The sequence below is a fragment of the Microtus oregoni genome, unplaced genomic scaffold (genome assembly GCF_018167655.1).
Source record: "Microtus oregoni isolate MIOR12 unplaced genomic scaffold, Mior012 000012F_ref0000307, whole genome shotgun sequence".
Lineage (NCBI taxonomy): Eukaryota > Metazoa > Chordata > Mammalia > Rodentia > Cricetidae > Microtus > Microtus oregoni.
Genome location: NW_024543071.1, coordinates 51,315,000 through 51,439,851, shown reverse-complemented (window position 1 = coordinate 51,439,851; position 124,852 = coordinate 51,315,000). Strand labels below are relative to the sequence as shown.

The window sequence follows — 124,852 nt, the reverse complement described above, 5'->3', positions numbered from 1 at the left end:
CAAGACCCATGACTGTCACACACATGGGGAATCAGCGCAGGAACAAAGGTGAGAGCCTTTTGGCTCCACCCCTCGATTTCTTCAGTGTGGTTAATGCATCAGTGGAATCCTCAGGTTTTTTTTTTTTAATTCAGTACTAGAAGGGAAGGCGCTCTTGGCACGATGTCATCAGTTACCTATCCTCCCAGCACTTAGGGAGCTGAGACTGGAGGATCACAAGTTCGAGGCCTGCATGGGCTACAGAGGGACTTCAGGGCAACCTGAGTAATTTAGCTAGACCCTGCCTGAAAAAGCTATGGCTGGATGTGGTGATACATTCCTTTACCACCAATACTCAGGTGTAGAGGCAGAGTTCAAGGCCAACCTTGTCTACTTATCAAGTTTGAGGCCAGCCAGGGCTATAAAGTGAGACTGTGTCTAAAAAGTAACCAAGAAGAACTGTAGGTCAATGCTCAGCCACTTTGTCTAGCATTCAAGCTCCAGATTCAATGCCCAGGACAGAAAAGAGAGAGAAAAAGAATGAAAGGAAGGAAAAAGTGAACTATGAGGATGTTATCACATCTTGGATAAATCTTCCAGTGAAAGAAACGAATGTGAAAGTAATCGTGTGTGTGTGTGTGTGTGTGTGTGTGTGTGTGTGTGTGTGAAGTTAGTGTTCACGTATAAAACAACAACTTTTGGGAGTCAGTTCTTTCCTTCCCACCATATGTGTTCCAGGTCAGACTCAGGTTGTCAAGCTTGGCATTGAGCACCTTTACCCACTAAGCCATCTTGCAGACCTCCTTTAGAAAATGGTACCTTCCATGATTCGGGATCTTAGACACCTGGAAAAGAGGGGGGGGGGGGGGACAAAATAAAGACATCAGTTGTTACCAAAAGGGAGGAACAGAAGGGTGACTGGGTGGCTCACAGAGTATTTTCAGGGCTGGAAAGTGACTCTCTCTGATGTCACTCCAATGTCATGGTGGATACATGACAGAGTGATGACAGATTCTGTAAACCCACAAACCAGCCACACGAGGAACCTGACGGTGAACTGTGGGCTTCAGCTAATAACATTGTATCTATTGCTCCAACAATTGTAACAAACTGAGCACAGTAATGTAACATTGTGGGTTTTGTTTTTAAGATACAGCCTTTCTAATCTACATGGAAAGTAGAAAAAGACAGACTCTCCGGAATAAATTGGGTTCATGGGAGAGGGTAAAAGGCAGGGAAGGAGGGGAGGGGAGGAAAAAATATAGCTCAATAAAAACAATAAAAAATAAATAAAATTTAAAAATGTAGGAAAAAAGAATAAACATAAACTTTTAGTCTGCATAAATTGAGTTTCTGATACCTCTCACTCTTTTGTCCTTGATTTTCTCATCGTTACCACTAACTAGCGAAATTTTCAAACACTGAGTTTGGGATTAAATCACTAGAAATCTCCCCTAGGGGAAAAAAGATACAATCTTGTTATGTAACTCAAATTCTTCTTGAATCCATGGTCCTTCCGCAAGGGCTGCAAGACTGTGATTCAGTTCCCAGCACCCACATGAATACTTGCAACCATCTGTAACTCCGGTTCCAAGATTCCAAAATCCTCTTCTGGCCTCTGTGGGCACTGCCCCAAATGGTGCCCATACATACATATATGCAAACAGTCATACACAAAAAATGAAAACAAAGCTTTACATAAATGGGACTGGGGATGCAGCTCAATGAGGGTACAGCCCTTGGCTAACATACAGGAAGCTCCAGTCACTGCCCAGAACTGTTTAAACTGCTTGGTCACCGGTGTGTCCCTTGTGTTCCACCGCCTGGGAGGTGGAGGCAGGAGGATCAGGAATTCAGGTCATCTGCAGCTATATAGCAAGTCTGAAGCATCAGGATCCTGTCTCAGAAAAAGAAGCCTACTATAGATGAGGCCTTGGGTTTGATCCCCAGAAGGAAGAGAGGGAGGGAGGAAACAGGGACAGATGTCTTAGTGGCTTTTCTATTGCGTGCTAAGACACCACGGCTAAACCAACTTAGAGAAGGGGCAGTTTGTAGGGCTACGGTTTTAGAGGGTGAGTCAACGACCACCATGGTGGGAGCATAGCACAGGCGCAGTAGCTGAGAAACCATGAGCTTTTGAAACCTCAAAGTCCATTCTAGTGGCATACCTCCTCCAACAAGGCCACACCCCCTAACCCTTCCCAAACCGTTCTACCAACTGGGGACCAACTATTCAAACATATATGGCTGGGCATCATGCTCATTCAAACAACCATGAGGCAGCAGGAGGAAATTCTAGAAAATTCACACTACTTGAGTATTGCACGGTGAGGTAACTATTGGTTTGAATGAGAGGGAGACATTATCAAGGGCCTTGAGGAAACGTCTTTTTTGTTTGTTTGTTTGTTTGTTTTTTTGTGGGTGGGGGGGGTGACATGTTCATTCTCCTGATTATAATGTTGGTTTCAAGATATATGACATGTTGAAACAAATTATTCATTTAAATCTATGTGGTTTGTTATGGGTCAGTGATACCTCAATAAAACTGTTAAGAAGACCTACAGGAACTTCCTGGCAGATTGGGCTCTTGGAAGATGGCAAGGTACCAAATGCAACTCTAGACTATGGGGTGCAGCTTACGCCTCTGAGTGGGCTAATGAGATGAAGATGTGCTAAGCTGGGGGACATCAGAGGCCATGCTTGGAGGATGCTCTGGTAGCTGGCTATAATGGTACGCACCTGTTACCTGAGCACCAGAGGCAGAGGCAGGAGGATTGTGAGCTCAAAGTTGTCCTGGCTATACAGGAGTTCATATCCAGCCTGGAATGCACAAGACCCTGTCTCAAAGGGAGGTGGTGGCAGGAAGATAGCTATGTGGGTAATGGTACCTGCCACCAGGCCTGACACCCTGAGTTCAATTCCTGGAATTCACAGGGTAGGAGAGAACTGGGTCTCACCCGCTCTCCTTTGAACTCCTCTTAAGGGTGGGGGCCACGTGATAGGTTTTTATTGTTAGACCTTGTTTGACACAAGTCCTTTCTGTGAAGTCCAGGATGTCCGGGAACTTGCTCTGTAGTCAGGGCTGGCCTTGAACTCAGAGAGCTACCTGCTACTGCCTCCTGAGTGCTGTGCCACTACTGCCCAGCTTTTTTTCTGAGCCAGGAAGTGGTGGCACACACCTTTAATCCCAACACTTGGGAGGTAGAGGCAGGTGGATCTCTAAATTGGATGACCAGCCTGGTCTACAGAGTTAGTTTCAGGACAGTCAGGGCTACACAGAGAAACACTGTCTCAAAAAAACAAAACAAATAAAATATACTCTATTTTTTATATGTTTTGATATTTTGCCTTCATATATGTCTATCACCTGCATGACTGGTGCCTGAGGAGACCGGAACAAGGGCATTGAGTTCCCTAACTGTGGTTACAGATAGTTAATGAGCTACTATGTGGGTATGGGATTCTAACCAGGATCCTCTGGAAGAGCAACCAGTGAGTGCTCTTAACTGCTGAGCCCTCTGTCCAGTCCCCAAACTCCTCCTCTGAGGGGAGGTTTCTAGTAGCTCAGTCTGACCTTGAACTCGGGATCCTCTTAGCTCCACCTCCAAGTGCTGGGATTAGCAGTTTGTGCTACCTCAGTGGTGATGTCTGGGCTGTGTTAGGAGAGAGTGTGAAACTGTGAGAAGGCTCAATGAGTAAAGGCACTTGCTACCAAGACTAGCAACCTCATTTGATCCCTGGCACATGTAGTAGAAGGGGAGAACCGACTCCTACCGGCTGTCCTCTGACCTCCACATGCGTGTCGGTGGCACATGTGTGACCCACACACAAATAGATCTGGCATCCACATGCATGTTGGCAGCACATGTGTAATGCATATACAGTAAGTGGATATAAACACATGTGTGCTGTACACAGTAAGTGGAGGTAAACACATTTGTGTTGGTGCATATATGTGAAGCACACAGTTAGTGGATCTGACGTCCACATGTGTGTCGGTGGCACATGTGTGATACACACACAGTAAATGGATGTAAAACTGTTTTAGCGTCGTGGCTGTTCCTCCATTAACTTTCAGAGTTAGCGGAGAGCACACAGGCTAAAGGCTCCTTCACAAGAAACTGTTCCCACCTCAGAGGTCACACTTAACCAGGGCGGGCAAGAGACTCATTTCTCTCTGTGCTGGTGTTCCTGTCAGCTTGACACAAATCTATACACATCTGGGAAGACAATATCTTAACTAAGAAAATGCTTCCATCAACCGGGCAGTGGTGGCACACACCATTAATCCCAGCTCTCAGGAGACAGAGGCAGGCAGATCTCTGTGAGTTCAGGGCAGTCTGGTCTACAAAGCAATTTCTAGGACAGCCACAGCTGTTACACAGAGAAAAATAAATAAGGAAAATGCCTCCAAAAGACTTGTCCTGTGAGCAAGTCTGTGGGACATTGTCTTGACTAATGATTGACGTGAGAGGATTCAGCTTACTGTGGGCAGAGTCACCACTGGCAGGTGGTGCTGGGGTGTGTAAGAAGGCGAGGCAGGCCGGGCGGTGGTGTATCTAATCCCAGCACTCTGGAGGCAGAGGCAGGAGGATCTCTGTGAGTTCGAGGCCAGCCTGATCTATAGAGCTAGTTCCAGGACAGGCTCCAAAGCTACAGAGAAACCCTGTCTCAAAAACAAAAGAAGGAGGAGAAGGAGGCAAGGTGAGCAAGCTAGGAGGACAAGCCAGTAAGCAGCGTTCCTGCATGGTCTCTATGTCAGTTTCTTCCTTTCAGATTGTGATCAGGGCATGAAAACTGAAACAAACCCTTTTTTCTCCAAGTTTCTTTTGGTCACAGTGTTAGAAACCCTAACTGAGACACAAAGTAACTACAAATTTAGGGATTCCTGCCATCCCTGACCAGATGAGAGCATATGGCAGTAGACCTGCACTTCCTCCCAGCTCATTAAGAAGAAAACTGCTCAGTGACAGCCAAACAGCAGAGCCACGCAGGGCAAGGTGTGTGTGAAGGACAGAGCCACGCGGGGCAAGGCAAGGTGTGTGCGAGGGACAGAACTGTGGTAATACTTTGTGCTCTAACAAATAAGGCTTGCCTGAAGATCAGAGGGCGGAGCTAGTCACTGCTTAACCATAGAGCTCTAGAGGTCTGTACAGACAGACAGGAAGTGATATGACTGGACAGAGAGAACTATAAGGCTGGAGGAGACAGGAGCTGAGTCCTTTTCTGGCTAAGGTAATGGTGGGCTGTGGCTTGCTCCTTTCTCTGTTCTCTCAGCATTTACCCCAATATCTGGCTCTGGGCTTTTATTATGAAGGCCACTTAGAACTCATGCAGCAATTGGCATCCAACTTTATAGCACAAATTCATGAAAAAGTCGCTTGCCTGTGGCTTTCGCTGGAGCTGCTCGCAGAGGCTCCCGCCAGAGTCACCACCCCACCAGCTAGGTTTTCTTTTCTTTTCTCCCCAACCCTCTGAGGGAGTTTGGGACTTTCCTGTTGTTGCCTCTCTACAACAGTCTCCAGCTCTTACCCTAGCTCCAGAAGCACCTGGGCTCCAAACACCACAGGACTCACTGGCCCTAGACTGGTTGGCTCTGCCTTTAGGCATATATGTATTCAGATATATACATGCGTATATATATATATATATATATATATATATATATATATATCCGTATTTTCAGACCCCTGAGTGCCTACCCTCTAGATGGCTCTTTTCACATTCTCATGCAGGTGTGGTATGCATGTTTGCAAGCATATACATGTGTGTAAGTGTGTATATATGTATGTATGTGTATGTATATGTGTGTGCATGTGTAGGCCCGAGGTTGATATAAAGAATCATTCTCAATCTTCCATCTTGCCCATTGAGGCAGCATCTCTCCATCAAATCCAGAACTCACCAAATGGTTGGCTAGTCTTGCTAGGTAACTTACTTTGGGGATCCCACCCCATGTTCCGAAGCTGGAATTACAGGCAAGCCAGCAGGTCCACTCACCATTTATGTGGATTTTGAGAACTCGAACTCTGGTCCTCACAATTTCTGGGCAAGTGCGCTTTAACTGCTGAGGTCTCTTTCCAGTCCCACGTGGGTCTTTCTAACGAGGAGCCTGACCCTGTCACCTTATTAGCATGGATTCCACATGCTTGCTTCCTGAATAATTCAAGGGCTTCTGTGAAGGACAAATTGCACAACACAGCACATGTGTGGGTTTGAGGAGAACTGTGTGTGCAGATCTGAGCCGGAGGCCAATAGAGTGCTGTGGGACAATCTCTGAACACTGGAAAGATTTGTTCCTCAAGCTGGTTTGATAAAATGCTGATTGGCCAGTAGCCAGACAGGAAGCATAGGCGGCAACCAGACTCAGGATGACATGAAGGGCAGAGTCAGGAGATGCCAGCCAGATGCCATGGAAGCAGGAGATGAACATGCCATGCTTGTAAAGGTACTGCCGTGTGGCAGAGCGTAAATAAGGAATATGGGTTAACCCAAGATGTAAGAGCTAGTTAGTAATAAGCCTGAACTATTGGTTGAGCATTTGTTATTAATATAAGAATCTGTGTGGTAATTTGGGAAGTAGCTGCTGGGTATTTGGGGCCAAGTGGCTCCAAGACAGGAAGCTTCCGCCTGTATATGGCACTTCAATATGGAGCCTTAATTTCCACATAAGATCATAAAACTTTAAAAAGGATTCTAAACACACAAAAACAGAGTCAAACTGGGCTCCTTGGCAACCACTTTTTCTCTAGCGGGCTCTGTTTGCTGGGAGTGAGCAGAGGTGTGGCTCCTTTAAGAGAGGGCTTCCTGACTCAGCATTATGACTCTTTCAAGAGGCTCTGCTCCCAGGTGGTAGCACAGGCCTTTAATCCCAGCACTGGAAGGCAGACAGATCTCCATGAGTTTGAGGCCAGCCTGGTTTATAAAGTGAGTTCCAGGACAGCCAGCGTTGTTACACAGCTCTGGGGGAGGGAGGAGGTAAGGAGGCCCTGCTGCCAACACTTTATGAGCAGCTGGTAGTATACTACTCAGTGGTGGCATGAATCCAGAAACTTCACAGAGTTTGGAGCTATAAACGTTGTTCCTAGGGCTGGCGATAAACATGCCTCTACCATAAGACAAGCCTCTCAAAGAACCAAGTAATGGGGCAGAGCCAGTCGCCAAAGCTGTTGCTTTGGTCATAGCCACGCTGCTTAGCAGTTTAAAGACTTAGTGGTTAGTAAAAGACAGAGGTGCAGTAAGGACAGATTTAGACAAAAAATTAAAAAAACAAAAAACAACTAAAAAAAAACCCCACAACCTAAGGACCAGAGAGAACGATTTTACACACTCAGCATAGGCCAGTCAGGCAGCCTGATGTTCACAGGACCTAGAGGGTGGGAAGAGAGAAGCTACTCCTCAAAGGTGGCCCCTGACCTTCACCCTTGCACGTTGGCAAACCCTTGCTCTGACCGCAATAAATAAATGGTATCTAATATTTAGTTCCCAGCCTCCATGCCCTTGTGAGGCTGGGAATGGAATCCAGAGTCTTGCACTTGGTAAATTAGCACTCTGCCACTGAGGTACATCCCAAACCCCAAATACTTAGAGCAAGCCAAGGGGCTTCCCCAGACATGCAAGCTGCTTTGCTAAGCCTTGCCCCATCCTCCGAAGGAAGCCTAACCTCCTAATCACACAGATAGCCTAATCTCCTCCATCTCTGGCCTTACTACATAGATCCTTAACCTTCCCCTCTGGGGCCCAGGCTAGCAATTTTAAAAAACCCTAGTGTGGCTCCACCTGCCTTTAGATCAACCAGGGTCCTTCCAGAGGAAGGCGGTGGGGTGGGGGTAGGTGGGGATGGAGGGGTTAAGGGGATGTGGCTTAACATTTCCAATAACTTTGCCCCCTTACCAGGAACCCAGTCACCTTCCTGCCTTACAATTGACTAGCCAGGAGCTTCTCAAAACTTCCTGTTCCCTCCACTTACTTGAGATGGTCTTAGAGAAAGGAAAACCGGGTGAGCGTGGTGGCACAGTTTTAATCCTAACACTTGGGAAGCAGGGGCAGGCAAATCCCTGAGTTCCAGGTCAGCCTGGTCTAATAATGAGTTCCAGAACAGGCAAGGCTATGTATGGAGGTCCTGTTTTGAAAAAAAAAAAAACTTAATTAGTTAATTAATTATAATCATAAAAGCCTTCCAGGCTCATAAGAGAGGCTGAAGGCAAGCCAACCAGGGGAGTCCTCAAGCCTGAAATGCCATTGGATTTGCAGGGAGCTGAGACCCCTTTTCTGGTGCAGTATTGATACTGAGCTCCCTCATGAGGCCTGGCTTTGGCTGGTGGGTGTGTTTTGGTTCACCGAGATGCTTTGGAGCAGTCTTGAGCTCACTGGATCTTTGGGTTCCTCTGTCTCTCTGTCTGTGCAGATTCTTCTGAGTTTCTGGGTCACCATGGGCCTCCTTCCTGAATCTCTAGTTCTTTCCATCTGGATCCAAGAAATATTCTCTCTGTCTCTGTCTCTCTCTGTCTCTGTCTCTCTCTGTCTCTGTCTCTCTCCGTCTCTGTCTCTCTCCGTCTCTGTCTCTCTCCATCTCTGTCTCTCTCCATCTCTGTCTCTCTCTGTCTCTGTCTCTCTCTCTCCTTGCTCTTGGTGCAGTGAAGAAGCTGAGTGGACTGCAGAGCCTCGGATAGCGTGCTAAGCAAATTGTTCTCTCACCCAGTCCTCGTTTTTATTATTGTTCTTTTTTAAAAAACATTTATTTATTTATTATGCATACAATATTCTGTCGGTGTGTATGCCTGCAGGCCAGAAGAGGGCACTAGACCCCATTACTGATGGTTGTGAGCCACCATGTGGTTGCTGGGAATTGAACTCAGGACCTTTGGAAGAACAGGCAATGCTCTTAACCTCTGAGCCATCTCTCCAGCCCCTATTATTGTTCTTTTGATTTTATGTATGAGTGTTTTGCACCATATGTATGCCGTGCCTAGAAAAGGTGAGAGTCGCTGGCAGTGAAATTACAGATGATTGTGAGCCACAGTGTGGGTCCTAGGAATCAAACTTGGGCCCCTGGAAGAGCAGCCAGTGCTTGCCCCACCCCCGCCCCAATCCCTTTTTATACATTTTGAGTCAGGATCCCAGGGTCCCAGACTGGCCCTGAACTCACTCAGGTAGCTCAGGTTTGTGCCCTGCGAGGCAGAGCTTCCAGGCCTGTGCTACACACTTGACGTCTCAGAACTGATGGCTCAGGATCCTGGGTCTCTACCTTTCATGGCTTTCTCCTCTCAAGTCTTCAGGTGTCCGTGGTCCTCTTAGGCCCCTAAGGGGTATACGATGTCTTCTGCCTGCGCACCCCCCGCTCCCTGTGCCACAAGGCCTTCCTCAACCAAGAGTTTTCTCCATCATGGTAGATGATCCTCCCCTGCAGGCTTGCTGTCAGTCATCTCCAGAAAGGAAGCTCTGAGCCCCCAGCTCACAGTCTAAGCATCTAAGGGTGCCAGCTGAGGAAACCCCACAAAGTGGGCAATGTTGAACAGCCTCATTTTACAAGAGAAAAATCCACTACTGAAAGAGAATTAGTTTTCCTCCATGTTTTCTTTATTCACTCACAATTACATCTATATCGTACCTTAATCATATCCCCCATTACCTGCCCCACCCCCTGCTCTATCCCACAAGCCCCCTTGTTCCCAGCAATCCCTGTTCCATCTTTTATGTCTTTTGTGCGTGGCCCATTTTACTTACCCCAGGCTGCTTGCTTGAGAGTGGATGAGGAGTTATTTACCCGAGTAAAGGCAGCTTCCTAGAGCTGCACCACTGAGGATTATGGCCCCAGAAGTTGCTAACCATCTCTAACCATTGCCAGTTTCACGGAGATGGGTGGGGCCTCACGAACCTCTCCCCCATCCATGATGAAACTAAAATCATTTTTTTGCAACTTTCCTTTTGTGTGTCTGAGTGTTTTGTGCATGTGTGTGCAACACGTGTTAGCCTTGTGCCTGAGGAGGTCAGGAGGGAGGGCTTGGATCCCACAGAACTGGAGCTATGGATGTTTGTGAGCCCCGGGTGGGTGCTGAGAATTGAATCTGGATCTTCTGAAAGAACAACAAGTGCTTCTAACTGCTGAGCTGTCTCTCCAGGCCCCATGATGAAACATTAATGGGCCCAGTCTTGTGCAAGCAACTACTGCTGCCTTGGGTTCCTGTGTAAAGGCCACGCCATGTCCTGAACAGCATTCACCACACTCCCGTCCTTTGGATCCTGACATTCTTTCAACCCTCTCCTCCTCCACGTTCCCTGAGTTTTAGAAGGGGTTATATAGATGTCTCATTTAGGGCGGACCACTTAAGACTCAATAGTATAATTTTTTTTAACCATAGAGGTTAAGCAACTTTCCGCTAACCACATAGCCAGCAAGTAGAGAACCAACTGTCTACCTGGCTGTCAGGCCCAGGCTCCACAGAGTGGATCAGCTGGTGATCCTGGCTGGGGTCTGGTTGTCTAATCCAAGGATGTTTCTAGACAAAGTCTTGTTGGTTGTGTTTTTATTCTTTTTTTTTTTTTTTTTTTTTTTTGGTTTTTCGAGACAGGGTTTCTCTGTGGTTTTGGAGCCTGTCCTGGAACTAGCTCTTGTAGACCAGGCTGGTCTCGAACTCACAGAGATCCGCCTGCCTCTGCCTCCCGAGTGCTGGGATTAAAGGCGTGCGCCACCACCGCCCGGCCAAAATTTTTTTTTTTTTTTTTTTTTTTTTTGGTTTTTCGAGACAGGGTTTCTCTGTGGTTTTTAGAGCCTGTCCTGGAACTAGCTCTGTAAACCAGGCTGGTCTCGAACTCACAGAGATCCGCCTGCCTCTGCCTCCCGAGTGCTGGGATTAAAGGCGTGCGCCACCACCGCCCGGCTTGTGTTTTTATTCTTTTGGCTCTTTGAGGGCCTGCCACCCGGCTCCTAAATAAACACACACACGGAGGCTCCTTCTTATTTGGGAACGCCCAGTCTTAGCTTGGCTTTTTTCTTGCCAGTTTTTCTTTTTCTTTTTCTTTTTTTTTTTTTGGTTTTTCGAGACAGGGTTTCTCTGTGGTTTTGGAGCCTGTCCTGGAACTAGCTCTTGTAGACCAGGCTGGTCTCGAACTCACAGAGATCCGCCTGCCTCTGCCTCCCGAGTGCTGGGATTAAAGGCGTGCGCCACCACCGCCCGGCCTTGCCAGTTTTTCTTAACTTGAATTATCTCATCTACCTTTTGCTTCTGGGTTTTTTTTTCAAATATTTATTTATTATGTATACAGTATTTTATCTGTGTGTATGCCTGCAGGCCAGAAGAGGGCACCAGACCTCATTACAGATGGTTGTGAGCCACCATGTGGTTGCTGGGAATTGAACTCAGGACCTTTGGAAGAGCAGGCAATGCTCTTAACCACTGAGCCATCTCTCCAGCCCTGCTTCTGGGTTTTTATCTTTTTCTATTTCTGTATACCTTTACTTCTTACTCTGTGGCTTGCTGTGTAGCTGGCTGGCTAGTCCCTGATGTCCTCCTCTCCCCCTTTTCCGGCTTCCCAATTCTCTTACCAGATTTCTGCCTGCCAACCACGTCTATCCTTTCTCCTGCCTAGCTATTGGTCATTCAGCTCTTTATTAGACCAATCAGGTGTTGTAGGCAAAGTAACACAGGTTGAAGGAGTTAAACAAATGCAACATAGAAGAATGCAACACATCTTTGCATCACTAAACAAATGTTCCACAGCAGAAACAAATGTAACACATCTTCAACTAATATTCCACAACAAAGCCTGGTATAGGGCCTATAGCTTCAGTTTCAGCAGGTAAAGGCACTGGCTGCCAAGTCCGACATCCTGAGTTCAATCCCCAGGACCCACGTGGTAGGAGGACAGAACTGACTCCTGCAAGTTACTCTCTGACCTCCTCATACACACCATGGGTCATATGTGTTAGTGCGCACATGCACACACACCATGGTACATGTGTATATGTATACACACATTTAATAGAAGAGCCTGACACAGGGAAGGTGCTGAGTCAGTGAGCCCCCATCATCTGTGTTCACCTGTGTCTTGCTATACACTATGGGTAGGAAACAGCAAGCCTCTCCACAAGCCTGGTGGGCCACAGCACACAACAGCCTCTTTCTGTTGGTGCAGGCCAATACCAGAATCACTGTGAATTACATATTTAAATTTGTTTGGTGGGGGTTGCTTCTCTACACCATCTGCCCCCCCCCCCCCCGACTTTTTGTTTAGTACAGGGTCGGCTGGCATAGTGGTGCAGCCTTTAATAGACTCAGGAGCAGAGGCAAGCCTGTAACTAATAAAGATCTGCCTGCCTCTGCATCCCAAAATCTTGGATAAAGGTGTGTGCCATCCCTCCCAACTGGTTTTTTTTTTTCTTCCCCTAGACAGAGTTTCTCTGTAGCTTTGGAGCCTGTCCTGGAACTCGCTCTTGTAGACCAGGCTGGCCTCTAACTCACAGAGATCCACCTACCTCTACCTCCCGAGTGCTGGGATTAAAGGCATAAGCCACCACTGCCTGGCATCCAGCTTGTTTTTGTTTTTGAGTAGGGTCTCACTGTGCAGCTCAGGCTAGCCTCCAACTCTCAGTCCTCCTGCATCTTCCTCTCTAGTGCTGTGATTACAGGTGTATGTCACCATGCCAGGCCTACTTCTGTGATTTTTTTTAATTGCATAGATCTCTGTAACCATCATTTCAATCAAGACAATCATCACCTCCAAAGAAACTCCTGTAGAGACACATGAGCATCTATGCCTGCCTCAAACCATTCATCTTCCCAATCTTGTCATTTCAAGAATCTTAGCGGTAAGTCAGGCAGTGGTGGCATACGTCTTTGATCCCAGCACTTGGAAGGCAGAGGCAGGTAGATCTCTGTGAGTTTGAGGCCAGCCTGGTGTACAGACAGAGTTCCAGGACAGTCAGGACTACACAAAAAAACCTTGTCTTGAGGCCGGGTGGTGGTGGCGCACGCCTTTAATCCCAGCACTCGGGAGGCAGAGGCAGGCGGATCTCTGTGAGTTCGAGACCAGCCTGGTCTACAAGAGCTAGTTCCAGGACAGGCTCCAAAACCACAGAGAAACCCTGTCTCGAAAAACCAAAAAAAAAAAAAACCTTGTCTTGAAAAACAAAACAAATAAGCAAAAAAGAATCTTAGTATTGAAAATTGAGGTAATGGGCTGGAGAGATGGCTCAGAGGTTAAGAGCACTGACTGTTCTTCCAGAGGTCCCGAGTTCAATTCCCAGTAACAACCATCTGTAATGAGATCTGGTGCCCTCTTCTGGCCAGCAAACACACGGATAGACAGAACACTGTATACATATAAATAAATGAATCTTTAAAAAGAAAAGAAAAGAAAATTGCGGTAATGCCTGTAATCCTAGCACTTGGGAAGCTGAGACAGGAGAATTCTGATTTGAAGTTCAGCCTGAGCTACACAGTAAGATCTTGCCTAAACAAACAAAATAAATAAATAAATAAATGAATAGAATAAATAAATGAATAGGGCCAGCGAGGTGCTGAGCAGGTTAAGGCAATAGTCATCAAGCCTCAAGAGCAGAGTTTATCTCTAAAACCAACACAGTAGAAGACTTTTTTCTGTTGGATAATGATATTGAACGTGGGTTTTGTTGTGTTGTTTTGGTTTAATTTTTTTCTCCCTGAGACAGAGTTTCTCTGTGTAATAGTCCTGGCTATCCTGGAACTTACTTTGTAGACCAGGCTGCTCTCTGAATGCTGGGATTGAAGGCATGCACCACCACACTTGGCTTAATTTGGTTTTTTGGTGGCGGGCTCATCCTATAGTCCAGACTAGCTTGGGACTCCTTATGTAGTTCAGGCTGGTCGTGAGCTCATGGCAATTCACCTGCTCCAGCTTCCTAAAGGCTGGGATTACAAGTAGAATCCAGAACTATCAGTTTGTGAACTTCTTCTGTCTATTGCTGGTTAATTCTGCCCCCTGGACAATGTGTTGAAGTCCTTATACTGATGACTATGAACATCATGTCAATCAAATTAAAACACAATCATTGTTTTTTATTTTTTTATTTTTTTTTGAGACAGGGTTTCATCATGTAACCTTGACTGGCCGGCCTATAACTTGATATGTAGACCAGGATGGCTTCAAACTGGAACTCAGAGATCCTTTTGCCTCTGCTTCCTGAGTGCTTGGTTTAAAGGAATGGACCACCACACTTGGCTTTATTCATCCTTTTCTCCCTTCTCTTTCTCATATTCATCTTAATAAGTTTGGGTCAGTGATGTGGAATTCCCCTCTGTATGCTGTGAATACCATTGGCTAATAAAGAAAACTGTATTGGGCCTGCGCAGAACAGGTCAGAATCCAATATGGAATCCTTCAGGAAAAGAATAGACAGGGATAAACACACTAAGAGAACACTGAGTAAAGATAATAGCACACACGAAAACCTCCTGAGTTACCAACAAGGAGGAGACCAGTGCTACACAGCAGCAAGCCAAGGGTGGGAGAAGACTATGGACCATGAAAGAAAGCATGTGACCTTATTGACATCTAGATTCTGGACTTCTGGCCTCCAGAGGGATGAGGGATACATTTACGGGTTCTGGGAATCGAACCCCTGCTCCCTGAAAGAGCAGCCAGTGGTCTTTTTGTTTTGTTTTGTTTTTCGAGATAGAGTTTCTCTGTAGCTTTGGGGCCTGTCCTGGAACTAGCTCTTAACCTGAATCATCTCTCTATTCCCCTGGCTAATTTTTTTTTAATTTATTTATTATGTATACAATTTTCTGTCTGTGTGTATGCTGCAGGCCAGAAGAGGGCACCAGATTCCATTACAGATGGTTGTGAGCCACCATGTGGTTGCTGGGAATTGAACTCAGGACCTTTGAAAGAGCAGGCAATGCTCTTAACCTCTGAGCCATCTCTCCAGCCCCCCCTCCCCTGGCTAATTTTTTAAATCAAAGTAAAGAGCTTGGTTTTGATAATTGCCCTGTGTATATAAGATACTAGCATTAGAAGATTTTGGAGAGGGGCTGGAGAGATGGCTCAGTGGCTAAGAGCACTGGCTGCTCCCACAGAAGATTCCCAGCACCCAAGCTCCAATTCAGTCCCAGGGGATCTCTTCTAGCTTCACATGGTGCACACACACACATGCAGATATCATATAAAAAAATAAACCAATCTTTTGTATTATTATTTCATTCTGTTTGTATGAATTATTATTATTTTATTCTGTATGTATGAATGTATGTATTATTATTATTTTATTCTGTATGTATGTATATATTATTATTATTTTATTCCGTGTGTATATATAAGTGAATGTATGTGTTATTATTTTATTCTGTATGTATGTATGAATGTATGTATGTATTACTATTTTATTCTGTATGTATGAGTGTTTTGCCTGCATCTATGTATGTGCACCATATGCGCACTTGGTGCCCTTGGAGGCCAGAACAGGATGCTGGATCTGCTCAGACTGGAATTACGGTTGTGAGCTCCCATGCAGGTGCTGGGAATCAAACCTGAGTTCTCTGGAAGAGCAGGCAGTGCTTGACTACTGATCCATCTTTCTACCCCCAAACAGATATGTTTATTAAAAAGAAAAAAAAAACTCTCAGCAGGTAAGGGCGCCTGGTACCAACCTGGCAACCTAAGTTTGCTACCTGGATCCCACTTAGGAGAAGAAGAGAATACTCTTAGAAGTTGTCTGTAAGTGGACTTTCCTGTCCTGCCTGCCAGCTCCCAAATGACCATAAGAGACTTTTTATAAATTACAAATGCCGGCCAATAGCTTAGGTTTGTTCCTAACTGGCTGTTACAACTTAAATCAGCCCATAATTTTTATCTATGGCTCAGTACCTTTCGTCTGCATGGTAAATTTATCTTGCTTCTCTCTCTGTCTCCCCACAACTCCTCCCTCCCTCATCCCACAGAGCTCTCTCCCTGTCTGCAAGTCCTGCCTAACCCCTTTCTGTCCAGCTATCTGCCATTTAGCTCTTTATTAAACAGATGAGAGAAACACATCTTCACAGTGCACAAAATGATTATTCCTCAAGAGTTGTCCTTTGACCCCTGAGCACCCCATACATACACATTACAGTCTTTCAGCTTAACCAGGACTATTTATGTGATCAGTGGGTTGGTTGTAACTGCTCTTCCTCTGGGCCTAGTGTTTGTTTTGTTTTATATGTTGCTCAGGTTAGCCTCAAACTTGCTATGTAGCCAAGGATGTCTCCTGAGTCTCCTGTGTCCACCTCCTAAGTGCATGTACCGCCACACCCAAATTATGTAACGCTGAGGATTAACTCCTGGCTTTGTGCCTGCTAAGCAAGCACCGCATGTCCCAAATGGGCTACATCCCCAGCCCGGTACTCCTGCTGTCTGGGGCAAATGATCCCCAGTTCTCCTGTCGTCAGCATCTCACGGCTTTTCCCTGCCTGTGTTTACACTCTATCTTCTGTCTTCCCTGCCGCTGAGATGGAAGTGCTTCCCTTCATTTGTTGGTTTGGTTTCTGAGACGGGGTTTCCTGTCTGTCCTGGAACTCACTATGTAGACCAGGCTGGCCCAACTCACAGAGACCTCCCAAATGCTGGCACTGAAGGCACGCACCACCTTACCCAGCCCTGCTTTCCTTTCCTTGCTTCTGGTCCCTCCCAGCCCGGCCCAGCTTCTCTGCCCTTAGCATTTAGTCATTGCTGTTCTGTGTATTTCCCGGCTGATTTCTTTGTTTATCTTTTATAGACCATAAATTCCATGGAGGCCAGGTTTATGGTTATTACTTGATTTTATGTGTATGAGTTGGTCCGCTCATATGTCTTTATATCACCTGTGTGCAGTGCCTGCAGAGGTCAGAAGAGGGGTCAGCTCCCCTGGAACTGGAGTTATAACAGATGGTTATGAGCCACCATATGGGTGCTGGGAGCCTCACTGGGGTCCTCTGGAAGGGGAAGGAGTAAGTGCTTTTAACCTCCAAGCCATCTCTCCAGCTCTGAGGCAGATTTTTTGTTTGTTTTGTTTTTCTACTTACTAGCAAAGTCCAGGGTACTATGGGAACTTTGTGAATGACGGTTAGGTGAATGAACCAGGGAATGAATGGGAAGAGAGAAACTGCCCATTCAGAAAGAAGGAAGAATTCTTACATAAGAGGGCCAGATGTATGAGGTCCTAGCTTTGGAGCCTGTCCTGAAACTCACTCTGTAGACCAGGCTGGCCTCGACCTCACAGAGATCTGTCTGCCTCTGCCATCTGAGTGCTAGGATTAAAGGCGTGCATTGCTACAGCCCAGCAAGGTTCAAATATCTTATACAGGTAAGAATAAGAATGTCCTATAAGAGGCTAGCCTGGTCTAAAAATCGAATTCCAGTTCACTAGGAGCTACACAAGAGAAACCCTGTCTTGAAAAACTAACCAAACAAACAAACACGCCCCCCAAAAAATAGTCTCATGTATGAGGCAGAAGGTGTCTTCCTGCTCGGCCTGTGTCATGCTTTCCCCGCCCCCCCACCCCCCCCCACCCCCGGTCTTCTGTCCCTGTCTGGCATACCACAATCCCTCTTCCTGTGCATCCACTATATTCTGCTTCCTGTCACAGAGGTCAGACCTGCTTGGCTAGCTGGGCTACTTGTCTGCTACACAGGGAAATCACATGAGCTTCCTGCCCTGTCCTGCTGCCCAAGGGAACTCAGGCCCGATAACCTCTAGCACAGGCAAACTGCTGAGTGCCTGAAATGGCTGTCTCCTAGCTCTGCCCAGAAACTTCTGGGGATGATTTAGCCCCAAGAGTCTCCACAGGTCTGAGAGGAACTTGCGAAACTAGACAGTCTCCCAGTTCCACCGCTCTCCAGCACAAGAGAGAATGAGCTAAGCTTCTTAGTGTCTCTGAGTATCTGTTTTCTCATCAATAAAATGGCAGTCTGTCCTTGGATAGAGAAGGCAGTCATGTGGCAAAGGGCAGAGGTGAGAACGGGGCCACCCTGCATGGATTTACTTATGTATGTGGTACTGGAGGTTGAGCCCTGTCATACGCTAGGAAAGTCATCTCCCACCAAACTACACACACCCTATCTTTTTATTCTTTTTTACTGTCTTTTTTCGTTTTTTGGTAGCGAGACAGGTTTTATACAGCGAACACTGGCCTCAAGATCATGGAGAGCTATGGATGAGCTAGAACTGACCCTTCCGCTTGTGCTGCCTGAGAGTTCAAACTACAGGTGTGTGACACCACACCCAGCTTATTATATTTTTATTAGCTTTGTTTTTATTACATTTTTCTATTTGTGTTTGCGTATATACATGCATGGCTATGATGGGCCTGGGTGGGTGGCCATGGAGTGGGTTTTCTCCTCCCACCGTGAGTCGGCCTGGCCAGCAAGCACCTACCCTGCTGAGCCATCTCCCTGGTCCTACATTTTTATCTTTGCTATGTCTTTATGTTTTTTTATTTATAAAACTTATTACATTTATTTATTTAGTGTGTGTCTCATGTGGAGGTCGGAGGATAACTTGTGGGAGTTAGTTCTCTCTCTCTCCTTCTACCATGTGGGTCCCAAGAACCAAAAAGCTTGTCCACCTTGGTGACAAATACCCTTTATTTGCTAAGCTATTTTTTAAAATATTTATTTATTTATTTATTATGTATACAGTGTTCTCTCTGCCTGTATGTCTGCAGGCCAGAAGAGGGCACCATATCTCATTACAGGTGGTTGTGAGCCATCATGTGTTCACTGGGAATTGAACTCAGGACCTCTGGAAGATCAGTCAGTGCTTTGAAGCTCTGAGCCATCTCTCCAGTCCCCTTTAAATAGTTTTTATTTGTATTTTATGTACGATGGTGTTCTGCCATACATGCAGTATGTTTGTGTGAGGATGTCAGATCTCTTGGAACAGGAATTATAGACAGTTGTGAGCTCTCATGTGGGTGCTGGGACTTGAACCTGGGTCCTCTAGAAGAACAACCCTTCTTAACCACTGAGCCATCTCTCCAGTCCTGCTAAGGTTTTTTTTGTTGTTGTTTTGTTTTTGTTTTTTTGCTAGGGTAGGGGTATTCGAGACAGGGTTTCTCTATGAAACAGCCCTGCTATCCTTGAACTCACTGTGTAGACTAGGCTGGCCTCAAATTCACAGAGAACCACCTGCTTCTGCCTCCCAAGTGCTGGGATTAAAGGTGTGCACCACCACCATCTGTCATGAAGCTATTTCTTAGGTTGCTCATTCATTCATTCATTCATTCATTCTCTCTGTTTTTTTGAGACAGGGTTTCTTTGTGGGACAGTCCTGACTGCCCTGGAACTCACTCTGTAGACCAGGTTGGCCTCGAACTCACAGTGATTCACTTGCTTCTGCTTCCCGAGTCCTGGGATTGAAGGCGTGCGCTGCCATGGCCTGGTCTAGTTTTTTAGGATCTTGATGATTACAGACTGGCATTGACCTCTCTTTTTCTCTGAGGATGACTTTGAACTCTGACCCTCTAGGCCCCACTTCCTGAGTGCTGGCATTACTAGCATGTACTCTCACACTACAGCTGGTTTATGCTACACTAGGAACTGAACCCAGGCCTTCATGTATGCTGGTCAAGCACTCCATCAATTCAGCTATATCTACAACCCTTGTTATTTTTAGGCTCTAAAATTTAAAATTCATTTATCTTTCTTGGGTATCAACGTTTTGCCTGTCTATATGTCTGTGCACCATGGACATGCCTGGCACCTTTGGAGGTCAGAAGTGGGCAGTTCTGGAACTGGAGTTATGGATGGTTGTGAGCCATTCTATGTGTGCAGGGAGCCACACCCAGGTCCTCTGGAAGAGCAGCTAAGCGCCCTTAGTGGAGGAGCCATCTCTGCAGTCCCCACTCCCAGCTTTATTGTCATTATTGCCTTTGTGGTACCGGGAATGGATCCAGACTCTTGCACATGCTAGGCCAGTGCTGTGCCACTGAGTCTCACCCCATTCCCTGTTAGCTGGGCAACCGTGGGCAAACTGCTGAACTTCCGTGCCTTAGTTTCCTCGCCTATGAAACAGGCCTGATAACAGCACCTGGCTCATGAGATTGGCATGAGGATTAAAACTGTGCCTGGCCCGCAGTCTGACTACAACAGGGCAATCTGTGATCCTCCTGTGTACAGCAAGTGGAAGGTGATTTTTTGTTTTTCTGAGCTCTGTCCTGGGAGGCCACACACAGAGTGATTTTTCTGGTCATACAGGCCTGTGTTTCCACTGGGTCAAATGCCAAGCACATGGATGGATTCACTCCGTTGCTGGAAATGCCCGAAGCTGTACAGGAAGGGTTTTCCAGGCCAGTGGAAGAAGGCAGGCAAGTTACTGTACTTTGGGTAGGGAGGGGCTAAGAGAAGACAACCAGACTGAAGGGGAAGTGGAGTTTGGGGATGTGGACAAGCTAGAGTTAATACAAAGAGCATGCCTGAGGACAGGGGAAGCTGGCAGCAGGCCATGCAGGACTCCTCCTGGCCAGTCACAGAGGCCTGTTAGGGCAGCATGTGTCCCAGCTTCTCCCAGCTCTGTCCTGGACAGCTGAAGGAGTTAAAACCCTGATTCTACATCTCAGCCAGCCTCAGTTAGGTGAGACTCACACCTTCCACTGCTGTGGGTGTGGTTCTAATGGAGCCAACGTGGCTCTCTGGCAGCTCTGTACTATGGGGCTCCAGATTCTTGTACTGCCGAGAATGTTTGAGTGTGTTGTTTTGCTCTGTAGCCCAGGCCAGCCTCAGACTCCGTTTCTTTCTGTCTCGGCCCCCTGAGTGTTGAGGTTACACCACACCCAGCTTAGTTCTTGTTTTCTCTAGGACAGCCGGCTGTGCTCCACCTGTGCCGCGCAACCCCCAAGCAACTCTAGCAGACCTGGCGAGACCTCTGCCCAGGAAACTGACAATCCTAGCGGACATTCTCCTCATCCTCCAGAAAGCTACTGACCTCTGCTTCCTGATTGTATCAGACTCCAGGCAATTCATTACCCACCTTATTAAACAAGGTCTCTCTTGCTATTTCTGCCATGGTGAGTATTGTGATTAGCTGGCCCACAAGCTTAGAGACTATTTTCCCATCTCTGCCTCCCAGCTCACTGTAGGTGGGCTGGGATTTCAGGCGGATGCTGCTGCATCCCCCACCCCCAGTTTAGCTAAACAGTATCCTGTTTCTGCAGGGCCTATGACTTCCCCTGCTGTGGGGTTTTGGTCATATTTACATGACAGGCATAGACTGTCTCCTGTAGAGTGAACTTCAAATCCAATCAGAGTGTGACTGGATGGGCTACCCTGTACCAGTAAAGCCACTATTATACAACTGCACACACCCTGCATGGCTGATTGGTCTTGGAGTTCACAAGGTTTACGCCCAAGCAATGTGCAGCACGTTCTGAGACCGAGAGCTGACCAGCGCAGAAGAAACTTCCAGCTCAGATGCAGCTCGATCTCTCCACGTCATGCAACCAAGGGACTCAGTATCTGTAGCAGTACAGTCTTACCTAGTCCTGGTGGGCAGTTTTTGTGGTGCTTAGATTTTTGTCAAGGGTCATTTGGGAAGAGAGAGCCTCAGTTGAGAAAATGACTCCAAAGTCAACCAGAAGCTCAGCCAGTGAAGGAGCCTACAGCCAAGTCTGAAGACCTGAGCCAGATCCTATGACTCGGGCGACAGGAGACAGCTGACATCTATCGGTTGTCTGTCATTCTCTGTCACACACACACACGATAACATAACGTGGAAAAATGCCTCCATCTGAGCTGTGGAGCATTTTCTCTCTCTTTTGCCTTTTATTTTATTAAACAGGGTCTCACCATATGACTGTCCTGGATACAAACCTGTATTCTGTCCTGTGTGTAGCTGAAGAAAGAAGGCCGAGTCGCCAGGTGGTGGTGGCACATGCTTTTAATCCCAGCACTTGGAAGGCAGAGGCAGGTGGATCTCTGTAAGTTCGAGGCCAGCCTGGTCTACAAGAGCTAGTTCCAGGACAGGCTCCACAGCTACAGGGAAACCCTGCCTCGAAAAACCAAACAACAAAATCATAAAGTCTGCTGTTGGCTGGAGCATGGTATAAACGTCAGTTGTGCCTACCAGGTTGCTCGTGTTCCAGGGACCTAATAAAGCCTTGCTTAGTTCTATTTGCTTTCTCCATCATTGGGAAAGGACCATGGAGACATTTGACTCTTGTAGATTGGTATGTTTTACCTGAGATTTCAGTCACATTTTGCTTTTGTGGAGTTTGAAGCCGTTTTTCAGTGAATATTTTGGATTGTTGTTTTAGTGATTACATTCTTATTTTTTTAATTTTGTTTTGTTTTTGTTTTTTCCAGACAGGGTTTCTCTATGTAGCCCTGAGTGTCCTGGAACTAACTCTGTAGACCAGACTGACCTTAAACTCACAGAGATCCCCCTGCCTCTGCTTCCACCACCCAGTACATTTTTACCTTTAAAAAATATATACTTTCCCCCACAAAAAAATAGCCGGGCAGTGGTGGCACACACCTTTAATCCCAGCACTTGGGATAAAAAACAAAACAAAACAGGGTTTCTCTGTGTAGCCCTGACTGTCCTGGAAATACTCACTCAAGGCTAGCCTTGAACTCAAGGGATTGCCTGCCTCTGCCTCCCAAATGCTAGGTAACGGTAGCATTTCTTACCTCCCAGTGTTTAGGTAATTCACTAACGTTAGGTTGCTCAGGCAGGCGTTGAACATTTGACTGTCCTGCTTCTGCTTCTAAGGAGAGCTGGAATTACAGGCTGGATGGCTTTCCTGGCACTGTTCTAGAATTACAGGTACGTGTATGTGTGTGTTTGCTCATATGCATGGGTAGAGCGCCCCCTAGCGGACACACTATTAGCAGCTGGTTTAAAAGGCTGTAGAAGTCAGAGAACAACGTAGGGAGTCCATTCTTTTATTGTATGGGTCCTGGGGATTGGGCTCCAGTCATTAGACTGAAATATTGAAATTTATGCCCTGGCAATGCTGAAACATGGGTGGCCCGTATATGGCGGTTCTGCTGAATTTGTCCATATTGGGTTCCATGGTCTAAGTTGATGAGGAAAACTGACCAGGTCTCTTCTCCAAGTCTGCGTAGCAAGTGCTTTAACCCTCCAGCCATCTCGATGGCCCTCACTTATTTCTGAGATAGGCTCTCACTCTATAGTTCCAGGCTGGCCTCAAACTTAGTGATCTTCCTGCCTTAGCCCCAATTTCTGGGATTATAAGAGTTGGCCATGATGCTCTGCTCACTGAATTATTTCAAAAGTTGAAGAGACCTGAGCTGGAGGCCAAACATGGGAGACCTCACCGTATTGGAGCCCAAAAAGTTGAATCCATAGGAGCACTGGAAAAGAGGCCAACATGGATACAGCATTTAAATAAAAAGATGGGCAGAGGAAGATATATATACATATATATATATATATATATATATATATATATATGGGTCATCACAAAAACTTAGGAGATTTTCAAGAATAGGGGAGTTAAAAAAAAAAAAAGAATAGGGGAGTTGCTGGGTGGTGGTGGTGCATGACTTTAATCCCAGCACTCAGGAGGCAGAAGCAGACGGATCTCTCTGTGAATTTGAGACCAGCCTGGTCTACACAGTTCCAGGACAGCCAGGGCTACACAGAGGAACCCTGTCTTGAAAAACAAAAACAAACAAAACAAAAAATTTAAAAGAATAGGGGAGGCTGAGTCTGTAGAATTGGAGGGAGCCAAAAGAAGGCCACAGATAGGCGTATGGGGGGTGAGCTAACTTAGGACTAGTTACAAATTGAATTGGTAAGCAAGAGGCTCTCAACCTGTTGCTGGAGACCCTTATGGGGCGTCACATATCATATATTTACATTACGATTCATAACAGCAAAATTATAGCTATGAAGTAGTATCGAAATAATTTTATGGTTGGGGTTACCACTACATGAGGAACTGTATTAAAGGGCCATAGCATCAGGAAGGTTGAGGACACTGCGATAAGACCAGCGGGTGGTGGAGAAGCTGGCAGAGACCAAAAGCACAGGGACATAGGGGCAGACAGACCCTAAAGACTCCTGGGATTGGCTTTGTTAAGCCTCTGAGTCTGCAGTGAGTCCGCCTTAAAAACGGGAGGTGTACAAACACACACACACACACACACACACACACACACAGATGATAAACTTGGGTGACGAGCGACTTTATGGGTTAATAATTCAGGACACAAGGTAGACACTTTAGGTCTCCATTCTGTTCGCGACTACAGTGATTGCCTGAGCCCTAAGCTGCGACTGAAACAGCGGACTGCTCAGAACCGAGGGTCGTGGCTACTACCCAGGAAGGATCACGCGTGCTGATTGAGCGCTTGGGGTGCTGAAGTCAACTTCTCCGCACAGAACTCTCCACCCCAAGCCTCGGAAGAACTGGAGCTCTGATTCTTGTCAGTCCGGACACACCGGAGCGCGGCTCCCTTTGTGGGCGCGGTAAGCGTTCCCCCAGGCAGGATAGGGACCTTCTACCTACCGTCTGCGCTTTCTCCGTCGTCGGCCGCTGGCTGCGGTGGGACTGAGCCCAAAGCAACCCAGCCTACGGACCCTAGAAACCACTCACCTGCTGTTCTCTTTCTATAGGCCAGAATTTTTTCATTCTTTTTCTCATTGGTCCGCGTTACTTTATCAAAACCTATCAGCGGTAGCCACGGGACCCAACTCCTACCCAAACTGCACTGGGGAGGTGACCTAGGAAGACACGTCTGTTTTCTGCATCCAGTTTTCCCAGGAAGCACTTTACTGCTCACCGTGTCGTACCTGTCCCTGGAGTGAGGCGCTGACACATTTTATTTCTTTTATGCCTGACGTAAAGCCTGGTTCTTGCTTGCTCTCCTCCCCCCTCCAAATGGCTCGGCCCGCAGAATACCCCAGCTTCCAGACACTTTGACAGCTGGCGTCTTGCCGGGCTTTAGGGTGATCCTACTACGGTGACTAACAAGAGTGTCGGGGGCGGGGACAGCCATTTCCCGCAGGGCTTTTGGTCGCGACCACGCGCCCCATCTCTTGCTCGTCCCGGCTGCGTGCGCGCGGGCCCGGAAGCACCGGCGAGATCGCTACGTGCAAAGCGCACTTGGTACAGTCCACTCCGCCGCGCCCCGCGCCGCCGGAAGTGAGGTGTCTTACCCTCGAAGTTCCGGTTCGCAGGGGGTGGGGAGTGTTGTTAACCGGAGCGGCTGCCGCAGTCGCGGTGATTGAGCGGGCTCGCGGCGCTGGGCTCCTGGTGAGTGGGCCGAAGTCTGGTCCAGGCTGTGGTTGGGGTGGGGGGTCGGGGACCAGGACCTTGCCCTTTGGGGTCACTGAGATCAGCCCGTCCCCCAGCGTTCCGCCGCTAGTTTTCGGCCTGTCAGATGGCTGTAGACCTCAGGCGGCGGCGCGGCCACTGTTCCAGAGGCCAGGCTCCGCCTGAGTCGTTTGCAACTCCTAGCGCTCACAGGTGCGCGGCTTCGAGGCGACCGGGTGGTTCTCGGTCCCGCCGCTGCACCCTGCTGGTCGGCCGTTTCTCCGGTGCTCGGAGTGGACACTGCTCGGGGGGCTGGGAGGGGGGTGCCAGGGTTCCAGACTGACGTACCCCGCAGGGCGCGCGTCTACGCTGACCACCCTGACACAGCTGTCACGGACGGTTCCGCCTCCCAGGCTGTGCCTTCTGCGTCTTGCCTTCTCGCAGCCAGGCCCAGCGTTCCCGCCTCTAAAGCCTATCATCCCAGCTCCCACAGAGGGTCATCTGCAGGAGCCCCCCTCCTCCCAACATTGCTGCTTTGCCTCTTTGACTCCCTAGAGGAGGCGGCTTGGCAGACAGCGTGGAAAGAGCCCTAGATTTGAAATGAGACTGACCCAAGTTCCAGGCCTTGCATCAGTGCGAGCCTTTAACCCTTGAGTCCCTGTTTCTTGCTTGTGAAATTGGGAGTATATGCTGTTCTGAATCTAATGGCTGTCAGGCCGAAATGAGAGTTTACCCCTACTTCTGACACTCGGCCAGGGACTGTGCTAGGTTTGCACAGCATGGACATGACAAATATAATTTTCCTTGTGCAGGTCTCTGGGCCAGGGCAATGTTCCGCACCGCAGTGATGATGGCAGCCAGCCTGGCGCTGACTGGGGCAGTGGTGGCTCATGCCTACTACCTCAAACACCAGTTCTACCCCACTGTGGTGTATTTGACCAAGTCCAGCCCCAGCATGGCAGTGAGTTCTGGGCTCAGTGAGGGAGGATTGCCCAGGGTGGGAAGGCAATGTCTGTGTGGGTCAGAGACAGGGCTATATGTCATAGTAGGGGAGACATAGCCATTGGCTGCCTAACTTGGAATAATCTATGACAAGACTTGAGAGCATGTCAGAATGATGAGCCCCAGGCCGAAGAAAGCAGAAAACAACCTCGAACTATGGCTTTCCCCCACTCCTAGGTCCTGTACATCCAGGCCTTTGTCCTTGTCTTCCTCTTGGGCAAAGTGATGGGCAAGGTGTTCTTTGGGCAGCTGAGGGCAGCCGAGATGGAGGTAATATGTTGGTGGCCCCAAAGGACAGGGTCCAGAGCCAGGCAAAGAATGACTGGGTTCCATATCGTCCCATCTCAACCCATAGCACCTTCTGGAGCGGTCCTGGTACGCTGTCACCGAAACCTGTTTGGCCTTCACTGTTTTTCGGGATGACTTCAGTCCTCGTTTCGTGGCGCTCTTTACTCTCCTCCTCTTCCTCAAGTGTTTCCATTGGTTGGCTGAGGACCGTGTGGACTTTGTGAGTTGGGAGTGGCTGATGGCCATGCTGGTGGACTGGGGCATAGGGTGACCCCAAGCATCTTGACGGTGTCCCCTCTCTGCTCTGCTGCAGATGGAGCGCAGCCCCAACATCTCCTGGCTTTTCCACTGCCGCATTGTCTGTAAGTGAGACTCATGAAGAGGAAGGGGCTGCTGGAGGGGCATGGTGCCACTGAGAAGGCCAAACCTGTGAGCCAGCACCCCAGAACCCTGTCGCCCTTTGGGACAGCTGGACAGGAAAGATAATTTAAGAAGTTAATTTGCATAGTCTCTACCCAGTTCCACTCCAGGGCTTCTAAACTGCCTGGGCCCTCATCTCTCTGCCTTCTCCCCTGGGCCTGGGTTGCCCCAACACCCTGCCTGGGCAAAAGTAGCTCCCAGAGTGCTGATTCCACTTGGGGGTACACATCTCAGTAGACGGCTGGGCCTGTGGCCATGGTGGATGTGAGGGTGGGGCTCTCCTAGAGCAGGAAGTGCTAACCTCACTTCCCTCCATTTGGGGGTCTCCACAGCTCTTATGTTCCTCCTGGGTATCCTGGACTTCCTCTTCGTCAGCCACGCTTATCATAGCATCCTCACCCGGGGGGCTTCTGTGCAGCTGGTGTTTGGCTTTGAGGTAAAACTTGTTTGAGAGGTTGGGGGGGGGCAAAGTTGAGGTGGGACCGCATGTACTGTGATCAGCCCTTCAAGGGCTTCCTGAGCACCTGTGGTGTCTCCACCCCCATACTGGCCACCAGGGAGCAGTCATCTTTTTCCTCCTGCCCTCATACACTCCTAAATGATTGCAGAAGGGCACAAAAAAAGGCTGTTATAGAGGATTCCTGATCTGGGCACCTTAGCAAGCCTTCCCGGAGGCTGGTGCCACAGCTGGCTATGGGTAGATAGGAGAAAATTGCTGGGTAAATCCCCCAGGAGATGTGTCCCAGCTCATATTTGCTGGGGACTTACCACGTGCCAGGCCTTGAACTGTATGCATGAGTTCTGTTTCCTAATCAACAGAACTGTGTTGTAGGTGACAGTTGATGCTTTGTTTTACAAATGAGCAAACAGAGGTTGAGCCAGTTGCTTTAGTCATAGGCTGGGAGGACCCCACCTGTGTCCAAAGCCTGTGTTGGCACCACTGGTACCTGCTGTACTGAAGCATGGCTAGAGCAAGGGGATGCTGGAGCTTACATGCGCCTCATGTCCTCCCTCCAGTATGCCATTCTGATGACCATGGTGCTCACCATCTTCATCAAGTATGTGCTGCACTCCGTGGATCTCCAGAGCGAGAACCCCTGGGACAATAAGGCTGTATACATGCTCTACACGGAGCTGTTCACAGGTGACAGGGGCTGGGGCCTCTCCTGATCCACGCCAGCATCCTGCGTGCCTGCAGCTCTGTGGCCAGCCGTGTTCTCCCTTTCCTCCCCAGGCTTCATCAAAGTCCTGCTGTACATGGCCTTCATGACCATCATGATCAAGGTGCACACCTTCCCACTTTTCGCCATTCGGCCCATGTACCTGGCTATGAGGTGGGTCCAGCCTGTCCCGTCCCTGTCCCTGACTGCTCTCCCCACCTGCCTGCCTGCACTCATGGACTTGTCTCTTCAGGCAGTTCAAGAAAGCTGTGACAGACGCCATCATGTCTCGCCGAGCCATCCGCAACATGAACACACTGTAAGTGGGCTCATCCTGACGACTCTCCCAAACTCACCCTGATCACTTTGCTCCAGGTTCTGGTCCTGACATGTGCTCTGACATGTTATCCAGGTACCCAGATGCCACCCCCGAGGAGCTGCAGGCAATGGACAACGTCTGCATCATCTGCCGAGAGGAAATGGTGACAGGCGCTAAGAGACTGCCCTGCAACCACATCTTCCATACAAGGTGGGACAGGGTCTGGGGGACTGCATATGCACAGGCTCATGGGGACCTGCTCATCACTGCCTGATCTTGCTCCCAGCTGCCTGCGCTCCTGGTTCCAGCGGCAGCAGACCTGCCCGACCTGCCGTATGGATGTCCTGCGGGCATCTTTGCCAGCCCAGTCCCCGCCACCCCCCTGAGCCTGCTGACCAAGGAGCACCCCCTGCTCCTCATCCTCCACCACTGCTGCCACAGCCTCCCAACTGTAAGTAGTTCATTTGCCCTCAGATGATCTTCCCTGCCTTCAGGGCTGGGTATTGACAAAGCTGGGGAATCCCAAATGTCTGCCCTCCAGAAGCTCATTCTGGGCAGGAAGGGGTGAGAAGATGAGAAATAGATAAATGGCCAGTGGTAAGCTGGGGGCCTGTAGACGTGGAGGTCAGCTCCTAGCCGCACATCATGCTTGGGAGTAGGAACTCCCGCTCACTCCTCTTCTCACTGCCGTTTTCTCCGCAGTCCCCCAGGGCCTCCTGCCTCCTTTCCCTCCAGGCATGTTCCCACTGTGGCCCCCAATGGGTCCCTTTCCACCAGTCCCACCTCCCCCAAGCTCAGGAGAGGCTGCAGCTCCTCCGTCTACCAGTGCAGGTGAGCCTTTTGCTTGCTAAGGCAGCTGGGAGTGGCAGAGCCACATCTGGAGACCTGGAGACTGATTTTTGTTTTGTGCTTTGTCAGCTGTTTCTCGGCCCAGTGGAACAGCCACCACCACAGCTGCTGGTACCAGTACCTCTGCCCCAGCATCTGGTTCTGCCCCTGGCCCAGAGGCTGCCCCTGCCCCTGGCTTCCCCTTCCCTCCTCCTTGGATGGGTATGCCCCTGCCCCCACCTTTTGGTAAGTTGGCTACTCTCTGGGATGTTCAGGGTAATGAGGTCAGGCCCAGGTAGCTCAGACTAACTAACCTCTGCCTCCTGTCAGCCTTCCCCCCAATGCCTGTGCCCCCTGCGGGCTTTGCCGGCCTGACCCCAGAGGAGCTGCGGGCGCTGGAGGGCCATGAACGGCAGCACCTGGAGGCCCGGCTGCAGAGTCTGCGCAACATACACACGCTACTGGATGCTGCCATGCTGCAAATCAACCAGTACCTCACTGTGCTGGCCTCCTTGGGGTATGCATGCCAGATTCTAGTAGAGCTCAAAAAAGGTCCTTGTAGTTTGTGACATTTGTCTTCCCTGTACCGTGCAATACATTCTGCTGCCTTGGGCCACCTATCTACAGGCGCGTCTGGGAGCTCTTGGTCATGCCTAGCGCTTTCCTTCAAAGACTTGCATGCACAGCTGTATAGAGCCGGTGTTTATTAGTGAGCTGACTTTGGAATTTAGTCCCGTTTTTCTAAACTCCGGTTATTCCTGACATTAGCTGCTACAGCTCATCACCTCAGGAAGCAGATAATGGAAAGTCACTTCAGGCCAGCCTCTTCCATGTTCAAGTGCTAATCTCACTGCTTGCTTGCTTTATGTTGGAATAGGGGTGGAAGAGAAACCGAATTCCCAGTCATAGGTGACATGTGCAAAGGGCTGGTAGGTAGCTGTAGTCCAAGGCTTGAGCACTCCGACTTACCCACTAAACACCCTCTAAGGTGCCCAGCTCCCTAGGTGGAGACTGAGGAGAACATGACACAGGTCAGCTGTCTCTGCTGGCAAGTGATTTACAATCCATGGGGCTAAGTCACCTGAGACTCAAACCCACATGTGTTCATTTAGGTCCGCTTTTCACAAGAATTCAAAGACAGCTTGCCTTAGAGCTTGTGGTGGTGGTGGTGTTTGGTGGTGGGAAGATCTGTCTAACCCAGGATGCCAAGGTCAAGGCCTCTTTTGTCCCTTCTCTTGCCAGGCCCCCCAGGCCAGCTACTTCAGTCAACCCCACTGAAGAGGCTGCCTCTGCAGTGGTATCTGCTGCCCCCTCCACCAGCGTCCCCAGCTCTGAGGCCCCATCCCCATCCCCTGGAGCCTCCTCACCAGCCCCTGAAGCTGAGAAGCCTCCGGGTAGGTGTGGTTAACCTTGAGGGGTGAGGATAAAGGACTCTCTGGGTTCCACTTGTGACCTATCTGTCCAGCTCCTGAGTTGGTGGGCGCTGCAGAGGAGCTTCCTGAGGATGGAGAGCCTGACGCTGCAGAACTCCGCCGGCGTCGCCTGCAAAAGCTGGAGTCCCCTGTTGCCCACTGACACTGCCCAGACCTGGCCCTGCTCTCGAGTGGCCCTCTCTGGAACACATCCTGCCACCAAGTGCCAGCTCCCTCTGTCTGTACCGGGGAGTAACCCCCAGCTGAGAAAGAAGTGGCAGGATCTCTGAGGCCAAGTAAAAGTGGCTGGGTTCATAGTTGATCCGTCCCGATGGCCCTGGCAGCCAGGTGGAGATGTTGGTCAGCTCTAACCTTCCTCTACCACTTGTGCTGTGTTCTGCTGGGGCCTTAGAAGTAGAGGCTCAACCTCTGGGAAGCTCCTCTCTGCTTTCGGGAAGAAGGTGAAGCCCCTCCAAGCTCTGCTTGTGAGTGTGGGACCATGCTGCCGTGCCGAACAGTATTACTTGTTCCCAAGTGTGTACACCCGAGGGGCTGAAGACAGACCAGAACCTGCCCTGCCCTCCTGCCTAGATGGACACCGGTCTCCTTCCTCTACCCCAATCTCAGAAGCCCCTTTGTGGTGGTGGCTGTGCCCCCTAAGCCCTGTGGCATTTCTATGTCTTACTGGCAACCACACAACTCAGGGAAAGGAGTGCCTGGGGGTGGGGGACAAGCGGGCAGCACTGAGGGACCCTGTCCTGCCCCTCCCCAGGCTCTTTCCCCCACCCCCATCTCACCCAGCAGCCACTGCCTGGTGGGCCTGGCTGAGGGTGTGTGCTGCTCCTTAACCACTGCTCCCCACAATCCAAGGCAGGCCACCTCCAACCCGTGGGACTCGAGTTCAGGATTGGAACTATTTCTGTACCTAGTGGATTTGGGCTTACTTTTGTCTTTTTGATTTGAATGCTTGACCCCAGGAAGGAAGAGCAGGTGTGAGGCTTGGTACCTGAACTTTCCTGTTTAGAACAGGCTCTGGGCCATGCAGGGACCATGGAGCCAAGGCCTAGCTGCTTCTGTCTTTCTTCCTTTAGGTTATGTTACAGGAGTTTCTGGAGACAGTTTCAGATGATTATTTAATTTGTAAATATTGTACAAATTTTAATAGCTTAAATTGTATATACAGCCAAATAAAAACTTGCATTAATGACTGGTGGGGCTTGTAACTTAGGGCGAGGCTCCTTTTCTGTGCCCAGCCTGTAGACTCATGACTAATCTGTGGTCTCCTAGAATGAGGATGCCAAGGTCACTGAGGAACTAGACATCCATCTTCCACATGGAGAACCTTAGGTCTGAAGTCAAGCAGGGCAGCCAGGATCTGAATGCTGCTTAACCAATTAAATGGTGAAGTTGGTCAAATGGCTGATATTAGATGAGAAAGCAGGATGAAAAGACATCATTTTCTTGTTTTCAAACTTCTATAAAGCTGATTCCAGGACAGCAGGGTGATGTCCCCAACCCTATTATACACACTCAGAACCTAAGATATTCTTTTGTCTGTCTTGTCCATTGCAGTCCATGTCATTGTCCTGTGTTGTCTGTGTATGTTTTCCACATTTGCTACCAAGACTAGTCTGGCTTACAGCAAAAGCTCCAGAAAATGAAGGATGCATGTCCCCAGAACAGGGTTGGGTGGCTGTCTCCAGAGTGGCTCACCTAAGAAGTGCACCACAGTTTTTGTTTTTTTTTTTTTTTAAGATTTGTTTATTTATACAGTATCCTGCCTGTAGGCCAGAAGAGGGCACCAGACCTCATCACAGATGGTTGTGAGCCACCATGTGGTTGCTGGGAATTGAACTCAGGACCTCTGGAAGAGCAGTCAGTGCTCTTAACCGCTGAGCCATCTCTCCAGCCCATGCACCACAGTTTTTAAAGAGACAGCAGTTGATGTCTCTCGCTAGCTTGACTGTGTCTTGTGGACTCCCACATTGAATAGCTCTCCCCAAGTGGACACGTAAACACCAAGGTCTTTTTCCTCTTTATGAAGCAAGGACTGATCTCAAAGCTCTTTAGGTACTTTTGAATCCCATTCCAGAGACTCCAAATCCACTTCCTCCATGAATGCCAGTCTGTGTAGGAACTGCCATGAGGCTGATCAGCATATCTCAGAAGCCTTTCTCAAGAAGCCAGGCTTTAAGCTGCTCATCAAAGTAGCCCTTGATTCGAAGAGTCCCTGTCACCTCATTAACCTGGGTGATGGGTGTTCTTCCCAGCTGTGGGCTCAGAAACTCTTCCACGTCCTTCTGTAGAGCCTGGGGAAAGAACTCCAGTCAACAGTTTCCAATTCCAGGGCTCCTTCCCTCCAGCCTGGAAGGATCAGGACAGACCCAAGTCACTTACCCAGATGTTCCCCTCCACCTTCCGGATCACGGTCATCTGTCGGTTGCCATGTGTAATGTCCTTGTAGACAGGGATGTTATGCATCCGGGATCGTCGAACAAAGTAGGGCAATTTGGGAGGGGGATCTATAAAGGAGGACGTTATAGGAAGCCAGCTTATCCTAGGCTTAAGCCAAGGCCCTTCCCCTCATAAAAACTACAAAGGGTTATGGCGGGGAGGGGGGGGGGGTCCTGCTTTGAGACAGACAAGGTCTGCTGTACCTGGCTAAGGAGGGTTGTTAAATCCTATTGGAGAAAACTACTTCTGACTTCAGGGCATCTCCTCTGTCCTTCCTTCAGTTTATAGCCAGGATGGAATATTCCCCTTAGTGCTTTAAAATCCCACCCAGGTCTGCTACCATTTAAATCTCAAAAAGAAGTGAAGCGCTGGGCATGACTGTTCATGCCTAGAATATACAGGTAGTTCAAGGTTAGTCTGGGCCACATTAGACACTGTCTCAAAAAGAAAAATCGGAATTGCCTTTAATTCCATCATTCGGGAGGCAGAAGTAGGTAAATCTCTGTAGTTCAGGCCAGCCTGGTCAACAAATGGAGTTATAGGATGGCCAAGGCTGTTACACAGGGAAACCCTATCTCGGGGTAAAAAAATCAGATACGGTAGCACATTTCTTTAATCCCAGCAGAGGGAAGGTGGTGGATCTCTGAGTTTGGGGCCCACACCTTTAATCCCAGCACTCAGGAGGCAGAGACAGATGAATCTCTGTGAGATCGAGACCCGCCTGGTCTACAGAGCGAGTTCCAGGTCAGCCAAGGCTACACAGAGAAATCCTGTCTCGAAAAAAGAAAAACAACAAAAAAAGTATTTATTCCCTGATCCTAGGGGAAACTCCCTCTAGAGGACTACTCTCTTCCATTAACCCAATGAGGTTCATAATTATGTAACAGAGAGATGGGAATTAAAGGGGTTCTTTTGGTTTGGTTTGCTAGGGTTTTTGTTGTTTTGGTTTTTTGAGACAGGGTTTCTCTAGATCGGGCTGGCCTCGAACTCACAGAGATCGGTATGTCTCTGACTCGCGAGTGCTGGGATTAAAGACTAAAGACGTGCGCCACCTCCAGCCGGCCTACACCTTGAAGTGGCAGTGGGATTTTATAAGCATAATCACACACTGGAGTTTGTAGAAAAGGTTTTATATGCTGAGCAGATTACACTCATTTTGTTGAATTTGAGGTTAGAAGAAGCCAAATGACTATTAAACCAACAATGAAGGGCAAAGCCGAATTCAAACAGACTACCTTTTGCTAAACTGCATTCTCTATTGTACATGGTCAGTTGGTCTGGAAGAAGAGAAATCCAAACACACGGGTCTTCTTTCTCTATGCTTTCTCATTACAAGGGAAGACTTCATCCCAGTAAAATAGAGTTCTTCTACTCTTGGGCCCTTCCCTGGGGATGAGACAATACTAATCCACCTACATCTGAACAGCACTCCTAAATCCACTGCGAAGTCCAAAGACTCAGCTGGGGCAAAGGACCTTCCTGGTCTACAGCCTTCAAACTCCCCCCATCACTCAGCTTACCTCTGGGAGGCTGCCAGCCACTGGGAGTGGGATAATGTTTATGCTTTGGTGGCTCTGGGATTTTGGTGGGGGGGAACAGACGCTCCACAAACTGGTATTCATCCACAGACTCCACAAAGCTGGGGTTATCAGGATGCCCCTGGGTTTGGCTCTAAAGCAAAACAAACCATCTTTCCATTAGTTCACACAACACGGAAGGTCTTTAGAAGGTAAAGAAACAGGCAAAAGGAACAGTGTATGTAAAGACCTGCGCTGGGAAAGCACCCGACATTTTTCCAGAGTGCAAGGTATCGGGAGGGACTGGAGAAACTGCTCAAACGTCTGATCCCAAGATTTCTCGAGGACTCAGATAGCAAACAGCATATTTAGAAAAGCTAATTAATCATAAGACCAATCAATATAGTATTCTTCAGCAATTTCTTCTGTTGGTGTTGGAATTCTCTAACTCCGAATAAGGTGCTTGAGCCGATCGGGCACCGAGCCGGGCAGCTGCTCTCGGTCCTAACCAACTCGAGGTATGCAGCAGCCCTATTCCAAAACCCGGGCTACCCAGGCTCTGCCACCGGCCCTCTCCTCACTGCACATACCCTTGAGACAACCCGAGTATACAGGAAAACCTAGGCCTCGTAGGGCATGCGGAGATCAGAGTTGTCATGAGCAACAGGCTCACACACAGCCTTTTGCCCTCCGCTCCGAACTCTCACCAGTTGCCGAAGCGCGTAGCTCCACCGGAGGCAGCACCCCCAGTCTCGCAGAGCGGGTCGGAAAATAGCCGCTGCCATCTTTGATTGACCCACTGCGCGTGCCATCTGCGCGCGCAACCGGCTCGGCCCCGCCCACTCCCGCGCGCTCCGCCCACAGAGCAAGACGCCTGCGTAATGCGTAAGGGGGCCGGCTAGGACGGCGGTGGGCGGTACCAATACTAGCAACAGCGCGGTCGCGCACCAGTGACGTGCCACGCAGCAGGCGGTGAGGACGTGCGCGCTCCTGCTTCTTCCTCTTTCTTGACTCCATCTTCGCGGCAGCAGCCTCGGCGTCCGCGGGTTAGGTGAGACTCGCGGGGGCAGCTGTCCCTGTTGCGCTCGGGAGCGGGCCGTCTGCGGCCTCAGAGGTGCGGGGAAGTCAGAGGACAAGGGCTGTTCCGCGGCCTTGTCTCCGATCGCGTTCAGGTCCCTGGCGAGCCCGGCCTAACGCGTGTGAGACGGCGCGCTTGCCCGAGCCGCTTCCCGTCCGCCTGCCTTCCGGGACGCTAATTCCCTTCTCTCAGAAACCTTTCTTTTTTCAGTCGCCAACATGCAGCTCTTCGTACGCGCCCAGAAACTACACACCCTCGAGGTGACCGGCCAAGAAACGGTCGCCCAGATCAAAGTAAGTATGTAAAGCCCTTTGACTCGACCTAACTGCTCCTTTATCCCCAGGTCCTCAGCTAAAACTTGTCTACTTTGAAACGTTCGGTTTTTGTCTGTAGGCTCATGTGACCTCACTGGAAGGCATTGCCCCGGAGGATCAAGTCCTGCTTCTGGCTGGCTCGCCGCTGGAGGATGAGGCCACCCTAGGCCAGTGTGGCGTGGAAGCTCTGACCACTTTGGAAGTAGCTGGCCGCATGCTGGGAGGTAACTGCTTTTTCCCTGTGAACTAATGGGATGCGTGTAACTAAAGCATGGGACAGCTCATTTCTGTGGCAGTACACTTGTGTCTTCTATGGTTTGGTTCTAAAAGGTATTTCAGTCTCTAATCATACTGGTTCTCAGTGTCCCCACTAAAGTCAGAATCCAGTTGTGTGGTAGGCGTGTACGCCTTTAATCTTAGCACTTGGGAGGCAGAGACAGGCAGGACAGCCAAGGCTATATGGAGAAACCGTGTCAGAAGGAAAGACAGTAATAATCAAGCTCGGGATTACGAGGCTCTCAGAGTGCTCTAGTCTTTGTATGTAGATGTTAGCTAAGGATACAGAGTCCTTGCTTTAGTATCAAACCCTCAGCACTAAGTAAACTGGCCACAGTGACATTGAGATGGGAACCAACCTGGGTTAGCTGTTCTGTGACCCCATCTCCAGCCTCTGCAGCTTGGTTTCATTCCTTGTTGGGGCCCCAGATTTGTCATTAGAAGCCTAAGAGTAAGTAAGCAAGTTGTTCTGGGCAGGGCATTGCTTCTTACCTGCTGCGTTTCTCCTTACACAGGTAAAGTTCATGGTTCCCTGGCCCGTGCTGGAAAAGTGAGAGGTCAAACTCCCAAGGTGCGTGCCAGAGTTGGTGTATGGACTTTGTTTTTCCTTTTGCAGCAAAATCAAGGCCTTTGATTTGTCTGTTTGCATTCTTTGATGGAGAGGAGCTGGTGGGAAGGGTGCCAGGCATGGGAGAGGTCAACCAGAGTCTTACAAGTCCTTCCCTTTCCCAGGTAGCCAAGCAGGAGAAGAAGAAGAAGAAGACAGGCCGGGCCAAGCGACGGATGCAGTACAACCGTCGCTTTGTCAACGTTGTGCCCACCTTTGGCAAGAAGAAGGGCCCCAATGCTAATTCCTAAGTCCTATTGTGATCCTGGCAGTCTAATAAAGTCCCTTTGTCCAAACATGTTACTGCTTTCTTCATTTGCAAGGCCTTAGGAAGAAATAGACCTCTTCGGCTAGGTAAGTGCATCTTGATCCTGTGTCAAACAACAAAACACATTTAGTGTTAAACTGTTGTTTTGTGGAGGGAAAGGCTTCGGGAGAAGATGAGTCGGTTTTAACTGAATTTAGGACCAGCAGTAGTATCAATAAAATCCAAAGCACAAGAAGCCTGGGATTCCTCAGCTTTGCAAATTGGTATTTCCTGATTAGATTGACATCCTGATCTTACCTATCACCTAGTCACAGCTGGGGCTTGGCAGCTGATTAGTGGTTCCACCTGAGCAATGGGCTTCCGGTTCACCCAGACCCCACTTTGGAGTAAGGTTGCCTTGCGGGATTCTCCATTCCATTTAAATTTTGTTTTTGGTGGTGGTTTCTAAGATGGTTTCTCTGTAGCTTTGGGGCCTATTCTGCAACTTGCTCTGTAGACCAGGCTGACCTTGAACTCACAGATCTGCCTGTCTGCCTCCAAGTGCTAACATGGTCTAGTTCCATGACAGCCGAGACTACACAAACTTTGTCTCAGGAAGGAAAAAAAAAAAACAAGCCGGATGGTGGTCACACACACCTTTAATCCCAGTATTTGGGAGAAAGAGGCAGGCCTCTAAATTCAAGGCCACCCTGGTCTACAGCCAAGGCTGTTAACACAGAGACACCCTGTCCCGGAAAGCAAAAAAAAAAAGGGGGGGGATTAAATTTCAGCACATCTTTGGGGACGGGTTGCCCATTGTTTTGTTGTTAAGACAGGGTCTCATGTAGTCCCAGACTGGCCTCAATTTATATGTTGATGTGGTGTGTATCTTATCTCCAGATTCGCTACCAAGTGGCTTATGATTTAGTTCTTGGGGAGTTTAATTATTAATTTGGGTTTTTTTTTTTTTCTCACTATGTAGCTCTGACTATCCCGGAACTCACTATGTAGTCCTCAAACGCAAAGAAATCAGCCTGCCTCTAGTGACCTGATGCTGGGATAAAGAGCGTGTTTCCCTATTCACTGCTAAAACCCTGGGTTGTTTTTTGGTTTTGTTTTGTTTCGATACAGGATTTTTCTGTGTAGCTGCCCTCAGTGTCCTGGAACTAGTTCTTGTAGACCAGGCTGGCCTCGAACTCACAAAGATCCGCCTGCCTCTGCCTCCGGAGTACTGGGATTAAAGACGTGCACCACCACCGCTGGGCGACCCTGAGTTTTTGTTGTTGGTTGGTTGGTTTTGTTTAAAAGGTATTTTATTTTTGCACAATTTGGTAAAATCACGGGAAACAAGCTGGACATAACGTTTAACGACATTACTCTGCGAGCCACCGTGCTGGGAAGCGCTTTACCGGCTTCTGCACATGCCCAAAGGGCTACTCGGGAGCCGGAAGTTACCGAGAAGCCTCGGGAATGTGCTGAAAGGCGACTACGTCGCCCCACGCACAAAGGCGGAAATAACCGAAGAAGCGCCGGAAGTGGCGGGGCTGCGGCGGCTGTGTGGTGTCCGGCACGCGGCGCCAGTTGCCATGGAGCCCGTAGGGCTCTGCGGCTTCTGCCCAGACGGAGAAGCGCTGCCGGCGCGCTACACCTGCCCGCGCTGCAACGCTCCCTACTGCTCGCTGCGCTGCTACCGGACGCATGGCTCCTGCGCCGAGAACTTCTACCGCGACCAGGTGCTGCGGGAGCTCCGCGGCCGGAGCGCCTCCCCCAGCCGTCTGGCGGGCGCTCTGCGCCGGCTGCGCGAACAACGCGAGACCGAGGATGAGCCCGAGGAACTAGGCCTGAGGCCCGGCCCACGGCCGAGCGGCCTTTCTGGACTCTGGGAAGGCTTGGCGCCGGCTGAGAAGGCGGCGTTCGAGCGACTGCTGAGCCGTGGCGAAGCTGGACGCCTTTTGCCTCCTTGGCGGCCCTGGTGGTGGGGCCGCGGGGTTGGCCCGCGTTTTCTGGAGGAGTTGGACTGTGCCCCGGGCAGGGATCTTTCGGAGCCGGAGCCCGCCCCTGCGAGCACCGTGCCCGAATCTGCGGATGATGCCGGCACCGCGGCGCCACTTGCTGAAGACCCTGCTGCCTCTGGGCCGCCGCCGGTGCCCGCCCATATCCCAGCACTAGCCAGCCTGAGCCGCAGCCCGGCCTCGCCGCTCGTGCGCTTCCTGCTGCCCAATGTGCTGTTCGCCTATGCTCACACTCTCGCCCTGTATCACGGAGGGGACGACGACGCTCTGCTCTCTGATTTCTGTGCCACGCTCCTCGATGTTTCTGGAGCCCTGGGCGCCCAGCAAGTCTTTAACTCTACGGAGGAAGCTCTGCAGGCTGCGGCCCACGTGCTGGAAGCGGGCGAACACCCACCTGGACCTCTGGGTACGCGGGGTGCTATTCAAGAGGTTGCTCGCATTCTGCTGGGCGAGGGTCCTGTCAACCAGAAAGGCTACACGCTGAGAGCGCTGGGGCACCTGGCGCAGACCCTGGGCCGTGCCCGAAAACAGGCTGTGGGTAGTGAGGAGCGAAATCGCCTTTACCGGGCTCGGAAGAAGTGCCAGTTCCTGCTTGCCTGGACCAACGAAAATGAAGCTGCCCTCACACCACTGGCTCTAGACTGTGCCACGGCCCACCGAGAGCATGCTGTCACAGCTGAGGAGATGGCAACCCTTACTGGGGAGCTGGAACGGCTTTGGGGAGGCCCTGTGCCACCTGCTCCAAGGACTCTAATTGAGGAGCTCCCTGGCTGAGATGGATGTCTGTGTTACTAATAAAGACGCCACCGGTCTGCCCAAATGTTGGTAGTACCTTTCTTTTTTCTTTCTTTCTTTTTTTTTTTTTTTTTTTTTGGTTTTTTTCGAGACAGGGTTTCTCTGTGGTTTTGGAGCCTGTCCTGGAACTAGCTCTTGTAGACCAGGCTGGTCTCGAACTCACAGAGATCCACCTGCCTCTGCCTCCCGAGTGCTGGGATTAAAGGCGTGCGCCACCACCGCCCGGCTCTTTCCTTTTCTTTTTTTTTTTTTTTTTTTTTTTTTGGTTTTTTCGAGACAGGGTTTCTCTGTGGCTTTTTGGAGCCTGTCCTGGAACTAGCTCTGTAGACCAGGCTGGCCTCGAACTCACAGAGATCCGCCTGCCTTTGCCTCCCGCCACCATCGCCCGGCGGCAGTACCTTTCTTTTCTTCAAAGACTGCCCTATCCTAGGCTCCCGTGGAGTTACTGTGTAGCTGAGGGTGATCTTGAACTTCTGAGCTTGCCTCCACCTTGACTGTGCTAGGATTACAGGTGTTAGTCACTCTGCAGTGTTGACGACCAGAGGCTTCGTGCATACTAAGCCACTCTCTGAAACTGAGCTACATCCCCCTGAAGTGTCCACTTCAGAGAAGCCAGTTCTTCCACCCACTCAGGCTCTGGACCCACAAACCGCTTTTCAGCTTTCCCTAGTCAGCTGGTCCTCCATCTCTGGCCCCAGGATAGAAGAAAAACACAACAAAGTTGAAAACATTTATCCAACAAGTCAAAGTATTTCTGTGTGGAAGCAGTGGCTCCTTGCTTCAAACCTCTTCTGAGACTAGTCACCCCTGTGGAGCAGAATGGGGGGCACGCCCTTCCCTTGAGGTGTGTTCAGGCCTGCTGCCTAGGTGGGTCTGCTTCAGTAGACATAGGGTAGGATTCGGTAAGGCACGCGCTTGCAGTACTCCTGCCAGGCCCGGCCGTACTTGCGGAGGCACTGCTGCTCATCTCGGGCCTCGCGGTGCACCAGCAGCGCCGTAAAGTAGAGGAGGTAGAAGTAGGGTAGCAGGTGGGATACCCCTGTAGGGAGGGGGCTGCACGATCAGACCCAGCACCCAGGTTGTACAGGCCTTCACATCTAATGGCGCACAGGGTGGCAGGGTTCATCTCCAGCCCCTGATCATCCCTCTACTAGGTATACCAGACAGCCTCTGTCACCACACCTGATCCAGTCCCAAACCCACTCACCACAGGGCAGGGACCAGGCCAGAGCCATGATGAGGTCTCCCAGGTAGTTGGGGTGACGAACCATACCCCACCATCCAGACACCAGCAGCTTCCGCCCTGTGGCAGTAGGGATGGTTTCCAGACCTGGAGAAAGACAGCTAATGAAGCAGGGAGCCACAGAGCCCTGCTGCTTCATCTTACCTGTCATCCCCAGGAGACCCAGCTCACCCGCCACACTGGGGTCAGATGGATTCTTTCGGAATGTGTTCTTCTGGGAGTTAGCACCACGGAAGATGTAGTAGCCCATAGCTGAGGGAAAGTAAGATCAGGAAGTGAGGTGGAAGTCTAAGTCTTCTGCCTAGCCCTGACCACAAGCCTGTCCAAATCCCAGGCTGTGTTATGATACCCAGGAGCTGGCTCCCACTTCAGAGGAACATCAGCGCCTGGACCTATCTAACAGTAGTGAATAAAGGATGAGAGGGAGGGGATCGAAGGCCTCCTACTGACCCTTAATGAAGCAGATGAGCAAGGCCATGGGCAACCCCAGAGGCTGTGGATGGTAGAGCAGGAACTGGGCCTGCAGGCTGTAGGTGAAGGGTACCCAGGCTAGGTCTCCAAAGGCCAGCATGAAGCCAAATCCATCATGTATTATGTCCATGGTGGTAAGGACAGACTCCTGCAGGGACAGGACCCAGACACACTGGCTTGGTCCAGTTGACATGCTCAGGATCCCATTCGCCTCCCCTGCCCAATCCACCTCACCTCATACCAGAGGGCGTCCCCCACATACAGCAACTGGAAACCATTGACCAGGCACATGGCCAGTGAAGGACTCCCCCGCAGCTCTGCCTCCTGCATCAGCAGGGCCAGGTTAATGATGACCTGAGGGAGGTGGGGACAGGGCCATTGACTCTGGGTGGGAGCATCAGAGTACAGTGTCAACCTCTCCCCTTCTCAGCTGTCGGCTCACAGGGATCCAGGCAGAAGCTCTGCCTATACTGCACTTGGGCAGAGGACACAGCCTTGCTAAAGCTCACTCTGCCACTGCCGTGTGAAAATGGGGATAGGCCTGCCTTGAGTTGCTTTTTAAAGAACAGCACAATGCTTACAGAGCTAAGATTTGCTTGTCGTGACCCTGTCCTTTGCACCCTCGTTTCAGCAGCTTCAGTGGACTGGATACTGTAACTGTAACTTCTTCGGTTATACTGGCGTGGTACTCTCATTAAGGGTACCTCTAATTTAAAAAAAGGGGGGGCCTCAATAAGTAGCCTTGGTTGGCCTGGAACTATGTACACTAGGCTGGCCTGGAAGTCACAGAGATCTGCCTGCTTCTGCCTCCTGAGTGCTGGAATTAAAGGTGTGCACCACCACCTAGTCCTCATAGTAATTTTAGAAGAAAACTTCATTCCATCCTGTTTCTCCAGTGAGAAAATAACCTTAGAGTCTGGTATGTGGGCAGGTCAATCCCCAGATCCATGGTGGACCAGGCCTGGTGTAATCCTAGTTTTATGAGTAGCTGAGAGAAGCAGAGGACAGCCTGATTTCGAGACTAGCCTGGGCTATCCTAGTGAGAACTGTTTCAAAACCAGACCAAACCCAAACTCAGATTTATAGAGGGTACTTGGCACTCCTGCCTCTGTGTAAGATTTCCCAGGTGAAAGCAGGGCCTTGCCTGAGTCCCTTTGGGACTCTCTACCAACCGGCCATGGATGTATGATCTTAACCCAAGAACAGCTGCTGTGCTGTCAAGGCTACCAGTGACCAGTTGTTAACTCTGACAAGCCCCTGGAGGCACCTAGCTGCCTTGGCCTTCAAGCAGCACTTGGTCACTGCCTTAGAAGTCAGTTTGTATTTGACCACGGCATTCAAAGCTCCACATGCTCTCCCAGCCTCCTCCCCCCAGAATCTGTCATCGCTGGCATGCTGTATATATTTAGTTTTGTGGTTTAGGGACTTTGTATGGTAGCCAAATGGCTTTTTTTTTTTTTTTTAAGATTTGGTATTAAGGGGCTGGAGAGATGGCTCAGCGGTTAAGAGCATTGCCTGCTCTTCCAAAGGTCCTGAGTTCAATTCCCAGCAACCACATGGTGGCCCACAACCATCTGTAATGAGGCCTGCAGGAAGAATACTGTACACATGATAAACAAATAAATATTTTAAAAAAAAGATTTGGTATTAAAACCCCTCTTGGTCTTAATACTAAAGCAAAACTGTGACTTCATGGCAGAACAACATATTGTTGATTGCTGTCCACCCAACAATGCTAGCCCACCCTGCCCTTCTGGCCCAAGACCAGCATAGTAAACCCAGCATGCCCAGCATACCCAGCCGATGAGGCCAGGCCTCAGCTCACAGAAATACTTGAAGTCAAAGGAACCAAGGCGAGGGTTCAGCTCCCGTCCCAGAAAGAAATCATAAATGTGATTTCCTGGGGAAATAACAGAGAGTGAAGGGCTGGTCGGAATCTCATCTCTCTCACCCCTACCTCACCAGGACCCTACTCACCTGAGTTTCCTCCAGGGGCCAGGGCAGAGACAGGAGCTGCCAAAGCCTTCGCATAGAGAAGGAGGCTGAAGATGAAGCTGGTGAGAGTGGTCGCAAAAGCCATGGGCAGGAGCATTCCAGGGAGTGCTCCCAGGGGCAGCCCGGCTGACACCCCCAGCCCCACCAACACGGCTGTTAGCACCAGAGCCTGGAAACCTGAACCATAACAGAGTGAGTCCTGGGATTGCATACGTCCACAGCTACCACACCACAGAGTAAACCCTGGAGTTGCATCCTTCCACAGACCACACGCGCACACACAAAGAAATAGAGTAGCACCATAATTCCACAGACAACACACGCTGCACGCAGACGTGCCCTGGAGCAGAGTAGCAATGCGAGATTCCCACAGGGGAGCGTGTCATCAGAGCACCTCCGGCTAGACTTGGAACCCACCCCAACCCGTATCACTCAGACTCAGGGACGGGATGGGGAAGCCCCAGGCACCATTAATAGGGTAGCGCAGACGACTCTTGTCCTTTAATTCCAGCCCTTCGGCCACCTATGGGTATAGGGAAGGTCGTATAAGGGTTGGGGAGGGCTTCTCCTTGGTAGAGCCCTCCCTGTCCACTCCTCCCCGGTGTTAGAGCGCACACCTTGCGAGCCGGGAGCAGGTAGAGCGCCACCTGCAGACCGAGCCAGATGAACAATAGCAGCAAAACCCGTGGGCTCCACAGCTCCTCCAGCCCAGGCAGGTAAGCAGGTGGGCCCAGGAGCCGCGCCGGGCCCGACCGGGCCGCCAGGAGCAGATGGAACATGGTGGCAGGTAGCAGGAGCAGCATCGCCGTGACGCCTAAGGAGAGGGCCACTGTGTCGCGTGATCGCTCCCCAGAGCACTCCCAAGTCCACAGGCGCTTTGGGTCTCCTGCCTGCTTAGCAGGTCCCTAGCGCCATACTCCAACCTTGATTTTCATATTAGTCCTCCCAAAGACCATCCTGCTTTTTCTTCCAAATGTCTCCCATTCCACCAACGCCCTGCTATACGGCTGCCAGCACCGGCCCATCCTCTTCTGCAGACATTCTGCCACCTGCGCACCCCGCCCTTCTGCCTCCAGATTTCCCAAAAGCTTTCTAGCTCGTATCCTACCCAGCTCTCGTTAAGTAGCATCGGTTCAGCCTCCACCCCCAATCTTCCCGTTTACCCAATGGCCCCCCGAATTCCAGTGGGGCCTGGGAGGCCTCACGAGGAGTCATGATCTCTGCTTTGTCGGGAAGCGATGGTTCACAAACGATCAAGGGAACATATCCGGCCCCATCCTGATGGCCTGGTTAAGCTTCTGTCAGGACACTGAGGTGAGACTGCTACAGCGCTTTTGCAGCAATATTTAAATGGACGCGCCCCCTGCCCATCCTGGGCCCAGCACAGCAGCCAATCAGCGCTGGGAGGCGGGACCTCGCTGTCGTCTCAGAAACTTCGGCGTCAAAACCCCACCCCTGGCAGGCCCCGCCCCTTCAGGCAAGAGGGAGGAGGAGGACACACAAGTTTATTAGACCGGTCCAGACACCCGCCAGCGGGGTGAGGACCGGGTACAGGCTGGGAGGACAGGATAGGACGATGGGGCTGCCTCGTGACGGCATCGGCAGGGCCTAGCCGCGCTCGCAGATGACCTCGACAACACTGGGTTCCATGGGCACTGGGTCCGGACAGCGCAGGGCAGCTGAGGCTACCACTTCATCTAGCAGCAGGTGCACTAGCTCCTCATCAGCCACAAAGCGCCACAAGTAGAGCTGCAGGAAGTGGCAGTCCACCTGCACCTGCTGCAGCCCGAAGCGCCCAAAGGTACGCAGCCGCACACACTCCAGGAGAGTTTTCAGGCTAATCTTAATGATGCCAGTCAACACCGACACCTGCAAGTGGGCACACAGGGATGTAGCTCAGTAACTGCAGACTTTGGGGGAGGGGCATACACCTAACTTCTGAGCAGAGATTAGGGAAATAACAAAGTAAGACAGAAATTTCCAGGGCTTAGGTGAACAGGGGAGAATCCAATGTTGCCACCAGGAGGGGCAGGGGCAGATAGGCCACAGGGGTCGGATCAGGGATGGGGCAGCAGTCTCCACTGACTACAAAGTGAAAATGGAGGAAGATAGCCCTGAGCTTGGGCCACAGTGGGGCAGAGATCAGTATGTGATGGGGAACCCCTGAAGACTCAGGACTATTTTGGAGACAAGACAAAGAAGACTTGAAGTCAGCATCCAGGCTGGAGCGGCAAGGTGGTTTTGCTCTGGACTGCCTAGAAGCCCTAGAGACAGAGACTAGATGGTCAGGGTGGCAGGTTAGCTCAGATGAGGGCTCTCTGGACTGTTATGAGAGCCAAGCTTCCCCCTGGGATCTAGGCGAGAAGGTAGTTCAGACCTTGTTGAATTCCACAGGGCTGAACACATCGATGCGTTCCGAGAACAGCTTCTGAATATTGCTCAGGAGGTTTGTGTCCATCGGAGCACTGGAAGGTGAGGGAAGAAGTCAGAGCCCACTTTGCACACCCTCCCTCTTTTGTCTATCTCGGGGAGGAGTCCTCCCAGCCTGACCTGGGTGTGTAGCTAGGCGCATAGCGACTCTGTTGCCGAGAGCTGCTGTATACAGAGAAGGTCCTTTTGCTGGAGTCGCTGCTCTGGGCTTTGCGGACACCCTCTTCATACAGGAGCCCCACCTAGTGGTGAAAAGAGGCGCTGCAAGGCGAGCATAGGATACAAGCAGCAGCAAATTCCCTTACCTACTAGTTGAAGAATCATAGGTATGGTCACCACTTACACAATCAGGGGAGTGGAATAAGGGCAGGGCAAAAATTAGTCTGAAGCCCAATTTCAGCCCATCCCTGCTACAACTTTCTGGGTGACTCTGGGCCACCACATTCCCATAGGTATGAAATGGGGGTTCTGGTGGCACAATATAGATACAGTCAGACCCCCTTTGCTTGGCCCTTAGAGAGCTGCTATCCAGGGCCCTGCACGCATGCGGGCTCCAGCAGCAAGCCTGAAGCAGCACCTGCACGTCAATAGCTGTAGTGTCCTCTACCACGCGCTTCATGACCGCGCGCACGTTCCGGGGCTCCAGAGTGCTGAGCCAGTCCCGTGTCTCCACACTCTTGCGGAGCATCTGTGATATGACGAGGCCTTGCACCTTCACGTAGTGCGTCAGCAGTCGCCGAGCTGTCTCTCTGGCCTCTGCACACAGGGTACTCACAGGGGTAACTGGAGACTGATCCTACCAGAAGAGCAGAAGACAATGGTATAGGTGCTAGGGAGTTAGGAGGTGAGCGAGCAAATCCTGGGAAGTCTGGCTCTGGCAACAAGAGACTATCCCGCCTCCTGCGTTCCCAGCATTAGCTCCCGCGCCGTTTCACCTGCACCAGAAACTGCTCATCGGTGAGCGTGAGGATGTAGGAGATGGTAGCCGTCTCATAATCCAGGCAGAGGCGAGAGAGCAGCAGCAGCAGGGCAGGGGGCGTGGCACCTCCCTTTTCTCCAGGGCTGTCACAGAAGCTCTGGGCCGTCTGGCACATGGAGCGGATGAAACCCACGATGAGGCCCTCACGGACTCCCTGGCTGCAGAACTCGCCCTGTGAAAGGAGGGCCAGATCCATAACCAGTCCTCTCTCCAGGCAGGAGACTCAGCAAGGCCAGAGCATGGAGCTATTCCTGGCCCTTTGCCCTAACCCTTCTCCAAAGGATAGCCTCATCCTGCTTCCCTGCTGGCAGGAGTCAGGTCCCTGGCACCCTTTTATCTTTAGCCCAGCTGCATGGCATTTTCTCCTGTGGACCTACATCCACATCCAGAGTGCCGGGAAAGGACTGTGTGGGGCTGTGACTTGTCCTCAGTTCCCAAGCACTAGTAAAAGGGTGCGGGAGGGCCAGTCTGCAGAAAGAATAACCAAAGACTAGAGAGAGACATACCCGGAAGTAGGGCTTGTTGGAGAAGGACACTTCCTTGGCGGTAAACAGATGCACAGAAGCCAGAGAGGCCTTGATGGGGCTCAGGATGGAGCTGGCCACATTGGCCAGCAACTCAGCCAGGCTGGGGCCCTCCTTCCCAGCCAGGCGAGGTGCCGCCAGGGCCTGGCGAACATCTGTCAGGCAGCTCAGGAAAGCAGCCCTCAGACCCTGCAGATGGTGGCTCAGGCGCTCTCGGGCCACGCGCTCCACAATCTCGGTGGCCGATTCTGAAAGGCCTGCAGCAGCCAGCAGGGCTCCCGGTGCTTGCAGGCGCCGGTGGAAGCGATCGAGTGCCCGTACCAGCAGTGAGTTGTCACTGCCGCCCTGCTCCTGTGCCAGCCGCCGCTCCACCAGTACAAAATAGCGGCCACCCAACTCCCGTGCGAAGGCTGCCAGCTTTTCTGCACCGGCAGGGCCCTGAGCTGCAAACAGCTCCTGGTAGGTCGCTGCCACCTGGCAGAGGCCACCCACAAAGCCATTGCCACCACGGTCGGTGAACTCTAACACGTCGGGCGCTGGAGGGGAGGGCCCCAGGTCAGTCTCCAGGCTCCTCAGTTCTTCCTCCAGCCGTCCCCGAGCGTGGGCCAGGAACTCCTCGCACAGCTCCTCGGCCGGCTCACCCAGGGCCAGCAGCAGCTCCACACACTCAGCCTGCTCCGGGGCACCCGAGCAACCTTCCCTGTGGGGACAGAGATGCAATGAAGACAGCTGGTGGGGTGCAAGGGAGACAAAATGTGGGGAAACTCTTGATGTGATTGGAGAACAAGAACCAGGCCTGGAAACCACACCTGAAGCGCTGCCGCAGTTGCTGGGCCAAGCGGGCTGTGATGACCTGGCAGTCATCCTGGATGGCACGGAAGGAGGGAAGGTGCTGGTACTGCTGCAGCACGGCCCTGGCGCGACCCTGATAACGCACAGCCTGCCCGTAAGCACCCAGCTCCACGCACTTGGTGAGGCGCGACGGCAGCTCAAAAAGAAACTGAAGCTTCCGCAGCAGAGCATGCACCCCTAGGGGACAGAAAGGGTGTGTGAGCGGCAGAGCTCAGGGTAGCAAGCTGCAGGTCGGGCGGGTCCAGAGCCCACCTGCTAGCTTGGTGATGCGCTCGTGGCGGTCCTGTAGCGTGGCGCTGATGCGTGCACTGAAGTTGGTGATCACTGCCATGTTGGTAGCCAGCCGGTCCATCTCGTCTTCCATCTTCCGGAAATCATTCTTCATCTTCCGAATGGTGTCTAGAAGGGTAAGTGCCAAGAGGGAAATACAGAAATGACCAAGGCAGAAAGTGCGGCTCTCACTGATACCAGCGATTTGCCTGAAATGGCTTGGGTCTTGGCCACAGCATGTATGAGCAAGAGGATTATGATGGTGCAGCAAGCTCTGCTTACCTCTATCCCTGATGCAAAGGGGAGACCCCTTAAAATCGGAGGGAAAATGTTGAAAAATAAATTAAATAACTAAATACACCCAATCACTACCCTGACTCCGTTTTGTCCAAACTTGCTCTCCATTTTTTTCTTTTCGGTCCCATTTTGTTCTGGAAGGGAACTGATCCCTGGCACCATCAGTACCCACCAGACCTGAGCCTGCATGTGTGAACCTCAGGGTTCCAGGACCCCCTTAACTGACAGAGGTTGCTGCATGCTCCTCTTACCTTTGTCCTTCCATATATATATATATATATATATATATATATATATATATATATATATAATCCTGGAGCTATTATTGACTAGGACTCCAAATGGAGAAGAAACTCCCACTTCACCTTACTGTCCTGATCCCCTCAGGATGATGGATGCACAGAACTACTCTTCGAAGACCCGTAGAAGTAAACCCAGGAACAGGATTCTGGTACCAATGTCTCCCGTCCCAACCACAGCCAAGAGACACTTCACACCGGCTGGAACTTCTTGTGATTCAATAGAACACAAGCTCTGAGCCAGGCGATGGTGGTGCACATCTTTAATCCCAGCACTCGGGAGGCAGAGGCAGGTGCATCTCTGTGAGTTTGAGGCCAGCCTGGTCTACGGAGTGAGTTCTAGGACAGCCAGGGCTACACAGAGACCCTATCTTGAAAAATAAAATAAAAACAAAAGGCTCTGCAAAGGCAGGGAGCACCTGTCTGCTCCCTTCTGGGACACCCTCTGCAGGCAGCATGACAGGCAGGAAGCTTGCCCACTCAGACCTCCTTCCCAAATGGCCCAGATTTTCACTGGACTTCTAGAACATGGTATATCTTCTCCAAAGTTCTTTCCCCTTTATCCCTTTCCCCTCGGCCCTTAATGCTTCTAGATCGTCTGTACCTCCCTCTTCAAATCCCATCTTAGAAGACCACATCTCACCTTTCTGCTGCCAAACTTACTGTCACACCTCTTGGTCTCCTCTTGCTCTAGTCTTCCGAACACAGCCTGGACACTGACAATCAGATGCGCCTTTGGCCTAGTGACTGGTCACTTACCTCCACCTATTCTTACTTCTGCCTCCTCTGGTCCACGTCTCTTGACCATCACCAGACACTGCTCTATCTAAAACCTCAGCCTCAAGTCTTACCTCCTGTATCCCACCACCCAGTCTATCCACAACCCTAACCCAAGCTTAACATTTACTTCTATTCTGGCTTTTTGAGACATGGTTTCCCTACGTAGCCCTGGCTGGTCTGCAACTTGCTATGTAGACCAAGCAAGTCTCCAATATACTGTGATCTGCCTGTGTTTGTCTCCCAAGTGCCAGAATTATATTCAAGCACCACATCCAGTTTAACACCTATTCTTTTTGTTTGTTTGTTTTTTTGTTTTGAGACAGGGCCTCAATATGTAGTTCTGACCTGGAATGCACTATGTAGACCAGGCTGGCCTCGAACTCACAGAGACCCCCTTACTGCTGAAATTAAAGGCATAAGCCACTACTGCTGGCCTTCACAACTATTTTTTACTTTAAAAACATGAAGAACATGGTGCTGTGGAATAATGTTCTTGTACCCTATAAAGATTTGTCGGGCCGGGCGGTGGTGGCGCACGCCTTTAATCCCAGCACTCGGGAGGCAGAGGCAGGCGGATCTCTGTGAGTTCGAGGCCAGCCTGGTCTACAAGAGCTAGTTCCAGGACAGGAACCAAAAGCTACGGAGAAACCCTGTCTCGAAAAATCAAAAAAAAAAAAAAAAAAGATTTGTCACTCATATTAGTTTAATAAAACACTGATTGGCCAGTAGCCATGCAGGAAGTATAGGTGGGACAACCAGACTAAGAGAATTCTAGGAAGAGGAAAGGCAGAGAGTCAGTCTCCAGTCAGATGCAGAGGAAGCAAAATGAGAATGCCTTAGTGAGAAAAGGTACCAAGCCACATGGCTAAACATAGACAAGAATTATGGGTGAATTTAAGCTGTAAGAGCTAATTAGTAATAAACCTGAGCAGTAAGCCAAACAGTTTATAATTAATATAAGGTTCTGTGTGTTTATTTGGGACTGAATGGCTATGGGACTGGGTGGGACAGAAACGTCTGTCTACACAGGGGACCAGAGAGATGGTTTAGCAGATAAATGCACCTATGGCTCTTAAAAAGGACCTGGTTTTAATTTCCAGCACCCACATGGTAACTCACAACCAGCTGTAACTCCAGTCCCAAGGAATCTGATGCCCTCTTCTGGCCCCTGCTGACACTACATGCATATGGTACATGGACATACACTCAGGCACACACACACACACACACACACACACACACACACACACGAACACATGCACAAACACACACACAAAAATTATTTTTTTTAAATAAACAAAAGAAAGAACAAAACCAAAACTCAGAAAGCTAACAATCATAATGCAATTAAGAGATTTTGTAATTTTTTGCAAAAAGAAGTTGGCACCAATAGCAAAGGGAACTCTTTACATCAGTCACACAATCCATCAAACCACAGCATTCACACTGCCCCCCCCCCCCATAGGGCCTCTCACATGCCAGGCTCGTGCTCTAGTCTGTTCCACCTTCCTAGTCCTTCCCATTCTTATTGAGTTCATGGTGCCATAGCAAGGAAGGTAGTGGTAAAATAAAGATGCAAGATAGAAGTTACACATGAGCAACAGCGCGGGGAGCAGGGCTGTCCTAAGACAACCCAGCCCTGCAGCACCAACCTGACAAGTTACCAGTTAAAGTCTCAGGCTGGTCAGGACTACATAGTAAGACAATGTGTAAATGCAACAACACAGCCAGGCGGTGGTGGCACACGCCCTTAGTCCCGGCACTGGGGGGGGGCAGGAGCAGGCTGATCTCTGTGAATTTGAGCCCAGCCTGGTTTATAGAGCAAGTTTCAGGAAAGCCAAGACTATAACAGAGAAACCCTGTCTCAAAAGACCAAAAAGAAAAAAGGAAGGAAGGAAGGAGACCAAATTGAGATACCATCATTGCTGCTGACTTCACAGCCATAGAACCTTCAGACTGAAAACAAAAGCTGTCATGTCCAAACAAACACAAAGTGACCAGTGTTTGGTAAGAAAGACTCCTTTGAGGGGCTGGAGAGATGGCTCAGAGGTTAAGAGCACTGGCTGCTCTTCCAAAGGTCCTGAGTTCAATTCCCAGCAACCACATGGTGGCTCACAACCATCTGTAATGAGATCTGGTGCCATCTTCTGGCCTGTAGGCATACATGCAGACAGAATATTGTATACATAATAAATAAATAAACAAACAAATAAATATTTTTTTTTTAAAAAAAAGAAAGACTCCTTTGGCTGGACGGTGGTGGCCCATGCCTTTAATCCCAGCACTCAGGAGGCAAAGGCAGGCCTCTGTGAGTTCAAGGCCAGCCTGGTCTACAGAACGAGTTCCAAGACAAGCTCTAAACCCTGTCTTGAAAAACGAAACAACAACAAAAAGACTCCTTTGGCAAGGCTGGGTCTCACACATGCTAGACAAGTTTTCTACCACTGAGCTCCATCCCAGCCATTGGCATGCTGCTTTCTGGTCTGGCTACTGACTATGTGGATGTGTTCCCTTTGTGGCGTCCATATTATGAGTATATTCCAAAAGTTTCAATCTTTTGCTTTTTGTTTTGTCTGTGAGACAGGGTTTCATTATGTAGCCCTTGTTGGCTTGGAAGTCAATTAATTTTCAATAGGATTTACTGCCCAAGATTTTTTTGTTTTGTTTTTTGTGGGCTTTTTGAGGACTGGCCAAGCTTTTCTACACTGGGGTTACAACTCTGTATTTCCACTGCTACTTTATCAGGGCTCTGTATCTTCCACATCCCAACCAACATTATTATTTATGTAATTATGGCAATACTAGTGGGTGTGCAGAGAAGCCACACGTCCTTAATCAATAACAATATGGAACATCTTCCCATGAGCTTATTTTTCATTCATGTGATTATGTAATAGGAGGAGCGTGCTGTGCACATGTGAGCAGCTGTGCACTCCACATTTCTCATGTGGAGGTCGGAGGACCACCTTTGGGAGTTGGTTCTCTTACTCAGCCACATGGGTCCCAAGGACTGAACTCAGCTTGTCAGGCATGGCAACAAGCATCTTTACCTGCTGAGCGATCCCCACTGGGTACTTGAAACAGCAAAAACAGGGAGCCAAATGCAGGACTTTCTGCATGTTGGGCAAACTCTTGAGGTACACCTCCAGTCGATATTCTGGTACATATCCACACACAACCTATTGAAATTTTTGTTTTGTTGTGAGACAGAGTCTCTTAAAGCTCAGACTGGTCTTAAACTTCCTGTTTCTACCTCTTCATTGTTTGAATTATGCGGGTGTTCCGTTGTGCCCACTTTGTTCAACTTTTTTTCTTTCTTTATTCTTTCATTCATTATGTATACAGTGTTCTGCCTGCATTCTGCCTGCAGGCCAGAAGAGGGCACCAGATCTCATTACAGATGGTTGTGAGCCATCATCTGGTTGCTGGGAATTGAACTCAGGACCTCTGGAAGAGCAGCCAGTGCTCTTAACCTCTGAGTCATCTCTCCAGCCCTCAACTTTATTTTTTTACTTCCTACCCTTCATACTACATCATCTCAACTGACCTATCTTCAAGTTTGCTCAGCCTTCTGGTTTCTTTTTCTTTCTTTCTTTCCTTCTTTTTTTTGGGGGGTGGGGGGGGCTTTTCTTAAAGAGCTGTGTCACAGCTCTGGCTGGCCTCACAGTCAGAGGTAGACCAGGCTGGCATCATATTCACATAGACCCTTCTGTCTCTCACCACAGCCAGCTCTTCTGCTATTTCAAATCCACTGCTCTGTAGCTCAGTCTGGCCTTGTACTCATGCTAACCTTCTCCGTCAGCTCTGGAATGCTGGCATCACAGACATCTGTCGCCAGTGCCAGTGTATTTCTTTTCTTTTTTTTAAAAAAAATATTTATTTATTTATTTATTTATTTATTTATTATGCATACAATATTCTGTCTGCGTGCATGCCTGAAGAGGGCAGCAGACCTCATTACAGATGGTTGTGAGCCACCATGTGGTTGCTGGGAATTGAACTCAGGACCTTTGGAAGACGAGGCAATGCTCTTAACCACTGAGCCATCTCTCCAGCCCGCCAGTGTATTTCTGGAGCCCAGTCTTTGTGGGTTAGCCATCTCAGCTCTCCTAACGCTCACTTTATGATTTTTCCCTTCCTTACAAAAAAGTTAAAAAAAAATACTCAAGTCATCTCTATTAAGCAACAGATAAAGGTCAAACACTATACATACTCTAACAAATGAAAAAATGTAATACTGGCAAAATTCCTGTGGAAAATTCCTCAGCACAGAAATCACCGTCTCTCTTCATCTTGAGGCTAACATTAACAGACAAGCACCTACTCGATCAACCTGCTTGAAATCAGATAAAGGAGCAGTGAGGATGTGTCACTTAGCCGCCACTGTGACACTGTGAGAGCAGTACTACCTGTAAAGACACATGCCCCAGACGTGACATGCTCTGTGGCCTGCTTCCCGGGTGCGCTTTAGTGTTATTACACAAACCTCAAGAGTATCTTCTGAAATGAAGCTAGAAGGCAATGGGAGGAGACCTGAGCAGTCAGGCACTAGGGCTGGAGAGACAGTTCAACACCTGGGAGTGTACTGCTCTTAGAGAGGACCTGAGTTCAGTGCTGAGCGCCCATGTCAGTCAGCTCACAAGAGACTGGAACCCAGCTCCAGGGGACCTGACACCTCTGGTCTCTGGCCTCCAAGGACACCTGCCCTCACACGTACATATCCACACACATAATTAAACACTACTAAATCATAAGGAATGAGGACAGAGAAAGGACGGGAGCGACAAGTTTACCCTAGAGGCAGACTAACCAGAAACAAAAGATACTACTCATAAAATTAAAAAAAAAATAATTGCCTGTGAGATGGTTTAGCAGCAGGTAAATGTGCCTGTCATCAAGCCTGATGACCTGAGTTCAATCCCTGGGACCCACATGCTGGAGAGAACTGACTCCTGGAAGCTGATACACACATATCCAAGATAAATAAATGTAAAAAGGCAAAAACTAAAATTTACTGAAAGTCCTCAGTGCTTCCTAAACACTTCCGATAAACTCACTTCATTTTATCCTTCCTCCCTTCCTCTGGTCATTAGGACAACCCTCCCATAGTAACCGTTGTTTGCATAAGAGTCTAACCACACAGACCAGGATGGGGGTGACAGCGGATTGACATTGGGAAAGATTATGATCTGGGTCTCTTTCCTTTGATCCGTTTTTCTCAGCAAAGGGGAAAGGTAAGGGCTGGAAGGAGTGTCTCCCAGCGGGATCACCTGTAGCCGAGATGAACTTGTTGTAGTTCTCATAGACCAGGGTCTGCATGTCGCTGTCTAGAGCCCGGATCTGTCGCACCATGTCCGTCTCACTATCCATCAGCTGGGCCAGAGGACATTCTCTACGCAGCTAGAGAAGCAGTTAGGAACAGTCAGTGTTAGTGTTCATTCATGGCCCCCTGCCTTGCCTTAGCAACAGTGATTCCACCTTTATTAGGAATCCCAGATATAGAACCTATAAGTGACAAACTTCAGGGGTTACTAGATTAGACCCAGTTTGGAATTTGTCAGCTTTCAAACTCTTCAGGCTCATCTTAAACCAGGTCCAGTCTAGCGCCTGTCAGGACATGGCCACGCCCACGACCCGGGCCTATCAGAACGTCAGCATCGAGACCACAGACCCTGTATCCCCCTCCCGTCAGTCCTAACCGGTTCAGTGCTCGCTTAGCTCCAGATCTGCCCCTATTGCCCTTAGTAAGGGCCGTCCTCCTTTTACGAACTCTCGCTCCCCTCACCACATCAACTAACTGCGGGGCATGACCTAGGGTCCAGTAGTATATTGGGGGTCTGGACCCGCCCCACTTCACACACACACACACACACACACACACACACACCTTGTCCAGATAAACTTCCGGACACACACACACACACACACACACACACACACACACCTTGTCCAGATAAACTTCCGGGTCGAAGTGCGCCCCATTGAGATCTGTCGGGTCTAGAGAGTCAGGCCCCGCAGAATACCCCGCTGCTTCCCCTTCCGAGAGGCCGTAGTAAAGCTTCAGCATCCCGTGAGTCTTCCGCCGACGCCCCGGAGCGTCCGCCTCGGGTCCTTCTGGGGAGTCCCCGGGCCCGGGCCCCACAGCTGCCGCTGCCGCTGCCGCCATAGCTCCAACCGCAGCAAAAGGGGATAAAGTTGGGGAGGGGAAGGGAAACACTTCCGGGAGCCATAACGTAGTTGAAACCAGGCGGTCCTCTAGGTGAAACGTTCCTCTGCAGCTATAGGACGTGTGAGACTAAAGTTCCGCCTTGCGCTTCTAGAGTGCAGAGGTTTCGCTGAGCTTTTGGCTCCTGTGAATGTGTACGGCTACGTCCCACTCCTGCATCCCGACAGGAAAGACTCATGGAATATGTGCCTAGATTAACTGAATGGGCATTAAAATTAGAGAATATGCTTCACAGGAGGTCTGCAAAGATCTGAAGTGTCCACTCAGTAGTCTATACTGTGGCTCTAGGGCACTGTTTCCCAAGGTCCTGCGGGGTTTCTGCTCACACTCAATATGAGAACCTGTTCTATGGTGCTTTCATAACAGACCCTGCAAACCTGAAGTGGCTGGGGAGATGTGCTGAGTGAGGAGCTGAGATTGATAATTCCTCAATTTCTGATTTAGACAAAAGACTCAGGCATTCACAGAGGCGAAACTCTCAAGAGAGGAGAGAAGGTCAGATTGGAATATGCTGAATTAAATAGAAGAAAATGAGACTTTACCAGTGATGTATGTAAACGTTACCGAGGATGGGCTGATAGGGTGGTGGTCTGCCGGGAGTCCCTATTTTAATCTGTAAACCACGATTAAAAAAATAATAGCCAGCCGGGCGGTGGTGGTGCACGCCTTTAATCCCAGCACTTGGGAGGCAGAGGCACGCGGATCTCTGTGAGTTCGAGACCAGCCTGGTCTACAGAGCTAGTTCCAGGACAGTCTCCAAAGCCACAGAGAAACCCTGTCTCGAAAATCAAAAAAAAAAAAAAAAAAAAAAAAAGAAAAGAAAAGATAAAAAAATAATAGCCATGCCACACTATTGATTCCAGCACTGGGAGGCAGAGGCAAGTAGATCTTTGAGTTGGGACCAGCCTGGTCTATAGAGCAAGTTCTGGGACAGGCTCCAAAGCTAGAGAAACCCTGTCTCAAAAATAGTAATAGCCGCCGGGCGGTGGTGGTGTATACCTTTAATCCCAGCACTCGGGAGGCAGAGGCAGGTGGATCTCTGTGAGTTCGAGGCCAGCCTGGTCTACAAGAGCTAGTTCCATGACAGGAACCAAAAACTACAGAGAAACCCTGTCTCGAAAATAAAAAAAAAAAAAAAAAAAAAAAAAAAAAGGTAATAGCTGGGTGGTGGTGGCACACATCCTTAACTCCAGCGCTTGGGAGGCAGCACTTGGATCTCTTGAGTTTGAGGCCAGACTGGTAAGTACCAGGAAGCCAGAAGGAAGCCAGAGCTACACAGAGAAACCCTGTCTCCAAAAAACACAAATTTTAAATAATATTAAAATTTATGTGACATCTGATCTGTCCAGTCTCAATACATATTGTCTTTAGTTATGTGTATGCAGGTGCCTGAGGAGGCCGGAAGAGGGTGTGTCTGATACCTAGGAGCTGTAGTCACAGCTTGTGTAAGCTTCCCAACATGAATTCTGGGGCCAAACTGCAAGAGCAATACCTAGTCTTCACCACTTTCTTTCGCTTTTTGTTTGGTTGTTTGGTTTTTTGAGACAGGGTTTCTCTGTGTAGCTTTGGAGCCTGTCCTGGAACTCACTCTGAGGACTAGGCTGGCCTCGAACTCAGAGAGATCTGTCTACCTCCCAAGTGTGCTCACTGCCCATTTCTTTAAAAAAAAAAAAAAAAGATGTTTACAACATTCTGCCTCCATGTATGCCCGCACGCCAGAAGAGGGCGCCAGATCTCATTACAGATGGTTGTAAGCCACCATGTGGTTGCTGGGAATTGAACTCAGGACTTCCAGTGCTCTTAACCGCTGAGCCATCTCTCCAGCCCCAGTGCCCATTTCTTTACCTATCATTTATGGCTCCTCTTGTCACAGTCTAAATGGCCCACAAACCCCAAAGCATTTATTTATTCACAAGGTCTTGAACCAAAAGTATCTTTACTTCTTATTCACTGGGTTATTTAGAAACTGTATATATGAAGATTTCAGCCTATGAAGCTATAGTTTATGAAGGTGAATTTAAGCTGGAGTGATGGCTTAGCAATTAAAAGTACTTGCTCTATCTGATGACCCATGTTCCCAGGCTCACAACTGTCTGTAACTCCAATCCTGGGGGATCCAATGTCCTCTTCTGGCCTCCATGGGGAGCCAGGAACACATGTGTATGCAGACAAAATGCTCATACATACAGAAAAAATAAAATAAATAAATTTAAAAATGAAGAAAAAAAAACACCAGGCACGGTGGTGTGTTCCTACCTAGAGTCCCAGCATTCAAGAGCAAAGATTAGGAGGGGGTCAAAATCATCCTTATAGTAATTTTGAGGCCAACCTAGCCTATATAAAAACTGTCTCAAAAACTGAATAAATAACAAAAAGGGCTGTCAAGATGGCTCAGCATTCTAGACTGGATTTCTGAAAATTGTCCTATATGCACTATGCCATGCGAGCACTCTAAATCCACCTACCATACACTGAAATAAATGCGGCTGGGCATAGGGGCACACACCTGTGGTCCAAGCAGGTGGATCTCTGTGAGTTTGAAGCCATCTTGGTCTACACAATGAGTTCCAGAGTAAACCAGGGATGCCTAGTGAGACCTTGTTTCTTTCTTTCTTTTTTAAAAAAATATTTATTTATTTATTATGTATACAATATTCTATCTGTGTGTATGCCTGCAGGCCAGAAAAGGGCACCAGACCCCATTACAGATGGTTGTGAGCCACCATGTCGTTGCTGGGAATTGAACTCAGGACCTTTGGAAGAACAGGCAGTGCTCTTAACCACTGAGCCATCTCTCCAGCCCCGAGACCTTGTTTCAAACAAACAAAATCAACTCTAAGTTAATTAGCATTAACTAAAAGTAATGAAATCTTTAGAAGATTACTTGTACTTCATGCTATAAAAATACACAGGCCTAGCCGGGCGGTGGTGGCGCACGCCTTTAATCCCAGCACTCGGGAGGCAGAGGTAGGCGGATCTCTGTGAGTTCGAGGCCAGCCTGGTCTACAGAGCTAATTCCAGGACAGGCTCCAAAGCCACAGAGAAACCCTGTCTCGAAAAACCAAAAAAAAAAAAAAAAAAAAAAAAATACACAGGCCTAGCCGGGTGATGGTGGCTCACGCCCTTTAATCCCAGCACTCAGGAGGCAGAGGCAGGCGAATCTCTGTGAGTTCGAGACCAGCCTGGTCTACAGAGCTAGTTCCAGGACAGGCTCCAAAGCCACAGAGAAACCCTGTCTCGAAAAACAAAAAACAAACAAACAAAAAAAAATACACAGGCCTTGGAAGGGCTCAAACCAGCACTGCACAGAGACAAGGAGGGCAAAACACAGCACACAGGTGACAGGAAAAGCAGTACAGATACTGTGGAACTTAGACACAAGGCCAACTACCCAATCAGAGGGACGACTACATTTTGCTGTTTCTGGTTCCCTATGAAATCTGGTAGCCAGAACTGGGAGAGGGGAGGCAGATTTGTGGATCAGTCTGTAGCAATCCAGAAGATTCTCTGAAGGGCAGTTTAGATTCATTTCCTGTCTCTGCTTATTGAAATCTGTGGTGACAAGGGACATGAACTCCAGTGTTTCAATTTAGAGAGCCAAAGCTTGGGATTTGGCCAAAGCCTTCCCTCCATTGGGAAAGCATTTAGCTACTCATCTACGCACTAACCACTCACCTGTCTAAAGCCTGCTGTGGATGAGCTCGGCATGGTGGCTCGCACCTTTAAAATAGCGCTATTTTAAAGACACGAGGATCTCTGAGGCTAGCCTGGTCTACAGAGCAAAATCCAGGATAGTCAGGGCTATGCAAAGAAATCCTGTGTTTAAAACAAAACAAAATAAAACAAAACCAAAAACCAAACAAAGCCAAAAGCCTTGTTGTGGAACTAGGATGTGCTCCTCCACCTTTCTGAGCCCTTGCCTGTCCCCTGTGGAAATACTGAGCTGCCAGGAAGTACAGAGGACAGAATGGTGTGGGCTGCTGCCCCTTGCCTACACCACAGGCTCCTGCTGTTCAGCTCCTTCTGCCTGCCACTACACAAGGGAACATCTCAATACTCAGAAACATTCTTCTGTTTGTTGGAATCAGGCTATGTTCTAGAACCTTGTCCTCTTCAATGCCTCCCTCACTCTGGAATACACTACTGTTTCTGCCAGAATACCCTAGAATGGCAGGCCTTTACTGTCTCTGGACACTAACTACTTGCTCCAGTTCCTGAGCCTGACTTGAGTCCAGGCTGTCACCAGGATGAGATGGCGGGACCGAATAGCCGTATTCTTCTTCCCTCCAGGCATGATGCTCACCGTAGCTGCATTAATGCTCTTCTTCCTACACATGGGTGTATTTGCTAGTGATGTTCACAACTTCTGTGTCAGCCACCACTACGACCGCATGAGCTTCCGATACACGGTTGTCCTGATAGTAGGTCTGGGGAGGGGCTCGAGGGCTGGGGAAGGCAAAGGGGCTGATGAAAGTGTCTACGTTAGGGGCCGCTCTCCCACTGGACCCCTCTCCCAGTTCTCCCAGGTGATCAGCATCTGCTGGGCTGCCATGGGGTCACTCTACGCAGAGATGACTAGTGACAAGTTTCTTCGCTGCTTTGCTCTGATCATCCTGAGTGAGTGGGGAGGTGTGCTTACAAGGAGGGGGGAGTTTTGAAACCCTGCAAAGTGTCAAGGAGGGGACAAAACTGTTGAGCTGATGGGCTCTCTCCTCCACCCAGTACTCAATGGAGCCATGTTCTTCAACCGCATGTCCCTGGAGTTTCTGGCCATCAATTACCGAGAGGAGAACCACTGAGGCCTGGGGATTGGGGACAGGGCTGAGAAGGGAGATGGAAAAAGCTGCTTCAGGTGTTTTAATAAAGTCTGTTGTTTATTTGCACCTGTCTGCTCCGTTGAGGGTTAAGTAGGAGGCTGGAGACCCAGGAACCAGCAAGTGAAGACCAAAACGACCAACAGGGCTACAGACCTGGCCTGCAGCCTCAGCCTCCAGCTGACTTGGTCCAGGGGATTGTAGTGTCTCAGGACTGAGGAAAAGGAGTAGAGAGAAAAGCCCCCCGACTTTCTCTCCCCAGGACTTCGGGTCCTAAGCTGGCCCAGACAAGCACAGGCTCAGGAAGGACCTACACGGATGTGAGGGTTCATGAGTGGGTCCAGATTGGGATCACTGTCAGCTGCAGCCCGGCCAAGGCGAGACATAAGGGCAAGGAGTGCCAGGAAGCCCAGCAGCCCCAGCAGGAGCAGGAGCCCTGCCCGCTGGAGCAGAGTCAGTGGCCGCTTCCGGGACCCGGCCCTGCTCCTGAGAAGAATGAGCAAAAGTCAGGTGAGGCCTAGGACCCTGCCCTGGCACAGAGAGAAGTCTTAGCCACTATCTTTAGGCCTTAATTTCCTTATCTGTGCACTGGAAGTGATCACCCCTGTTCCCCTGCACTGGCCATCATCTGGGGTTATTATGAAGCTTGAGCCAGTAACACACAAATTGTCCTGGAAACTTGAACATGAAGGAGACTAATAAAAATCAGGTGACATCACAGCAGGACGGGGCCTCAGAGTCCAATTTCAAAGGGCACAGCCCCTGAAAAGGACATGCATAGTAAGCCTGCCTGCCAGCCAGGACCTCATTATGGCCCTGGCACTGGATCCTGCCAGTGCCCAGAACAAGTCTACTGTCATTAAATTGTCCACCATGGGGCCTCTCCTTTCTGACACTCATCCTGCATGTCTCCATGTACCTGAGAAGTTGGGCCAGCCAGCCCAGAGCAGGCCGGCGGCGATATTTGTCGTCATCACAATCTCCATGGAGTCCTGCTGTTCGGTCATCATCCCGTGTGTCATATACCTTCCTTGGGGCTATAGGGATAGAAACACCAGCATGAACAGGCTCAGACAAACTGGCCCTGTGGCATGCGTGGAGGTGGGATAAAGAATCTCCTGCCCTCCCAACCTAACAGAGCATCTTGTGCTGTGGGACAATGGTCTTTTATCCTGTCACTTGTATTATTTTTAATAAAATGCTGATTGGCCAATAGCCAGGCAGGAAGTATAGGTAGGGCAATGAGAATTCTGGGAAGATGGAAGTTTCAGTCTGCAGTCGTCACCCAGAAAGGAAGCCAGACACAGAGCAAGCAAGATGTGACTGCCTTGCCAAAAAAGGTGCCAAGCCACGTGGCTAACACAGACAAATATTATAGACTAATATAAGTTATAGAAATTAATAAGAAGCCTGACCTAATAGGCTAATCAGTTTATCATTAATGTAGACCTCTGTGTGTTTCTTTGGACTAAACGGATGTGGGACTTGGTGAGACAGAAAACCTCAGCCAACAATCTTGGAAATTGTGGGGAGGCGATATCTGTCCTTGGAGTGAGGAAGAGCCATTCCACATGGGGCTCCTGAGCTCTCCCCACACAAATCACCCATACTTTTCCATTCTCTAACTGCGGAAATTCCCCAGCTCACCGTGTGTTGGGGCCTCAGTACCACCCATGTGTATGACGGTGTGCTGCTCGGGGTGGCTTGGGGAAGAAGGGGAGTGGGGAACCTGGCTGTAGAAAGCTGGAGCAACAGACGTGCTGTCTATCTCTTCTTGCACAGGGGGGTTGGTAGCTGTGGATGGAGAAAGAACTGTCAGTGGAGCAGGGAGGCAAGGCCCACCCAGACAGCAGATGGAGGCCACCACTTACCATTAAAGCTGGACCAGTCAGAGAAGTCTGAGGAATTGAGGGGCTCAGGCTCTGGGCTTATCGCCTCATCGATCTGGAGAAAGGAATCTAAGTTAGCAGCCTGGCTACTCCTGCTGCTCACCCATCCAATCTGGCTCAGGTGGGGGTCAGGGCAAACAGATGACCAGACAGGCAGAGGAACTCTCACCAGAGGAAGGCCCAGTCCTGCCCGGGCCCAGTTGACCGTGGCTAGCTTTTCTCTCAGCGCTGAAGCCACGGGGCCAGCTAGGTTGGCTGGGGGGAAGATGGGGCCATTACAGCTGGGGCACTGGTAACCCGCAGGAGCCGTGTTTCGTGGTAGCTGAGCAGCACGTTCATTGATGCAGGCCCAGTGGAAGAGATCTTAGGACCCATGAAATAAGAAGGAAAAGAAAGATAAAGACAACTCTGGGCTCTTAGCCTAGGCCTAGCAATGCCCCCTGCCAGCTCATTGCAGGAATGAATGGGCTTCATTCAGCCTTCTTGTGAATACCATTGTACTAAATCACAGTAGATTAGACTTGGTCAGTCCATAAGGAGAAGGTGTGGCTGGGAAGAAAATGCCATCTACCATATCAAGAGTCTTCTCTGGGCCTGAAGTCATCACACTCCTTCGGCTAATAAACCTAGCACTTGGGAGTTGGAGGCAGGAGGATCAAGAGGTCAAGGTCATCCCCGTGAGTTAAAAAAGAAAGAAAAAGAAAGAAAGAAAGAAAAAAAGAAAGAAAGAAAGAAAACACTACATACAAGAATACTTTCAGGAAAGCTTCCAGACACACGCACAGATTCATACATATATCCAGAGGCACAAATATACACATACTTATAAAAATATAAGCAAACCCAAGAACAATTCCCTCAACCTACACTGGATGTCACTCATGTAAGGTATACACATCTGTACATTCATGTCAGCTGATACTCAGAATCCATCACTCTCATGTCACCATGCACTCTACGGTACACGTGTCCATATACATTCATGTCACCATGCACTCTACGGTACACGTGTTCATATAGACTCATTACCACTAACTCTCCCATGAGTATTAAAGTGCACCTTTGTATGAGTATACACACAGTTTCATGGGAAAACCAGGTAAAAAGCTTCCCCCTTTGCACCAGCATCTTGAAAGACTTAAGCTGAGGCTTTTACACTAGGCTGTGGCTACTGACTCCCTCTAACTGTAACGTGGGAGGCGCTTCCCTCTCTGTTCAGTCTTGGAGTCAGTAACGTTCCTGAACAGTGAATCTTGCTCACAGTCATCTCCAGCTCTCAAAGACTGGCAGAGCAGGAAGAGGAGAAAGGAAAAGGCTTGCCTAGGCTTCCAAAGCAGGGAAGCACCTAACAGGATTGGGATCTGAGGCTCTAGCCTCCAGGCTTGAGAGGCTCACTGTCTTATTGCTAGAAGGGTGCTAGCAGACCAGTGCCTAAGCTGGACCCCGGAGCTGCCCAGACCCCTTCCCAGTGCCCAAGCCTCACCATAGCAGACAAGACGGGTCGTCTCTCGACTGGCCAGGGGAGTGCTGCACAGGCGGCAGTTGGGGTTGTAGTCACTATCTTGTAGCCACTGCAAGTAGGACTGCACGATGCACTGGAGTGGGAAAGAGATGGCACAAATGGTGTCCAGGCTCCTGCCTTGTTTTTCTGTTTAGCCAGTGAGCATGAACTGAACACCTACTGAAGGCCCAGCAGAGAGAACTATACCCAAGCCCTTGCCCTTGGTTAGCTTACAACCTAGCGAGAGTACCTCATGGATTTGGAAGGAGCCCATCTTGCCTGCCCACCCAGTGCCCTGCTCAGCCACTACTCCAAACGACCCACCTTGGCGTGATTGGCTACCAGACAGTGCTCGCAGACGTTGACTCGGTGTTCGAAGCAAAACAGGTTTGTCACCTTCCTCTTGGGACACTTGCAAAGTCCCATGATTGATCCTAGGGAGACGGTCTGAGTTAGCAGGAAACCAGGTTCTGGTGACTGCCACTTTGTTCTCACCAACCCAGTTGGTTTCTTTTTTAAATCCCCCAGACCAGTTCCACACCAGTCCAAACGGCTTCAGTACGAGGAAAGCCACGCCCCCTACACAGACCTTACCACGGGCGACCCCTCATTCCATCACGACCCAACCCCTAGACGGACGACTTCTCCATCAAGAACTCCAAAATCACCAACCCCGCCCCCAAGACCCCACCCCCTCTTGGCCCCGCCCCCATCAGGCAGACCCCATTCTGGGTCTTAGAGAACCTCCGCGATACCGGTCGCGACGAGTTGCGTAGGGTGGTGGGAAGCGCGGAAGGTCGGAGACTGTGTTGACCCACTCCGGTAGCTGAATCGCTGCTCCCTTCGGCTCCGGCCGCTCTGATTATCCCTCCGCTGCCACGTCTCTTCCGGGTGCGGCGCACGCTGATGACGCCACAGCGCCTCCAGGCCACGCCTCGGCTTTACGCAAGACGTAAACCTTTGACGACAAAGAGGTTGTCCAAGGGCCGGCCTTCTTCTTGCGTCACTTCCGCTTCCTTCCTCTTTAGGCGGGTAATTTGAACGTTTGTGGACACAAGCTTCCCGGTCGGCGCGAGCATAGGTTGGCAACTGCGGCGGAGACTGAGCCGGATCGTGGGCATGTCGGAGCGGCGAACGCGGTCCGGAGGGGCCGCCCAGCGGTCGGGTGAGCGGAGGGCGCGCGAGAGCGGTAGGGCCGCGTCGTTTGGGGAACGAAGCTTAGCTCCCCTTGGAAGACGCCCACTTTCCCGAACTCGTCAAGCATCTTGCTTCGTTTGATTGTTGTCTTATTTTAACTCGAACCAAGTTTTTTTGCTTATCCTTAAACATGTTTCCTTTCCAGGAGTCAGGACCCCACTTACTAAGTCTTCTAAGAAGTTCCAGCGGAAATCTGGCTCAGATCTTCCAAACATCTTTCCTGAAATTTGGCCGAAGGTACAATCCGAATTCCTCAGGTTCTGACCAAGAGGGCTTTGAATTAATGGAAAGCTTATGGTAATCTCTCGTCCCCTTTTTAGACACCTCATGCGGCTCCGGTCAGAAAGCCCATCCTCTTGAAGAAGATCGTGGCTCACGCAGTAGAGGTGAGGAACCGAGAGAGGGATTTGGGAGTGAGATGTCAAAACTGGGCATAGCTATTGATTGACGGCTTGATGTTATCCCTACAGGTCCCATCTGCCCACACTCTTCGAAGGAGTCCTAGGGTGAGTTCAGTTCCATCTCCTTATTTGTGTGGGGTCCAGTTCACGTTAGAAATAAGGGTACAGCCAGGTGGTGGCGGTGCACGCCATTAATCCCCAGCACTTGGGAAGCAGAGGTCAGTCTGGTCTACAGAGCGAGTTCCAGGACAGGCTCCAAAGCTACACAGAGAAGAAACCCTGTCTCAAAAAGAAAGAAAGGTTAGACACGCTACATATTAAGCACTACTTGTACCCAGGCAGCTGAGAACAGTTTGCCTCTTGAGACCTTCATGAATTTTCACCTTAGGTCTCGCTGCATAACCTGTGGTCCTGAACTGGAAGTTGCTATAGACCAGGCTGGTCCTAAGAGCTCTGCCTGCCTCTGCCTCCCGAGTGCTGGGATTAAAGGCATTGGCCACCACCACTGAGCTATGACTCAACTTTTAAGGAAATAGTGAAAATGCTCTAAAAATGAGCCAGGCGGTGGTGGTGCACGCCTTTAATCTCAGCACTTGGGAAGCAGAGGCAGGTGGATCTCTGTGAGTTTGAGGCTAACCTGGTCTACAGGGTAAGTTCCAGGACAGCCAGAGGCAGAGAAACCATGCCTCAAAAAACAAAAACAACAAAAAAAGCTGAGTTTTGCCCTAACCACAGGTCTTTTTTGCATTGGTGGCACACGTCTTTAAACCCAGAACTCTGGGAGGTAGAGGCAAGGTCGTCTTTGGGTGCCAGGACAGCCAGGGCTACACAGGAAATAATACTATCTTGAAAAACCAAAAGAAAAAAAAAATCTGGGGGCTGGAGAGATGGCTCAGAGGTTAAGGGCATTGCCTGCTCTTCCAAAGGTCCTGAGTTCAATTCCCAGCAACCACATGGTGGCTCACAACCATCTGTAATTGGATCTGGCCTGCAGGCATATACATAGACACACTATTGTATACAAAATAAATATTTAAAAAAAAAAGAAAAAATCTGTTTTGCTTTTATTGATTGTTGATGGTTATAGAATGAGTTGTGTTTGGAGTCTGCAAAGATGGCTCTGGTTGCCAGAAGTGGTGGCATGAGCCTTTAACTTCAGCACTCTGAAGGAAGAGGCAAGTGTATCTCTGAGTTCAAATATAAAAGGTGAGTTATATGTATGTGCTTTTGTAATTTGGGCAGAACTTTTAAGGACTTTGGTCATTTGCCCAAGAACACCTTGTGTTTTTGTTTTGAGATTGTTTCCTATAGCCAAGCCTGGCCTTGAACTTAGTATGTGGTTAAGGCTGGTTTTGAATTCCTGTTCCTCCCAAATGCTGTAATTACAGGTGTGCACCAGCAACCAGTATACCCAATGATGTTTTGTTTCTGTGTTTGTCTAGTTGACTTGGTACTCAAGGCTATCTTCCTTCCTAAGCCCCAGAGTGCTGGAATTATGGACGTGAGCCATAGTCCCCAGTTTGGATTTGTTATTCTTTTTGGTTTTTTGAGACAGGATTTCTCTGTAGCTTTGGGGCCTGTCCTGGAACTAGCTCTTGTAGACCAGGCTGGCCTCGAACTCACAGAGATCCGCCTGCCTCTGCCTCCCGAGTGCTGGGATTTCTTATTCTGATGTGTGGTGCTGGAGGTCAATCCCAGGATAGTGCACATGCTAAGCAGGTGCCCTGCTACCAAGACAACCCCAGCCAGCTTTTTTTTTTTATGTGTTTATTTATTATGTGTACAATATTTTGTCTGTGTGTATGCCTGCAAGCCAGAAGAGGGCACCAGACCTCATTACAGATGGTTGTGAGCCACCATGTGGTTGCTGGGAATTGAACTCAGGACCTCTGGAAGAGCAGTCAAGTGCTCTTAACCTCTGAGCCATCTCTCCAGCCCCCCCCCCCCCAAGCCAGCTTTTAACTGAGGTACTGACAAGAGTAAAGCTGGAATGGAACAGAAAGATTTCTCGGGGGGTATGTGAGTGATTTCACTGGAGTCCTAGGACCAAGGGAGAGAGCCTTGAGTTAAGATGGCAGGGCCCCAACTAAGATAATGACTGTATAAATGTCCTCTCACACTCTTCCCAGAGAGCTTCCTGACTACTAATTCATTCACACATTTCTCTAGAAGTATCTTTATCAACATCTGATAGGATACTCGTTTACACATTTGACATCTTCCCCTCTCTAAACATAAGTACTGTGAAAGTGGGGACTTCTGAATTCAAGGCCAGCCTGGTCTACATAGAGAGACCCTGCCTCAAAAAATACAATCTGGGTAGCTTTGTGGATGCAGACGATGGGGATACAATAGTCGGGGTGGTCCTGCTTCTTTGTTTTCGAGTTAACTTTCTCTATGTAGCTCTGGCTGTTCAGGAACTCACTCTAGACCAAACTGGCCTCAGTTCATAGAGATCGCCTGCCTCTGCTTTCAAGTGCTGAGTTGAAGGCATGTGCCACCACAGCCAGCTGAAATGTTCCTTGGGGACTCTCCTTCCTTCCTTGTATTAGAGCATTAGTGTCGTTGGATTTGTCCTTTTACTAGATCTTGGCCTCCAGAAAACTAGGTGCCACGTTCGTGTCCATTAGTTCAGTGATCCTCCAGTGTGCAAGGTTCTGCTGTACCCTGGGCATTGACACAGTTAGCTAGTCAGCTGGTGACCCCGATCCTCAAGAAACTTGCCCCATCTGGGTGGCATGACTGAGTTAACTAGTAACAGGCCCCTGTTACTATATGATATAGATAGTGATATTGCTGTACTAGAAATTAACAAGGGTATTGTAGCAGAATAGCTACAAATGAAAGTCTGGACTAATCTGAATCCCAGGTGAAGGACAGCCTCCCTGAGGAGGACCTGTTTAAACTGAAAGTGGGGGTATAGTGACAAACACATGAGCCTCAAGTACATTGTCAGGTTAAGTTTTTGCTGACCAGCTTTGCTATGGCTCCATTGGCCTTGGGTCAAAGCCTTCACAGTAGCCTGTGTGTACAGAGGTGGTATTGCAGTGTACCTTAGTCAGTTAGGATTAAAGGTGTGCACCACCACCACCCGGCTTGTTTTGCTTTTTAAACATGCCCACCCCTGGTTTTCTGTCTTGTGTTTTCAGTAGGCAGTGGCGGCACTGATGCCAATGCTGCTTTCGTTTTCCCTGATAGATTCCCAGTGCCCAAAACATTCCCTGGTGTAGGGCAGGTCACCAGTATAGAGGTGAACATTTTGGAAAACTCTTTAGAAGCTATGTGGTGTTGACCCATAGAGGGTGAGTGAGATTAGATGCGTGGATGCAGGCAAAACAGGAGGCCATCAAGCCTGTATGCTGGGACTTTGTCAGCTGGAGAGGTAGGTGGCTCTATGCCAGGTACATTGACTGTGGCAGCAAGTGTAGCGAATGTAATGAATCTTGTGTGCGGCTTCTCAGGAGCAGTAATGCTTCTCTTCTCAGCAATGGAATAGACCCCAGGGTTTGTGCATTATGAGCATGTGCTGCATGACTGTTCATTGCTCAAAATCTGTCCTGAGCTGGGTGGCAGCGGTGCACGCCTTTAATCCGAGCACTTTCGAGGAAGAGGCAGGCGGATCTCTGTGTTTGAGGCCAGCATGGTCTACAAAGTGAGTTCTAGGACAGCTAGGACTGTTTCACAGAGAAACCCTGTCTTAGGGGGGAAAAAACTGTCCTGGACTAGGGGTGGAGCTCCTCAGCACAGCAGTTGCCTTACATACACAAGACCCTGTGTCCCGTCCCCAACCCCATAAAATACACAAGAAACAGAACTGTCTTCTGCGCAGTCTTTCCCTTCCTGAATCCCCTAGCTGACAGGGGTTCTCTCTCCTGTCCCGATACAGATCTCTTTTATCTTGGAAAAAGAAAACAGCCCTCCTCTCAAGGTCCCTACTAAGGAGGACCTCTTCAAGACTTGCAGTGTCCCTGGTACCCCCACCAGCACCCCAGTGCTGTACGCTCAGAATGTTGACTCTAACTACGGGGAGGGAGAGCTGGACACCAGAGACTTGGAAATGTCCCAGAAAGTCAGACGATCATACAGTCGGCTGGAGAGCCTCAGTTCTGCCTCAACCTCCACTCCTGGTCGCCGGTCCTTCTTTGGCTTTGAGGGACCTGAAAACTTGCCTGGAGTCTCACCTGTTGTGTGTTCAAAGTTAACTGAAGTCCCAAAGGTACCTGTGAAGCCCTGGGTTCCAGACACAACCCTTCCTGGTATCTCTCCTCCAGCTGTGAAAGAGAAGCGAAAGAAGAAGGTGCCAGAGATCCTGGTGAGTAAGGGGCAGGGTCTCTCCTGCAGGTGCACTGAACTGGCAGGGAATGTTTGGGGCCAGGATCAGCTCTGGCCCCTGAGGGTGTGTGTAAGTTACATGCTCTGGCTGACATGACTGCCTTCCCCGCTCATGTGCCCTCATTTCTTTCCACCAGAAATCGGAGCTGGATGAGTGGGCTATGGCCATGAATGCTGAGTTTGAAGCTGCTGAAAAGTTTGATCTTCTGATTGAATGAGATAGAGTGGGGGTACCCCCGGCCATGCTCTCACCTCTCTCTCCTTGTGCATATTGCCCTTGAGTAGAAAGGACTTGTAAGGTCCTCTTTATTGCCCTTGTTATCCAGAAAGGTGTTGCTGGCCCCCTGTCATATTGTAACTAGTTACCCTGGACGGTCTACCTCCACAGTGTTGGAGATGAGAAGCCATTCTGCTCTGAGCCCGCACTGTCAGAAACAGGTTCAGCTGTGGGCTATCTCTGGTGTTGCCCTCTGGTGGCTTGGAGTCTGGTCACCAACCAGTAAAGGCGTTCTATAGAGTCTGATAGGGAACTCACAGGCTGGGGAGCTGGACATGGAGTCTGGGTTATGAAAAAGGCAGAGGGAGTCATAGTTGGGTTTTTTTTTTTTTTAAACACATGTGACTAGCCGGGCGGTGGTGGCGCACGCCTTTAATCCCAGCACTCGGGAGGCAGAGGCAGGCGGATCTCTGTGAGTTCGAGACCAGCCTGGTCTACAAGAGCTAGTTCCAGGACAGGCTCCAAAGACACAGAGAAACCCTGTCTCGAAAAAACCAAAAAAAAAAAAAAAAAAAAAAAACACATGTGACTATTAAATAGGAACTGTTCATGTCTGTGTTCTGCTGTTAACACATTGGTGAATGAGGTACCGATGCTTGGGGCACAGTGGACATACTTCATGGTGTGGGCTCCAGATGCCACCAAGTCAAGGTTTGTGGTCTCTCTTTGACCATCCTTTCCTCACCCACATCTCTTTCTTTCTAATGAGCCACAGTGTCAGCTCTAGGATGTGGTTCTCTGCAACTACACTTAGAAAGCTCTGGGTGTTGCTGCCCATGATCCAGACAGCTGCATCACTGGAGGCTGTGAGCTTGACTATTACACTCTCACATGAGACCATTCCGAGGGGGTTGCTGGGAGTTAAAATGCGTGTCTCGTGGTCTCTCTGCGGAAGTGTCTCCTGCCTACCACTCCTCTCTGGTAGAAGATACGATTTCAAACGCCATTGGATTTTTGCAAGTTCATGGGAGGAGAAACTGGGGTTTGAGAACTGCAAGCAAGCACACTCTTACACCAGGATGGTTTTGGGTGGAGCACACCTGAAGAATTTGTCCTCGCTGGTTCCTGTGGACCCTGAGCTGGACCCTGCTGATTGCTGCCATTACTACAAACCCGTCTGGCCTTTGCGGAACTAATGTGCAGCCCAAGGAGAAAGGTTTAATGTAAATAAACTTTTAAATAGTTTTTACCTGTTTGTAAACTGTCCTATTTAGTCGAAGACAGAGCTGCTGGTGTGAAGCCCTGAATGCCAGGGCTGCTCCTCTACCAGCCTGACTTTCCTCTAATGACTGACTGATCCCTGTTCCTCTGAGCTTGGGCTTCTTGGAATGAAGTCCCAAGCCCCCCCTATCCTAGGAGGGAAGACTTGGATCTGGTAGGGCTGCTAAGTCCTCTTTCCCAGGGGAGGTATATGGAATTGGCCACACTCCAGCCCTGTTCCTCTTTTCTGAAAGTTCCATCCAACATAAGAGCCTGTGGTTCAGATATAACAGCCCCTCCAAGATGCTGCCCAGCAGCTGGACTGTGATCACCTCTGAGCAGCAGACCAAAGATGTGATTGCTAAGGCTGTTGTGCAGTGTGAGTATTCCAGCTCATCCTCTGGTGAAATATAGGCCATTACATTTTCTCTATACCATCTCAGTTCGACTAACTGGCCAACAAGACCCAATCCACCTCTCCCAGCACTTCCCTGGTTCTAGGGTTGCAGATACAGGCCACCGCATCTGACTTTAAGGTGTGTGCTGGAGTCTGAACTCAGGTCCTCGTGCTCGCACAGCAAGCACTATGCACTGGGTCCTCTCCTTTGCCCACACCATCATGCTGCAGACTCACCGTGTGTCTTCATATTGTAATTTAAGACTGGCCACCTGTGTAGCACACAGCTTTAATCCTAGCACTAGAAAGGCAAAGGCAGGCAGATCTCTGAGTCTGAGACCAGCTGGTGTTACATATTGAGTTCCAGGACAAATAGAGCTAGGGAAATCCTATCTAAAAAACAAAAACAGCTGGGCTATGGTGGTGCAGCCTTTAATCCCAGCACTCAGGAGGCACAGGCAGGCGGATCTCTGATTTTGAGGTCAGCCTGGTCTACAGGAGCTAGTTCCAGGACAGGTTTCAAAGGTACAGAGAAACCCTGACTAGGTGGTGGTGGTGGTGGAACAAAAAACAGTTGGAGCATGGCACTGTAAGGACCTGACATTGGTTTTCTTTACTGTTAATGCTCTTGAGAGATCAGCCAATACATTTCATGGGTACCATTATGGCAGTAAAGAAAGAGACAGGGGTGGCAGGTAACTTCAGACTTAATGCTGAGGGGGAAAAGTTGGGGAAATGCTGCTGCTTCCATCCCAATAGATGGGACATCTCATGCTACACTGAGAGTAAGAAACACCCTCAGAGTAAGCCCACCAGTACCACCATGAACAGGGTCCTGAGAGGGATGCTTGCTCAGCAGGAAAAGTGGGCAGAACAAGTTGGCAGTGGATGAGGAACTTGTAGGAACACTCATGGGTAAGAGCACAACTGTCAGGGTGCATTATGTAGCTGGGGATGGCTGGAGAAAGAAGGAACTCCAAGATGAAATCTTAAGGCCTGTATGGCAGCAGGAAGGTCTAGTCTCTGAACTGAACCCTAAACAACTGTACAAAGGTGTATTGAAAACTACACAAAGTATTTCCTCATGCCAAGGTTCCTCATCTAATTCACATGTCTTACTGAAGGGGGCGTCCCATGCCCCCATGACTCTAGTCCTTTATTATGTATCGTTTGCAATACACAATGATACAGGAGCCTCACCCCAGGTGCCTTGTAGATGGAGACTGCTTTAGTTTCCCGGGCACCGAGACCTGAATAATCACACAAACTATATTAATTACAACAGTGTTTGGCCAGTAGTTTAGGCGTATTCCTATTAGCTCAGGCTTCTTATTAACCAAGTCTTACATCTTAAATTAACCCATTTCTGCTAATCTGTATCACCACGAGGATGAGGCCTACCACTAAGGTTCCAGAATCATCTTCCTGACTCTACCTACTCTCTAGCTCTGTTTTGATTTCTTGCTTATCTTTACTCTGTTAACTCATTGGACCAAATGGCTTTGTTCATCCACCAATAAAAGCAACACATATACAGAAGGACATCCCACATCAGTGTCTTGTGACCAAAGTCATAGGATGGTGTCAATCTCCTTCAGCAAAACTACATACAAATCATGGAAAATAGCCACTGTTTTCTGCAAGGATTTCTCCAAGGTCAAAGTATTTCTAGAAAACATCTGTTCATTCTAATGTTCACCCCACTACAACACATGGCAGTGGGGACAGGTTTGCAATTCTGTTAAAAAGAAATAACTCCTATAGTTCTGAGTGAGGAAATGAGGTGGGGGTAGAAAACAAGGTATCAGCCAGCTGCACATGTGAAGTCCCTGCTTGGGAGGTAGAGGTGGGAGGAGCAGGAACCATGCTCCATTGAGATCAGCCTGGGCTACAGCAGACTCCCAAAGACAAGAGCAAACACACACAGTTTTATGTAAGTGAATTCCCTGCAATGCTGTCATGTTTGGGATGTGATAGAGTGCTTGCGTAGCACACGTGGACCCTTGGGTTTGGTCTCCAGTACCACTTACATGATAAAAATTCAGTACCTGAAATTCGTATGTCCTGTTTCTCACCTGGCGATTTTACTCTAGCTGCAGGTGAGCAAAAGAAAAACCAATGGTGGACTTAGTGGCGATCCCAGCAATCCATCTACCTCTGTCTCTGCCTCCACCTCCTAAGTGCTGGGATTAAAGTCATGCACCACCACTGCCTGGCTGGTCTTAAATTTTTGACCCTCCTGCTTCTGCCCACTATGTACTAAGACTACACCTGTGCCTAAAGTATTCACTTTGGGGTTGTAATTGGATTTTGGGGTTGTAATTGGATTTACATCCTGCAGATGGCCGGGCTGTGGGATCCTGAGATGACTGTGGGTACAAACCTCTGCTAGACAAGGCTGGCAACCCAGGCTTGTTCCTTAACATCAAAGGTAGAAGAACTGGCTCCTGAGAGCCATCTGCTGACCTCCACATGAGGACCGTGCACAGATGCACAGTGGCAATAAACTTTTTAAAAAACTGAAAACTCTATGTGTTGATCACTTTTCTCCGCTTGCGACAAGACACCTAACAAACACGGTTCAAATAAGGAAGGGCCATCTTGGCTCATAGCTTGAGGATGTGGTCCAACATGGTGGGGAGGTCATGGTAACAGGAGCTTAAGGAGTCTGGACACGGTGCCTTTGCACGGTGCCTGGCGCTGCAGGGCCAGATGAGTGCCAGTGCTCAGTTCTCTTTCTGCTTTTCATCCTGACTAGGACCCCAGCAGCCCCTGGAATGGTGACAGCCATATTTAGGGTGGGTCTTCCTCAATTTACCCAACGTAGGAATTTCTTCAGCAATATGCCAGGAGTTGTGTCTCCTAGGTGATTCTAGATCGTCAAGGTGACAATATTAACCATCAACACTGGGCATCCTGTATTGTATTTGCTGAGGGTTTTACCATCTTGGCTGGACCATGGTCTGACAACACTAGCCTGGGGGTTCTAGGGTAAGCGGGTCACCAAGCAGGTCTGTCTCCCTCAGTCTTCCACAGGCAAATTGAGTGCCCATCCCAAGCAGGCCTTGAGAGCAGCAATGCAGCCTGCTGAGCCAGAGCCAGAGCCAGAGCCAGAGCCACAGCTAGAAGAACCTGGGGACTCCAGGGAGCCCAGCGCGGAGGTGACAGCAAGCCCTGGGGGCTCCCTCATTTACTGCTGATCCTAAGACAGAAGGCAAGGGAGAGAGGTGGGCTACAGAAATTCTTCCTTAGCCTGGGCCAAGACCTGTAGTCCCGATCCTCAAGTTCCTCCCTCTTGCTGCAGCCTCTAGCTGCTGGACAATCTTGGGTTCTTCTCCAGCTAGAGGGCCTCCTAGGAGAAAACTCTCATTTGCCTTGTCCTTTCCACTGCTTCCTCCCCATAAGCTGAGAGGCACAGAGACCAAATCCCTATAAAGCAGAGAGATGGGAAGGGCAAGGAGGGGAGGGAGGACTAGACCTGTGGGTTGGAAGCCTCATGTCACTTCAGTCACCAAGTCACCTTCTCTGCAAAGCCGTCTCTGGAGTCAAGGATGGACCTGCAGTCGGAACCCACTGTCACATTCCTGTTCACACTCCTCAACACTCCTGAGCCCAAAGATGCTGAATCATCGTAAGGCTGCCTGCATGGGTGTGTTTCTGTGAGTGGGTGGGTATTACCTGGGGGAGGGGGAGAACAACCCCTTCCCCCCACCGCCACACCCTTTCACACCTGTGCCAGGTTTAAGCTTTGGGCTGAACCACAGGAAGGCCCACACATGACTGATGGAGCTGGGTCTCAGACTGGGAACTAACAACTGACCTTCAGGCCCTGAGGGCTGCTCTCACCTCCCCAGGGACACTGAGACCCTGGAGAGTCTGTTCGTGAGTCAGGAAGACTGGGGCCCTAAGAGGACTTCAAAGGAGATACAAGATTTGCAGAGGGACTGCGAGAGGTGAGCTTCAGGGACATGTGGGGTGAAGTTTGCAGGACAGGACTGTGAAGCCAGCTCTGGTTTGGGCTGGTACTGTGGCTTCGGGTCTTCCCTTGCCCTGAAGCCCCTGCCTGTGTTCTCTTTTGTCTTTATTCTGTCCCACTCTAGATAACTTGCTTGCCAGCAAGGCCCTCACCTCCCAAGCAGAAGTATCCTACAGGATCAGGATCTGTCCCGCTGGTTACTGACCACAGCTTTGGCTGTGTGGCAGGAGTCTAGTATGTTGAGGATTCTTACCTTTAGCTGTCAAGGAATGATATAGGTAGCTGACTGTGGAGGGTTCCGTTTTGTGATGTCAGGCAGCGGAGCCTGGGGGCTGCTCACTTCTGCCTGGTAACAGAGTGGTGCCTCTCCTCCAGGGCTTCCTGCCTTTCTTTAACCATGGATCCGAGCAATCCAGGTTCCCACTCACACGCTGCTGGCACCGAGCTCTTAGGCAGGACTGATCCATAAACTCACCAACCCGCTGCCATAGAGTCCTGAACCAGCCCTGACACAGCTCAAAGAGATGGCCAGTCTTCTGCTCTGCCCCATGGATACCTGAGGACTCATGGCCCAGCCCAGGTGATGAGCAGCCTGTCTCTTTTTTTTTTTTAATATTTCTTTATTTATTATGTATACAATACTCTGTTTGTGTGTATGCCTGCAGGCCAGAAGAGGGCAGCAGACCCCATTACAGATGGTTGTGAGCCACCATGTGGTTGCTGGGAATTGAACTCAGGACCTTTGGAAGAGGAGGCAATGCTCTTAACCTCTGAGCCATCTCTCCAGCCCCAGCCTGTCTCTTGCTAAAGAAGAGTTGGGTGTGGGCACACAACTGCAACCCCAGCATTTGGAGGTGGAAGCAAGAAGACCAGGGGTTCAACATCATTTTTTCTAGAAGATGTAGCCTGGGCTACATGAGACCATGTTAGGAATAAATAACAAATAAGGGTTGAGGATGTAGCTAAGCTGTTTGAGCTTTTGCCTTTCAGGAAGCTAGTATCCTTTAAACTAAAGGTGGTGGTGCTAGCCCTGATCTCAGCAGGTGGGGTGGAAGTAGAAGGTCAGGAGTTCAAGGTCATCCTTGTCTCTTACAGTAAGCTAGTGGCTAGCCTGGTAATGTGAGAGTCTGGCTCAAAATTAATTACTTAAAATGAAATAAAAATAATTGCCGGCCGGTGGTGGCACACACCTTTAATCCTACCACTTGGGAGGCAGAGGCAGGTGGATCTCAGTGAGTTCAAGGCCAGCCTGGTCTACAAAGTGAGTTCCAGGGCAGCTACAACTGTTACACAGAGAAACCCTGTCTCTAAATAAATAGAACCCAGGTGTAGATTCCAGCATCCACACAGATGCTCACAACTGTATATGACTCTAGTCCCAGAGGGTCATCATAATGACTTCTTCTGGTCTCTGAGGGCCCCAGGCACAGGAGCAGGCAAAACATTCATAATTATAAACTAGAAATGAGCAAAAGCAAAAATAAATTGGGGGGGGGGGTTGAGACAGGCTTGCATTCTGTAGCCTTGGTTATCCTGGAACTCATAGAGATCCACCTGCCTCCACCTCCTGAGTGCTGGGATTAAAGGCCTGAGCCACCACCGCCCAGTAGAAATAAATAGATCTTTTAGAAAATGCTGGGTGGTGTAAGGGATGGCTCAGTGGTTAAGAGTACTACTGACTAGGGCTGAAGAGATGGCCCAGTGGTTATGAGCATTGCCTGCTCTTCCAAAGGTCCTGAGTTCAATTCTCAGCAACCACATGGTGGCTCACAGCCATCTGTAGTGAGGTCTGGTGCCCTCTTCTGGCCTTCAGGCATACACGCAGACAGAACATTGTATGCATAATAAATAAATAAATAAATAAATAAATAAATAAATAAATAAATATTTTTTAAAAAGAAGAGTACTACTGACTGCTCTTCCAGAGGACCTGGGTCCAATTGTCCGTAACTTCCAGGGGATGTGACACCCTCAACACCAGTGCACATACATTTTTTAAAGTAAATAAATAAACGAGAATGCTGGGCATGGTGGCCCATACTTTTCCATCCCAGCACCAGGAGGCCGAGGCAGGCAGTTCTCTGTGTGTTTGAGTCCAGTCTTGTGAGTTCTAGGCCAGCCAGGGCTACATAATGAGACCTTGTCTCCTCTACAACAACCAAAAAAAGATAAAACCGAAAACAAACAAAAAAAGAAAGAAAGAAAGAAAGAAAGAAAGACAAGGCAGCTAATACATGATATATGAAAGGAACAGTTCCTTCTGCGACGGTGATGTGGGTAAGCTCAGCCTCCTAAGGAGGCTCCAGCTAATGGAGCTGATGCAGGAAGTCTGTGTATGGAAGGGTTGACTGGGAAAAGAACTTGGGGCTCAGGGAGCCTGTCCTTTACCCTAGGCTTCAGGAGGCATTGAACGCTAACCAAAAGGACAACCTGGCCCTTGAAGAGAAGCTACAAAACCTGGTGAGCCCCTCAGCCCCAGAGCCAGACTTTGCCTTGGCTCCTCCCTGCCCTCAGTCTCACCCCTTTGCTCCTGGGGCTGAAGGTAGTCCTGCTGGCCAGTCACTCACCTCAGGCCCTGCAACCCTTTGTCTCAGCCTTCCTCATTGTACAAGAACCTGGAGGGAACTCTGCTCACTCTGAAGGACTTTAGACTCTCCCAGGAGACAGCTGAAGTCTCTCAAGAGGAAGCAGAGGACACCCAAGAGGACGCAGAGGACACCCAAGAGGAAGCAGGGGTCACCCAGGAGGAAACAGGGGTCACTCAGGAGGAAGCAGGGGTCACTCAGGAGGAAGCAGGGGTCACCAGAGAGGAGGCAGAGGACACCCAGGACACCCAGAAGGACACCTTGGCTCTTAAACAACTGAAGAGGGCTTCTGTCTAGCGCTTCTCCCTTGAACCTCCTGTATCGTTGCCAGCAGCTACCCTGTTCCCAGAAGATAGTGTCTCACAGCAACAGCAACCAGCCCTGGCCAGCCCTGAAGCCAGAGAAAGGATTCTTCCTCAGGAGTCTATTGTCAGCCCCTCTCTAAGCCCCAGCAATAAAGAGCCCCACTGAGTTGCAGAACCAAGCATCTATAGGCCTGGCACTTGGCTGGGTAGAATCCAGCACTCCAAGGAGAGCTGGGTCTCTGGACCTTGTTAACCCCAACAGTCCCTCCTTCAGACTCACTCAAGGAGTGTTGTGGGGTAGGTTCAGGGAAGAGCTCTACTTCATCCTGAGAGGACAGACACCACACACTAAGATCGGGAAGGGCTTCTTCCCACCTGTGACTTCCCCCTTCAACACGCCACCACTCCTGTAGGTCATGGGGAGGAAGCAGAAAGATGGTGGAAACTCCCCAGAGCCTGGAGGTGCATTTAGATCTGGGCTCTGTCTGCTAGAGGGCTTTGCCTCAGTATTTGTCCAGCCTGGGCCACCATCATCTCTAAAGGGAGAGGTGTGTGTGTGTGTGTGTGTGTGTGTGTGTGTGTTTGTGTGCGTGCGCGCACGTGTGCGCGCGGTGCACATGCATGTGACGTCCCAGTCTCCAATGCTGGAGTGGGGATAGGGTGGGACTCAATCTCAGAGTGACACTCCTGTCACACAAGCGGGAGTACCCAAGTTCTGAATCCCCAGAATCCACATAACAGTGGGATGTATAACATGAGTGGTTATACTCCCAGCACTGAGGAGAAGTGGGAGGTGGAGACAGAAGAACCCAGAAGCTCACAGGCTAGCTAACCTGGCCCGTGTGGTGGGAAAATAACAAAGATAACCTGTATAAACTCACACCATGACTGCTCCATGGCATGGTTAAGGGAGAAGGTTTTGTAAGATTTTTGTTTGTTTGTTTTTCTTTTTTCTTTTTTTTTTTTTCTTTTTCCGAGACAGGATTTCTCTGAGTAGCAGCCCTAGCTGTCCTGGAACTCACTTTGTAGACCAGGCTGGCCTTGAATTTACAGAGATCTACCTGCCTCTGCCTCCCGAGCACTGGGATTAAAGGTGTGCACCACCACCGCCCAGCTAAAGGAGAGGTTTTTACTGGAGATGAGAGAGAGAAAACAGCCAGAGACATTAGCAAGAGTCCAGAGCAGGGAGAAAGAAGTAAACCGAACACAGCCAGCATACTGGACCTGATCAGAGCTTTCTGTAAGGGAAGGGGCAGTGGTGTTGCACAGCTTTAATCCCAGCACTCAGGAGGCAGAAGTATAGTGCCCGTGCCACTACAGGTCAGTCCGCGATCTGGGAAAAGGGCTGGAGACTTAAAAACCCAAAGACACACAGACAGAGACAGACACAGGGGACACGGGCCACCCTTGATACAAGAACGCCAACTTTATTGTGCTCAGGGGCAGTTTACATAGGCTCTGGCCACGCTCCAGTTCTCAGGGTCTTTCAGTTGCAGGCCCACCAGAAACCACTCTCCTGCCATCAAGGTCTCGTGCTCAGAGCAGCTGCAGGCACAGGTAAACAAGTTATTTTGCTCAGTTCACTCCAGCAGGCAAAGGGTCTGAGGCAGGCAAAGAAAGTCAAGGGGCCAGGGGTCTGCAGCCCCCAACAGCTCCCTCTTTTCAATATAATTAGACCAGGCCTGTCTTGGGTTGCAGAAGCACATGACAGGCTCCTGTCTTACCTGTCTCTAGCTCACTGGTCTTTCCGTAGCCTGCTAACCCATACTGCTCTTGGAGGAAGCCCACTTTCTTGGGAAAATAGCAATATTACATCACTGCTGCCTCTGATGCCTGTTGTAGAGGCAGAGCAACAGAAACCCTCTGGCTACAGGAGTTCCTAAGGCCAGCTGTTCAGCAAGCCTGGGCCGTATGGGAGTGGCGGACTGGCACGGGCGTGGCACAAATGTCAAGAAAGGAAAGGGAGCAGCCAACCGCATGCTCCGACTGTTCTTATAAAAGGAGGTCTACACATCAAACCTAAAATCTCCCTGGTGAAAATTAGGGCATTCTGGATCTCTAAGGCAGTGGCAACCTGTCTGGCTAGGGGATCAGCAGTGCTAGCCACAGAAGTCGTACCCGAATCCTCCCGGGGGGCTCTCCTAAACGAGGCTGAAAGGGTGGCCGAGACCCGCAGGGGTCCGTAAGTACGACAGGTCACCTGAGCTGGGACAGACCCCCATTCCTGCCTTGGAGGCCGATCCCACAACTGTGGCCGCCGTGGTATTGTTGTTATTGTTCCGTGTCTTGTTGCCGAAGCTCCTGGCACCCCTGCAGCATACCCCAGGCTGGGCACCCACTGCCTATATTGGCTGTTTGTCAGTCACTTTTTTCTGTGTCCTGAAGAATGTCTAGTAGACTCTTTTATGAAGCAGGAACCCCGAAGGACGGTTTCAACTACAGACAAATTTAGCAGTCATTTCTCTGGGTTCACCAAGCAGTCTAGGCAAGAGCAATTTCTTGCCCAAATGGCTAGCAAACTCCATAAGGAGCCTCTTTGGTGCCCATCTTCCTTTTGAAGTAATTAGTGCTGCCAAGAGCAGACGTGTCTCATTGTCATGAAAATTCCTAAGTTCTTAAAACATTTTAAATGCCATATTCTGTGGTCTTTCAAAGATTTGAAGAATACCTATCTGAAATATGTCTCTGTAAATAGATGATTACCTATTAACCTATATTTCTTAATTATACATTACATTTTTAAATGAGCTGCACAAACACAATACCTTAATCAAGAGCAAAAATCAATATACACAGTATGACAAAGTTGACCTTAAATTTGTGTGCATAAAGCAAGAGCCATACCAATGCAAATCTCTATAGCATATCCCCCTTTAAATGTAAACAATATTTGGGAATATATGGATTTAGTTGGCCACGTTGGTGTGCCAATTTGTTGGAGGAGAGATGCTAGTTAGTTCCCAGCCGCTTAGCCCCAAAATAAATACACAGAAACCGTATTAATTAAATCACTGCTTGGCCCATTAGCTCTAGCTTCTTTTTTTTTTTTTTTTTAGTATAAATAGACTTTATTGAAGTCGGTGCCTCTGTACGGAGACAGAAGATTGTGTCTACATATAGCTCTAGCTTCTTATTGGGTAACTCTTACATATTAATTTAACCCATTTCTATTTATCTGTATATTGCCACATGGCTGTTTTACCAGCTAAAGTTCTGTCTGGCTCCAGTGGGGCTACATGGCTTCTTTCTGAGAGCCTCCTTTCTCCCAGCATTCTGTTTAGTTTTCCCTGCCAAGCTGTTTCCCTATAGCTCTACTATAGGCCCAATGCAGTTCCTTTATTAACCAATGATATTCACAGCATACAGAAGGGAATCCCACGTCATATAAAGACAAGTTTATTTGAGCAAAGCCACTACCAGGCACGTTTTCTAGTCCCAGAGATGGAGGTCAGAGAAGCTGCATCCCCTGAACAAAAGCAGGAAGACTTTATAGGTTGTAGGCGAGGGGTGATAAAGTGTCTGCCACCAGCTGTGTTTGTGCCCAAGTGTGGTCAAAAGCTAAGCAGTTAGGCAGGGAATTTGGGTTGCTGGTGGCATCAGGGGAGAGAATTGCAGAAGTCGCCAGGAATGTGGACACCTTTCCTTTATTTGGAGGCTCTCTGAGCAGGCGGGGTTTGGAGACAGAGAGAAAAGGAAGGGATTTTCTGGCCCATGAAGGGGTGAGATGGAGGTTCCAATCAAACAATTATGGTAATAAAACTTATTCCCACCTCCCTTGTGTCCACAACATTTTTCAATTTAGATTATCTTAATCTTGAAGTATAGCCTGATAGGACTAAGGACTAAACACTCCAGATTCTGGGCAAGATAATAAAATGCTCCAATGCCTTCTGGACCCTTAGATTGACATTAATAAGGAAGCAAACTTTTAAATTATAGTTAATAACAAGGGGGAACACCACACATGCCACAACACTTGTGGAGGTCAGAGGACAACTCTGTGGAGAGTTCTCTCTTCAGCTTCACGGGGTCACAGGTAACCAAGCTTGTGTGGCTCGGAACCAATTTCTGATATAAAAGAAATATGTTTGGGCTGGAGAGATGGCTCAGTGGTTAAGAGCATTGCCTGCTCTTCCAAAGGTCCTGAGTTCAATTCCCAGCAACCACATGGTGGCTCACAACCATCTTTAAAAAAGAGGTCTTGTGCCCTCTTCTGGCTTGCAGACATGCACACAGACAGAATATTGTATACACAATAAATATATATATATATATATATATATAAAAGAAATATGTTTGTCTCCAGAGGTGATTTCAAGTTCTTGCCAGGCTGGTCAGGAGGGGTCCACAGTGCATTTCCTAAGGATTTCACTGCAGCAACAACTGAGGGTTCCATCACTCGTTTATGTAAACAAGCCTCTTTTTTTAAAAAAGATTTATTTATTTATTATGTACACAGTATTCTCAGTGCTCTGCCTGCAGGCCAGAAGAGGGCACCAGATCTCAATACAGATGGTTGTGAGCCACCATGTGGTTGCTGGGAATTGAACTCAGGACCTTTAGAGGAGGAGGTGGTGCTCTTAACCATCGAGCCATCTCTCCAACCCCAACAAGCCTCTTTTACTGACCAAAACTTCATTTTTGTAATGACTATTATGAACATATCTCAGTCTCCTTCTGGGCGGGGACTAAACTCCAGAAATTCACAACGGGACTGTCTTGTTGTGCAGACAAAAGTTCCTTTCCTGGCTTAGTAAGGGACAGGAGGAAATTTAGGAACAGTCCAGCCTGAGGGCTGTGCCTGACTTTCTCTTTCAACGGGTGCATAGACTAAGACAAACGTTGGAAAGTTTGAGGGGTTCCAGGGAAGGAGTACCCCAAGGACTTCCATCAAGAGTAGACATCATTGTGACCTGACTTACCTGGTCCCTCTGACAGGCCTCAGGCCTGAGAACCCAGGAAAGCAGGCTCGTAGTTACTACCGAGGCTGCCAGGCTGGCAGGCATCAAGTCAATTACAGAACCCCAGCTGGCTCTCAGTCACAGGAATCTAGGTGTCTCTAGTCCTCCTGGCCCTAAGGTTCTTTGCTTCAGCTTGTGCTGTTCTAAACTATGTCTCTATGGCCACTCCTGTTGACACCGTCAGGCATTACCATCTTAATAGTCTCTTTCAAATCCAAGTCACCCAGAGAAGCCATGCTGGCCTTACAAGGGCCTCTCAGTTCCTACTGGCTTCCCCAGATCAGAACACCATGTCCAGTCCTCCATACTTCTTGTTCCTCAAGAAGACACTGAGCTGACAGAACTCCCTCTGGTGCCATCTCCGGGGGAGAGTAGAGCCAGTAGCGCTTTCCTTCCTGGAGACTGCAGCGGGACAGCTGTGGCGAGTGTGGCGCTGCAGCCTCACCCCTGCTTTCTGTTCCCATCACAGCTGAGGCTCCTGCGGCTGTGGGACCATGACTGGACGCCCTTTATCTGTAGCACAGCTGATGCCAGAGCACACTTCAGAGGCTCCTGTTGGGGTCAGAGGATTCGTGTGATGTATCCTAGTGAATTCTGGGTGAGTATCTGCCTCTGCTTGTTTTTCTGTGTGTGTAAGCATAGGGTGTGCATGTGGTTTGCTTGGCTACATATACACGAATGTGTGGACAAATATGTGTAGAGGGAGTAAGCCTTGCTGAGTCACCCTTGAGTTATGAGGGACTGTGGTCCAGGCGTAAGTGGGGAGGCTGGCCTCAGATGGGGACATGGACTGCTGGTTCTGTCACGGCACTCGGAGGACAGGACAAGGGGATGGGCCAGGGCTAGGAGATGGAGTGGCGGAGCAGTGACCCAGGAAGTATTATGCTCAGATCCCAGGAAACCCCGCCCCACAAAGACTGAATCTGTATGCAAAATTAAAGAGCCGGCACAGCAGTAGAGAGAGTGTCCAGCCCGGGTGGGATAGGGTTTATATCATAGGAGAGGTTGAAGGTGAGAAGATTTTCAGAATTCAAAACCTTGATTGGCTGACATTTGTCTAGGGGTGTCTTGGGGAGAGGAGGGGGATAGGTGCCTGCTGGGGTCAAGGACGTCTGATGATCTTATCTAATCTCATGTGATGATTGGGGTGTTTGGAATGCCAGGTACTTAGATGCTGGCCTGGGTGGTGCCAGTTTATAGCTTTTCCCGGAACTCAGTGATCCCTGCCAGCAAAATGAATCTCAGTGTGGCCAAGCTACTCTGGGCCCCACAGGAAGTACGGTCGTCAGCTGAATGCTGCGTGAGGAGAAGGTATATGGGTTTAAGAGAAGAGAGAGCTGTCAACAAGGCTCAGTGGGTAATGGACTCGGTACCAAGCCATCCTCCGACCTCTGTATTTCTGCTGTGATATGGACACATGAATATAAATAACTAGGCTTTTGTTGGTGGTGCTTTTGTCTTGATTTTTTGGCTGTCCTAGAACTCACAGAGACCTGCCTGCCTCTGCGTCCTGAGTGCTAGAACTAAAGGTGTACGTCTACGCACTCCATCCACATAACTAGTATTTTATTTTTTAAAAACATGCTTATTTGCTTTTTTAAAAATTTATTTTTATTGCCGGGCGGTGGTGGCGCACGCCTTTAATCCCAGCACTTGGGAGGCAGGGGCAGGCAGATCTCTGTGAGTTCGAGGCCAGCCTGGTCTACAAGAGCTAGTGCCAGGACAGGTTCCAAAGCTACAGAGAAACCCTGTCTCGAAAAACCAAAAAAAAAAAAATTATTTTTATTTTATGTGCATTGGTCTTTTGCCTGCACAAATGTTTGTGTTGTTATGCCCAGTCCATGGGGACCCAAGAAGACTACCAGGGAGACAGACTCATTGAAATGCAAAAGCAAGGTTTATTTTGGGCACAATAAAAGCTGGCAGGGACCTCCTCAAAGCAAGTGATGCTGGCAAGAGGAGGTACCCGCCCTCCTAGAGGGCATTATTTAAAGGCAAAAACCAGGAAAGTTACATTAGCAGGTGTGTACTGGCAGGTGATCCTATCTACATTGATTGTAACATTAGGAATTTCCTTTGGATGGTCTGTTTCTGGGTGGTACCTGGGTAGTCTGTCTATGGTCTTTACGGGAACCAGGTATTGCCTTAGGGTAAACGAGAGACTCAGGCTCTATTGAGCTTGTCCTGGCTGGGTCCCTGAAACTGGTGTTATAGACAGTTGTGAACTCCTGTGTGGTTGCTGGAATTGAACCCAGATCCTCTGGATGAGCAGCCAGTGCTCTTAACTGCTGGTCCATCTCTCCAGCTCCATAACTAATATTTTAAAAGCAGAAAAGGTATAAGAACTGTGGGCCCATCCAGGGCTGTGGGAGGACTTTTAAGGATTTGATGAAGGAAGACCCTCACAAGCTTAAGATGGTTTGCTGATTGTGCTCAGAGAAACCATTGGGAAGTGGAGCTCGGTCCAGCCCTGTAGCAAGAGTTCTAATAGGTCTTTTTTTTTTTTACTTTTTTTATATTTATTTATTATGTATACAATATTCTGTCTGTGTGTATGCCTGCAGGCCAGAAGAGGGCACCAGATCTCATTACAGATGGTTATGAGCCACCATGTGGTTGCTAGGAATTGAACTCAGGACCTTTGGAAGAACAGTCAATGCTCTTAACCTCTGAGCCATCTCTCCAGCCCCAATAGGTCTTAATAATAAAAGCCGGAGTCAGATATAGGAAAAAATGCTGAGAGGTCAGAGAGACAAAGGAGCCAAACCAGAGCCACCTTACCCACTCAACTTCACAGCCAAAGAGACTGAGTTCCTGTCTCCTCCCGCTTTATCACTTCCTCTCTCTGCCCAGTCATATCACTTCCTGTCTGTCTGTACAGACCTCCAGACCTCTATGGTTAACTAGTGACTAACTCCACCCTTAGGTCTTCAGGCAAGCTTTATTTGTACAAACAAGGTGTCACCATATTTCTCCCTTTTTGTCTAAAAATTAAAGGTTATAACTGAGAAAAACTATATACAATAAGAGCAATAATTATATACAATATATACAGGCAATAAATACATCAGCAATGTCTAGTCCTTTAACAACTGACAAATTCAGAGAAAATACTCTGTATCTATCCTATCTTGGTGAGTCCAAAAGTTGTACCTAATTCACGTTCTATTCTAACTTACATTACCAAAACTATCTTTTTATGTCTTTCAGCCTTATATACATTTCTTTAGTGCATTTCCTTTCTGAATCTGTTAACTAGGAAAACTATAACTATAAAGTCAACTCCCTCAAAGACCCATGAAGGAAATAATATTAACTGAGTAAGCAGAAAGTATGAGCAAGCAACTTCCAAAAAATATGAAAAATGACAGAAACAAGCCAGGCGGTGGTGGCACACGCCTTTAATCCCAGCACTCGGGAGACAGAGGCAGGTGGATCTCTGGGAGTTCGAGGCCAGCCTGATCTACAAGAGCTAGTTCTGGGACGGGCACCAAAGCTACAGAGAAACCCTGTCTCGAAAAACAAAAACAAACAAACAACAACAACAACAAAAAAGACAGAAACAGATGGCTGTCTCGATAGTCAAGCAGGGTTCCTCTGCAACATTGGGGTATCTGCTTTGGAACCTGTCCTGGAACTAGCTCTTGAAGATCAGGCTGGTCTCGAACTCACAGAGATCCGCCTGCCTCTGCTCCCAAGTGCTGGGATTAAAGGCGTGCGCCACCACTGCCCAGCTCTGACAGACTTTTCTGTGAAGCAGGATATTCTGAAGTGCTGTCCCACCTTGTCTTGGCAAAGTTTGGCAGTTCTTTATGTTCTGCTTGTCCAGTTTGTACAGCATACTGTCAGCAGTCAAGGCAAGAGCACTTTCTTTTTTTTGTTTTTTGAAATAGGGTTTCTCTGTAGCTTTGGAGCCTCCTGGAACTAGCTTTTGTAGACCAGTCTGGTCTTGAGCTCACAGAGATCCACCTGCCTCTGCCTCCCAAGTGCTGGGATTAAAGGTATGTGCCACCACTGCCCAGCTATCACTTTCTTACCTAGTGGCTAAACTTTGCAACAAAGAAAGTAAACACATGTGTATGGGAAGCTACTGAGTACCAGCCTCAGCACTCCCACAGGGTTCAGACCAGGGCTTCTACCACAAGCGAAAATTAGCTTGTGAGTGGGATCTGAGGGCTAGAATGAATTGACTGACTTAGGCACAATTTCCTGCCTGTATCTTTATTCCTTGGGGGAAACTTTTTTAAAAAATGGAGAAGATGCATAGAAGCATAAGGGTAAAGGTAAAGCCTAAGGCTAAGAAGAGGTGATCTCCACAAAGCTTTCTGTTTCCACACACAGACAATCCCATAGGTGGTAACAATGTATCAAGCATGCATCTGCACTGTCACAAGGGCTTGATTTGCATTAGCATCTAACTGGTTGAGTTAAAAGGAATCTCTTCTGGGGACCCTGCTCTTGACTCCAGCAAGTTGTCCAAGTGAGAATTTTTCTCTCTGGAGCTAGTTTTAGTGACAGCCATTTTCCTGTATAAACAGTTCAATTTCCTGAGCCTACATTAGTAGAAACCAAGGTAAAGGGTAATACAGAATATTAGTAGTCTGTTAAGTCAGAACAGAAGACCAGTAGATAACATCTTCCTGAGTCCTGCTGTTAGAGAGACATATTGCCTCCTGTATGAGGCTCCTTTCTTATCAGTGACTGTCAATAAAGAAAGTTTGTGGGGGACTATTTTTTTTTTTTTGGTTTTTCGAGACAGGGTTTCTCTGTGGTTTTGGAGCCTGTCCTGGAACTAGCTCTTGTAGATCAGGCTGGTCTCGAACTCACAGAGATCCACCTGCCTCTGCCTCCTGAGTGCTGGGATTAAAGGCGTGCGCCACCACCGCCCGGCATGGGGGACTATTTTTTTTTTGTTTTTTGTTTTTTTTTGGTTTTTCGAGACAGGGTTTCTCTGTGGCTTTGGAGCCTGTCCTGGAACTAGCTCTGTAGACCAGACTGGTCTCGAACTCACAGAGATCCGCCTGTCTCTGCCTCCCGAGTGCTGGGACTAAAGGCGTGGGCCACCACCGCCCGGCTGGGGGACTATTTTTATGTAGATTTTTGGCTATAAGAACGAAGACTTGACTGAATCCTTTTCACACCATGGCTTCCTGGTTTGTGTCAGGGGATGTATTCAGTTGCCCTACAGGAAAAGTCAGGCTTATATCCACTGCTGGGATACTATAGAAGGGAGAAAAGCCATGATTCCACAGGATTTCTACAGAATTGACAGTGACTTATCCAAAGGACAGGTGTCCCTGTATCTCTAAGTGGGTTACTCCAGGTGGAGTGTCTGTATATACTTCCCATGGGTAGTCCAACAGATTGGTCAGCTCTACATCTACTGTATTAATCCTTGTGGGCTCATCACACATGTGGAGTTGCTTCAATGCCCATCATCTTCTCTGAAGTAGATTGGTGCTGCCAGGAGCAGACATGTCTCATTGTCATTAAAAAAAAAAAAAACAAAACAACTATGTTATCAAAACATTTTAAATGCCACATTCTTTATATGTCTGAAGTATTTAAAGACAACCTATCTAAAATATATTTTTGACTTTGAAAACATACCTAATATGACTTCAAGTTCAACTGTAATAGGTGACTAATTCTGATCCCCATGCCCCACCCTGGCCAAGTGGTATTTTTGTCGAGGTTGCTCTCCCTTGGTAATAATAACTTCCTAAGGCACAAGTTTTTTTTTTTTTTTTTTTTTTTTTTTGGTTTTTCGAGACAGGATTTCTCTGTAGCTTTGGAGCCTGTCCTGGAACTAGCTCTGTAGACCAGGCTGGCGTCGAACTCACAGAGATCCGCCTGCCTCTGCCTCCTGAGTGCTGGGATTAAAGGCCTGTGCCACCACTGCCCCGCTAAGACCTATTCATTTTATGGGCGGTGGTGGCCCATGCCTTTAGTCCTGCACTTGGGAGGCAGGGGCAGACAGGCATGGGGATCGCTGAGTTGGAGGCCAGCCTAGTCTACAGAGGTAGTTCCAGGACAGCTAGAGTGAGACTCTGTCTTGAAAAACAAAACAGAAGGTTTATTTTATTTGTGTGGATGTTTTGCCTGCTTGCATGTCTGTGCACCGTGTGATTGCTGGTGTCTGCAGAGGCCAGAAGAGGGCACCAGATCCTCTGGAACTGGAGTTAGGACTGACTGCTTGTGAGCCACTTGGTTCTAGGAACTAAACCTCACTGGCCCTCTACAAGCTGAATCACTCTTCAGCCCACCCCCATCTTATTCTTTGAGACAGGGTCTTTCACTGACGCTGGAACCCCCTGGTTTGGGTATCTTGACTGGCCAGCAGACCCTGAGGATTCCTTCTCTGTTCCTCCAACTCTGCTGTTGGGGTTAGAGACAGACGCCTCCGTGCCAGCCTTGCACAGAGACACTGGGGAAGAACTCAGGTTCTCATACTTGCATGGAAGCATTTGATTGACTAAGCCTTCTTCCCAACACTTTTTGTAGGAGGAGGGCCCGCTTGTTCGTCCTGGCTGCCTGGCTAGCTGAGCCCCCAAACACAGAAACTGTATTAATTAAATCACTGCTTGGCTATTAGCTCTAGCTTCTTATTGGCTAACTCTTACATCTTTTTTGTTTGTTTGTTTTTTGTTTTTTTTGTTTTTCGAGACAGGGTTTCTCTGTGGTTTTGGAGCCTGTCCTGGAACTAGCTCTGTAGACCAGGCTGGTCTCGAACTCACAGAGATTCGCCTGCCTCTACCTCCCGAGTGCTGGTATTAAAGGTGTGCGCCACCATCACCCGGCTAACTCTTATATCTTAATTTAATCTTATATCTTAATTTAATATCTTTCTATTAATCTGTATATCACCATGAGGTCATGGCCTACCAGCAAAATTTCTGCACATCTACCTCCGACCGTGGATCCATGGCATCTCCCTGACTCTGCCTTCTTTCTCCCAGCATTCCGTTTAGTTTTCCCCACCTAGCTCTGTTCTCCTACGGCTCTGCTACAGGCCCAAAGCAGTTCCTTTATTAACCAATAAAAGCAACACATAGACAGAAGGACATCTTACACCATTTCCCCTTTTCTGTTTAAACAAAAAAGAAGGCTTTAACTTTAACATAACAAAACTACATAAAACAAGACAGATATCAAGCAAGAACTACAGTTACAATATTTATATCTACTTTATCTTTTATCATAATTAAGGAAAACTATAACTATAACTATCTATTCTTCAAGTCCATCAAAGACTCCAAAAGGATAGAATATTACCTAACTAAACAGGAAGTTCGTTGCAAGCAACTTCCAAAACTCTAGAATTGACAGACATTTCACTACCTGGACAGTCACCCAAAGTTCTTCTGTACTGTTGGGGCATCCATCTTCAGCCTACTGGCCCATAGTATCCAGCAGACTTTTTCATGAAGCAGGAAATTTTGTTTTGTTTTTGTTTTTGTTTTTTTTGAGTCAAGGTTTCTCTGTAGCATTGGTGCCTGTCCTGGGACCAGGCTGGCCTCAAACTCACAGAGAACTGCCTGCCTCTGCCTCCCAAGTGCTGGGATTAAAGGCGTGCACCACCACCACCCAGCTGAAACAGGAAATTTCAAAGTCAGTTCAGTCACTTTCTTCTTTATCCCGCAAAATGTCTCACAGACTCTTTCATGAAGCAGGAATCCCAAAGGATTATCTCATCTTTAGGCAACTTCAGCAGTTATTTCTCTGTGGATACTGTATGTTCAGCTAAGCAGTCCAGGCAAGAGCAGTTTTTTGCCCAAATGGCAAACCAACTCCATGAGGAGCCTCTTTGATCCCTATTTTCCTCTTGAAGTAGCTTGCTGCTGCCAGGAGCAGATGTGTCTCATTTTCATGAAAAGTCCTAAATTTTTAAAACACTTAAATGCCATATTCTGAAGGTCTCTGAAAGATATGAGTTAATACCTATGTAACTGAAATATATCTCTATACATCTAGAAAACCTAAATAACACAACTACAAGCTTGACAATTATAGATGATTATCTATTAACTTATATATATATATTTTTTTTTGGTTTTTCGACACAGGGTTTCTCTGTGGTTTTGGAGCCTGTCCTGGAACTAGCTCTTGTAGACCAGGCTGGTCTCAAACTCACAAAGATCCGCCTGCCTCTGCCTCCCGAGTGCTGGGATTAAAGGCGTGCGCCACCACTGCCCGGCTTAACTTATATTTCTTAATTATACATTATATTTTTAAATGAGCTACACAATCACAGTACCTTAATTAGAGCAGAAATACATATAACAAAATTGACCTTAAATATGTATCAATAAGCCAAGATCCATACCAAAGTAAATTATTTATCTCTATAGCATATCTACCTTTAAGCGTAAACAGACATTTACAAACAATATTTGGGAATATGGGCACAGTTCTGTCCAAACCTTTTCCTGCTGCTTATTGGGCGAAGTAATTTTTTGAGGGGTGTATTTTTGAAGGTGTTCAAGGCAACCTTTCAGGAGGTCTTGGTCCATAAAACCATTTTGGTCTGGAAGCAATGCACAGATTCTCATCTTCTGTGGAAACAAGAGAAGAACTTTTCCAAAGCAACATATCCTTAGCCCCAAATTTGAAAGTCATGATACCTTTATAATATCCATGCTGGTTTAGCGTAGCAGCCCATACAATGAAAAGCCTCTCTGTACTTAGCTCCTTCATAGTCAGAAAATCCAAAGAAAACACAATAATACACATAATCCAGACTCTCTGTGAATTTTTTATTTTTATGTGGCTTATTTTTCTTTATTCCTTTTAATCTATGACTATCTGTACTCTGTCTCTTTAAAGACTTTACCCCTTTTTAAAAGCATTAACTTTATTTTATGACTCTCTATGTTCTTTTTCTTCTCTCTTCCAAGCCTACATACATTTATCCAACACTGTGACCCATTTAGAGTTCTTTTATGTCTGAATCTGTCCTTATTGCATTATCTGTAATTCTCTACTATCATGAAGAGCTTTTTAAATGGTAACCAGCTTGGTTGCAGTGGCTCTGGATGCTGGCTCCACCTCTCTCCACTTTTAAAATGGTGGAAGCACCACTAGTGTTAGCTCTGGGGCTGCCAGGCAGGAGCCACGCGCATCATGAGTGTGCAGCACATAAACCTTCTTTATCTGAGTAACAGCCAAATCTGCAATGCAAGAGCACTGTGCAGCCAGGAAACATCTCTGTTTATGGCTGCAGGAATCTGCCCTGCTCTCCCACCTGTGCAAGCCTAGTAGACCTGATCCTGCTGCCTGCCCAAGTGGGGAACGCTGAGCAGTGGGCATAGTCTCTGCTACTTTCCTGATGACACCGAGTGGGCACACAAACACCCGAGCCAACAAATGCCATTGAAATGCTTCATAGCCAGAGTTGGCACTGATGGCACAACCCAGGAAGCCATGTTTTAAAACGGCTGTGGCTTTTTTCCTGCTATGGCTGGATCAGGAAATCTCTCTTAATGGAGCTGCGGCAAGCCACCAGCAAACAGCAAGAAGCTGTGTTAAACTCTGTATTTTTTTCTTTTGTGGACTAGAATTCCTCTTCAAGCTTTCTCAGGTTTTATGTGGATTTAGCTAGCACACATTGGAGCGCCAATTTGTAGGAGGAGGGCCCGCTTGTTCATCCTGGCCACCCAGAACCAAAATAATCACACAGAAACTGTATTAATTAAAACATTGCTTGGCCCATTAGCTGTAGCTTCTTATTGGCTAACTCATATTAATTTAACCCATTTTTATTAATTTGTATATTGCCACGTGGCAGTGGCTTACTGGCAAAGATTCTAACTGGTGTCTGTCTCAGGCGGAAGATCCATGGCTTCTCTCTCTACCTCTTCTTCCCAACATTTCGTTTAGTTTTCCCCGTCTAGCTCTGTTCCCCTATAGCTCTGCTATAGGCCCAAAGCAGTCCTTTATTAACCAATGAAAGCAACACATAGACAGAAGGACCTCCTTCACCAACGTTTTTTTTTTTTTTTTGGTAGGGTCTCATGGGGCTGGCCTCAAACTCACTATTTCCTAGGGTGGTCTTGAACTCCTGATCCTCCTGCTTCCACCCCAGAGGGCTGTGATTGCTGGTACCATCATGCCTGGCTTGAGTTGATTTCTCAAATGTTGCACAAAGAAACGTTGTTCACCAAGCTCTGAGACTCAAACACAGCTGCATACTCACTATGGACTAGGTGTCCCACCCGTGGCTTCAAAAGTTCCAAGAACTAAATCCTTCAGAACAGGGTGTGGCTGTACCCTGGGAGTCATCTGAATCTCTGGCATTCAGTTTATCAGATAATTAAGCAACTGTCCTCCAGTTCCCCCAAATTGACAATCTTCTGATAAGACCAAGGCCACAGTCTTGGCCTTGATAGTCACCAAGCCTGTCTGTCTCTCCTGCTGGACTTTGCTTCCTCAGAACCTGCCATGAAGCTGGCTTAGAGCTGAAAAAACCTAGGAGGAAATAGATAGGAAAATGGGTGTTGAGAGGCAGATGAGGGTCAGTGGGGAAGAAGGATAGAAGAGGAAGGCAAGTGGTGGGGGGGAAGGATGGACAAGTGGTGGGGGGGAAGGATGGACAAGTGGTGGGGGGGAAGGATGGACAAGTGTTGGGGGGGAAGGATGGACAAGTGGTGGGGGGGAAGGATGGACAAGTGGTGGGGGGAAGGATGGACAAGTGGTGGGAGGGTAAGGATGGACAAGTGGTGGGGGGGAAGGATGGACAAGTGGTGGGGGGGAAGGATGGACAAGTGGTCGGGGGGAAGGATGGACAAGTGGTGGGGCTGTGGGGCAGTAAGAGGAGTAGATGAGGGTGGGAGGGGCAGATAGATGAGTGAGGGCAAGCCCGGTGGTACAGCCTCTAATCTTGTAGAAGTGGGAGAGGCTGGCAGATGTCTGTGAATTTGAAAGTAGCCTGATCTAGAGAGTTGTAGGCCTCCTAGGGCTATAGAATGAGATTCTGTCTTTGGGGGAAAAAAAAAAAAAGGATGTTGTGTAAATTCCACATCTGTGGTTGGAGAACTTTGTTTTGCTGAAGTGATATGGGCTTCCTGGTTTAGGTTCGGCAACAGGCTCGCCTTCACAAGTCCCACTTCCACAAACTGGAACTTCTGAGAGGAAGAAACTGGAAATCCCGCCAGCGTTTCCCTGCATTTGTGCTCTGACACTGGGTTGTTAACATCTCTCCAGATGGTGTCTTGCTTCATGAAGACAACAGCACCGTTTTCTAGCAAGGAAAATGGGCTCAGGGAAGCTAAGTGAATGTCTAACATGACACGGCTTGTCTAGCAAAATGACATCATTTAAACTAAAAAGTCTGCTCAGGCCATCAAGGCACCAGTGTCAGAGACTGAATGGCACAAGGGTCACAGGGTTCACAGTGGGGCAGTCAGCAGGGCCCTGTGTGTGTGTGTCCCAGACCTGCTGTGCCGTGTCACAAGAAGACCCCGGAAGGATCATTCCCTTTGTCAGCTGTGGTGTTCCCGCATTGTCCTGATTCCTTCCGAGAGCCTTTACAGGTAAACAATTCAAAATGTGATTCGGGTGTCAGCTTCTGGCTGTCACTGCAGGATGTTCCCTGGCTCTTCACAGGGGCAAAAGAACAGCACCACCCATGAGTAATAGTTAACCAGCTCGACATCCCACATATAAAAAAGCCCAGTCAGGGCTTGCTGGGCTGTTTCCACAGGATGCACTGGGCAAAAATACTCGGGGCGGTTGTCGGGGCTGCTGCCCTCTTGGGGCTGGGGATCATTCTGGGCCACTTTGCTATCCCCAAAGCAACTGACCCTCCAGCCCCCAGCACTTCAGACTCCCAGGACTTGGATCTGGAGATCCTTAACCTTGTAATGGAACAACTTGATACCGGCAGGATCCAAGAGAACCTTCGGTGAGCAGTGGGCCCACCCAAACCCCTGTTAGCTGGAAGCCTCCCCTGACACCCTCCCCCTCCCCTGCTCACCCTGCAGAGAACTCTCCAAGGAGCCGCACGTGGCCTCCAGTCCTCGGGATGAGGCCCTGGTGCGCCTGCTGCTGGAGCGCTGGCAGGATACGGCAACTGGCTTGGACTCCGCCAAGTCCTATGAGTATAACGTCCTGCTCTCCTTCCCCAACCGGGATCAGCCGAACGTCGTGGAAGTCGGTGAGGTCCTGTCCAGGAATGCCGGGGTGGAGAGGGCTGCTGCTGGGCCCAGCTATAACCAGGCCTTCTCACACAGTGGGCCCAGATGGAACCGTCCTCCACTCCTTCGTACCCCGAGAGAAAAATCTGACCGGGGAGCAGGGGGAGCCCAATGTGTTGCAACCTTATGCTGCCTATGCACCCGCTGGCACCCCACAGGTGAGTCTGGAACCCCCCTACCATATTCTAGCTCTCCTTGGTTCCCCCTCTTCCCCCTCTGAAGCTGAGGCATCTGAGAAGCACTTCAAGCAGAGCCCAAACCCCTTCACTGATCTCACACCTGCTGCTGTTACTCCTACCCTCCATCTGTCAGTCAGTCGTTCAGTAAATGCTAGTTAGTGGTCCCTGCTCAAAACTTTGAACAGGTCACCTAGATAGAGAAGGCAGCCATCTTTGGGGTACATAAGAGGAGTGGGGAGAACAAAATTTCTTGCTATTGTTACTCAATCTTTGTCTCCCTGTGTACCCGACTTTGGCCAAGCTGGCCTTACAGATCTCTTCTCTTGGGATTAGGGCCTCCTCGTTTATGCCAACCAAGGCTCTGAAGAGGACTTCAAGGAGCTAGAGACTAAGGGAATCAAGCTTGAAGGCACCATCGCCCTGACTCGCTATGGGGGCGTGGGGCGTGGCGCCAAGGTAAGTAGCATTCGCCATGCAGATGCCCGGGTGGAGAAGGGCCAGGGGCAGACAGAGCACCAAGGGGAAAAGGGCAGAGAGGAAGCAGTGCTGGGAGAGAAAAGAGGATGAGCTGGGAGCATATGTGGACTGGTGTCCCTGAACACCTGGGCTGTGCTGCCTGGCACCACAAGGGCCAACAGGGTCACTCTGTGTAGCCCTGGCTGTCCTGGAACTCGCTCTGTAGACCAGGCTGGGCTAGAACTCAGAGATCTGCCTGCCTCTGCCTCCCAAGTGCTGGAATGAAATGTGTACCACCACTGCCCAGCTAATTGGCAAATTTTAAAAGAAAGGTAAAAAAAATCTTTTAAAAACCCTTTTAGGCCGGGCGGTGGTGGCACACGCCTTTAATCCCAGCACTCGGGAGGCAGAGGCAGGCGAATCTCTGGGAGTTCGAGGCCAGCCTGGTCTACAAGAGCTAGTTCCGGGATAGGCACCAAAGCTACAGAGAAACCCTGTCTCGAAAACCCAAAAAAAAAAAAAAAAAAAAACCTTTTAAAGCCGGGCGGTGGTGGCGCACGCCTTTAATCCCAGCACTCGGGAGGCAGAGGCAGGCGGATCTCTGTGAGTTCGAGACCAGCCTGGTCTACAAGAGCTAGTTCCAGGACAGGTTCCAAAACCACAGAGAAACCCTGTCTCGAAAAAAACAAAAATAAATAAATAAATAAATACCCTTTTAAAATATTTGTTTATTGAAGAGAAGAATGTCCTGTGTGTGGGAACAGACAGCTTGCAGCAGTCAGTTCTCTCCAACACACTATGTTTGCCCCGGGGCTTGAACTCAAGTCATCAGGCTTGGCGGCAAGCACCTTTTGCATGCTGTGCCTTCTTACCAGCCCAGGAATTGAATCTTTAAGTTGTGTTTTATTCAGAGACCTGGTGACCTGCAAAAGCAGCAGACAGACATCTTAAAAACTGGCATTTCCTCCCCAGCCAGAAGGGAGGAGAGACAAAGGCAGGCAGGCATTCTGGAGCAGGGTCAGGCCGCCCTGCTCAGGGCCAGCCACACCTCCAGGCTTGCAATGTTTGTGGCTCTCTTCTTTTCATCTATTACACTGTCTGCTCCTTCTCTGGGTGCTGAGCTCAGGCCCTGAGTCTAGTTAGTGTTTGCTACCAACTGTGTACTCTTGGGCCTGGGGGCGGGACTAACTAGACAAAACGGACCACTAACAACACATCCAAAGGCTTCTTTCTGCAGCACAGAGGATCCGGATGGCAGTTGTCTTGTCAAATTGGGGAGCTCTAGGTTTCAGGGAGAGAGGCTGTCTCAAAAGATGAGGTGAAAGTGGAACACGCCTGAACTCCCTGAGGAGGGAGGCAGAGGTAGAAAGACCTCTGAGAGTTCCAGGCCAGAAAAACAAACAAACCCGTGTAGTGGCACGCACTGCACGAATCTTTAATCCTAGCAAAGACAGAGGATTTGTAGGACTTTTGAGACAAACCTGGTCTACGTAGGAATTCCAAGACAGCTAGAACTACATAAACAAAACAAAGCCAGCAACCTAAACAAACAAATGAATAAGGTAGAAAGTGATCTTGTGCGCGCACGCGCGCGCGCACACACACACACAGAACACAAAAACAAAAAGGAAAGAAATAAAAGGCTGGGGTAGCTGCTGTTTGTCCCCTTCCCCAGGTGATTCAGGAAGGTATTCTATCCTAGTCAGGGGTTCTTTCTTTTTTCCTTTTTCTTTCTTTCTTTTTTTTTTGGGGGGGGGGGTGGTTTTCTTCATGACAGGGTTTCTCTGTAGCTTTGGAGCCTGTCCTGGAACTAGCTCTTGTAGACCAGGCTGGTCTCAAACTCACAGAGATTCCCCTTCCTCAGCCTCTGGAATGCTGGGATTAAAGGCGTGTGCCACCACCGCCCAGCTAGACAGGGCTTCTCTGGCTGTCCTGGAACCCACTCTATAACCAGGCTGGACTTGAACTCACAGAGATCCTCCTGCTTCTGTCTCCCAAGTGCTGGGATTAGTAGGCTTAGGCTTAATTAAGGTTTCTGTTGTAATAAACACCAGGACTAAAGCACCTTGGGGAGGAAAGTATTTCTTTCTTTTTCTGATGTGGCAGGGGCTGGCCTTGAACCCTGAGCTTCTGACCCCGCCGTCTCCACCTACCACCTGCTGGTGTCGCAGGTGTGGAGCAGCCGGATATCAACCAAGTTATCTCACTGTTAGTCTCCTTTTTGTTTGTTTGCTTGTTTGTCTTTTTCATTGTTTTGGAGTCTTACTACGTAGCCAAACCTAGTTTCAAACTCACTGTGTGTCTCAGGTTAATCTTGAACTCCCGATCCTTCTGCCTCAGCTTCCCGAGTTCTGGGCTTGCAAGTGTGCACCACCATGCTCACTTCGACGCTCACCCTTTTTTTTAAACGATGTGTGGGAAGATTAAGCTTATGCTACAGCACAGGCTAGCCTAGAACTCACTATGTAGCCCAGGCTTACCTCCAACTCAAGGTGATCCTCCTGCTTCAGCCTTCTGAGTGCTAGGGTTACAGTTGTGAGCCTCCACGCCTGGTTTGGCTGTCACCATTTTAAAGTCTATGGTGTGTTCAGAACATTGGCAATATGCACCATCATTGCTGTCCAGGTTTAGCGCCTTAGCATTATTGCAACCAACATTCCAGGGGCTGTAGAGCTGACTTGTCTACTAAAAGTCATACTGCTCTTGCAGTTCCCAGATCCCAGTCAGGGGGCTCACAACTATCTGAAACTTCAGCTCCAGGGGGATCAGGCACCTCTGGCCTCCTCAGGTACGGGCACTCGTGCAATACAGGTATACACACACATAATTTAAACAAAGAATAAATCTTTCCTCTTATTTTGCGGAGAGGGGGCAGGGTTTTTCTGTGTAACAGCCCTGGCTGTCCTGGAACCAGATTTGTAGACAGTCTGGCCTCAAACTCACAGAGTGCGCCTTCACACCTGTTTTTTTTTTTTTTTATTGAAACTGAACTTCCATTTAACAATGTCTTCTCCCGCTGCTCCTCAGGTCTCTGATAGCCTCAACTCCAAGTTCTTTTCTGGTTTTAATTGATGCGCATGAGTGTTTTGCCCCCCATGTAAATGCAGAGAGGGCATCAGATCCCCTGAAACTGGAGTTCTAGATGTTTATAAACCACCATGTATGTGCTGGAAACTGAACCCAGGTCCTCTAGAAGAGCAGTCAGTGGTCTTTTTGTTTGATTGATTTTTGCTGTTTTTTAGGCAGGGTTTCTCTGTGTAGTCTTGGCTGTCCTGGAACTTGCTTTGTTTAGCAGGCTGGCCTTGAACTCAAGGAGATCCACCTGCCTCTGTCTCCGGGGATTAAAGGTCTGCGCCTCCTTTGCCTGGTGCAGCTAGCACTCTCTCTAGCCCTGCCAACTTCTTTATTTTTTTTAATGAAAAAGGATTTCAGAAGTTTCTTTGTTTTTGTGTCTCAGTGCCTGTATGTTTATGTTGTGTGGGTGCCTTCTGTGGCTAGAAGAGGGCACCTGATCCCATTGTGATGGAGTTACAAGTGGCGGTGGTGTCGACACACGCCTTTAATCCCATGCCTGGGGAGCAGAGGCAGGAGGAAGGAACTCTGAGTTTAAGGCCAGTCTGGTCAACAGAGGAGTTCTGGGACAGCCAGGGCTACACAGAGAAACCTTGTCTTGAAAAGACAAAAACAAACAAACAAATGAATAAATAAACACACACAAACAAATTTTAAAAAATTAAAAATTGTACATTTCCTTTCTTTCTTTCTTTCTTTCTTTCTTTCTTTCTTTCTTTCTTTTGAGGCAGGGTTTCTCTACATAGCCCTGACTGTCCTGGAACTCTGTGTAGATGTGGCTGACCCTGAACTCACGGAGATTTGCCTATCTCAGCCTCCTGGGTACTGTAAGGCACCATACTTACCTTAAGTGGCCTTTTGTATCAGACTGAGTTATTTCACCTAGCCTACCAGTTTCAAGGTTCCAAATAACACGCACAGTTGGACTGGGATGCCGTTCAGTTGGTACGATTGGTTGCTGAGCATGCACAAGGCCCTAAATTGGATTCCCAGCAGCCCAGAGAACTGAATGCTATAGCACAAGCCTGTAATATCAGCACTGGAGGGATGGGGGTGAAGGCAGGAACAGAAGTTCGAGGTCATCCTTGGATAGAGTTTGAGGTCTTATGGGTTGCATAAGACCTTGTCTCCAAGTCTATATACCACCTCTTCCTCATGTGGACGCTAATGGACATTCTCCTTGGCTCACATTTTAGATGTGGAGAATGCTGCTGCTTATGAAGGGTACACACTTTTTTTTTTCTTTTTTTCTGCTTGAAACGGAGTTGCATTCTGTGGTCCAGGCTAGCCTCAACTGCACATCAATCCTGTTTATGCTTCTGGAGTGCGGGGATTGCAGGCATTTGCCACCACAAAATGACTTACATCTCATTCTTTCTTTTCTTTTATTTTTTCGTTTTTTGATACGAGGTTTCTCTGTGTAACAGCCCTGGCTGTCCTGGAATGAGCTCTTGTAGACCAGGCTGTCCTTAAACTCAGAGAGATCATCTGCCTCTGCCTCCCGAGTGCTGGGATTAAAGGCGAGTGCTGGGATTAAAGGCGCGCGCCACCACCGCCCGGCTACATCTCATTCCTTTATAGTATTCCATCCAAGGATTGCTCCCATTTTCTCATCCAGACATCGCTAGTAGCCCAAGTAGTTCTACCATAAATGTCTTGGGCCAGCATTTTCTTGCTCATGGGAAGACAAAGCAATTCTGATTTCCATGTAGAGAATCGAGGAGGCGGCATAGGGCATGCCTGTCCCCATCTGTCACTTACACACAGTCTCCTCTGCCTTCTGCAGGCCATTAATGCTGCCAAACACGGAGTGGTTGGAGTGTTGGTATACACCGACCCTGGGGACATCAATGATGGGAAGACCTTGTCCAGCGAAACCTTCCCCAACTCTTGGGGACTGCCTCCCTCAGGTGTGGAGCGAGGCTCCTACTATGAGTATTTTGGGGACCCTCTGACTCCCTACCTTCCAGCTCACCCCTCTTCTTTCCGCCTGGATATTAACAACATCTCGGGAATTCCCCCAATTCCTGCACAGCCCATTGGCTTTGAGGATGCAAGAGACCTGCTCTGGTGAGCCTGTGCCCAGTCCTCCGCCCTTCCCCAGACACCTGCAGATGCCAAACTTACCCTCACGGCACTCTCTCCTCCCCAGCAACCTCACTGGACCCCCTGCCAGTACCTCCTGGAAGGGAGCCCTGGGCTGTGACTACAATCTGGGGCCTGGCTTCAAGCAGGACGGGAGCTTCCCAGCAGGCAGGTAAGGCGGAGTTTCCCTCTTCCCTTCAGTACCCCCAACTCCCTTCTTCCCTGACATCCTCTTCCCTGACTTTCTTTCCTCCCTCTCCATGACCATCTCCCAGCACTCTCCAGAACAGCTTGGTCTTTGGGGGAAGCTCACTGAAAGAACTGTGGCCCACCAAACCCCATGAGTTCTCCCTGCCCCTCCCACCACTTCCCACTCCAGCCACTGCTCCCTTTGAACCAGGACTGGCCAGTACACTCCTGGCCAACGTCCCCATCTGAGCATTCCTGCCACCAGTTGTCTGTCCCCTCTTCCCAAGCCAAGGAGACTTCCAACCAAAAGAGGGACAGCTTTACTTACTGCTTTTCTTGGTCTCTACTGGGCAAATGACTGGTGGTGTCTGTCACCTTTCTCTTGGCCTCACTTTCTCCTAAATTTGATAGGGGGACAGGAGAGTGCTTAAATTCTAATCATATCCTTTATCCCACCCCTAGCGAGGTGAAAGTGAGAGTTCACAACAGTCTGGAGCTGAGAAACTCCTCCAACGTCCTGGGCATCATCCGGGGGGCAGTGGAGCCTGGTGAGCCTGTTTGCACCAAGCCCTGCCGCTCCCCTGGGGCCTGCCGTGGTTGCAGCCCACCTTGGTCTGCCTGCCCTCTGCTGTCCCTTCTCTGCCCCTCCTACTCTGGTCCTCCCTTCAGATCGTTATGTGATCTATGGAAACCATCGGGACAGCTGGGTACACGGAGCCGTGGACCCCAGCACTGGTACCGCCGTCCTCCTGGAGATCTCCCGAGTCCTGGGGACCTTGCTAAAGAAGGGTGAGGCTATCCTTTCTCCTGGTAACTCCTCCAGAAACCCCAGAGTCATTTCCAGCCCACTTCTGTTTCCTCCCAACTCCAGGGCTCACCTGAGCCAGGCCATGAACCCTGGGGCATAATTACCTGGGTACCAGCCCTGGCCTTGGGAGCCTCAGGGCTCAAGGATCAGATAACTGATATATGCAGCCATCTTCAGGAGCCTCCTAGTAGAGCCAGGCCCCAGGCTGTAAACATGGTCCGTCTATGCTCTGCCCATGGCCAGGCTGTAAACATGGTCCGTCTATGCTCTGCCCATGGCCAGGCTGTAAACATGGTCCGTCTATGCTCTGCCCATGGCCAGGCTGTAAACATGGTCCATCTATGCTCTGCCCATGGCCAGGCTGTAAACATGGTCCGTCTATGCTCTGCCCATGGCCAGGCTGTAAACATGGTCCGTCTATGCTCTGCCCATGGCCAGGCTGTAAACATGGTCCGTCTATGCTCTGCCCATGGCCAGGCTGTAAACATGGTCCGTCTATGCTCTGCCCATGGAGGTGTCATGCCTTTTAAGGAAAGTCTAACTGTTCTGGTGACATTCCAGCACCAGCATCCCTCAGGAAGGGAGAAAGCTGAGCAGCCAGGGACAGTGGCTATCAGAGGAAAGGGCAGGAAGGAGGTTGAGGGTGTCCAGGTTGGAAAAGGCACTTGTGACATGAACTGGGGAGTTGTTAGCACCGCAGAGACCAGCTGAGGCCAGGTGGTGAGCTGGAGACAGGTAGACTCAGGGAGCTCTGTGGCCAGTCTAACCTGTTTGATGAGTTCCCTACCATGGAGACCTCATCTCAAAAAACCAAGGGGTTACTTCAGCATAGCTAATCTTTTCCTTATGCACTGATTATAATTTAATATCTCAAAGTAGCAGAATCTAAATAATGGATTCACCTGTAGATTGTCAGGGAACACTAATACATAGTATGGAGATACGTGCTTTCTGAAAATGAGAAAACAATCAACACCCCTAACGTCTGGACTGCACACACACCCACTGGCACCCACAGAACCTCGGGGGTCTGACCCAGGACCACACTGTGCCTGTCTCACTGGGGTCCTTCGTTTCTAGCAGCCCCTTAGCTGCTCTTGTCTGGGCTATCCTGATTACAGTCAGGTTCTACATCTCTGGCAAGGAAAAGTGTGGGGATTTGTAGCCGCAAACATGTAATCATAGTGTATATAACCATTTTGTCCCCTTAAGCCAAAAGCTGAGTGTTAGGTATGGTGGCTTATGTCTGTAAGTTCAGATCTCTTTTTTTAAAAAACATTTTTATGGTTTATTTAACTTTATTTTATGTGCATTGGTGTGAAGTGTCAGATCCCCTGGAACTGATCTTCAGATAGTTGTGAGCTGCCATGTGGGTGCTGGGAATTGAACCCAGGTCCTCTGGAAGAGCAGTCTGTGCTCTTAACCACTGAGCCATCTCTCCAGCCCCGAAGCTCAGGTCTCTTAAGACCTAGGCAGGAATGCCGGGAGCTCCAGGCCAGCCTGGTCTACAGAGTGGGTTTCAGACCATCCAGGGCCACAGAGTGAGACCCTGTCTCAAAAGGAAATAAATGAATAAATAAGGGTTGGGGTTGCAGGTCAGTTGCAAAACTGCTTGCCTAGCATCCAAGAGGCCCTGGATTTGATTCTAGTGGAGGCAGGAGGTTTAGAAGTTCAAGGTCAACCTCAGCTACACAGTGATCTTAACACTGGGGAGGTGGAGGCAGGGGGATGGTGAGTTTAAGACCAACTTGTGCTCCATGAGTAGTTCTAGGCCCACCTGAACTATATAGCATGACCCTGTTTCAGAAAATAACAAAGTAAGACTCAAACAATAATGATCAAATAATCCAATTGCAGCCAGAGGTGATAACAAAACAGGGAGCACGTGGAGCTGAGGGAATAATGAGTCCATGGGGGCAAGCATGGAGTCTCTGGGTGGCTGGGGACTGTGGGAGGCAGGGTGGGGCACTGGATAAACCACAGGGCTCTAGAGCCAGCTGTCTGGATTTGAACAAGGCTCTGCTGCTTACAGGCTATGACCTTGGGCAATATGTTGAGAGGGGGAGGCTAGAAAGGGGACTGTCTCCTGGAAGGGTGAGAGAAGGGTGCACACCTTTTCTAGCTCCTCCCTTCCTTCCATGTCCCCAGCTACTCCCTGACCTTTGACTCCTCATGGCCTCTTCTCTCCAGGCACCTGGCGACCCCGTAGATCCATCATCTTCGCCAGCTGGGGGGCAGAGGAATTCGGGCTCATTGGCTCTACGGAATTCACAGAGGTGAGTAAGTCCCACAAAGGAATGGGTGGAAGGGGTCTTTGGATGTGGCCATGACAGACCCAGGTGTTCCCCCACCCTGTAGGAGTTCCTCAGCAAGCTGCAGGAGCGCACGGTGGCCTACATCAATGTGGATATCTCTGTGTTTGGTATGGGAGGCTCTGCCAGCTGTGAGTGGCCTGGAGCAGGAAGGAGCTAGGTCTGAACGGATCTCCTTGCTTCCTTCCACAGCCAATGCTACCCTCCGGGCACAGGGGACACCCCCTGTACAAAGCGTCATCTTCTCTGCCACCAAAGAGGTACAAGGGGTTATGGTGGATCTATGTGGGGTGGGCAGGACTGGAGCCCAGATCACAGTCAATCTGGGGATTGGGGTCTGGCAGAGTGGCTGGGCTTCCTGAGCCACCAGATGTTTCTCTCTGTACCAGATCAGTGCACCAGGTCGCAGCGGCCTCAGTATCTATGACAACTGGATCCAATATACCAACCGCAGCAGTACAGTGTATGGGCTGGTCCCCAGGTGAGCCCAGAAACCAGAAAAGCAGGACCATAGGCCCAGCATGTCCACCCAGCACCCGCCAAACGCTATTCTCTTCCCTCCTCTAGTCTAGGTACACTGGGTGCAGGCAGCGACTACGCATCATTCATCCACTTCCTGGGCATCTCTTCCATGGACCTGGCCTACACCTACGACCGGGTGAGCAGTCTTCAACACCACTTCCCTCCCAGTACAGATGCATCAAACCTCAGGGGAAGGTTTGGTACAGACTGGCTCAGTCTGTTTCCTGTTTCTATGACTGACACCCCGACAAAAGCAACTTTGAGGAGGAAGGGTTTATTTCAGCTCCTGAGTCTAGGTCACAGTCATTTACAGCAGGGAGCCACAGCAGCAGGAGCTGCAGGTAGCGCATCTCATTCCCAGAGAAGGGCGGAAAGCAAGACTGCAAGCAGGTTTCCGGTGCTCAGTTCAGTCCTCTGCCCTGCCCTAGGGAATGGTGTTACCGTTGAGATAACCCACCTCGACGGTCGTAATCCTTTGAGGTCCTCCCACCTCAATGAATGTGATCAAGACTCACAGACGTGCCCACACGCCCTCCTGATCTAGACAATCCCTTAAAGAGTCTCTTCCCAGGTGATTCCGGATTGTGTCAAGTTGACCATTAAAACTAGTCATTAATACTGGTCAACACAGGTCAGCTGTCTTAGTTGGTTCCTATTGTTGTGAAGAGACACCATGGCCACAGCAATTCTTATAAAGGAAAATATCTGATTGGGGCGGCTTACAGTTTCACGGTCTAGTCTGTTGTCATCGTGGTAGGAAGCATGGTAGCACGCAGGCAGGCATGGTGCTGGAGAAGGAGCTGAGAGTTCTATGTCTTGATCTCCAGGCAACAGGAAGTGAACTGTGTCACTGTAGGTTGGGCATAGAAGACTCAAGGCCCACCCCCACAGTGACACACTTCCTTCAGTGAGGCTAAACCTACTCCAGCAAAGCCACACCTCCTAATAGCACCACTCTCTATATGAGCCTATGGGGGCCAACTACATTCCAACATCACACCGACTTTCTCGGGTTCTCTGAGCATGTTTCCACCCATCAGACTGCACTGATGCAGACATGCTCCATCTTCCTCATCTGCAAAGCCCTGCCATGTCATGGTATGTCCTACTCAGGAGGAAGAAAGCACTGCTGCCAGCTAGTTGTAGGATGGCAGTGACTAGCGGAATTGAGTTTAGAAAGCTTTCGTGAGTACTGGCACTACTCAGGTCATGTTAGGGAACTAAGGAATCCCGTTGTGGGGACTGCGGTGGAGGCTGCAGTGCCTCTGGCCTGCAGCTCGAGTGGATGCACTAAGGCCCTTTCTCCCCCTGGCTATGTGGCCTTTGGGTGGTGGAGCTGGGATCCACATATCTGACTCACAGCCCCAAGCTCCTCCTCGTTCCTATGTGGGTGCACCCCCAGCCTGGTCCCTCTTCCTTACTCCTCTAGAGCAAGACCTCAGCCAGGATCTACCCTACCTACCATACGGCTTTTGACACGTTTGAATATGTGAAGAAGTTTCTGGACCCTGGTGAGGAGGAGACGGGGACATTCTGAGGAAAGAAAGGTGGGCGCTAAAGATGCAGTCCTAGCCTTGTGTCTCCTCCACAGATTTCAGCAGCCACCAAGCCGTGGGCCGGACTGCTGCTAGTGTGCTTCTTCGGCTCAGTGACAGCCTCTTCCTGCCCCTCCATGTCAGTGACTATAGTGAGACGCTGCACAGCTTCCTGAATACTGCTCAGAGGGACCTCGGCACCCTACTGGAGCAGCACGGTATCAGCCTGGGTAAGCACACACCGACAGGGAAGTTCAGAGAACCCTCTATCCTCAGACAGGGCTAAACCGCATGCTCCTCACAGATCCCCTGGTGACACAGTTCAGGGAACTCTCTATCCTCAGACAGGGCTAAACCACATGTTCCCCACACAGATCCCCTGGTGACCGCAGTGAAGGAGTTTGAGACAGCAGCTGCGGCCTTGGTCAGGCGCATCTCAGCACTGCAGAACAGCAGCCCTGAGTGAGCATGAGCAGGGGACACGTGTCTGGGAGGGGGCATACGCACATAAAGCTAGCAGCTAGACTGCTGGCTTGCAGGGTGACCGACATGCCCTCCAGCCCCTTGCAGGTACGGATGGTCAACGATCAGCTAATGCTCTTGGAACGGGCATTCCTGAACCCAAGGGCTTTCCCAGAGAATCCTTACTATAGGTGAGTCTGTGCCAAAGCTCCTGGGAGGTGGGGTGGAGCAGTGATCCCACCCAAAGAGGCTTCCTGCTTCACTCACAAACAATCCACTCACTGATGCTGAGATGAGGCCCTCCCTGCACTGCTTTTAGACAGCAGGTGGGGGCTTTTATAATTGCCTGCTGATAGTGCAGAGTTCCAGGCCAACCCCACTGACGGTCAGCTTGCTGTTTCTCCTCAGTCACGTGCTCTGGGCACCCAACACAGCCTCTGCTGCCACATTCCCAGGCCTGGCCAACGCCTGTGCTAGGGCCCAGGACACCAACTCTGGATCTGAAGCGTGGGCTGAAGTACAGAGGCAGCTTAGCATTGTAGTAACGGCACTGGAGGGAGCAGCAGCCACCCTGAAACCCGTGGAGGACCTCTGACCCTAGCCCTGTGTCTTGGGGCTCCTCTTATCTTGCACCTCTCACACCTGTTTACCTAGTTTATGTCCCAGTCTTTGATGAGGTCAGGAAACACTCTCAAGCTTTTGGGGCAACAGCCAGGGTTCTTGTAGATAAACACACCTGCTCATGGTAGTGGGTGAAACTTGGGCCCAAAGCAGCGAGTAGAGGCCACTGCCTAACCTTTCTTTTTGCCCTGCTCTTCCATGTTCTATCTCTCTTCTCAACCCTCAAATAAAAAAAGTCTAAAAAGTTCATGTAAAACGCCATCCTTTTATTGTTTGGGAATCATGAAGAAGAGCCCCAGGTGCTCTGGTCCAATCCTTGGTGGAGATCCAACCCTCTCAAGCTGGAGGTCCAGATCTCTGCACATCCCTGTCTTCCTCTGCCATGACCACCTCCTCCAGGGTGCACCCCTGCAGCTTGCTTCCCACTAATGTGTGGCAGGTACCAGGGGGTGGGAGTCCCTCCTCAGAGTAGCGCCCCCTCAGGAAAACAACGCTGTCCTTATCTAAGGTCAGTCCATGGGCCCGACACAGATCCTCTGCTTCGTGGAGTCCATCCAGGGCCAGAAGGTGTACTATGAAGTCCAAAGGCAAGGTCTGTCCTTTAGGAGTGCTCAGGGCACGGGACAGGCGGGCCAGCGCTTTGCGGCGGCAATAGCCAATGTGTCCCTGCACCGCGCAGCTCTGTAGGTAGGGCAAGGTGCGAAGCAGGCGAAACAGCCGGGCATGGTTGCCTTCACGGAAGGCAGCGTCAACAGCCAGGGCAGTTTGAAGGGGTCGGCAGGCACGAAGGGTGGCAGGCAGCTGTAGAACCTCCTGCAGGGCTTCCACAGAGCCTGAGAGCAAGAAGCAGAAAGGAACAAGAAGACGTAATATTTTCTAGATCAGGCCTACCTCACATCCCACCCCCTCCAGCTCGTTTCCAGATCTTGGTTCTGCCCACCTGTCAACTCCAGTCACGTCTCCTGGAGACGTTAACCTACTTCCTCTCTTCTCCCAACAGAGATGCCACCTGACCCTTCTCTCAAAGAGACCTCTTTCAGCTGCAATCCTTACAGAGGGGAAGTGGGCATGTTTTACATTCCAGATGGGGACACAGGCTGTCTTCAGGGTTCCTATTACTGAGACAAAACACCATGACCAATCACAAGATGGGGAGGAGAGGGCTTATTTGGATTATACTTCCAAATAGCTGTTCATCACTGAAGGAAACCAGGGCAGGATCTTGCAGGCAGGAGCGGATGGATGCAGAGGCCATGTAGCGATGCTCTTACTGGCCTGCTCAGCCCGCTTTCTTTTTTGTTTTTTTTTTTTTTTTCTTCCCCCAGTATTTTGAAGCTGAAGATTCCCTGTTTTTCAAGATAGGGCTTCTCTGTGTGTAGTCCTGGCTGTCCTGAAACTCTCTTTGTAGACCAGACCAGCCTCATACTCCCAGCGATCTACCTACCTCTGCCTCCCGCGTGTGGTGGAAATTAAAGGTGTGGGCCCCTGGCCACTCAGCCTGCTTTCTTATGGAACCCAGGACCTCCAGTCTAGGTAGGGCATCACCCACAATGAGCTGGGCCCTCCTGCACTGATCACTAAATGAGAAAATGCCTTACAGCTGATCTCATGGAGGCATTTCCTCAACTGAGGCTCCTTCCTCTCTGATGACTCTAGCTGTGTCAAGTTGACACACAAAACCAGTCAGTGCAAGGGCCAAAATAAAGGCTTACTTGAGGCTGTCCTAGAGCTCAGGCTGACCCTGCTAGACCAAGCCTAAGGTTTCTGCCTTGGTTTCCACTGTCTAGGCTGCAGTATCAGAAGGGTTTTGAGTGCTGCTGTTACATTTCTCTATCTGGAAAGGTCATTTTTTTTTTTAGATGACTCTCTTCATTTCCAGGAAATCATGCCCACTGGTACCCTGGGCCACTTTTGTAAATTAGTGAGTTTAAGAGCCATCCTGGGGATTGGAGAGATGGTTCAGTGGTTAAGAGCATTGGCTGTTCTTCCAGAGGTCCTGTATAACACTGTATACATACTGTTATGCATGACAAATAAATCTTTAAAAAGTCACTGTGTGGGGCTGGAGAGGTGGCTCAGTGGTTAAGAGCATTGCCTGCTCTTCCAAAGGTCCTGAGTTCAATTCCCAGCAACCACATGGTGGCTCACAACCATCTGTAATGAAGTCTGGTGCCCTTTCCTGGCCTGCAGGCATACACACAGGCAGAACATTATATAAATAATAAATAAATATTAAAAGAAAAGTCACTGTGTGTGTATGATCCAAACATACTGGATTCACATATAAAATCAAAGAATCTGCCTGCCTCTGAGTTGGGATTAAAGGCGCCTGCCACCAGGCCCATCGGATTTTCTTTTAATAAATAATTCATCCACAGAAAAGACTTTTAGCAACTTCTGTCAGATCCATTCATGGGCCAGCCCACTGAGTAGTTTTTATGTTTTCAAAGTGCTTTCTAGGCCAACTCTCTCATTACTAGTCCACCTCCCTTCAGCTCTATCACGGAGAAAATAGCCCAATTTGGGACTGACAGGTCGGATGTCCCAAATCGGGACTCGAGGGCTCTTCCGACCTGACTTTCCCAAGGAGGAGCTATTGCTGAGTGATGCAAGCTGCCACGGTCCTAAGCTACACCTCGCCACTGATGCTAGAACTCTTCTCCCCCCCAAATCCTCGGATCCCCAACTCACCCAAATTGTAGAGCAGAAAGAGGCCCTGGAAGGTGGCCTGGCGGGGGTGCGGGGCGTCGCCCCTCGCGTAGCAGCGCCGCAGAGAGCCGAAGCCCTCCTGGACCTGCGTCTGCAGCAGCACCGGGTCCGCGGCTCCGCGCGCCTCTTCCGGCCGCAGCCGCGCCACCACGGCCAGCAGCGTGGCCAGCGCGGCCTCCAGCACCGCCGCCGCTTCCGCGTCGCCCACGCCCTGCAGCGACAGATCCAGCCGCACAGCGCGCAGGCGGTCGGCCACGAAGCCCACCACCTCCGCGCACGACGCGTCGGCGCGGCCGGCCACCTCGGCGGCCAGGTAGTGCACCGTGGCCAGGAGCACCGGGGGCGGCCGCAGCAGGCCGGGCGGGGGCCGGGGTTTGCCTGCCGCCGGCCGGCAGTACTCCTTCACGGCGCGCCGCGGGTCGGCTCGGGGCGCGCCCCCACGGCTTCCCGGCTCCACCTCCAGCCGGTGTAGGCGGCGCTCGCGCTCGCGTCGGACGCGCTCGGAGGCCGGGCACATGTCCGGGCACAGGCCCCTCGGCAGCTCGCAGCCAGACATGGCAGGGCTGTGGGGAGACGACGCACGCTCAGCATCTCGGGGCCGGCGGACGCGGGGCGCGGCATGCTGCCGTGGGCTCAGGGAACACGCGCCGGGCACAGAGGGGCTGGCCTGTCCCCGCTCATCCAGGTTTCCCGGGCCTGGCAGCGAACGAACTCTACCGCTTCGGCGGGCTTCAGTAACGCCTCCCATAATCCACCGCGCCTGGCCTTCGCATTCACGCCCCCCTCCTTAAGTCGTCCCAGGATGCACCAGTCCAGTGATGAGGCCACACCTCCTCAGATCTGCAATTCAGTGAACTTAAGCTTTTGGGACTTGGGGCACTCGGAAATAGGTAACCCTGCTTTGCGTTTCCATTATCTCTTTAACACCCAAACTAGTGCCATGGGCCTGTCAGTCTTTATTGTTTGCCTGGAGATAGCCTCACTAAGCGTGTTGTTTTGTTTTGAGACTCACTTTGTAGCCCGTGCTGACTGACTTTGATTGAACTCAGTAGAGATCTGCCTGCCCTTACCTTCTGAGTACCAGGATTAAAGGCGTGGACCACAACACTCAGACATGATTTTCTAGACACAATTTACTCAACTCAGTTGGTACAATGTAAACTCAACCATAGACAGTATAAGCAAAGGGGCCTGGTTATGTTCTGACTCATTTTTATTCACACACATTTAAATTTTATAAATTGGTCAAAGAATCCTTTTCCTTCTAACCAACCATTAACAAAAAAACAAAAACAAAAAAACGTAGCTTGACGGCCTTACAAAAAAAGGCAGTGGGCCAGGTCTGGCGCAGACTGCAGGCTGCAGACCCTGGCTCTAGGTGGGTGAACTGACAGATTTGTGGCCCAGATGCCACATAAAGCAGAGACTGGCGGGACCGGAAGTTCAAGTCTGATTCCAAGGAGGCAGGCAGGTCAGAGCTGAGAAGTCTTTGCTTTTCTCATACTTGATCCAGTTAATACCGACCCTGGGTTACAAGAGCAGGGAAACAAGACCGGGTCCCAAGGAAAGAAGGGAAGGCTGGCAGTGCTGGAGTTGACGTCCCAGGAAGGGTGCCCTCAAGGCAAGTGTGCTTGGAGGGTCTCGGCCCGCCTCAGGTACTCAGCTGCTTTCTTCTTCACACCTTCCCGGCGGGCAGGGGATGGGTCACCTGAGAGAGCAGAAGGCCCAGTCCCTTCAGAATGTACCTCCCCCTGCCCTGGCTCTTTCCCATTTTATGCGGCTGTTAAAAAGGGAAAAAAAAGGGCTGGAGAGATGGCTCAGAGGTTAAGAGCATTGCTTGCTCTTCCAAAGGTCCTGAGTTCAATTCCCAGCAACCACATGGTGGCTCACAACCATCTGTAATGGGGTCTGGTGCCCTCTTCTGGCCTGCAGGCATACACACAGACAGAATATTGTATACATAATAAATAAATAAATTTTTTTTTTTAAAAAAAGGGAAAGAAAATTCTGCCCAAGGTCTCTGTGAGAAATGAAGGCTCCTGGACCTTCTTTGTTTTCTTAAAATACTTTATATGTGTGAGATCAGTGGTGAACCTCAGATGTAGGTCTCCTTCCATCATGTCTGTTCTCTGCTGCACACGCTAGGCTCACTAGCGCTGTTTCTGTCTTTGCCCGCCACCTTGCCATAGGAACACATCTGTCGCATGCCTCTGTGTGGGTTCTGGGCACTCTAATTCAGTCCCTCATGCTGGCACGACAAGCACTCTACCCACTGTGCCATCTTCCCAACAGTCCCCGTCTTCCTTACCGCCATACTCACCCGAGACGCCCTGGAGCAGGATGTGCACCCCGTCTTGGTAGTCTTGGAGTGCAGCGGCATAGGCGCCAGCCTTCTCTTTCCGCAGCGCTTGAGTGATGAGCTCTGTGGCCTGGCTCAGATAAGCTGGGGCAGGTTCTCCATCTTCAGCCTCTCCCTTCTCCTGTCCTCCTGGCTCCCAGGGTTCCTGGTCCAGCCTTTTGGACTGTACCTCCATGGCTGCTAGCTCACTGGTGTGGGTGGGGCTGGTGCCTGTACTCTCTATAATAAAACAGGAAGGATTCAAGCCAGACAGGCCTTTCCCAGGGTCCAGCCCAAGCTTATTTTGTTCATTAGTTTACCAAATTGTCCCCACTGGAGGTGACCAGAGCCTGGAAATACAGAATTCACTTGAGTAGAGCAAACCAGTTGCATTCTGTTTGCTTGGTCTGGCTGAGGAGCTTTTGGAAAGGCTGGTTTATCATTGCTGTTGCACACACGAGCAAGCGCAGGCATGAGTGTGCTGTGGCACCCATGTAGAGGCCAGGGAACAAGTTTTGGGAGAGTTTTTTTTTTTTTCACCCTAAGTGGATTCTGGGGATGGAACTCAGGTTGCCAGGCTCATGAGACAAGTGCTCTCAACCTGAGACTTACTGACCCATGGCCTTGAGCTTCTGGTCTTTCTGCCTCTGCCTGTCTAGTGCTGGGATCCAGCTATGTGCCACTTCACCTCTTTTGTTTGTTTTATTAAAGACAAGGTCTCACTATGTGGGCCTGGCTTTTCTATAATTTGCTATGTAGACTAGGCTGATCTTTTTTTCTTTTTTTTTTTTTTTTTTGGATTTTTCGAGACAGGGTTTCTCCGTAGCTTTTTGGTTCCTGTCCTGGAACTAGCTCTTGTAGACCAGACTGGCCTCGAACTCACAGAGATCCACCTTCCTCTGCCTCCCGAGTGCTGGGATTAAAGGCGTGCACCACCATCGCCAGGCGACTAGGCTGATCTTGAGTTCACATATCTGCCTATCTTTAACTCCCTGAATGTTGGGATCAAAGGTGTGTGCCACCATAACCAGCTTTTCCATTGAAAAAAAGTATTACATGGTGCTGGAGAGATAACTCAACAGTTAAGAGCACTGGCTGCTCTTCCAGAGGTCCTGAGTTCAATTCCCAGCAACCACATGGTGGCTCACAACCACCTATAATGGGATCTGATCTCTTCTGGCATAAAGTCAATAGAATACTCACATACATAAAAATAAATAAATAAATGTAAAAAAAAAATGTTTAAAGAAAGTATTACACTTATGTGTGTGTGTGTGTGTGTGTGTGTGTGTGTGTGTGTGTAGGTTGGAGGGCAACTTATTGGAATCTGTTCTGTCCTTTCACCACATGAGTCCAAGTCGTTAGGCTTGTTGGCTCGTATCTTTATCCACAGAGCCATTTTAAAGGCCCTTGTTTGAAATAAAAGCTGGGCGGTGGTGGCGCCTTTGATCCCAGCACTCAGGAGGCATAGGCAGATGGATCTCTGAATTTGAAGCCAGCCTGGTCTACAGAGTGAGTTCCAGGACAGCCAGGTCTACAGAGTGAGTTCCAGGCCAGCCTGGTCTACAGAGTGAGTTCCAGGACAGCCAGGGCTACAGAGTGAGCTCCAGGCCAGCCTGGTCTACAGAGTGAGCCCCAGGCCAGCCTGGTCTACAGAGTGAGCTCCAGGCCAGCCTGGTCTACAGAGTGAGTTCCAGGCCAGCCTGGTCTACAGAGTGAGTTCCAGGACAGCCAAGGCTACAGAGTGAGTCCCAGGCCAGCCTGGTCTACAGAGTGAGCTCCAGGCCAGCCTGGTCTACAGAGTGAGTCCCAGGACAGCCTGGTCTACAGAGTGAGTTCCAGGCCAGCCTGTCTACAGAGTGAGTTCCAGGACAGCCAGGGCTACAGAGTGAGTCCCAGGCCAGCCTGGGCTACAGAGTGAGCTCCAGGACAGCCTGGTCTACAGAGTGAGTCCCAGGACAGCCTGGTCTACAGAGTGAGCTCCAGGCCAGCCTGGTCTACAGAGTGAGTCCCAGGACAGCCTGGTCTACAGAGTGAGCTCCAGGCCAGCCTGGTCTACAGAGTGAGTCCCAGGACAGCCTGGGCTACACAGAGACCTGTAAAGTGCACTAGACATTGAGTCCAGGATTCCATGCACGCCAGCCAAGCACTCTATCAGCGGAGCCGCGTCCTAACACCCCGCTGTGGTCACAGCATGAAGTGGGTTAGTTTCAGGGTAAGGAAAACTTCAGTGTCTCTTTGCTAGGATTTGGAGTAGGAGCTCAGTACCCTGACTCTGATGGTCCCCAGGTCACCATGGGAATTCTAGTGCCTACTGCCTTTCAGGACCTTACTGGGGCAAGGTTCCATTTTCTGTGTGTTTAGTTTGCTTGTTGAGACTATGTAGCCCTCACTGACCTGAACTGTGATGTGGACCGTGCCAGCTTCGAATTCATAGAGATCCTCCTGCCTCTGCTTCTGTCTCTCGCATGCTGGGATTCAGGGCGTGTGCTACCACGGCTAGCCGCAGCAGGCCCATGAGCAAGGACACTATGATGCTGTGCTACCCAGGTTCTGCTCAGAGAGGAGGGCTTAGCTCTTTTCTCCACAGCTGCTCAATATTTTTCATGGACATGGAGGCTGCCACCTGGCTTCAGGGCAGCCATGCCAAGGGGCTTACAGAGATGGCATGTACTCCCTTCCTGCCCCTTAGCTTCTCACACCCAACACCTGCTCCTTACCCTCTTTGGAGTAAGGGTCAAAAAGGGCAAGTTCGGCGTCAGAGAGGGGACCTCGGGCTGGGGAGCTGGATGCTTCCTCAGTGCTGCCACAGCTGAAGAGAAGATCCAAGGCCTCCTGGGCAGGACTAGACGGCAGGGGATCCACTGAGGAGAAACCAGGGGAACATTAATGCCTGCACCTACTGCTTCTCAGCTCTCAAAACAGAATCCCTGTCTTGAGTAATCCTTGTAGCAACCAAGGGTACATACAGACAAGGCCACTATTAGGTTTGGGTGTATTTGACAGATTAGCAAACCACAATTCAAAAAGAAAAATGACCTGTCCAGAGGTGTCCCCAGGAGAGTGGTAGAACTGCCCACCCTATACTTCTCCCTCATGGGGAGGACCTGATGTATACCTGGTACATCCAGCTCCTCCTGGCCCCTCCTTTCTGTAGGCAGTGGCTGGAGGAGCCGGGGCTCATCAGGAGGTGGTGTGGGGATGAGAGGGGGTGGCAGGATGCGCAGGTCCCTGGACACCTCAGAGGGCCGCGTTACCTCCCCACCCTGCAGGAGACAAAGTCCAGCAGGGGTGAAGAGTCAGGGGTGCATCCAGGGAGGGAAGCGGAACAGGCAGGTGCTAGGGAAGTGGGGAGAGCAGATGGATTTACCCGGAAAAACTCCTTGAGCTGGGGGCTGTTGTTGAGTGCTGGGATGGGTACTGTGAAGCGCAGCAGGTCCTCTGCACCCTTGCGCCTCTCTTCAATCACGGAGGCTTCAAACCGCCCTGCAGATACCGGACAAGAGAGCAGCAGTGACCATGGGGCTTCTGGGGAGAAGCCCAATGTCCTGGCTCTGCCTGAGAAGTACTAAGCAGCCTGCTGGACTTCCCATTCTCCCACTAATCTCTTGCTCCTCCTGCAGGCATCACCCTCCTTGTTCACCCTTTCTCCAGATGTGTAATGAGCACCTGCTTCCTGCTGGCTTCAGGTTAGCAAGAGAAACAAGTTCCCTGTTCTCAAGGGTATCATACCACAGACAAGGAGGCAAGGCATGCAAGTTTGTCTGTTTTTAAAGACAATGTCTCATTAAATAGCTCTGGCTTCTGGCTAGCCTGGAACTTGCTATGCAGACCTCAAACTCAGAGATCTACCTACTGCTGCCTTCTGTGTGCTGGGATTAAAGGCATGTGCTATTATGCCTGGCAAGAAAGGCCTTTTGAGCCAGGTAGTGGTGGCGCACACCTTTAATCCCAGCACTTGGGAGGCAGAGACAGGTGAATCTCTGTGAGTTCGAGACCAGCCTGGTCTACAGAGCAAGTGCCAGGACAGGCTCCAGAGCTACAGAGAAACCCAGTCTTTGAAAAACAAAAACAAAAACAAGCAAAAAAACAAACAAAAATAGATCATTTGAGGAGGCTTAGATGTAATCAGGAGAAAAGAAAAGTTCAGAGAAGGGAGGCAACTTGCCTAAGGTTACAAAGCAAAAGGCTGTTTCACTGCTGGGCATACTGACCACACACCTGTCAACCCTGTACTTGGGAGGCTGAGATGAGAGGACCATCAGAAGGTCAAGGCTAGCCTGGACAACATTTGAGAACTTGCTTCAAAAAAGCAGGAAAAAAAAAAGCTGGGTGCGGTGGGGCCTTTGATCCCAGTAGGAGTTCTATGACAGCCAGGGCTACAGAGAGAAATCCTGTCTCAAAAAAACCAACCAACCAAACAAACAAACAAACAACCAAAAACCAAAAGAAAACAACAACAAAAACCCAAAAGCTACAGCCCGAGAAATCTAACTCCCACAGTCAGTGTGGTGGGAGCACGGCCTGCACCACCTCAGTCCTCATGATGGTCTCCTCGGCCTGGCATGACCTGCCAATAACTCTTCACTTCATTGCATAGGAGCACCCACATGAGTCTGAGAACTCTGGTGATTAATGGGTTAAAGAACTCCTGGTTCTTTGCTATAAAAACTAGCTTGGTTCTGGCACTCGTGTTCTCCCCTGACTCTCTCCATGTGATACACCCTGAGGCTGTGCCAGCCACAGAGCCATCAGCAGATGTGGCCTCTGAACCTTGGACCAGAGCCATAAATCAAAATAAGCCTCCATTCTGTATAACTAAGGCATCCAGTCTGTGGTATTGTTACTGCACAGAAAACGGGCTAAGGCTCAGACAAAAGCCCTCTACCTCGCTGAGCCTCATCTTCATGGAAATTATTAACAACCCAACACATAAAAGCGGGAGGTTGCTCTGACCTCAGTTTCCCCATATCTCAGTAAGCCCATCCAGTTTTCCAAAAGTCTGTTCAGGGTAGCGGACCACACTCACCAGCCTCCACCAGTCCAGGTCCCCTTTGCCTAAATCTACCTGCATACTGGGGTCAGGGGTTCAGATACAATACTCACCAAACACCTGAGCACGGGGGAAAGCCGGAAACTCTTCTAGCCGCCGGAAGAGGTTGCGGTGAGTATAGGCCAAGTCCCCATGCAGCTTACGGAAGTCACTGTATCGCTTCCAGACTACAACCTGTAAGGTATGTGAGACTTGACCTGGGCCAGCATGGATGGAAAGTGACCTTCCCATGCCCAGTGTGTCCTAGGGGCTGAGAAGGACAGCACACACCCTCTCCAGCACAGGCCAGGGAAGAAGGCAGGTCCTTGAATTTACCAACTGTCCCTGTGTGATGCTGGATCTGTATACCCAGGAGCCTTACCTCTTTGATGTCTTCTGGGTCCTTCTTTGAGATGAACTGAAAAAAGAAAGGCGAGAGCCAGGTGAGACTGGAGCCTGACACCCAGTCCTGCGTTACCCCCCAAGTTGTGGGAGCCCTGAGACCTCCGAGTATCCCTTGAAGGGTTGGAATAAAAGAATCCTGGAGATCCTGGATTTAAGGTGTTTTTTTTTTGATTTTCGAGACAGGGTTTCTCTGTAGCTTTTTGGTTCCTGTCCTGGAACTAGCTCTTGTAGACCAGGCTGGCCTCGAACTCACAGAGATCTGCCTGCCTCTGCCTCCCGAGTGCTGGGATTAAAGGCGTGCGCCACCACCGCCCAGCCAGATTTAAGGTTTGAGTAAGTTTTCTTTTTGGTTTCTGGACATAGGGTCTCCTGTAGCCCAGGCTGGCCTCACATTGGCTGTGTAGCAGAGGATGGCCTTATATTCCTAACACTTTTACCACTGCTTCCTAGGTGCCAGGATTATAGGTCTACACTACTAGATTCAGATATTTTATTATTTATTTTTGGTACTAAGGATTGAACTCAGGATTTCTTGAGACCTAGGTTAGCACTCTTCTATTGAGTTACATGCTCAGCTTCTTGAGAAAAATTTCTGTTATACACCTGTATCTTCATCTGGGAAATGTGAGGATACTAGATGTCTGTCTAGGAGCTGGGCTATGGTGGTGCACATCTTTAATCCCAGCACTTGGGAGGCAGAGGCATATGGATCTATGTGAGTTCGAGACCATCCTGGTCTACAAAACCAGTTCTAGGACAGCCAGAACTGTTACACAGAGAAACCCTGTCTCGAAAAAAACAAAAACCAAACCAAAAACAACAAAACAACATCTGTTTAGATAGCCCCATACTTTATGTTTTTCTTTTTCTTTTTTTTGAGTCAGGGTTTCTCTATGTACCCGTGGGTGTCTTAGAACTAAGTCTGCCAACCAGGCTAGAACTCAGAGATCCACTTGCCTCTGCCTCCCAAGTGCTGGACTTAAAGGCATTCGCTACCACCATCACCCACCAACTTTATGTTTTTTTAAGTTGGTCTTTTTTGGAAGGGGGGCAAAGTCTCCCTATGTAACTCTGGCAGGCCTTGAACTTGCTATGTAGATTTGGTTGTCTTCAAACTCACGGAGATTTGCCTGTTTCTGCCTCTTGAACGCTTGGGAGTAAGTCATGTGCCACCAGGCCTGGCTCTCTATAGCGAGATATTTGATTACACTGTGAACAGATGTGTCACTGTCTACGGATGTGTCACTGTGATTAGTTTAATAAAAAGCTAACCAAGCCGGGCAGTGGTGGCGCACGCCTTTAATCCCAGCACTTGGGAGGCAGAGGCAGGCGGATCTTTGTGAGTTTGAGACCAGCCTGGTCTACAAGAGCTAGTTCCAGGACAGGCTCCAAAACCACAGAGAAACCCTGTCTCGAAAAACCAAAATAAATAAATAAATTAAAAAAAAAAATAAAAAGCTAACCAGCCAATACGAGGCAGGAGTTATAGGTGGGACTTCCGAACAGAAAGAGCTCTGGAAAGAAGAAAGTGGATGCAGAGGAACCAGGACAAGCAAGAGGAGAGGTAAAAGTCACGAGCTATGTGACAGCTGCTTGTAGATTAATATAAATGGGTTAAATTTTTTGTTTTTGTTTTTTCGAGACAGGATTTCTCTGTATAACAGCCCTAGCTGTCCTGGAACTTGTTCTATAGCCCAGACTGGCCTCAAACTCACAGAGATCCACCTGCTTCTGCCTCCTGAATACTGGGATTAAAGGCATGTGCCACCACCGTCCGACTAAATGGGTTAATTTAAGTCTTAAGAGCTAGTTAGAAACAAGCCTAAACTATAGGCCAAGCTTTTGTAATTAATGATAAGTTTCTGTGTCATGATTCGGGGGCTGGCAGTCCAAGACAGCCTGCTGTAGCTCTCTGCTTCCATTCCAGTTCCTTCCTAGGGCCAAGTCCTGGTATTCAGAAAACAAAGAGCTCCCCCACTTCTCTAAAGAAACAAGAGTCTGTCCTGGGGTCCAGTTCTTTGTTCAGGGAGCAGCCCCGAGGTCACATACCCATGAAGACAGAAGCAGTCAACACTAGGCTGGGCACTCTGGCAGAGCGAATTGGCCTGAGACAGAAGGAACACTTGGTGTGCACTGTTATGTTTCTGGAAGTTGTACAGCAAATGTACAGTTTGGAATCGATAAGTTTTCAAAACATACTTTCTGTTTTCTAGACCTCAGCAAGTCAGACATGATTAAGATGCCTATTTAAAGGCTAAGGATGGGGACTGGAGCGATGGCTCAGTAGGTACGAGCACATCCTGATCTTGCAAGGACCAGAGTTTAGTGCCCAGAAGAGCACCCACGGGATCTGATGCGCCTTCTGACCTCCACAGCCAACCACACAGAGTTGTGATATGCATTCAACAAACATACGCATCAATTAAGAAAAAAAAGAAAAGGGGCAGGCGAGATGATCCAGCAGTTAAATGCATTTGCTGCTCCAGCAGAGGGTCTGGGTTTGGTTCCCAGCACTCACATGGCAGATCAAAGTCATTTCTAACTCCAACTCCAGGAGAGTCCATACCTTTTCGAAACTTTGAGCTCACCAGACATGTATTGGTGCACATACATACATGCAGGCAAAACACTAATACATAGAAAATAAAGGTAAATAAATAAATCTGGAGCTGGAGAGATGGCTCAGAGGTTAGGAGCACTGGCTGCTTCTCCAAAGGGCCTAAGTTTTATTCCCAGCACCAACATGGGGGGAGGTACACAATGGCCTGTAATTCCAATCCACAGCGATCCACTACCCTCTCTGTCCTCCTCAGGCACTGCATGCACAGGGCACAAATATACACGCAGCTAAAACACCCATATATGTAAAATATAACTAAAAAAACTAAAAGATTTTTAAAAATTTAAGTAAATAAGCCAGATGTTATCTGCTTTTTAATCCCAGCACTCGGGAAGCAGAGGCAGGCCTGGTCTACAAAGTGGGTTCCAGGACAGCCAGGACTGTTACACAGAGAAATCCTGTCTTGAAAAGAAAGAAAGAAAAATATTTAAGTAAATAAATCTTCAAAAGACAAGGAGGAACAGGGCGTGGTGGCACACAGGATCCCAGCACAGAGTGTGGCCCAGATCATCTTCAGCTACACGGTAAGTTGAGAGGGGTACGCATGGTACATTTGTCTGGCATCATGGTTCAATCCCTAGCACTGAAAAAAGGAAAAAAATATATGCATGTGTAATGCACTGTGACCAGGTCTAAAAAGCTAAGGGAAGACATGAGAAAGGGTTATAAATGCTTTGGAATCCTTCCTCCCTCCAGCCATCTTCCTAGGGACAATTACTTTGGTTTTTTTTTTTTTTTTTTTGGCATGGGGGAAAAAAAGTTCTTGGGCAGAAGCACAATCCCCAGACACCCAGGATTCTGACTTAGATCGCCTTGGGAGCTTTTATGTGTTTGCCTCCTAACAGCTGACCAGTGCACTAATCAAAACAGTTGCCTAGCTGGAAGGAGGCACAAGAAAGCGAACACCGGCTTCTCCCGCTGGAGGCCTCCATGGTTACAGGCCCGGTAAAATTCTAAAGGCATTCTTTCATGATTTATTTTTACAGTTTCCACCATGCCCCTCTCTATGTGCTCATTTTAAGTCTTAGTTACAAACACGAACTTCTGCTTTTATTTACTTCCTGAGACAGTCGTGGAGATGGAGACTTTTTCAGTCCTTTTGGATTGCGTGAGCTTTTTTAAACCACACAAATACATATTTTTTAATGAAAAAAAGAACGCTTGGAAAGGGCTTTTATAGTCGGGCATAGCGGTTGAGCCTCTAATCCCAGCACTCTCTGTGTCTTCGACGCCACCCTATTCTACATAGTGAGTTCCAGGACAGCCAGGGCTGTGTAGAGAGACTCTGTCTCAAAAAAAAAAAAGAAAGAAAGAAAGAAAGAAAGAAAGAAAGAAAGAAAACGAAAAAAAGAAAAGAAAAGGTGTGTGTGGGGGGGGGCGCTTTTATGTATCTAACAGAGCTAATAACCAAAAGTTACTCCAAGCGATTAGGGAAGGACCCCGTCTAGATAGCTTTAGAAGTAGGGCGGGGACGCCAGCCCGGCCGGGCTAGGGGTACACGTCCACGGGCTTTAAAAGTGACCTCAGCCCCGCCCCAGGTGGTGAGGAACCTTACGTCTCCTGCCTCAGGCTGCTCTTAAAGGGGAAACCCATTTTTGCAGGCCAAACTGCGACCTCCCTACAGCTCTTTGCCTTTAAGGCACCACACGGGTCTGGGCTGCTTAAAAGGGCGAGGTCTCCCGCTGAGTCCCACCTCACCTGCGCGGTTACTTTGTACTCCGTGTAGCCTTTGGGGTGGGTCCTGGGGTCTGAGACGGTGTAGTGCCGCAGGAAGTCATCCTTTGCCTGGCGCGACATGACAGCGAGCTGGCGGCAAGCTCCTCCTCCTGCGCGTCGTCCAGTCCCCGCTCCGTGTGTTCGGCCAGCAGCCAACGCCCGGCTCGGGCCTGCGCCCTTCTTCCTCAGGTCCAGGGACCTAGTCGCAAGTGACACAGCTGTTCTTGGCCTGGGGGCGTGGTTAAGGGAGTGTCTGACAAGTTCTAGGTCATTGGTAAAGCGCAGATCAAGGTAGAGAATAATTGGCTAGTTGTTTGGGGAGGTTTTACCAGCAGAACTCATCTTGGTGTGTAATTGAACCCACCTCACCCCAACATAAACCCTACTTACAGATCTCCGAAACTTCTGCCCCGTTCCTCTTCTTTACATTCATTTAGCCTCTTTTTTTTTCTTTTTCTATTTTTTTTTCCTTTCGAAACAGGGTTTCTCTGTGTAGCCTTGGCTGTCCTGGAACTCAGTAGACCAGGCTGGCCTTGAACTCACAGACCTTGTCCTGTTTCTGCTTCCTGCTCCCTGTGTGCTGGGATTAAAGTCTTGAGCCACCTCCTAGCTATTTTATGAATTATTTTGAGCCACGGTCTCCACTGTGTTGCCAAGACTGAACTTCTGGCCTGAAAACATCCTCCTGCCTCAGCCTCCTGAGTATCTGGAACTACAGGTTCCAGCCATAGAGCCTAACTCACCCAATTTTCATTGCGTTCAAAGTGTGCCAGAAGAGCCAAGTTAAATTCCCTGCATCCCTGTGAGCAATTGGCTGGGTGATTGACATTTTCTGATGCTGAAAAAGTTGGATCATGGGCTGGAGAGATGGCTCAGTGGTTAAGAGCACTGGCTGCTCTTCCAGAGGTCCTGAGTTCAATTCCCAGCAACCACATGGTGGCTCACAACCATCTGTAATGAGATCTCGTGCCCTCTTGGCCTGCAGGCACACATGGAAGGAATGTTGTATACATAATAAATCTTTAAAAAAGAAAGTTGGATCATGACAGAGGCACTGAAGTCACAATGTTTAGAGCTGTTTGGATTCCTCATAACTGCTTTATATTTGGGGAAGGTGGGAGGTACCCAGGTTGGCCTCAAACTCACTATGTAATTGAGGCTAACCTTGAATTTCTGATTCTCCTACCTCCCAAATGCTGAGATCTGGCAAGCATTTGTTGTAGGATATTTCTACACTGTGTGTAGGTGTATTGCTGTGATTGGTGTAATGAAAGGCTGAATGTCCAATAGCTAGGCAGTTGGTATAGGTGGGATTCCTGGGGAGAGACAGGAAGAGGAGGAAGAATCTAGGCACACATGCAGGAGATGCCAGAGGCATGGAGAGGAAACAGGAGGTGAAGATGGAAGAGAGAGTAACACTGCTTGATAGAATGTAGATTAATATAAACGGGTTAATTTAAGTTATAAGAGCAAATTAGAA

General features: G+C 49.4%; 12 protein-coding genes, 1 long non-coding RNA gene and 1 pseudogene across 18 annotated transcripts; 8 read left to right on the top strand and 6 right to left on the bottom strand.

Moving 5' to 3' along the window:
* Positions 1-20,052: 20,052 nt before the first annotated feature.
* On the top strand, positions 20,053-21,878 carry LOC121454251. Its single transcript, XR_005975197.1, has 3 exons — positions 20,053-20,095; positions 20,769-20,972; positions 21,743-21,878. It is a non-coding gene; the product is annotated as an uncharacterized LOC121454251 (long non-coding RNA).
* A 2,823-nt stretch (positions 21,879-24,701) lies between these two features.
* On the top strand, positions 24,702-31,828 carry Syvn1 (synoviolin 1). Its single transcript, XM_041661505.1, is given in 17 exon segments — positions 24,702-25,187; positions 26,000-26,148; positions 26,367-26,459; positions 26,545-26,697; positions 26,791-26,839; positions 27,230-27,333; positions 27,915-28,041; positions 28,132-28,231; positions 28,311-28,376; positions 28,470-28,586; positions 28,663-28,753; positions 28,755-28,827; positions 29,079-29,207; positions 29,295-29,450; positions 29,535-29,721; positions 30,447-30,598; positions 30,670-31,828. Coding segments are annotated over 16 exon segments (1,839 nt in total). The 5' UTR covers positions 24,702-25,187; positions 26,000-26,016; the 3' UTR covers positions 30,780-31,828.
* Positions 31,742-35,435, bottom strand: Mrpl49 (mitochondrial ribosomal protein L49). Its single transcript, XM_041661506.1, has 4 exons — positions 35,295-35,435; positions 34,591-34,741; positions 33,014-33,138; positions 31,742-32,925 (listed from the first exon to the last, which is right to left on the bottom strand). Exons 1-4 carry the CDS (start codon positions 35,397-35,399, stop codon positions 32,779-32,781), a joined length of 528 nt encoding a protein of 175 aa, XP_041517440.1. The 5' UTR covers positions 35,400-35,435; the 3' UTR covers positions 31,742-32,778.
* A 66-nt stretch (positions 35,436-35,501) lies between these two features.
* On the top strand, positions 35,502-37,158 carry Fau (FAU ubiquitin like and ribosomal protein S30 fusion). 2 transcript variants are annotated; one of them, XM_041661861.1, is made up of 5 exons: positions 35,502-35,638; positions 35,876-35,958; positions 36,059-36,203; positions 36,771-36,826; positions 36,988-37,158. In XM_041661861.1, exons 2-5 carry the CDS (start codon positions 35,884-35,886, stop codon positions 37,111-37,113), a joined length of 402 nt encoding a protein of 133 aa, XP_041517795.1. In that variant the 5' UTR covers positions 35,502-35,638; positions 35,876-35,883; the 3' UTR covers positions 37,114-37,158. The 2 variants fall into 2 exon arrangements, with proteins under 2 accessions (XP_041517795.1, XP_041517796.1); XM_041661862.1 differs by having other exon boundaries at positions 35,560-35,701.
* A 1,460-nt stretch (positions 37,159-38,618) lies between these two features.
* On the top strand, positions 38,619-39,941 carry Znhit2 (zinc finger HIT-type containing 2). The gene has a single exon (XM_041661534.1). The coding sequence runs from the start codon at positions 38,696-38,698 to the stop codon at positions 39,893-39,895; it is 1,200 nt and encodes a 399-aa protein (XP_041517468.1). The 5' UTR covers positions 38,619-38,695; the 3' UTR covers positions 39,896-39,941.
* Positions 39,942-40,633: 692 nt separating this feature from the next.
* Positions 40,634-45,000, bottom strand: Tm7sf2 (transmembrane 7 superfamily member 2). The gene is made up of 10 exons (XM_041661376.1): positions 44,789-45,000; positions 44,243-44,439; positions 44,094-44,148; positions 43,608-43,802; positions 43,427-43,530; positions 41,865-41,984; positions 41,610-41,778; positions 41,331-41,411; positions 41,124-41,246; positions 40,634-40,955 (listed from the first exon to the last, which is right to left on the bottom strand). The coding sequence occupies exons 1-10, from the start codon at positions 44,838-44,840 to the stop codon at positions 40,795-40,797; spliced, it is 1,257 nt and encodes a 418-aa protein (XP_041517310.1). The 5' UTR covers positions 44,841-45,000; the 3' UTR covers positions 40,634-40,794.
* Positions 45,001-45,113: 113 nt separating this feature from the next.
* On the bottom strand, positions 45,114-56,280 carry Vps51 (VPS51 subunit of GARP complex). Its single transcript, XM_041661375.1, has 10 exons — positions 56,001-56,280; positions 55,327-55,456; positions 48,663-48,809; positions 48,368-48,587; positions 47,541-48,258; positions 46,991-47,206; positions 46,633-46,851; positions 46,176-46,297; positions 46,003-46,090; positions 45,114-45,494 (listed from the first exon to the last, which is right to left on the bottom strand). Exons 1-10 carry the CDS (start codon positions 56,220-56,222, stop codon positions 45,234-45,236), a joined length of 2,343 nt encoding a protein of 780 aa, XP_041517309.1. The 5' UTR covers positions 56,223-56,280; the 3' UTR covers positions 45,114-45,233.
* A 4,249-nt stretch (positions 56,281-60,529) lies between these two features.
* Tmem262 (transmembrane protein 262) lies at positions 60,530-61,107 on the top strand. Of its 2 annotated transcripts, none has more exons than XM_041660732.1 (3): positions 60,530-60,703; positions 60,800-60,867; positions 61,005-61,107. In XM_041660732.1, exons 1-3 carry the CDS (start codon positions 60,530-60,532, stop codon positions 61,105-61,107), a joined length of 345 nt encoding a protein of 114 aa, XP_041516666.1. The 2 variants fall into 2 exon arrangements, with proteins under 2 accessions (XP_041516666.1, XP_041516665.1); XM_041660731.1 differs by having other exon boundaries at positions 60,800-60,899; positions 61,005-61,081.
* Positions 61,108-61,142: 35 nt separating this feature from the next.
* Zfpl1 (zinc finger protein like 1) lies at positions 61,143-65,377 on the bottom strand. Of its 4 annotated transcripts, none has more exons than XM_041661746.1 (8): positions 65,242-65,377; positions 64,811-64,920; positions 64,469-64,580; positions 63,155-63,348; positions 62,968-63,040; positions 62,744-62,890; positions 62,016-62,133; positions 61,143-61,582 (listed from the first exon to the last, which is right to left on the bottom strand). In XM_041661746.1, the coding sequence occupies exons 2-8, from the start codon at positions 64,910-64,912 to the stop codon at positions 61,396-61,398; spliced, it is 933 nt and encodes a 310-aa protein (XP_041517680.1). In that variant the 5' UTR covers positions 64,913-64,920; positions 65,242-65,377; the 3' UTR covers positions 61,143-61,395. The 4 variants fall into 4 exon arrangements, with proteins under 4 accessions (XP_041517680.1, XP_041517679.1, XP_041517681.1 ...); XM_041661745.1 differs by having other exon boundaries at positions 65,231-65,371; XM_041661747.1 differs by lacking the exon at positions 65,242-65,377 and adding an exon at positions 65,076-65,154.
* Positions 65,378-65,527: 150 nt separating this feature from the next.
* Positions 65,528-71,115, top strand: LOC121454429 (sororin-like). Its single transcript, XM_041661761.1, has 6 exons — positions 65,528-65,651; positions 65,829-65,920; positions 66,004-66,069; positions 66,154-66,189; positions 69,971-70,396; positions 70,554-71,115. The coding sequence occupies exons 1-6, from the start codon at positions 65,606-65,608 to the stop codon at positions 70,632-70,634; spliced, it is 747 nt and encodes a 248-aa protein (XP_041517695.1). The 5' UTR covers positions 65,528-65,605; the 3' UTR covers positions 70,635-71,115.
* Positions 71,116-71,285: 170 nt separating this feature from the next.
* On the top strand, positions 71,286-79,123 carry LOC121454773 (annotated as a pseudogene).
* A 16,696-nt stretch (positions 79,124-95,819) lies between these two features.
* Positions 95,820-108,668, top strand: Naaladl1 (N-acetylated alpha-linked acidic dipeptidase like 1). Its single transcript, XM_041661550.1, has 18 exons — positions 95,820-96,019; positions 96,099-96,271; positions 96,348-96,469; positions 96,824-96,946; positions 101,805-102,088; positions 102,171-102,275; positions 102,755-102,840; positions 102,962-103,081; positions 105,291-105,376; positions 105,459-105,522; positions 105,605-105,672; positions 105,802-105,893; positions 105,980-106,070; positions 107,364-107,445; positions 107,526-107,699; positions 107,844-107,931; positions 108,030-108,122; positions 108,340-108,668. The coding sequence occupies exons 1-18, from the start codon at positions 95,820-95,822 to the stop codon at positions 108,524-108,526; spliced, it is 2,238 nt and encodes a 745-aa protein (XP_041517484.1). The 3' UTR covers positions 108,527-108,668.
* A 129-nt stretch (positions 108,669-108,797) lies between these two features.
* Sac3d1 (SAC3 domain containing 1) lies at positions 108,798-112,029 on the bottom strand. The gene is made up of 2 exons (XM_041661551.1): positions 111,244-112,029; positions 108,798-109,385 (listed from the first exon to the last, which is right to left on the bottom strand). The coding sequence occupies exons 1-2, from the start codon at positions 112,007-112,009 to the stop codon at positions 108,889-108,891; spliced, it is 1,263 nt and encodes a 420-aa protein (XP_041517485.1). The 5' UTR covers positions 112,010-112,029; the 3' UTR covers positions 108,798-108,888.
* Positions 112,030-112,435: 406 nt separating this feature from the next.
* On the bottom strand, positions 112,436-123,566 carry Snx15 (sorting nexin 15). The gene is made up of 8 exons (XM_041661552.1): positions 123,355-123,566; positions 119,014-119,049; positions 118,706-118,826; positions 116,970-117,085; positions 116,718-116,865; positions 116,320-116,463; positions 113,582-113,839; positions 112,436-112,969 (listed from the first exon to the last, which is right to left on the bottom strand). The coding sequence occupies exons 1-8, from the start codon at positions 123,451-123,453 to the stop codon at positions 112,878-112,880; spliced, it is 1,014 nt and encodes a 337-aa protein (XP_041517486.1). The 5' UTR covers positions 123,454-123,566; the 3' UTR covers positions 112,436-112,877.
* Positions 123,567-124,852: the final 1,286 nt, after the last annotated feature.

Excerpts from the sequence above, each read along its gene's own strand:
- Znhit2 (XM_041661534.1), top strand. The coding sequence starts at position 38,696 with ATGGAGCCCGTAGGGCTCTGCGGCTTCTGCCCAGACGGAGAAGCGCTG.
- LOC121454429 (XM_041661761.1), top strand. The coding sequence starts at position 65,606 with ATGTCGGAGCGGCGAACGCGGTCCGGAGGGGCCGCCCAGCGGTCGG. Across the intron at positions 65,921-66,003 it reads TTCCTGAAATTTGGCCGAAG|ACACCTCATGCGGCTCCGGT; the intron begins GTACAATCCGAA and ends TCCCCTTTTTAG. Across the intron at positions 66,190-69,970 it reads CTCTTCGAAGGAGTCCTAGG|ATCTCTTTTATCTTGGAAAA; the intron begins GTGAGTTCAGTT and ends GTCCCGATACAG.
- Snx15 (XM_041661552.1), bottom strand. The coding sequence starts at position 123,453 with ATGTCGCGCCAGGCAAAGGATGACTTCCTGCGGCACTACACCGTCTCA. Across the intron at positions 119,050-123,354 it reads AGTACAAAGTAACCGCGCAG|TTCATCTCAAAGAAGGACCC; the intron begins GTGAGGTGGGAC and ends TTCTTTTTTCAG. Across the intron at positions 113,840-116,319 it reads TGACCCTTACTCCAAAGAGG|AGAGTACAGGCACCAGCCCC; the intron begins GTAAGGAGCAGG and ends GTTTTATTATAG.
- Fau (XM_041661861.1), top strand. The coding sequence starts at position 35,884 with ATGCAGCTCTTCGTACGCGCCCAGAAACTACACACCCTCGAGGTGACC. Across the intron at positions 36,204-36,770 it reads AGCTGGCCGCATGCTGGGAG|GTAAAGTTCATGGTTCCCTG; the intron begins GTAACTGCTTTT and ends CTCCTTACACAG. Across the intron at positions 36,827-36,987 it reads TGAGAGGTCAAACTCCCAAG|GTAGCCAAGCAGGAGAAGAA; the intron begins GTGCGTGCCAGA and ends TCCCTTTCCCAG.
- Tmem262 (XM_041660731.1), top strand. The coding sequence starts at position 60,530 with ATGAGATGGCGGGACCGAATAGCCGTATTCTTCTTCCCTCCAGGCATG. Across the intron at positions 60,704-60,799 it reads GATACACGGTTGTCCTGATA|TTCTCCCAGGTGATCAGCAT; the intron begins GTAGGTCTGGGG and ends CCCCTCTCCCAG. Across the intron at positions 60,900-61,004 it reads CTTTGCTCTGATCATCCTGA|TACTCAATGGAGCCATGTTC; the intron begins GTGAGTGGGGAG and ends TCCTCCACCCAG.
- Sac3d1 (XM_041661551.1), bottom strand. The coding sequence starts at position 112,009 with ATGGGAGGCGTTACTGAAGCCCGCCGAAGCGGTAGAGTTCGTTCGCTG. Across the intron at positions 109,386-111,243 it reads CTTTCTGCTCTACAATTTGG|GCTCTGTGGAAGCCCTGCAG; the intron begins GTGAGTTGGGGA and ends TCTTGCTCTCAG.
- Tm7sf2 (XM_041661376.1), bottom strand. The coding sequence starts at position 44,840 with ATGACTCCTCGTGAGGCCTCCCAGGCCCCACTGGAATTCGGGGGGCCA. Across the intron at positions 44,440-44,788 it reads GGAATTCGGGGGGCCATTGG|GCGTCACGGCGATGCTGCTC; the intron begins GTAAACGGGAAG and ends CCCTCTCCTTAG. Across the intron at positions 43,803-44,093 it reads TCTGCGCTACCCTATTAATG|GTTTCCAGGCTCTGGTGCTA; the intron begins GTGCCTGGGGCT and ends GTTATGGTTCAG.
- Naaladl1 (XM_041661550.1), top strand. The coding sequence starts at position 95,820 with ATGCACTGGGCAAAAATACTCGGGGCGGTTGTCGGGGCTGCTGCCCTC. Across the intron at positions 96,272-96,347 it reads GCCGAACGTCGTGGAAGTCG|TGGGCCCAGATGGAACCGTC; the intron begins GTGAGGTCCTGT and ends CTTCTCACACAG. Across the intron at positions 107,700-107,843 it reads GCAGCACGGTATCAGCCTGG|ATCCCCTGGTGACCGCAGTG; the intron begins GTAAGCACACAC and ends TTCCCCACACAG.
- Mrpl49 (XM_041661506.1), bottom strand. The coding sequence starts at position 35,399 with ATGGCACGCGCAGTGGGTCAATCAAAGATGGCAGCGGCTATTTTCCGA. Across the intron at positions 34,742-35,294 it reads GCTACGCGCTTCGGCAACTG|AGCCAAACCCAGGGGCATCC; the intron begins GTGAGAGTTCGG and ends GTTTTGCTTTAG. Across the intron at positions 33,139-34,590 it reads TGGCTGGCAGCCTCCCAGAG|ATCCCCCTCCCAAATTGCCC; the intron begins GTAAGCTGAGTG and ends CCTCCTTTATAG.
- Zfpl1 (XM_041661746.1), bottom strand. The coding sequence starts at position 64,912 with ATGGGACTTTGCAAGTGTCCCAAGAGGAAGGTGACAAACCTGTTTTGC. Across the intron at positions 63,349-64,468 it reads GACCCGTCTTGTCTGCTATG|ATCTCTTCCACTGGGCCTGC; the intron begins GTGAGGCTTGGG and ends ATGGGTCCTAAG. Across the intron at positions 63,041-63,154 it reads CAGGACTGGGCCTTCCTCTG|ATCGATGAGGCGATAAGCCC; the intron begins GTGAGAGTTCCT and ends TCCTTTCTCCAG.
- Vps51 (XM_041661375.1), bottom strand. The coding sequence starts at position 56,222 with ATGGCGGCAGCGGCAGCGGCAGCTGTGGGGCCCGGGCCCGGGGACTCC. Across the intron at positions 46,298-46,632 it reads CTACAGCTATTGACGTGCAG|GTGGGGCTCCTGTATGAAGA; the intron begins GTGCTGCTTCAG and ends TTTCACCACTAG. Across the intron at positions 45,495-46,002 it reads GCCCTGTGGAATTCAACAAG|GTGTCGGTGTTGACTGGCAT; the intron begins GTCTGAACTACC and ends GCCCACTTGCAG.